Below are 144,179 nucleotides of genomic sequence, written 5' to 3'. Positions count from 1 at the left end.
CCCCACATTAGGTTTGCAGTATGTTCCCCCACATTAGGTGCAATATAGTCCCCCACATTAGGCTGGCAGTATAGTTCCCCCACATTAGGTGCAGTATAGTTCACCCACATTAGGTTGTAGTTCCCCCACATTAGGTGCAATATAGTCCCCCACATTAGGCTGGCAGTATAGTTCCCCCACATTAGGTGCAATATAGTCCCCCACATTAGACTTGCAGTATGTTCCCCCACATTAGGTGCAATATAGTCCCCCACATTAGGTGCAATATAGTCCCCCACATTAGGTGCAATATAGTCCCCCACATTAGGCTGGCAATATAGTTCCCCCACATTAGGTGCAATATAGTCCCCCACATTAGGCTGGCAGTATAGTTCCCCCACATTAGGTGCAATATAGTCCCCCACATTAGGTTTTCAGTATGTTCCCCCACATTAGGTGCAATATAGTCCCCCACATTAGGTTTGCAGTATGTTCCCCCACATTAGGTGCAATATAGTCCCCCACATTAGGTGCAATATAGTCCCCCACATTACGTTGGCAGTATGTTCCCCCACATTAGGTGCAATATAGTCCCCCACATTAGGCTGGCAGTTTAGTTCCCCCACATTAGGTGCAATATAGTCCTCCACATTAGGCTGGCAGTATAGTTCCCCCACATTAGGTGCAATATAGTCCCCCACATTAGGCTTGTAGTATGTTCCCCCACATTAGGCGCAATATAGTCCCCCACATTTGGCTGGCAGTATGTTCCCCCACATTTGGCTGGCAGTATAGTTCCCCCACATTAGGTGCAGTATAGTTCCCCACATTAGGTGCAGTATAGTTCCCCCACATTAGGCTGGCAGTATAGTTCCCCCCACATTAGGTGCAGTATAGTTCCCCCACGTTAGGTGCAGTATAGTTCCCCCACATTAGGTGCAGTATAGTTCCCCACATTAGGTGCAGTATAGTTCCCCCACATTAGGTGCAGTATAGTTCCCCCACATTAGGCTGGCAGTATAGTTCCCCCACATTAGGTTTGCAGTATGTTCCCCACATTAGGCTGGCAGTATAGTCCCCCTAATTACGTTGGCAGTATGTTCCCCCACAGGCATACAGCCTCCAGCCATAAAGTATGGCTGGAGGCTGTATGCCTGTGTACTGCCCCATTTCAGTGTTCCGACCACCGCTCCGTCCATAGTAGGACCGGAGGATCGGTGGTCAGAACACCGAAGGGACACGCCGCGCTGGTAAACACTTACCTACTACCAGCGCGTGCGTCCTTGCTTCTTCTCTTCCGCTCCGCGCTCGGTTGCCATGGGCGCACGCATGCGACGTCAGTGACATCGCTGCGTGCGCCTGCTCCCGGCGGTCCCCGCGTTTTTAAAGTAAACGCGGGCCGCAGGGACTTCAGAGGCATCCTTGTGTTCCGAAAGCATCTTTCGGAACACAGGGATGTCCTAAGGCAAAAACACTCGGCGGGCCGGGTAAATGCGCTCCGCAGGCCGCCCATTTTGTTGGAGTCTAGTGCCAGAAACCAACAAAGAGAGACAGTTCAGCGCGGGATAAGGCACAGAGTGCGACAACGGGTTGGAAGCTGTGAGGAGCCGCAACAGTACGGGACTCTGAGACATCAGATTGCCGAATTGAAGTCCTACATAGAGTCGCTTCAGCTACCGATCAACGCACTCAAATTTCAATTAAAGGCTGTTGAGATTCAGGTCACCGCTCTCAAATTTCAAATCTACGCTCTCAAGTTCCAGATTAGAGAACAACTGCGTATTTCTTTGGGACCTAGGAATTCAAGATCAATTTAAAGGGCCAGCATACCAAATACAGAGATGTCAGAACCTGCAGCCTCACAGTCCCCATCTGAACAGCAAGGGGGCGATGCTCCAGTGGCCCCACCAACTGGGTCTCCACCCCAAGCCAGAAGGGTGTTGCCGCCTTCACCAACACTTTTGACCTCACAAAGACGTGCTCTGCCTGTAATTCCAGCAAGACCTCCAGCACAGGCGGAGCAGGACCCAGCAAGTCCACCTTCAGTCTCTCCCTATGTGTTGGGAGCCCCTGTTGCTGCACCTGTCTTCTTGGGGAATCCTGTGCTCCCCACCTACAATGGTGACCCTTTTACATTAAGAGACTTTAAAGAAAAATTCTACAGCCTCTTTGGATTTCATGCACTTCCCCCTCATCAACAGGTACAGCTGCTTCGGGACAGCTCCAGGGACCCGCCTTGGAAGAACTTCGCACCTGGCCAGCGGCTGATAAAGCTCCAGTGGGACAGATTTTTGAAGGACTTTCTCAAGTGTTTGAATCTCATTCTCCCTCGGAGGTACGCCTCCGATTCTATGAACGGTGCCAGAAGCCAGGTGAGACTCTCCAAGCATATTCAGTGGCTTTGCAGAGCGCATTAGAGGTGGTACAGAAGTTGGACGGCATCACACCCAATCAGGGCAATCGAGTACTGAGGGACCGTTTTATAGAAGGGGCACTGAACAAATGGGACAAGGCCCAACTTAGGATGCAAAATCCCAACATGGCTTTCCCAGCCTTTAAGAGACTCGCGGTTAAAGTACTGGAGTCCGGACCTCCGACAGAAGAAACTAGTGTCCCCGCTACCGAATCTCTGGGGCCCGTGCCCCAGCCCCCTGTCCCTTCTCAATCTGCCCCGCCAACAACCTCTTCTGGCCCTTGGACAGCTGACTTACAAGACATTAAACAGGACATTGAACAGTTAGTCAAGGCCTTTAAAGAAATGGCGGTACGGCCAAATCCTTCTAGATCTGCAACACCACCACTAGCTGACCCTTGCCCTGTTGGTCCACCTGGTACCCCTCCAGTGAGACCACCTGGAAGTCAGAGACCCGTCTGTAGCTATTGTAACAAGGATGGACACTGGAAGAGCCAATGCTGGGCTTTAAACGGGCGTCCCCTGGGGTCGAGGACCGCACCCCAGGAATAGAGGCTGAAGGTCTAGAATCAACCAGTGACAAGAAGGGACTGTCTATGTTTGTAGCTTCTTGTCCTTATGTACAGGTGATGATTGAAGGTATCCGGTTACAAGCTCTGATAGATACGGGGTCCCAGGTATCCACTATTCCGCAGGGGGTTTTCTATAAGTACTGGGGCCCAGAAAGGTTGTGTGACCCTCAGGAAGCGGAGTTTAGAGTAATTGCAGGGAACGGGAAACCAGTACCCAGGCATGGTTACTGGGAGCCCACGGTACAGGTGGGAAAACATGTGTTAGGAAGGCAGGGTGTGATTGTCACCAATGTTAGGGATGAGGGGGAAGCTGATTTTATTTTAGGCATGAATATTATGAGGCACTGTTTTGATGACATTGTCTGTGCACTGCATGCATCTCTCCCTCACCTGTCACCCCCAGGCCGGCGAGCTGCCCAACATAATCTCAAAATCCTCCAAGCCGAACAGAAGTTCGTGAATCATCAAGGGGAAATTTGTCCAGTAAGGATTCAAGATATACCAGCCGTTAGTCTACAGCCACAGACGGAGACAGTTATTTGGTGCCGTGCCTGACCCGGGGTGAAAAATCAAGATTACCAAGCGCTCTTTCAACCCCTTCTACTGGAAGATTGTCCCTTGGTGCGAGCCGCTAGAAGCCTGGTAACCGTATGTAATGGGAAGGTTCCAGTGAGACTTATTAACCTCTCTCAAGTTGCGGTCCAACTACCCAAGTATACCCCAGTGGCTACTCTACACCATTTAGACGTCAGATATGTGGTCTCGAAGTCACAAGTGGTTCAACGAAGACCTGACCAGAATCCTGCGGAACCTTGGTGGAGCCAACTACAGATAGGAGGCGAGGATACCCCCAAGGAAAAGGTGGAAGGAGTCATCCAGGTGGCTAAGAAATATCAAGAAGCGTTCAGCAAGTTCCCCACGGACTTTGGCAGGACCACCATGATCAAACATAGGATTCTCACTGGAGACAATCCACCCATTAAAGAGAGACATCGCCCTGTGGCTCCTGGGATGTATCAGACCATAAAGAAAATGCTCGTGGAGATGAAAGAGGCCGATGTCATCCAGGAAAGCCAGAGTCCTTGGGCTGCACCTTTGGTCCTGGTGAAGAAAAAAGATGGGACTATCCGCTTTTGCGTGGATTACCGGAAGTTGAACAACATAACTCATAAGGATACCTATCCTCTCCCTCGCATCGAAGAATCCTTGACTGCGTTGGGATCGGCCGCCTGCTTTTCCACACTGGATCTGACGAGTGGCTACTGGCAGGTACCAAGGGCAGAAGAGGATAGAGAGAAGACTGCATTTGTGACTCCTATGGGTCTCTTCGAGTTCAAAAGTATGCCCTTTGGACTATGCAATGCACCAGCTACTTTCCAATGCCTAATGGAGCGATGCTTGGGGCATCTTAACTTTCAGAGTGTTCTGTTGTATTTAGATGACGTCATCGTCTAATCTCGGACATATCAGGAACACCTAGATCACCTGAAAGAAGTTTTCTAAGTCCTTATCCAACATGGGCTCAAGGTTAAACCTTCCAAATGTCACTTGCTAAAGCCACAAGTACACTATCTGGGACATGTCGTCAGTGCTCAAGGAGTCCAGCCTGATCCAGACAAAGTGAGTGCTGTGAAAGAGTGGCCTACACCCAGGACGGTGCAAGACGTCTGAAGTTTCCTGGGGTTTGCTGGATACTACCGGCGCTTCATCCCCCAATTTGCTCAAATTGCTGGACCCTTGACCGAATTACTGAGAGGAACTGCCCGGGATAATTATAATGGGAGGCTTCCCATACAGTGGGCCAAAGAACAAGAAGATACCTTTCGAGCCCTGAAGTACCTCCTCACGGAACCCCCCATTTTGGCTTCTCCTGACTACAGCCTACCGTTCCGTTTATACACAGACGCTAGCTTTGAAGGTCTGGGGGCGGTCTTATCTCAAGTGCAAGATGGCAAAGAGAGGGTGATTGCCTATGCCAGCCGGCATCTTCGAGGTGCTGAGAAGAATGATGCCAACTATAGCTCCTTCAGGCTGGAGCTCCTGGCCCTGGTCTGGGCCATTACTGAGAAGTTTAAAGACTATCTGGCTGCTACTTCCTTCACGGTCTACACTGATAACAACTCCTTGGCCCATTTGAACATTGCTAAGTTGGGAGCTCTTGAACAGTGTTGGGCCTCTGGGTTGGCCAACTATGATTTCGACATTAAGTATCGCAGCGGGAAATCCAATGTTAATGCAGATGTACTCTCTCGCATGGCCCCGGGAGAAGCACCTCCTGCTGAAGATGTGTGGGAAGATGTGGAAATGCCTCCCATCTACCGAAGGTTCGTGAGCCAGAATGCTCTAACTGCCCAGGCAGGTGACGGACCTGAATCTCCCAAAGTCCCTGAAGATCTGTCCACCTGGGAGACACTTCAGGATGAAAGCCGGGTTATCAGGGACCTCCTAGACTATTGCCTCCACAAGAAAGTGCCCACTCGGGTGCGCAAGGCCCACGGGGACTTCGAATTGAAGCGGTTGTGGCGGCAGAGGAATCGCCTGTTCCTGCACAAGGGGCTGGTTTACCTAAATTCCCTGGACCCAGTATCCGGAGATCGCATACATCAGATTGTGGTTTCCAGAAGAGATGCAGCCATGGTCCTGAATGCCTATCATGATCAATCCGGACACTTCGGGGTCCATAAATTAGAGATCACCGTCAGAAGGAGATTTTACTGGATTGGGATGCGGGGAGACATCGAGAAATGGTGTGCCGAGTGCTCCGTGTGCAACGTGATAAAGAACCCCCGGAGGGACGCAAGAGCCCCTTTGCATCCCATCTGTACAGAAAGGCCGAATCAAATTGTTGCCTTGGATCATGTGAAGCTGGCCCCCACTTGATCTGGCTATTGTCATGCTCTAACTATGGTGGATCATTATTCCAAGTGGGTGGTCGTGGTCCCTGTCAAGGATCTTACCACCAAGACTGCTGCTCAGCTCTTCTATCGACATTGGATCCAACCTTTGGGGTGTACCGAGTCGGTCCTTACGGATTGGGGAACCGCCTTTGAAGCCCAGTTGTTCCAGGAACTTTGCCGGTTGCATGATTGCAAGAAGCTCCGGGCAACGGCCTACCATCCCCAAGGGAATGGGCTCTGAGAGAGGATCAATCAAGTGTTCATCAAGATGCTCAGAGCTGCCTCTATCTCAAAGCATGAAGAGTGGCCTCAGCTGTTGCCTGAACTACTGGAAATTTACAACAACACTGTCCACTGCTCTACGGGGTATACGCCCTTTTTCCTGATGATGGGCCGACATGGCCAATTGCCAAAGGATCGAACCTTCGGGCTACAGGCAACTTTCAACAATTCTCAGGCTTCCCAAGGTTGGGTGTCAGAGCATCGACGAAGAATTCAGGAAGCCAAGGACATTGTTGAGAAGAAAATGGGTGAAGTTCATGAACGCCAGCAGAAAGATTATAATTGACATGCTTCGGCTCAGCCCTTGCAGCTTGGAGGTAAAGTGTGGCTCAGAAAATTGGACTCCTTGTGGGAAACGGAGCCATACACCATTACTGCAGTTCCTTATCCTGAAACGGACGTGTACGAGATACAAAAAGACGGGTTCGAGCCACAGGTGGTCCACCGAAATAGGATAAAAGTGTGCCTGAAAGAAGATATGCTTGGCCCATCTCCTCCTGATCCTCCTGCTACTTCTACTCCACCTCCCCCAAACCCAATGAGAGAATATGTACCAGGAGAAGAAATTCATCCCACTATGGACGTTCCTTTGTTCCCATCTCAGCAGCCTACCATGTATTGTGGTATACCATTGCCAGCTTCATCCAGCCAGCCGCCCCTGGTTGCACCACCCAGTCAGTTGCCAGTAGCTGTTGCTACCTGTCAACCACCATTGGTTGCTACACCCAACCTCAGTCCTGCTCCAGTGACTGCTCCAGATATTGATGCCACTACTCCACCTGTCTTAATAGAACCCCTCAGTTCATCCGAAGATATTGCTTCTGTTTACAGCCCTCCAGCTGGTCCCTCAGGGACTGAAGTTCTTGAAGAATCCCCAAGTGAAGGAACTCCTGATGACTCGGAGGTGGTGTTGCGGCGGTCTCAAAGGACTACACGGGGCAAACTACCCGTAAGGTACCAGGACATTTAGTACCTGCACACATAGTACCTTTGATAACCCACTTCAATGCTCTGCCAATCACTTTTCAGTACCCTAGATTACTAACTTAAATATACTACATCAAGTTTCTCTAGTACATACATCAAAATAAATATCTCACTTAAGAAAACACTTAGGAATTGTAGCATATTGTTACCCAATTCCTACCACTGTTAGGTACGCTTCTTCTTCTTTTTCATTGCGTGTGTGAGATGCTCTGCCTGGCCAGTAGGTGCTCTTGCTAATACAGAATTAAACACGTAATTCTAAGAATTACCTAGTTAGGTTGTTTTGAAAGTGCTCTAGGGGTTAGTAGCATGTAGTCGTTAGACCCTAGCAGCCACCCTTACTGGGACCTAGCTTCCGGCTAGCCAGTATAACCTTATGTGTACTTACAGGTAACTTATTGTTGGCAAATAAATAAAATGTGTGAGATAATAATAAAATTGTTTAGTCAGCTTGACGCTAAAGGTATATAGAGCTGAACTAATGTCTAGATAGTCTCATGTATAGAGAGTTATATTAATGTTCAGTTTAGCCCCCAAAAATGTGTAGAGAGCTAATAAAAGTGTCTTAGGAGCTAGCAACTATATGTCAGATAGCTGCCTAATTGTCTAGTAAGCTTAGAATGTATAGTAAGCTTAATGAAAATGTCTAAGAAGCTAGAAACTAAAGGATAGATAGCTTCGTTAATGCCTAGATAGCATTCATGTCTAGATAGCACTAATGTCTAGATAGATTTCTATTGTCTAGTCCAGATACTAGTAAGAGTATCAGAGAATGTAAATGTGTTTAATGTTTACTTAGGATGTATAGCAAAGTTATAGATCATCCTGTCCTAGTCCCTCTGTCTTAGGGGACAGGCGTCGAGGTTGACTTGTCTTAAGTAAGGGGGTTTGTGGTGTCCCGGTACCGTATCCTATCCGGTACCTGCGTGTGTGGGTCCCCTTAGCCAGAGTCCCTAGGACGTCGGGGTCCCCATTGTCTAGTTCAACCCTGGTCACCTCTCATCCAGATAGTTATTGCACTAATAGCTTGCTTAGGAAGCATGTAAATATTATATCAATGCCTATAAATAGTTAATTACCTGTCTATAGCGTAGCAGGACCTGCGGGTCACGTGATTAGGTGAACTCTATGATATTTCTGCTTGAGGACCTTTGGAGGTTCTTGTGACGTAGTCAATCCCATCACACTGTGTAACAGTGAATGACAGATGTTCGGACCAATCAGGTTCGCCCCGCCCCCTGCCCATATGAGGGAGCGGCGGCCATTGTTCTCTCTCTTGTTCCCGAGCTGTCAAACGAGCAGCATCTGCGCAGCTGTCTATCGCAGTGAGTTAGGCCTGAGCCTTGTGGCAACGGCTGATATATCTAGGATCACGAGTGTAGCAATCCCTAAGCACTCTGCAGGATCACCGGACCTTATCTATCCCCTAAATCTGGACGGATCTGCAATAATTACCCTAAATTCAGAGACTTTAATTTCATTCAAGGTCCGCAACAATTGTCAGTCATTGAGATATATAGAGACTGTTTGCCTGAGACTGTTATTGTTCAATGGATGTACCGCAATCATCTAAGTAAAGTTCTTCAAGTTAAAGTTCAACTACTTTGTGGATCTTCAGTCATTTTATTACATGCTCCTATCCTTACTGGGAAGGGCGGCAATAGGCGGGAGAATTACCTCAGCATACTAGCCCTCAGCCTGGCGTCACAAACTAAAGGGTTAACATTAACCCCTCATTTACCAAAACAATATCCCCATTACCAACACCCTCCAAGGGCTACCACAATAGTACTAGGAAGAAAAGGCCAAAGTTACAGTATGTTTTTCCATTGTTTTTTATTAGAACATTCGTAATCCCTAGAGGGAACTAGAATGGTCCTTGTGATCATCTTAAAAGTCAGGTATAACTACAAAAATCAGAACAGCTGCCAAATATGAGCCTCTATGCCCTACTCAGTCTAATGATATCACAACACTATATTGTATGTTATTACTATGTATGTATATATATATATATATATATATATATATATATATATATATATATATACACACACACACACACACATTAAATGTATCATCATTTTGGACTTCCAGAAGTGTTTGAACGTTAATAAAAGGAGTTAACAGAAATCACCAAGCGTATTTTACCTGTGCAAACCGAACTAAAAAGATATACATAAAAAAGAGATTAAATATTTAATTGTGGGACTACCGCTTTAATGCATCAGAGCAGTTTTATTATTTACAACACAATAGCCAGTGTTTTTATACTTTTAGAGTTAGACATAAATCAGTACTACTTTTTACTTTAAAGAGTACCTGCCATTAAGTAATGTTCATCTGCCCCCTCCCTATTTATTCCCCCCACACTGATAAACCCCCCACCGCCTTAATTTTTAATTTTCTTGGGTTTTATCCAATTAATATGCCCTCTGTCTTCTGCTCACTGACATTAAGCTCTGGCTCTCCTGGAGGGGGCTCTCCCCGGCAGGGGCGACATAATCTGATGCCCTGCCAGGGAGAACTTATGCCCTCTTTCTTCTATGCTGTGCTAACACTAGGGAGCGCAGCATAGAAGAGAAAACCAACTGCAGCAGGCTGCTCCTCAATCTCCTCCTTTCTAAACGTGTAATACAGAGAGGAAGGTGATCAGAGCAGATGTGCCATGTTGCCACTCGCAGTGCTCGCTCTTGCCTGCTTGATTGACAGGCAGAGAGCAAGTGCTGTGCAGAGCTGAGGTCCCACCCACATTTCCTGATTTTGGTTTTCTGCCATGCCATCAGGAGGCCAAACCATCAGCGCAAGGAAACACGGAATGCTGGCAGGGCTGGGAGGGAGACCCCTAGTGGACAGAAGTATTTATTTTTTAAACAGTAAATACATTGGAAAGTTTATTTAATAAACTGCAGGAATGACATATTGAAAATAAAGTTTAATGACACTGATCATTTAATCTATCTATCTATCTATATATATATATATATATATATATATATATATATATAAAACTCAAGGGCCCTCATTTACTAAGAGTGTTGTGTAGGTTTCTTTGTGGGTTTTAATTCCCTACAATTTAATTTATTTTCCACGGTATTTATTAAGGTTTCCCTACATTTTCCACTTTCCCTACACTTTGCTTTTTTTACACATGTTCTGATCTGTCTGGTTTTCCTCAGCTCAAATCCACCACATTTTATGTGGAAACACCCCTTTTCGGAGACCACTCCCCCTTTCCCCAGTGGCCATGCCCCCTTTTTGGGGTTTCTTAGCAAAATGGAGAGTTAGTCTGGGGTTTTTCAAGTCTGGCGCAAATTGTGGTGCAAAATCTTGGGCAGACAGAATTTCTGGCGCAATGCGACAGAATCTGGCGCACAACCCGACAAAACATGTCGGGTTTGCAATAGTAAATGAGGGCCAATGTGTGTGTGTGTATGTATGTGTGTATGTTCCAGCATCATGTCCAAACGGCTAAAGATATTAACATGAAACTTGGCACACATGTTGCTTATATGTCTACAACAAACATAGGATAGGTGATTTAACCCTTACTCACCCCCATTTGCCAGGGGTGGGTTTTTTGTTTAAAGTCCCATTCAAGTCTATGGGAAATATATGTTACTGCATAACTTCCAAACGGCTGGAGATATTTCGATAATACTTGGTCACATGTAACTTATATGTCCACTTAAAATATAGGATAGCTAATTTAACCCTTAACTACCCCCATTTAAGAGGGTCAGGGGTTTTGTTTAAAGTCCCATGCAAATCAATGGGAAATGTATGTTCCCACATAACTTCCATACGGCTGGACATATTTCAATACCTGGTACACATATTATGGGTCGGCATAGGAGGTCGGGATGGTTGGTCGAGATAGGAGAACAGGATATGAGGACGGGATATGAGGACGGAATATGAGGACGGGATAGGAGGTCGGGATAGGAGGTCGGGATAGGAGGTCGGGATAGGAGGTCGAGATAGGAGGACGGGATAGGAGGTCGGGATAGGAGGTCGAGATAGGAGGTCGAGATAGGAGGTCGAGATAGGAGGTCGGGATAGGAGGTCGAGATAGGAGGTCGGGATAGGAGGTCGAGATAGGAGGTCGAGATAGGAAGTCGGCATAGGAGGACGAGATAGGAGGTTGAGATAGGAGGACGGGATAGGAGGACGGGATATGGGGAAGGGATAGGAGGAAGGGATAGGAGGACGGGATAGGAGGACGGGATAGGAGGACGGGATAGGAGGTCAGGATAGTAGGTCGGGATAGGAGGTCGGGATAGGAGGTCGAGATAGGAGGTTAAGATAGGAGGACGGGATATGAAGATGGGATATGAGGAAGGGATAGGAGGTCGGGATAGGAGGTCAAGATAGGAGGACGGGATAGGAGGACGGGATAGGAGGATGGGATAGGAGGACGGGATAGGAGGTTGGGATAGGAGGTCCGGATAGGAGGTCCGGATAGGAGGTCGGGATAGGAGGTCTGGATAGGAGGTTGGGATAGGAGGTCGAGATATGGCAACAATTTATGAGGACGGGATAGGAAGTCAAAAGCTTCCTCCTTTGTTTATTTTCCTCCCCAACAAGGATTAGAAGGAAAAACCCGTGCAACGCCAGGTAGTTATCCATAAAAAATCATGCTCGCAAACTCCAACCATATACAGTTGCTGAAATAAGTATTGCACACATCACCATTGCTCTAACGAAATATATTTCCAAAGGTCGTATTGACATTAAATATTAAATTTTTCATGTTCTCGACTTTGTGGGATACCAGAACAAAGTTTTATGTAGATCCTAACTGTGGACTGTGGAACAGAGTTTTAGGGTTTCTTTACATTGGTTTTGACATTGGTATTGTCCCATTTAATCATGATCATCTATTCCTGAATATTCTTTCCTCTTGTGGTAGCTCAGGATGCCCAATGTTACCTTAGTACTGCACTCAGGAGACAGAATTCATAAGATATCAATATAGATAGGTCAGCATAGAAATCTGTAATGTTCTATATTTAAATATGTGCAAAATTCCATAGGATCACAGTTAAGGCAGAACAGTGACTTTACTAGATAGAATTTCTAAAAACAGAACTGAGCAAAAATATTACATTTCAAACAAGTGATACATTTTCAGTGAGGTTTGGAGGCTGTGTCAGAACGCCAAGCTCTGGTGTATCATCCTGACATAAGGGTTTGAAGGTTACATTGGTATTGCAGGAATATCTTTCACCTGATACTAGTACTGGGTCATGCTGATCCTTATTCTATTGTGAGGTCTTTGGTGCAGTTCGCATATATATCTGCCTATTCCATCTTGCAGTGGTATTGTTAGAATGGATACCAAAACATTAAATTAATTTATGTTTATTAAAACTTTTTTTTCTAGGAATACACATTTCTAGAAATGATGACATTAATGTGTGATCAGTGATAAATCCAGGATTAAGCAGAATAAGAATAAAAAGGCTGCTGTCCAATGTTTTATCAGATGCAATACACCAGCTGTAGATAACATACATGGGATGTTCTAATATTACTAGAATTTGATACAAGGTTGAACCCGTCATCCAATAGGAGCGGCGACAGCGATGCAGGGGATCCTGAAGAGGACGGTCCGGAACGTCGGGGACAGGTGAGTGACCATCACCGGACCACACGGGGTACCTCAAACGGCTATCTGGCGGAAGCTGAAGCAGTCTGTGCAGCCTGATAGCCGTTTATGCGACGGCCCGACATACAAAAGCATCATATGTTGATGCTGCCTTCAACATGCGATGGCCTCTGAGAGGCCATCGTATGTTGAAATTATCGTATGTCAGGGCCATCGCAGGTCGGGGGATCACTGTAGTAGCAGCAGTAGTATCAATATCTATCATACATCCACACATCATACAACCACACACATCTTTCATACACACATTCATTATACATATACACATTCATACAGCACACATACATCAATCTATCACACACATACCATACATAGATGCACACATAATACATACATCTATCATACACACATCATACAAACACACAAATCATAAATACATCCATTTAAAATACATACACCCTTATTTCATACATACATCCATCATACACACATTTATCATACATACATTCATTCATTCATTCATACAGACATCATACACACATCACACATACACACATCATATATACATCCATTTAAATACATACAGCATCCATATCAGACACACAAACACACATCTATCATACATTATACACACACACATCATACATACATCAATCTATCATACACACATACATCATACATACACACACCATTGATACACACATCATGCATACAAACATGCGTCATGCATACACACATCATACATCTATCATAAACACATCATACATACTGTAGGGAACAGCTCACACGGTGGGGTCGGCAATGACAGTATTCACACAGGCAGCATGTTTCAAATGTCCAAAGGATGTTTATTTAAATGAATTTTAGGCACAAAGCAACAAAAACCTAAGCCTGTCCGGCTCTAACTAAACATCAGGATACCTCTCTATCCTACTATGGGCCTAATGTCTGGCCCCGAGCAAACTCACACAAATGTCCATAGAGGAATGTTCAGACCTGCTAGGTTTCAGCTGCAGCTCTGGCTGTGTCTGTTTCTCCTCTGTCTCTCCAGCAATCAGCAGCCACCCAACCTCACCTGAGGACAACTTGAAATAGGGAAACCCCTAGTGGACTAGGGGTGTGGACTGGAGCACTCCCACATCCAAACTGTCCTCCAGCCCAGGAAATCCAGCCCATGAAGTTTAAACAAAAGAGGCCAAGCAGACTATGCTCTGCTAAAACAACATATCCTTCTGGATTTCCTTTATCGTGCCTGGCTGAGGAAACCAGGGAAATATACACCCCACCCAACACTTTCCCGTACACTTTACCCCAATACACACATCATACATACACACATGCATCACATATACACAATACACACATCATACACACATATCACAAATACAGACATCATACATACATACACATCACACATCATATATACATCCATTTAAAATACATACACCCCCATATCATACATACATCATACACACATTCATACATTTATACATGCATCAATTTACTATACACACATCATACATACATATAAACACATCATATGTACATACCTATATACACATACATAATACACACGTCATACATACACACATCACACATCATACATACATTTAAAAAAATACATACACCCCCATATCATACATTCATCATACACACATCTATCATACATACACACACATTCATACATCATACATACACACACCATATATAAATAAATCTATCATACATACAGCATACATACACACACATCACACATACATTCAAGCATCATACATACACACACATCACATCAAGGGTATCTGCAGCGTTAGCTGCACAGCATGATGTAGGCGGGGCCATGGTCCCCTCTTGCCCTCCCTTAGTGATGCCATTGCAGTAGCCTTAGTACATCTGGGCCATTGTCTATTCAGGTGTATCTTCATAAGCTCTGTTTTGTCTCAGTACACTATTGTATGAAGTGAGCTTTGCCCCCTGTTTTGCCCACCTGATTTAATATAGTTTTAGATGATGTTCTATTAGCATCTTGCTGTGTATTTGTATAATTCTATCAAATAAAAATACAATTCAACAATAAATCTGTTGCTTACTGAGACAATTTGTGCAGCGGAGGGGAGTGCTGGTGGAAAGCAAGACAAAGTTGTACATGTTCTGAGCAGGAGGTCAGCAAGCAGATACGTGTCTAATTCCTTTCCCAATACCGGTAAGTGCTATGCCCTCAGGCCAGAGAAGCGTATGGCCAAGAATGTGCAGCATTTCTCCTAATTTACTCACTGCTCGCACACGAAAATATCTATTTATCTGGCCATGAAAGTATGCTCTCTGGATAATAGCATCTACGATGAAGCCATACTACATGGAAGATTCTAAAAAAAAACTAAACAAATCCACATTGTTCCTTGAAAATAGAGAATTATTCTGCCAATCCATAGAATGCAATGGGAGAATCTGTAATTATTTTCCTAAATTCACCCAAACTGAATTATACACCTGGAAAATTCATAAGCCAATGCATCATATTGGCTTGTGATTGGAATAAATTTGGAGCAATTTAGAGGAGCATCTGTCATTATTTTATTGGATGCAATATATACTTTAGGCTGTGTTCACATAGCCTAAGGTATATATTGCATCCAATAAAACAATTGGAGCATTGTGGAGTTCTGTGCGGGAACTCTGTTACTACTGCTAATAACAGGGCTGGGATGGAGTTTGGGCCACCGGGCACCAACAGAACCCGACAGGTCCCATTCACTTTAAATGGGGTTTTGTTAGGTACCAGTTGTTTTGCCTGATTTTAGTGGAGAAAAGAATCCAATTTTATTTTCTGGAATCAGTAAATGGAGTCAGCAAACGGAGCTCCAAATGCTGATGTGAACATAGCCTTTGTTTATGGTTCACATGCTTATTAAGTTTAGTTTGCCAATATATATATATATATATATATATATATATATATAGAAGTAAGTCAGTGAGGTGGGCATCAGAGAGGAGTTTCATCACTGATGATCATTAAAGAATGTAAGGTCTCATGACAACAGACCAGTCAGATGTCATGATAGTTATATGAACTCTACCAATAAGGCTCAGATATGGTAAAGATAACTTTTATTAATGTCAGTTTAAAATATAGGACAAAATACAGACATAAAGTTGTGCACTTTAGTGAATACAGTAATCACCTCAGCATAAACATATATGACAGTCGGGCAAAAAGACATACTGTAACTGTTGTGTGGTATAACATTAAAGTCTAGGAGGGGATGAAGTAGGATACAGATGAATATTCTATCAACATATGACCCTGCCTGTTCTAACCATTACCCTCATTAACAATAAGTGGGGATAGGGGAAAGGATAAATATAGGGTCTAAACAAAAATATGGTAACGTTGAATAGACCACCAGTTTAACAAATTCTCATGCTCCAAAGATCCAACGCGTTTCTCCCATATTTTTCAAATGGGTTCATCAGGGATGGGGGAGAATTAGCAAAGTACTAAGATAACCCAAATAATACATATAAAATTAAACAATAATATATGCCAAAGGTGAAGGTTAGAGGTAGTCACCGTCACAGTCGTAGTCTAGTGATTTAGAGATTAAGAGTGGGGGTCAGTCACAAAGATATATAAAACATAAAGATGTTGGTCAGACTAGTTATAGCAGCCATGACTAAAGACCATATAAATATCATATATACTCCAGTGGAAGGTGTGACATCTTGTGCTCCAGCCGCATGTCTGTGCCGTGAGCGCATTGTCCCTTCTCCTCCTCTGGCCGGCGGGGCTGGGATTCGCACTGCAGGATGCGTCCGCATGCGCCCGTCACTCACCTCTGTCCCCTGCTGTTTCCTCACAGCTCCAGCGCGCGTGTCCCCGCCTCCTAGGGCGCGCGCTGGAGCTCTCAGATTTAAAGGGCCAGTGCGCCCGTAATTAAGTTTTGCACCTGCACCTTCATTATAGGTTTCTGCACCTCCCCTGACTCTCTGCCGGATCTTTGACAAATTGAAGTAGATGATCCACCATAAAGTTGTGCTGAAACAATAGAAATATGAAAATGAATAAAATCTATATAAGCCTGCAGCTGATGTGGACAAAACTACTTAGTGCCAAGGGCCAAGATGTCTTACCTCATTGGAGGTATTAATGTGGATAATACCCCCATGTTGACTGCAACCCTCGATGACTAGGGTATAACACCCCTGCAATAAGTTAGCTGTTAACCCCTTAAGAACTCAGCGTTTTTCAGTTTTTGCATTTCCTTTGAAATTACCTTCCTCCTTACCTTTGAAAAATCATAACCCTTTCAATTTTCCACCTAAAAATCCATATTATGGCTTATATTTTTAGCGCCACCAATTCTACTTTGCAATGACATTAGTCATTTTACCCCAAAATCGGCGGCGAAGCTGAAAATAAAATCATTGTACGACAAAATTGAACAAAAAACGTCATTTTGTAACTTTTGTGGGCTTCCGTTTCTACACAGTAAATTTTTTGGTAAAAATGCCTTCTTATCTTACCTTATCTTTATTCTGTAGGTCCATACGGTTAAAATGATACCCTGCTTATGTAGGTTTTATTTTGTCGTACTTCTGGAAAAAATGCAGGAAAATGTATACGTGTTACGCCTAGCGCTCCGGGTCCCCGCTCCTCCCCGGAGCGCTCACGGCGTCTTTCTCCCTGCAGCGCCCCGGTCAGTCCCGCTGACCGGGAGCGCTGCACTGTCTTGGCCGTTGGGGATGCGATTCGCACAGCGGGACGCGCCCGCTCGCGAATCGCATCCCAGGTCACTTACCCGTCCCGGTCCCCTGCTGTCATGTGCTGGCGCGCGCGGCTCCGCTCTCTAGGGCGCGCGCGCGCCAGCTCTCTGAGACTTAAAGGGCCAGTGCACCAATGATTGGTGCCTGGCCCAATTAGCTTAATTGGTTCCCACCTGTTCCCTGGCTATATCTAGTCTCCTCCCTTGCACTCCCTTGCCGGATCTTGTTGCCTTGTGCCAGTGAAAGCGTTTAGTGTGTCCAAAGCCTGTGTACCTGTACTTCTGCTACCCATCCTGACTACGAACCTTGCCGCCTGCCCCCGACCTTCTGCTACGTCTGACCTTGCCTCTGCCTAGTCCTTCTGTCCCACGCCTTCTCAGCAGTCAGCGAGGTAGAGCCGTTGCTAGTGGATACGACCTGGTTGCTACTGCCGCAGCAAGACCATCCCGCTTTGCGGCGGGCTCTGGTGAAAACCAGTAGCCTCTTAGAACCGGTCCACTAGCACGGTCCCCGCCAATCCCTCGCTGACACAGAGGATCCACTACCTGCCAGCCGGAATCGTGACAGTAGATCCGGCCATGGATCCCGCTGAGGTGCCGCTGCCAAGTCTCGCTGACCTTACCACGGTGGTCGCTCAGCAATCGCAGCAGATTGCCCAACAAGGACAGCAGCTGTCGCAGTTGACCGCCACGTTACAGCAACTTCTGCCTCTGCTACAGCAGCAACCATCTCCTCCGCCAGCTCCTGCACCTCCTCCGCAGCGAGTGGCCGCTCCTAGCCTCCGCTTGTCCCTGCCGGACAAATTTGATGGGGACTCCAGGCTTTGCCGTGGATTTTTGTCTCAGTGTTCCCTGCATATGGAGATGATGTCGGACTTGTTTCCTTCAGAACGGTCTAAGGTGGCGTTCGTAGTAAGCCTTCTCTCAGGAAAGGCCTTGTCTTGGGCCACACCGCTCTGGGACCGCAATGATCCTGCCACAGCCACAGTCCAGGCCTTCTTCACTGAACTCCGGAGTGTCTTCGAGGAGCCAGCCCGAGCTTCTTCTGCCGAGACTGCCCTGTTGAACCTGGTCCAGGGTAATTCTTCCGTTGGCGAGTATGCCGTACAATTCCGTACTCTTGCTTCAGAATTATCCTGGAATAACGAGGCTCTCTGCGCGACCTTTAAAAAAGGCCTATCCAGTCGCATCAAGGATGTGCTGGCCGCACGAGAGATTCCTGCCAATCTGCAAGAACTCATCCATCTAGCTACCCGCATTGACATGCGTTTTTCTGAGCGACACCAAGAGCTCCGCCAGGAAAAAGACTTAGATCTCTGGGCACCTCTCCCACAGTATCCGTTGCAATCTACGCCTGGGCCTCCCGCCGAGGAGGCCATGCAAGTGGATAAGTCTCGCCTGACCCAGGAAGAGAGGAATCGCCGTAGGGAAGAAAATCTCTGTCTTTACTGTGCCAGTACCGAGCATTTCTTGGTGGATTGCCCTATCCGTCCTCCACGCCTGGGAAACGCACGCACGCACCCAGCTCACGTGGGTTTGGCGTCTCTTGGTTCCAAGTCTGCTCCTCCACGTCTCACGGTACCCGTGCGGATTTCTTCTTCAGCCAGCTCCTCCCTCTCAGCCGTGGCCTGCTTGGACTCCGGTGCCTCAGGAAATTTTATTTTGGAGTCGTTTGTTAATAAATTCAGCATCCCGGTGACCCGTCTCGTCAAGCCGCTCTACATTTCCGCGGTCAACGGAGCCAGATTGGACTGCATCGTGCGTTACCGCACAGAGCCCCTCCTCATGTCTATTGGACCCCACCTTGAGAGGATTGAGTTCTTCATTCTCCCCAACTGTACCTCTGAGGTCCTCCTCGGTCTGCCTTGGCTCCGGCTTCATTCCCCCACCATTGATTGGACCACCGGGGAGATCAGGAACTGGGACTCTGCCTGCCACAGGAAGTGCCTCTCCCCCCCTCCCAGTCCCGTCAGGCAAGCCTCTGTGCCTCCCCATGGTCCCCGTCCTGGTGTCACACTGCTCCGTGCCAGGCCTCGCCCTCTGCCCTCCCTCCCCATTCCCACTCCTGCTGTACTGCCTGCCGTTGAGGAAACCCTCCATTCTTTCCAGGTGTCCTCATCCCAGGGGAGGCAGTTACCGGACAAAGAGAAGGGGAGACCTAAGGGGGGGGGGTACTGTTACGCCTAGCGCTCCGGGTCCCCGCTCCTCCCCGGAGCGCTCACGGCGTCTTTCTCCCTGCAGCGCCCCGGTCAGTCCCGCTGACCGGGAGCGCTGCACTGTCTTGGCCGTTGGGGATGCGATTCGCACAGCGGGACGCGCCCGCTCGCGAATCGCATCCCAGGTCACTTACCCGTCCCGGTCCCCTGCTGTCATGTGCTGGCGCGCGCGGCTCCGCTCTCTAGGGCGCGCGCGCGCCAGCTCTCTGAGACTTAAAGGGCCAGTGCACCAATGATTGGTGCCTGGCCCAATTAGCTTAATTGGTTCCCACCTGTTCCCTGGCTATATCTAGTCTCCTCCCTTGCACTCCCTTGCCGGATCTTGTTGCCTTGTGCCAGTGAAAGCGTTTAGTGTGTCCAAAGCCTGTGTACCTGTACTTCTGCTACCCATCCTGACTACGAACCTTGCCGCCTGCCCCCGACCTTCTGCTACGTCTGACCTTGCCTCTGCCTAGTCCTTCTGTCCCACGCCTTCTCAGCAGTCAGCGAGGTAGAGCCGTTGCTAGTGGATACGACCTGGTTGCTACTGCCGCAGCAAGACCATCCCGCTTTGCGGCGGGCTCTGGTGAAAACCAGTAGCCTCTTAGAACCGGTCCACTAGCACGGTCCCCGCCAATCCCTCGCTGACACAGAGGATCCACTACCTGCCAGCCGGAATCGTGACAATACGTTTAAAAATGTCCTCTTCTGACCCCTATAACTTTTTTTATTTTTCCGCATATGGGGATGTATGAGGGCTCATTTTTTGCACCGTGATCTAAAGTTTTTATCGGTACCATTTTTGTTTTGATTGGAGTTTTTGATCACTTTTTATACATTTTTTTATGGTATAAGAAGTGACCAAAAATACGCTATTTGGACTTTTGAAATTTTTTTACATGTACGCCATTGACCGTGCGGTTTAATTAACTATATATTTTTTATAATTTGGACATTTACACACGCGGCAATACCACATATGTTTGTATTTATTTTGATTTACATCGTTTTTTTTTTTTTTATAGGAAAAGGGGGTGATTCTGACTTTTATCAGGGAAGGGGTTAACACTTTTTTTTTTTTTTGCAACGTTATAGCCCCCATAGGGGACTATAACATTGCACACACTGATCTCTTTTATATATATATATATATATATATATATATATATGATATTTATATGATCTTTAGTCATAGCTGCTCTAACTAGTCTGACCAACGTCTTTATGTTTTATATATCTTTGTGACTGACCCCCACTTTTTATCTCTATATCACTAGACTACGACTGTGACGGTGACTACCTCTAACCCGACTGTCATATATGTTTATGCTGAGGTGATTACTGTATTCACTAAAGTGCACAACTTTATGTCTGTATTTTGTCCTATATTTTAAACTGATGTTAATAAAAGTTATCTTTTACTATATCTGAGCCTTATTGGTAGAGTTCGTATAACTATTATGTATTAGTATTTCTCCAAGGACAACATTATCTTTAGAGATGAGCGAACTTACAGTAAATTTGATTCGTCACGGACTTCTCGGCTCGGCAGTTGATGCCTTTTCCTGCATAAATTAGTTCAGCTTTCAGGTGCTCCGGTGGGCTGGAAAAGGTGGATACAGTCCTAGGAGACTCTTTCCTAGAAATGTATCCACCTTTTCCAGCCCACCGGAGCACCTGAAAGCTGAACTAATTTACGCAGGATAAGTCATCAACTGCCGAGACGAGAATCGAATTTACTGTAAGTACGCTCATCTCTAATTATCTTATTCACTAGAGGGTGACTGGTCATCAACTCTTTCCTCTGTAGAAGTGTCAGTCAGATGTATGCATGTATTCTTCTTTCATGTACATTGTAATGAAATTTATATTTGGTAAGAAGCCTTTTTAGTTTATGATGGGTTGACATTACTGTTGTGTTTCAATAGCAGGGACCAACTTTGGAGTGGGATTCTGATATCAATAACCAGGGGCCACAACTAATAGCCTACAGCGGCAATCTATTAACTGTTTGTGCCCTTCGATCTTCTCTTTGTTTCCCCAAGCTGCTTTGCCTAAGGCATATCACAGTGTTAGCAATGGAAAGATTGCATGTAATAGTCCCCTATGACACTACAAAACTTTGACTAAAATAATTTATAAAATAATGTAATGTAACTAACCTCTCATTTATGTTTAAATCACCCCCTTTCCCCATGTTTCAATAATAATTATGTAAACAAAATAAACATATGTGGTATTGCCATGTGCGGACATTTTTAAACTATTAAAATATAACGTTAAGAAGCTGGATGGTGTAAGTGGAAAAAAAAAAACATTCAGAATCGCAGATTTCTGGTAACTTTATATACCAGAAAAAATAATAAAAGCGATTAAATGTCCAATCGAAACAGAAATGGTATCGATATAAAACTAAATATCACAGCGCAAAAGATGAACCCTCATATAGCCCCGTATATGGAAACATAAAAGAGTTATGGGGGTCAGAAGAGGACAATTTAAAGCATATTCATTTTCTTACAAAAAGTTCAATATTTTTTTTAAAGCAATAAAATATAACAAAACCTATATGAATTGAGTATCATTGTAATTGTATGCACCTACAAAATAAAGATAACATTTTAACCATAAGTGCAATGAAAAGAAACCCCCCAAAAAGTAGCAAAATTTGTTTTTTTTTTCAGAGCTTCATTGTAGATTTTATGATAAAATGAGTGATGCCAATACAAAGTACAATTGATCATGCAAACAACAAGCACTCACATGGGTCTATAGATGCAAAAATTTATGAATTTTAAAAGGCGAGGGAGAAAATATGGAAATGCAAAAATAAAAAATTGCAGCGTCATCAAGGGGTTAAGTGTGTCCCTGTCAAAAAAAAAAAAGCTTTTCACATGTCAGAGTGATGTAAAAATTTGGTCAGTCAGGGTCTCAGCACTGATCATTAGAACAAGCGGGGACAAGTGTGCAACTTTGCGCTTCACTCTCTGGCTCGCTGCGACATTCGTCTAGTAACAATAGACAGAATTTATAAACTTATAATGGAGACCGTCTAGTGCAACTAGGAGATTGCAGAAACCAGGGAGTAAAGTGCGTAATCGCTTGCGTCTTCCTGTTTGATTTAAAGAGTACCTCTCATTATTGTGTTACATTTTATAATCCTCCCAGTTCACTGCCCCCATCATGATAAACCACCCTCTGCCTTTATTTTCATTATTTGTTAGTTTTCTACCTTGATATTGCTCTGTATTTCCTGCTCAGATTCACAGAATGGGAAGGGGCGTTACCCAGCAGACGTGACATCATCTGAAGCCATACAGGGGAGAACTTCCTCTCTCACTCTGCAATATACAGCCCATAGCAGTTCAGTGTGAGATGAGCTATGACTGGCTAAGGCTGCACACACACCACTTAGCACTCCAGACTGCGTTTCCTGATTTTGGACTTCTGCCAGGCCAGCAGGAGTCCAAAGTCTGGGGGGTAATGTGCTCTGGACAAGTAGGGAGACACCTATTGGCAGCTTTTTTAAAGACAAATAAAACATAGAAAACTTCTTTTTTTTTTTTTTTTTTTAAACAAAGTACATTAGAATGATTTTTTTATTTACCATAAGGAGTGCAATGGCAAAAATCAGTTTTAATGAGAGTCCCCATTTAATGATTGGTGGTGATCTGAACACCATGCCCCTGACTGATCAAAACTTTTGACATTTCTCTATGACATGTCAAAAGTTGTTTTAAATGACTCTTGAATAAACCCACTGCCAGGTACCGTATTTTTCGCCGTATAAGACGCACTTTTTCTTCCCCAAAACTGGGGTGAAAAAGTTGGTGCGTCTTATACGGCGAATACACCCCTATCGCGGCGGTTCCTGCGGCCATCAACGGTCGGGACCCGCGGCTAATACAGGACATCACCGATCGCGGTGATGCCCTGTATTAACCCTTCAGACTCGGCGATCAAAGCGTCTGAAGGGAAAGTGACACTAACCCGGCTGTTTTAATCGCGGCGGTCCCGAACAGCCCGACTGAATAGCCGGGTTAGTGCTTACAGGACACCGGGAGGGACCTTACCTGCCTCCTCGTTGTCTTCTCCGTTCAGCGATCTCCTGTATGGCCGGCGCTCTCCTTCCTCGTCATCACGTCGTCGCGTACGTGCGTCGGCGTGCGTAACGACGTGATGGCGGCGACGGAGAGCGAGAATACCGGCCGGCAGCAGAGACGTTCCGGAGCGACGGGGACACGGCGACAGCGATGGAGCGACATCCAGGGCAGCTGTGACGGGTCCGGAGCGGCGGGGACACGTGAGTATTACCTCCTATGCAGTGGTCTTCAATCTGCGGACCTCCAGATGTTGCAAAACTACAACTCCCAGCATGCCCGGACAGCCGTTGGCATGCTGGGAGTTGTAGTTTTGCAACATCTGGAGTTTCACAGGTTGAAGATCACTATTGGGTTCAAAATCTTTAATTTTTTAGATTTTGCACCTAAAAATTGGGTGCGTCTTATACACCGGTGCGTCCGATAGGACGAAAAATACGGTTTATGTTGGCATACTTTTGTGACAGTATACCACTGTTGGACTGGGTAGGCGCAGTGTGACCCCAGCTTTATACATATGCAGTCTGAATATATTAGTCTCCGTGCCGCACAGTGTGCTATCATTCTGAAGACATCATTTACTGATCTCCGCTGATTAAATACATGATCTGTAGATCAGAACAGGCTGAAATATCCTTAAGACAAAAAACAAAGAACACCACATAGTCTGCATTTCTTTTATCTCATGTTCTCATTCACCTTCAACTTTCCTTTTGATTTGGTCACTGACATGAAACGCAACAAACCCTCGTCTTTCATTGTCTTGAGGTGTTTAGCTATTGTGGGCCGAGTCTTCAGCGGACCTTATGGTTTCCAGGCTCCTTTAGTACGGGCAGCATCACATTATGGGTCATGTTCACACAGGAAAAGTACAAAGAAAACACTTCTAGTATCTACGAGGAAGACATCAGAAACAGAATTTGTGTAGATGTGGGTTCACACTAGTGGAATTCCACTTTGAAAATCCGATCAGATATTGCGATCCTGCCGAGTCCCACTGCGGTCAATGGGATTCTGCTGCACACATGACGGAAATTCGGTGGCGGAATTTTCCACCTCTGAAATTCCACCACCGAAAGAATGATCTTGGTCAAGTATGCGTGTTAGGCTTCTTTCACACTGCCATTGCGCTCCATCGACAACGGCCGCCAAACTTTTTTTTGTTGAGTTTGACGGCCGTCATTTTGACGGGGCGCAACCGGCAACAGAGGGTCCCGATGGACCTCATTATAGTCAATGTGGTCCGTCGGGCACCGCTGTTTTTCAGTGGGAGAAAAAGACGGCGCAAGCTGTATTTTTTCTCCCGCTATTTTCCCTGGCAGCCCCGACGGCCATCGTGTGACAACGGTAGTGTGAAAGGGGCCTAATACATTGTACTCTATGGGGGAGACAGTGTCCGCGTGGTCCTAGCACTGACTGATTCCGTTGGTGCCGGTCACCCTTAGAATCCCTAGAATCTTAGAATTCCCCATTGTGAACCCCGCCTTAGGGTATGTTCCCAAACCCTGATAGCATGGTAGATGAAATCTGCCCAGGAAAAACTATGCATGTGCTTCCCAGCCAGAACACCAGGAGGCGTTGTACATTGGAGCTGAGGATGGCGTGAAACGCGTTGTCCCATTGTCTCAAATTAATAAAATCATCCAGTGCATCTATTATGGTGAAGATTTGGAGCAGGACAACAAAGCATCCATCATCTAGATCAGTTTTCCTAAACGAAGGTGCCTCCAGCTGTTGCAAAACTACAACTCCCAACATGCCCGGACAGCCGTTGGCTGTCCGGGCATGCTGGGAGTTGTAGTTTTGCAACAGTTGGAGGCACCCTGGTTGTGAAACACTCTGCTAGACCCTATTTTTCCCATACTACATTGCAAAGGAAAAGGGGATATGTGAACATAGCCTTAGATTTTTGTTATGATTGCGTTATCTTGGCCTGTAATAAAAAAAAACTGAAAGTTGATGGATCACTGTAAATCCCTGATCAGGAATGGATGAGACCAGGCTAAATTCTATAACGCTCAGTGGACTTCCTATACAATGCGTCAGCTCACAATGCACACAATGGCGAGGATGCTGCGCGTCACCGGCCCCCAGTACAGGAGCCCCTCAGCAGGCGACCCCCAGCACCTCACTCCGCTCACTACTCCTGCGCCCCGCCCACTGGCCGCTCTGCCAATCACAGTCCTGATCTCACGGCAGCCCCTCTCCCCGCTGACCAATGAGCGCGCCGCTGACATCTCTGGCCCCTGTGCCTGGCAGCACCGGGCTGTGTACGCGCTGCGAGTGCTCGGAGAAGAGCGGCGGAGAACGGTGGAGAGAGAAGAAGATGTCGGGGGGAGGGGGGCACCGCAGCTGACACGGGCTGCCTGCCCGGGACCGGATACAGGTGAGCCCACCCTCCCATCACTTCTGGTCACTTAATATGGGATATGGCCGCCTCAGCTAATGGAATACCGCTGTCCCGTCCTGTGTGCGCAGCCTCCTATTCTAGAGCGGAGAAGTGGACAGTGAGGGCAGCAGGGCTATGTATTGCTGCCTAATTACTGAGAGTATAGGACGGGGGCACCATGGCACAGGGTGGAGGTTTCATGAATTGCTATTGTGTATAAGCCGGCTGCTGTGTGCCCAGTGCTAGACTGCTGTGTACCCACTGTAAGATTGTTGTGTGCCCAGTGTAAGACTGCTGTGTGCCCACTGTAAGACTGCTGTGTACCCACTGTAAGATTGTTGTGTGCCCAGTGTAAGACTGCTGTGTGCCCACTGTAAGACTGCTGTGTTCCCGCTGTAAGACTGCTGTGTGCCCGCTGTAAGACTGCTGTGTTCCCGCTGTAAGACTGCTCTGTTCCCGCTGTAAGACTGCTGTGTGCCCGCTGTAAGACTGCTGTGTGCCCACTGTAAGACTGCTGTGTGCCCACTGTAAGACTGCTGTGTGCCCGCTGTAAGACTGCTGTGTGCCCGCTGTAAGACTGCTGTGTGCCCGCTGTAAGACTGCTGTGTGCCCGCTGTAAGACTGCTGTGTGCCCGCTGTAAGACTGCTGTGTGCCCAGTGTAAGACTGCTGTGTGCCCACTGTAAGACTGCTGTGTTCCCGCTGTAAGACTGCTGTGTTCCCGCTGTAAGACTGCTGTGTGCCCGCTGTAAGACTGCTGTGTGCCCGCTGTAAGACTGCTGTGTGCCCGCTGTAAGACTGCTGTGTGCCCACTGTAAGACTGCTGTGTGCCCGCTGTAAGACTGCTGTGTGCCCGCTGTAAGACTGCTGTGTGCCCAGTGCTAGACTGCTGTGTACCCGCTGTAAGACTGTTGTGTGCCCAGTGCTAGACTGCTGTGTGCCCGCTGTAAGACTGCTGTGTGCCCAGTGCTAGACTGCTGTGTGCCCACTGTAAGACTGCTGTGTGCCCGCTGTAAGACTGCTATGTGCCTAGTGCTAGACTGCTGTGTGCCCGCTGTAAGACTGCTGTGTGCCTGCTGTAAGACTGCTGTGTGCCTGCTGTAAGACTATGTGTGCCCGCTGTAAGACTGCTGTGTGCCCGCTGTAAGACTGCTGTGTGCCCAGTGCTAGACTGCTGTGTGCCCAGTGCTAGACTGCTGTGTGCCCAGTGCTAGACTGCTGTGTGCCCACTGTAAGACTGCTGTGTGCCCGCTGTAAGACTGCTGTGTGCCCGCTGTAAGACTGCTGTGTACCCGCTGTAAGACTGCTGTGTGCCCAGTGCTAGACTGCTGTGTACCCGCTGTAAGACTTGTGTGCCCAGTGCTAGACTGCTGTGTGCCCGCTGTAAGACTGCTGTGTGCCCAGTGCTAGACTGCTGTGTGCCCACTGTAAGACTGCTGTGTGCCCGCTGTAAGACTGCTATGTGCCTAGTGCTAGACTGCTGTGTGCCCGCTGTAAGACTGCTGTGTGCCCGCTGTAAGACTGCTGTGTGCCCGCTGTAAGACTGTGTGCCCGCTGTAAGACTGCTGTGTGCCCAGTGCTAGACTGCTGTGTGCCCAGTGCTAGACTGCTGTGTGCCCAGTGCTAGACTGCTGTGTGCCCACTGTAAGACTGCTGTGTGCCCACTGTAAGACTGCTGTGTGCCCACTGTAAGACTGCTGTGTGCCCGCTGTAAGACTGCTGTGTGCCCTGCTGTAAGACTGCTGTGTGCCCTGCTGTAAGACTGCTGTGTGCCCTGCTGTAAGACTGCTGTGTGCCCTGCTGTAAGACTGCTGTGTGCCCTGCTGTAAGACTGCTGTGTGCCCTGCTGTAAGACTGCTGTGTGCCCTGCTGTAAGACTGCTGTGTGCCCAGTGCTAGACTGCTGTGTGCCCGCTGTAAGACTGCTGTGTGCCCGCTGTAAGACTGCTGTGTGCCCAGTGCTAGACTGCTGTGTACCCACTGTAAGACTGCTGTGTGCCCAGTGATAGACTGCTGTGTGCCCTGCTGTAAGACTGCTGTGTGCCCTGCTGTAAGACTGCTGTGTGCCCTGCTGTAAGACTGCTGTGTGCCCTGCTGTAAGACTGCTGTTTGCCCTGCTGTAAGACTGCTGTGTACCCACTGTAAGACTGCTGTGTGCCCAGTGCTAGATTGCTGTAAGACTGCTGTGTACCCAGAACTAGACTGCTGTGTATCCCCTGTAAGACTGCTGTGTACCCAGTGCAAGACTGCTGTGTGCTTAGTGCCAGGCAGATGTGTGCCCAGAGCCAGGCTGATGTGTTCCTACCACCAGGCTGATGTGTGCCCAGTGCTAAGCTGATGTTTTCCTAGTGCCAGGCTGATGTGTGCTCAGCACCAGGTTAATGTTTGAGTGCAATCTGTGTGCCCAGTGTCAGGCTAATGTGTGCCTAGCACCATGCTAATGTGAATATGTGCCCAGTGCCAGGTTAATGTGTGCCCAGTGCTAGGCTCATGTGTTACCAATGCCAGGCTTATGTGTGCCTACCACCAAGCTGATGTGTGCCTAGTGCCAGGCTATCTTCAGGGATTTTTTCTCCTGGCTGTTTAGTGACCAGCAGTGCCATTTTTACCCCTTTTTGTGCTTCTCTTGTTGCTCAGGCTGGCTGGTTATTACAGCATAGTAGCTGGCACACAGGCTGAGACTTGCCTAGTTCTATGTTTCTGGAACAAAGCCATTTTTTAATCTAGTACTTGCCCATAAGCTACTGATATCTTGTACAAGAGCAGCTTCTTACATTGTCCTAGGTACCGGTATTTAAATAGTATCAGATTCTTGGGTGAGGCAGCTGGCACACAGGCTGGGATTCGATTTCTGGCTCAGAAGCTGGTACATGTTATTTTATCAGAACCATGGATTACCTCCGGCCCTGCATGTAGGACTGACTGACAAATGGAAGAAACAGTGTCGCTCTTGTCCTTAGTTTGTGTGCGGTATTGCAGCTCAGTCTCTTTGAAATGAATGAAGATGAGTTTGAATACCACATACATCCTGAAGACAGGTGTCGTTCTGGTTTTGGAAGTAAGCAACACAGATTAGACTCTGTCGAGGACTATCACTACAGAACATATAGGAGAATACGCAATGATCAGACACTGTAGAGGACTATTACTGCAAAACACAATGTAGAATACAGCACTGATCAGACACTGTGAAGGAATATCACTACAGAACATACAGGAGACTACAGCGCTGATCAGACACTGTGGGGGAATATCACTACAGAACATACAGGAGACTACAGCACTGATCAGACACTGTGGGGGAATATCACTACAGAACATACAGGAGGGAGACTACAGCACTGATCAGACACTGTGGGGTAGGGATGTAAGAAAAAATCGATTCTCGCGATAATCGCGATTTTTCATTTGCCGATACAGAATCGATTCAAAATATTTTTGAATCGATTCTTTTAGGGATGTGGAATTTTTAATAAAACGCACTTATCTTACCTGCCAACGAGCCCGCGGAGCTCCGGTACAGGTGTTCGGTCCCCGGGCTGTATTCTTCTTACTTCCTGTTAGTCCGGCACGTCACATGGAGCTTCAGCCTATCACTGGCCGCAGTGATGTCCCGCCTCCGCTGGTGATAGGCTGAAGCTCCATGTGACGTGCCGGACTAACAGGAAGTAAGAAGAATACAGCCCGGGGACCGAACACCTGTACCGGACTGTACCGGAGCTCCGCGGGCTCGTTGGCAGGTAAGATAAAGTGCGTTTTATTTTATTTTGCAGCCCGGACGGGATAACATAAAAAAAAGTGAGCACCGGAGTACTAGATCGCCGCTGTCAAAGCTGACAGCGGCGTCTATTGGGATCTATGAATGCTCCCAGGTGGGCGATATATCGCGATGTATCGTCACCTAGACGGTATCGCGATATATCGCGATATATAGAATCGCCACACTGGTATCGCGATTCGAATCGAATCGCCAAATTCTTGGCGATTCACACCCCTACTGTGGGGGGAATATTACTACAGAACATACAGTAGACTACAGCACTGATCAGACACTGTGGGGGAATATCACTACAGAACATATAGGAGAATACGCAATGATCAGACACTGTAGAGGACTATTACTGCAAAACACAATGTAGAATACAGCACTGATCAGTCACTGTGAAGGAATATCGCTACAGAACATACAGGAGACTACAACACTGATCAGACACTGTGGGGGAATATCACTACAGAACATACAGGAGACTACAACACTGATCAGACACTGTGGGGGAATATCACTACAGAACATACAGGAGACTACAACACTGATCAGACACTGGGGGAATATCACTACAGAACATACAGTAGACATCAGCACTGATCAGACACTGTGAAGGAATATCACTACAGAACATACAGAAGAATACAGCACTGATCAGACACTGTGGTGGAATATCACTACAGAGCATGCAGTAGACATCAGCACTGATCAGACACTGTGAAGGAATATCACTACAGAACATACAGGAGACTACAACACTGATCAGACACTGTGGGGAATATCACTACAGAACATACAGGAGACTACATCACTGATCAGACCCTGTGGGGGAATATCACTACAGAGCATACAGTAGACATCAGCACTGATCAGACACTGTGAAGAAATATCACTACAGAACATACAGGAGACTACATCACTGATCAGACACTGTGGGGGAATATCACTACAGAGCATACAGTAGACATCAGCACTGATCAGACACTGAAGGAATATCACTACAGAACATACAGCAGACTACAACACTGATCAGACACTGTGGGGGAATATCACTACAGAACATACAGGAGACTACAACACTGATCAGACACTGTGGGGGAATATCACTACAGAACATACAGGAGGGAGACTACAGCACTGATCAGACACTGTGGGGGGAATATTACTACAGAACATACAGTAGACTACAGCACTGATCAGACACTGTGGGGGAATATCACTACAGAACATATAGGAGAATACGCAATGATCAGACACTGTAGAGGACTATTACTGCAAAACACAATGTAGAATACAGCACTGATCAGTCACTGTGAAGGAATATCGCTACAGAACATACAGGAGACTACAACACTGATCAGACACTGTGGGGGAATATCACTACAGAACATACAGGAGACTACAACACTGATCAGACACTGTGGGGGAATATCACTACAGAACATACAGAAGAATACAGCACTGATCAGACACTGTGGTGGAATATCACTACAGAACATACAGAAGAATACAGCACTGATCAGACACTGTGGTGGAATATCACTACAGAGCATACAGTAGACATCAGCACTGATCAGACACTGAAGGAATATCACTACAGAACATACAGGAGACTACAACACTGATCAGACACTGTGGGGGAATATCACTACAGAATATACAGGAGACTACATCACTGATCAGACACTGTGGGGGAATATCACTACAGAACATACAGGAGACTACAACACTGATCAGACACTGTGGGGAAATATCACTACAGAACATAGAGGAGACTACAGCACTGATCAGACACTGTGGGGAAATATCACTACAGAACATACAGAAGAATACAGCACTGATCAGACACTGTGGGGAAATATCACTACAGAACATAGAGGAGACATAGTTACATAGTTACATAGTTAGTACGGTCGAAAAAAGACATATGTCCATCAAGTTCAACCAGGGAATTAAGGGGTAGGGGTGTGGCGCGATATTGGGGAAGGGATGAGATTTTATATTTCTTCATAAGCATTAATCTTATTTTGTTCCAGGAATGTATCTAATCCTGTTTTAAAGCTGTTAATTGTTCCTGCTGTGACCAGTTCCTGAGGTAGACCGTTCCATAAATTCACAGTCCTCACGGTAAAGAAGGCGTGTCGCCCCTTGAGACTAAACTTTTTTTTCTCCAGACGGAGGGAGTGCCCCCTCGTCCTTTGGGGGGGTTTAACCTGGAACAGTTTTTCTCCATATTTTTTGTATGGGCCATTAATATACTTATATACGTTTATCATATCCCCCCTTAAACGTCTCTTCTCAAGACTAAACAATTGTAACTCCTTTAATCGCTCCTCATAGCTAAGATGTTCCATGCCCCATATTAGTTTAGTCGCGCGTCTCTGCACCCTTTCCAACTCCGCAGTGTCCCTTTTATGGACAGGTGACCAAAACTGAACAGCATATTCCAGGTGAGGCCGTACCAATGCTTTATAAAGGGGGAGTATTATGTCCCTGTCCCTTGAGTCCATGCCTCTTTTGATACATGACAATATCCTGCCGGCTTTGGAAGCAGCAGCCTGACATTGCATGCTATTCTGTAGTCTTTGATCTACAAGTACACCCAGATCCTTCTCTACCAGTGACTCTGCCAGTTTAATCCCCCCTAAGACATACGATGCATGCAGGTTATTAGTACCCAGATGCATAACTTTACATTTATCCACATTGAACCTCATTTGCCAAGTGGATGCCCAGACACTTAGTCTATCCAAGTCATCTTGTAACTTATGCACATCCTCTATAGACTGTACTGTGCTACAAAGCTTGGTGTCATCTGCAAAGATAGAAACAGAGCTGTTAATACCATCCTCTATATCATTGATAAATAAATTAAACAACAGCGGTCCCAGTACTGAACCTTGGGGTACACCACTAATAACCGGGGACCAATCAGAGTACGAATCATTGACCACCACTCTCTGGGTACGATCCATGAGCCAGTGTTCAATCCAGTTACAAACTAAAATTTCCAAACCCAAAGACCTTAACTTACCTGTCAGACGTCTATGAGGGACAGTATCAAATGCTTTAGCAAAATCCAGAAACACTATATCCACAGCCATTCCTCTGTCAAGGCTTCTACTCACCTCTTCATAAAAGCAAATTAGATTGGTTTGACAACTTCTATCCTTAGTAAACCCATGCTGGCTATCACTTATAATACAATTATCCCCTATGTATTCCTGTATGTAATCCCTTATAAGTCCTTCAAACAATTTACCCACAATGCACGTTAAACTTACCGGTCTATAGTTTCCTGGGGAAGACCTAGAGCCCTTTTTGAAGATTGGCACCACATTCGCCTTGCGCCAGTCCCTTGGCACAATACCAGACACCAGAGAATCTCTAAATATCATGAACAGGGGTACAGATATTACTGAACTTACCTCTCTAAGAACTCTTGGGTGTAGTCCATCCGGCCCTGGAGATTTGCTTACATTTACTTTACTTAACTTACCTTGTACCATCTCTACATTAAGCCAGTTCAGTACATTACATGATGTGTTACCAGCACTGACCTGGCCAATGTCAGCTCCTTCTTCCATAGTGTATACAGAACTAAAGAACCCATTCAGTAGCTCCGCCTTCTCTTGATCGCCTGTGACAACCTCCCCATTATCATTATTAAGGGGTCCTACATGCTCTGTCCTTGGTTTTTTTGCATTTATATATCTAAAAAAATATTTAGGATTAGTTTTGCTTTCTTTGGCCACCTGTCTCTCATTTTGAATTTTTGCTGTTTTTATTACATTTTTACAGATTTTATTAAGCTCCTTGTACTGTTTAAATGTTATCGCTGACCCATCAGATTTGTATTTTTTGAAGGCTATTTTTTTGCTGTTTATTGCTCTTTTAACATCATGTGTCAGCCATGTAGGATTTAGTTTCAATCGTTTATATTTGTTCCCCTTTGGTATATATTTAGCTGTATAGTTATTTAGAGTTAATTTAAAGATGTCCCATTTACCTTCTGTATCAGTATTTGAGAACACCTCCCCCCAGTCTATGTCCTGTAGTGCAGCCCTCAGCCCAGGGAAATTTGCCTTTTTAAAGTTATATGTTTTTGCCTTCCCCGCCTGTCTTTGTTTTCTACATTTTAAGTCAAAAGTAACTATATTGTGGTCGCTATTACCAAGGTTTTCCCGCACAGTTACATTACCAACCAGCTCTGCGTTGTTGGAAATGATCAGATCCAACAAGGCATCACTTCTTGTTGGGTCCTCCACAAACTGGCCCATAAAATTATCCTGCAATAAATTTAGGAATTGTCGCCCCTTTGTAGTTTTAGCCAACGCCGGACCCCAATCTATATCTGGATAGTTAAAATCTCCCATTATTACCACTGTACCTGCCCTGGCGGCCCTCTCTATTTGTTTATACAGCCGACCTTCTATCTCTTCAGTGATATTAGGGGGTCTGTAGATTACCCCAAATATTATTTTTTCAGTATTTCCCTCCTTTTGTAATTCTACCCACAATGATTCCACATCCTCAGAATCATCACACACTATGGCATCGTTCACACTGACTTTCATACCACTTCTTACATACAGACAGACTCCACCACCTTTTCTGTTCATTCTATCCTTGCGAAACAATGTAAACCCCTGCAGATTGACAGCCCAGTCATGCGAGGAGTCCAGCCATGTCTCAGTGACCCCAACTATATCAATATGTTCCTCCAGTATCAAGGCCTCAAGCTCCCCCATTTTATTTGCTAGGCTTCTGGCATTTGTGAACATACACTTTACATTTCCATCCTTTATGTTATTGGGGTTAATGGGATTCAAGGGTGTAAGTTTTATTTTCCTATGAAGCCTATTCCTATTAACTATTCTAACCCCTCCCTCCGCTCCACCCCCAGGTACATTTATAATTCCCACCTCTCTATCTACACTATCTTCCCCCTCTTTGCTGTAGGTTCCCTCCCCCCAAGTCCCTAGTTTAAACACTCCTCCACCCTTCTAGCCATCTTCTCCCCAAGCAAAGCTGCACCCTCCCCATTGAGGTGCAGCCCGTCCCTACGGTAGAGCCGGTAACCGACAGCGAAGTCAGCCCAGTTCTCCATGAACCCAAACCCTTCCTTCCTACACCAGCTTCTGAGCCACTTGTTTACCTCCCTGATCTCCCGCTGCCTCTCTGGTGCGGCTCGTGGTACTGGTAGTATTTCAGAAAAGACTACCTTGGAGGTCCTTGCCTTAAGCTTGCGGCCTAAGTCCCTGAAATCATTTTTAAGGACACTCCACCTACCTCTTACTTTGTCATTGGTGCCAATATGTACCATGACTGCTGGGTCCTCTCCAGCCCCGCCCAACAACCTGTCAACCCGATCCGCGATGTGCCGAACTCGTGCGCCAGGCAGACAGCACACTGTTCGGCGATCCCGGTCTTTGTGACAGATTGCCCTGTCTGTCCCCCTAATAATTGAGTCCCCCACCACTAGTACCTGTCTGGCCTGCCCTGTACTCCTCCCTCCCTCCTTACTGGAGCAGACACCCCCCTGGCGGTCAGAGGCGGTATCCTGCTGCAGTTCTGCTAGCTCTGTAATGGCATCCCCCTCATCTGCCAAGCGGGCAAACTTGTTGGGGTGTGCCAGTTCAGGACTAGCCTCCCTGACACTTTTTCCCCTACCCCTCTTTCTAACTGTAACCCAGCTAACTGCCTGACTGTCCTGCAACTCCGTCCCACTGTCCTCCCCCACCTCTATTCCCGAGAGTGCCTGCTCAGTGAGCAGGAGACTCCTCTCCATGTTGTTAATGCTTCTCATTGTTGCCAGTCGCCCCTCTAGATGCAGGATCTGGGCTTCCAAACGGACAACTAGCACACATCTCGCACAACAATATGCACCCTCAAACTGTTGTTCAAGGATTGCATACATTGAACAGGATGTACATTGGACTGCATTTTCCAACATGGAGGCCATCTAATTATGGGGATTTCACAAATGTATAGGAAAAAACAGACAGTCAAAATGACACTTAAAATTTTTTGTAGACCTTGTGGGTTCAAAAATGAAAACTCACAGCGATCTCAACCTCCTGCTTTCAAACTCCAGTTTTTGAAACTCCTCTTTCACGCCCCCTCTTACACAGCAACACTCAAAAAGAGCAAGCTGAGACTACATCACTGATCAGACACTGGGGGAATATCACTACAGAACATACAGGAGACTACAACACTGATCAGACACTGTGGGGAAATATCACTACAGAACATAGAGGAGACTACATCACTGATCAGACACTGTGGGGGAACTGAAACTTATCTCTAGACTTGTCCTTTAAGTCAGTGGGATCTGGGTTTTTGCTAGTGACATTGGGGGACATTTATCATTGGCTTTACACAACATTTTAATGTTCTAAATGTAACACTCCCCCCCCCCCCCCCTGCTAAGAGTATGAAAAAAAAAAAACACTCATCCTTCTCCTACCAATTCTTCCATATCTTATTCCATTGTTCTAATTAGAGATGAGCGAACTTACAGTAAATTCGATTCGTCACAAATTTCTCGGCTCGGCAGTTGATGACTTATCCTGCATTAATTAGTTCATCTTTCAGGTGCTCCGGTGGGGGCTGGAGACTCTTTCCTAGGACTGTATCCACCTTTTCCAGCCCACGGGAGCACCTGAAAGCTGAACTAATTTATGCAGGATAAGTCATCAACTGCCGAGCCGAGAAGTTCATGACGAATCGAATTTACTGTAAGTTCGGTCATCTCTAGTTCTAATCCTTTTTTCCCCTTTTGCCCATATTTGTTACTTTTTTTTCAAACTCTTCATCTCATTTTTGCATCCTCAATTTATGGTGCCTTTGGACCCACCCAATTACGTAGTATCACTAATTTTTCATAAATCAGCGCCCTACATAACAGTTCTTTTAAATTCTCTGTATCATTAACGTCCCCTAATAAAACCTTTGGGGTTCTCTGTTTCTATTGAGGTCTATGGGAAATTTCACTGCCTGACTACTAAATATAAATCTTATTTCCTAGACTTCTCAGTAGTTTGCTTACCCTGATGTGGGCACCACATGTTACTTGGCACGGCGTGTTCTCCCTTAGTAACATTGTTTAACCCAGTCCAAGATATGGCACCTAACATGGAACTATGTTGCCCTCAATATGCCTTTATGCTTTTGTATTAGGAGCCATAAGTACCCCAGTGTTGCGTATGGTGAAGCCTATGTTTACATCTTATACAGGTAACCTGTAGGCTTCCTATGTTATCGCTAACATCTTACAGCATCAATTCTGTAAAGAAGAAATGACTATTCTATCTGTCATGCCTGATCAGTTTGACATTTATATGGGGAGATTATACTAAGACATGTTATCATTCATCCCCTTCTTCAAAGTCTCCTTTGGCAAGATACTGGACATTGGCCATGATTTCTCTATGTGCTTTTTAGGCTGTGTGGTACCAAAGAATTCCTATTTACATATTGCTCTAGTTAGATATATGGTTTTAAGCTTCTTTTATCCGGTGATAATTGCTATACATAAAACCACATGTAAAACCACATGCCTGGTGGTCTTCATGTGAGAATACATATGTGGTTTTTAATGGGAAACATCTCTTGGAACGGTTTCTAACACTTTCTAAAAACCGGATATTTTTACTTCCTTTAACAAAATTTACTTCCAGATCCGTAAAATAGGCAACTCACATCCTGGACTTATGGGATCTGTAAGGTGCCCATATACACTGGCTAAAAGTTGTTTCCGGCTACTGATATCAGATCGCTGTTGTCTAAAAGAAGTCGGCCATATTTGAAATTTTTGGCTTACAATTTCTCTATAAGAACTTTACCAAAATATAATTACTGTAATGTCGGGATAGGCTAAAATGTATATGGCATCATTTTAAAAATGGCTTGTCACTAGACCATTATTTGCTCAATGATAAATCGGCCATTAACGTTCTATCTGTGTATGGCCATCCTTCGGATCTTCATGTTGTGCCTCTGTGTTGCTGATTCATTTTTACCCCAGACTGTACTCTAAACCCATGTTCACACAGGACAGTTCATGTTAGAAAAAATACTGCGTAAAATATGGATAATTTTATCAGCGTTATTGTTTTGTTTGGTTAAATATGTACCTTTTGCCTTTCTGAACTTTGGACTGTGACCTACTCACTCCCTGGAGATAGCTGGTAAAATCCACCTTTCCTGAAGTGCACGTACAAGAAATGCGGGGTTTACATCATGTGACATCTCCACTTAGACATCGGTCTCTTGTGAAAACCTGTCTCATAAAAGACCATAAAGATACAAAGGGTTATTAGTATGTCCCAAACAAAGAGCACTGCAAATCCTTCTTTGTGATGTTACGGACTGGCTACTATGCAAGCTGTAGGAAATCCTTTGGAAAACCAGGCCACAATGTTTCTCTGGGGATTAGAAACTTCCGCTTCTTTGGAAGAGATGGATTTATTAAGCATGATAATCTGTGGAGAAGGAGACTATGCATTATTGTGTTTTTATTTAAATACTTAATACAGTAATGCAAGCCAGACCACCCTGCCCCACATTAAAAGAGGGTGCATACAGTGTTCTTTTTTACTGGAACAGATGCAGAGAAGCTCTCCTCTAAAGGAAAAGAGCCACCTCTGTGATTCCACCTATTACAGGTAGTGTCCTCTAATAGGTGCTCAACTCCTTTAAAAGGCCTTGAATCATGACTAGGGATATCAGCCAAACTGTTTTCCCCAGAATATGGTGCTCCCATGTATTTCCCCCTGGGGATAGCACTAGACAAGTTGAAAGCCATGACATTTGAACTTTTATAGTAGTCAAGGGGTTTTACCATTTATAGACCTTTTTTTCCCTATCCACAGAGGTCAGATCCCCTATAATCTTGAGAAAGGGCATCCCGAGCAGGACTGAATGAAAAGGCAGTGTAAATACATGTCTGTTGCTTATTTATTTTGAACAGTTCTTTGCCATATTCCTGGTGATCTAGTGGACCAATCGGCAGCCCCGTGGGATGCCAAACAATTTTCATGGCAACCCAAGGCCACTGCTAGGCCTTTGCTAGTACAAGTATGCCGGTACTGCACAGGCCTACTGCAAGTGCACTAGGTATGCACTAAACATTGTGCATAGGACACCGCAACAAGCAACAGCAACTATCTCGTGACTGGTGGTGCTCAGTCCAGAAAAACAAAGATGCACATGAACGAAGAAAGACTTGCTAGACCACACTCACCATATAAGCGAGGTATTTATTCTTCAGTTGCGGAGAAACACATCAGGTAAGGGGGTGACACAGACAGCGGGGAACGTACGGGACGTAACGTTTCGTGCATATTAATGCACTTCCTCTAGCGGTCGGCTAGAGGAAGTGCATTGCTACGCACGAAACATTACATCCCGCATGTTCCCCGCTGTCTGTGTCACCCTCTGACCTGATGTGTTTCTCCACAGCTGAAGAAGAAAGACCTTGTTTATATGGTGAGTGCCGTCTAGCAAGTCTTTCTTCGTCCATTTGCTCTATTGATACAGTCTGCCTCAGGCAAAGATAAACCTATTTGGTATCGAATGTAGCATTGTTTGAACTGGAAAATCATAGTATTCCTGTTTCTGCTCAGTTAACTACGTTATGAAGAAGAAAAAATCCACAAAAAACTAACTCCAAAATGGAATTAAAAACTATAGATCATGGCAGAAAAAATGAGCCCTCTTATAGCCCTGTTGACAAAAAAAAGAAGGTTTTAAGAGGTCCGAACATAGTAATGAAAAGCAGTTTTTTGTTTATTAAATGTAGTAAAAACACAGTGTAAAATATACAAATGGGATATTACTGTAATGGTACTGACCTGAACAATAAACATTTCAGTTTTACCGCATATTTTTAATTTCACCCCACAAATGTTTTTTAGGTTTCGCATTATATATTTGATGTACTGTAAGTACAATTGGTTATGCAATAAACAAGCCCTCATATGGCTCCAGAAATGAAAAAATAAAAGTTCTGACTCTTAGAAGGCAAAGAGGAAAAAAAGAGAACACAAAATAAGTTTTCCTGGGCATTATAGTGTTAAAGGGGTATTCCAGGCAAAACCTTTTTTTTTATACATCAACTGGCTCCGGAAAATTAAACAGATTTGTAAATTACTTCTATTAAAAAATCTTAATCCTTCCAATAGTTATTAGCTTCTGAAGTTTTCTGTCTAACTGCTCAATGATAATGTCACGTCACGGGAGCTGTGCATGATGGGAGAATATCCCTTGCATGATGGGAGAACTCAACTTCAGAAGCTAATAACTATTGGAAGGATTAAGATTTTTTAATAGAAGTAATTTACAAATCTGTTTAACTTTCCGGAGCCAGTTGATATATAAAAAAAAGTTTTTGCCTGGAATACCCCTTTAAGGCACACTTCAGTCCTTTGTAATAAAGCACTTTACAAAATCAAATGAAAGAGGGAAATAAGTGTATGCCCTTTAGAGCATGAACTCCTTAGTAATAGTGTCTTGAGAATATTGCGTTGTTACGGCTGGGAAAGGCGGACACCGGGCTCTTGGTGTGAACAGTCACTGATGAGGAGGGCTCTGTTCACATGATTTATATACTATTTGCAAGTAAAACAAATGACAGCATGGATTGTTTTCCTAATCCTTCAGAGAGCTGATTTATCGCAGTTTTACTTATTGACCTGTGTGTATACATTGGATAGGAAGTTGTTATAGTGTTCTGAGCTGTCAGTACATGTGGTAAGAATATGTCACACTTTTTTGGTATGTAAAGGAGAACTTGTCCTGACCTCTTTCCATCAGTTTGTCTGAACACATAAAAATGAAGATTTATTGTGCCGTCCACTTTCAGGGGTGTGGAAATTTTATAAAAAACTACTTGTCCACGGGACTAAAATGGAGCAAAATGTACTTGTCCCTCATGACGATCCACTTGTCTGGCCAATTTTCACTTTTACGCTCAAATTTTTTCCTCCTCGCCCTATAATAGCCATAACTACCTACTATAATGACACCTTTTAATTTTTCAATAACATATTCTCTGAACCAAAAAAATATATAAATATATATTAAGGGAAGTGAAATTGAAATAGTAAAAGATAATTTTGCAGATTTGGTGGTTTTTCTTTTCTGCGCCATTTACCTTGTGGTTGAGGTAACATGTTAGTTTTATACTTTAGGCCGCCTGATTACAGCGATACCAGATTTGTATCGTTTACGTCATGTTTTACTAATTCTGGACTTTTTCTAATTTTTTTTAATTGCCATTTTTTAACCCCTGTATCTTTATTTTTTTTTTCCGCATACCAGGCTGTATGAGGGCTCATTTTTTGCGCCATAATCTGTTTTTTGTATCGGTACCATTTTGGTATTCATCTGACTTTTTAATCGCTTTTTTACTTTTTTTTTATGGGATATTATAACAATTTCAAATCTGTGGTTTGGTATTTTTTTTTTACATTTACCGTACGGGATACATAATGTTATATTTTAATAGGTTGTACAATTACGCACGAAGCGATAACGAATAGGTTTATTTTTATTATGTTTGCATGTTTTTATATAGGTAAAGGGGGTGGTTTGAACTTTTAACATGGAAGTGGTTAATGCAGCGGTCTTCAAACTGTGGCCCTCCAGATGTTGCAAAACTACAACTCCCAGCATGCCCGGACAGCCAACGGCTGTCCTGGCATGCTGGGAATTGTAGTTTTGTAACATCTGGAGGGGCACAGTTTGAAGACCACTGGGTTAATGTGTGTCTTTCAAACTTTTATTCAAACTTTTATTTATTATGATTTTTTTTTAACACTTTATTACACTTATATGAGGAATCATTCGATTCCTCAGACAGATGAATAGAGTTCTATTGAACTCTATTAATCTGTGAGCTCTGTGATCCATTGATAGAGCCTGGTCCAGCCTGGCTCTATCAATGACAGAGCTGGGACTGGAGGAAGCAGAGGTAAGTCCTCCGGCTACCTCCATAGTGGATGGCCCCCCTGCGATTGCGCTGCGGGGGGGCGATCCACCCCACTAGCCCACCAGGGAGCGTTCACATGTCCCTTTAGACGCCGCTGTCAGCTTTGACAGCGGCGATCTAAAGGGTTAATAGCTGCGACGATCGCCGCATGCTGGCTATTAGCGGCGGCCCCCGGCTACTGAGAACAGCCGGGGGCTGCAGAGTATGGAGCGGGCAGGAATCCCGAGTCCGCTCCATACATACTGCAGAGCGCCGCATACAGTCTACCCGTGCAGACGTGCGGGGAGTGAAGGCAGAGGACGCAGGTCTGCACGGGGAGAAATAAGCCACGCCCTCTCATCTCCCCCCGCACGTCTGCAGATCAGGGGAGAGAAGACAAATACTGTACACAGCTTCTCATCGCCCCTGCTCTGCTACACAGGCTGCAGAGTATGGAGCGGGCAGGAGTCGGGTGCCCGCTCCATACAGACTGCAGATCGCCGCGGCACTTGTCAGGTCCGGCCCTGCTTGCCCGAAGCCGGGCTAAGGGCCGGACAAATTCACCTGCCCGGCGCCCAAAACTGCTAGTCCGGGGCGTCGGGCGATAGCAATTCCACATCCCTGACTTTACATGTGTTACCTTGTGGTTCAGTGCGTTCAGCAGTTCTTAGATGGTTCAGAACACAGAGGGAACACTCCCATGCTTTTTCTAAGCATTTATGGTACTCTACCCATTACCATCCTACGCGTTGAATGTTAAAGGGGTACTGCTTCTTGGTCAAACTTGGCAGGTTTAGTGCAAAATTGGAGTATGTTTGTGACTTAATGGCCAGAACATTCAGCCATTCCCAAAATCCAGACCAAAACTCCAGTCTTATGTCAGTGAGAAAAGAAACCTTAGGCTATGTTCACATGGGTGAATGTCCGCACAAAAACAATTTTTTGCAGACATTGCCCTATCACTAGCCAGAAAACATGCCAGCTCTAGGACGACTCGGAAATGTGCCGTCTTATAGACGACAATGCATTTCTGTGGAGACTATACAGAAAGAATAGACAGGTCTATTCTTTCTGCGGACTCCGGAATCGAGATTTCAGCAGCAGAAACATCTGCCGCGGAAATTCTGCAGTGTGCACAGTGCAGCAAAATCCCATTGATATGCTGCAGCAGAATCTCGACTGCGGAATTCAGCACAGAAATTCCATTGTGTGAACATTCAACCTACCCTTAGTGATGCTTACCTCCCATCCACCATCTTACCAGCTGCTTGCTTACAAAGGGTCTTCACACACACAGGTGTGTAAAATCTGCAATTGCGCTTCTGCAACTAGGGATTTTACAAGACAAGTCTTAGTGGCCTTGTAAAATCTGCAAAACTGTGGATCCGCAACTTAAAATATGCTGCGGATCCATTATGTGTGAATGTACCGAATTGTGGCAATAAACTGCACTTTGAATGCACTATGAGGGACATTTATCAATGTTTGCTTATGTATTCTTTTTTTTAGTAATTTTTTGCTTATGTGCGACTTATTTATCAACTGGTTTCAGCCTGTTGATAATTTTCTTTCACGTAAGCAATTTTTCCTTTTTTACTTTGGTAGTAGCTTTTTCTGCTCCATGTTTGAGCTGAAGTAAATTTAGTCAATTTTTAACCCTGTTGCGACTTTTTTTTGCGCAGTTGCGACTGTCGCAGTTAAATACCTGACTACCCGTAGTCCATTTTAAAATTATTACTACGTAGTTAATTTTTGGAAAACTTGCTTTTCTTGCTTTCCAGTCAAAATGTCGCACGAAAAATCGCGTAGTTGCAGTTGCGACAATTTTGCGACAATTATACTAAAGAGAACCTGACTAAACCCGTTGATAAATGTCCATATATATGAATACGAGATATGTGATATTGTGTTATTTGGAACATGGCTATAAAAACATTTCTGCCCAAATCTTTACCCCTGCATATAAGATGTGTGGGGTACCACATGCTCGAGGCTGTTGTTTTGGTTGTAAAAAGAAATTGTGTCGTTAAACTGTAGACCAGCTTAGTCCTATTCCTTCAGTGATAACACAGTGTATGGAGGGACTTCCCTACGGTATAATGATGCAGTACATGGTAATGAAGCCATAGTAAGTTACCACACTGGCACGTGCTGTTCTGGCGAGATTACAATGTGGTTTTCATTGATGGTTTCAGCTCTTGTTGGATAGTTAACAACATGCCAGTCATTGCAGAAGTTTTGGCAACCTCATTGTAGAAGCATCTGCAGTTATGGGCTCCAGTGCTGTGATGTGACCCTTGTCTACAGGACATACAGTTATTCATGCAGCTCTGCCATGACGGCTGCTTTAGCCAGACATCAATTCTCCTCGGAGCAGCTTTAAAGTATTACACAGTCAATTAGGGAGCAAAATAAAATATCCAAAATGTAGCCCTGACAATAGACGCCAGCTGTAACAAGTCTTTGACATTTACAAAGGCTAAAATTGTATATTTCTTGCAGGGCTGTGTTTTATTTTTCTAGTCTTTGTCGTGTAGCTATTATATAGTACATCTCTTAAAATATACACTGATCAACCATAACATTACAACTGATGGGTTAAGTGAATAACATTGATAATCCCATGACAGCTGTCAAGTAGTCGGATATAAGTAAACAGTCATTGTGCTATTGTGATGGCTAAATGACTTGGTCAGACTACAGGGGTGTGGAAATAAAAAATAAAAAAAACTACTTGTCCAAGGGACTAAAATGGAGCACAATCTACTTGTCCCTCATGACAATCCACCTGTACATAAAATAATTTCAACCAAAATAGTATGTAAATAAGGTCTTTATTAATAGAAAGTTAATAGGCAGACCAGTATGTCACCCATTAGGTGGATAGGGCCCCTGATAAGTAAGTCCGCCCCATTAAGTAGGTAGTTCCCCCCCCCCCCTTCAGGTAGGTACGTCCCCTCATCAGGTAGGCAGGCAGGTAGGGCTCCCCTAGTAAGTAAATAATGCCCCAGATAGATATGTCCCCCCAGTTGGTAGGAAGGGTGGGCTCCCTCAGTAGGCAGACAGAGGCTCAGAAAGATATATCCCCCATTAGGTAGAGCTCCCCCATATGTAGACAGGTCCGCAGATTGATATGACCCCCATCAGGTAGGGCTCCCCAATAGGTAGTCAGACCCCCAGATAGATATGACTCCCATCAGGTAGGGCTCCCCAATAGGTAGTCAGACCCCTAGATTGATATGACCCCCATCAGGTAGGGCTCCCCAATAGGTAGTCAGACCCCTAGATTGATATGACCCCCATCAGGTAGGGCTCCCCAATAGGTAGTCAGACCCCTAGATTGATATAACCCCCATCAGGTAGGGCTCCCCAATAGGTTGTCAGACCCCTAGATTGATATGACCCCCATCAGGTAGGGCTCCCCAATAGGTAGTCAGACCCCTAGATTGATATAACCCCCATCAGGTAGGGCTCCCCAATAGGTAGTCAGACCCCTAGATTGATATGACCCCCATCAGGTAGGGCTCCCCAATAGGTAGTCAGACCCCCAGATAGATATGACTCCCATCAGGTAGGGCTCTTCAGTAGGTACACAGTCCCCCAGATAGATTTGAAACCCCATCAGGTAGGACTCCCCAGTAGGTAGACAGGCCCCAGATAGATAGGACTCCCATCACTGATTGGGGGTCCTATCTATCTGGGGTCCTCTCTACCTACTGGGGAGCCCTACCTGATGATTAGGTGGGGCTTCCCAGTAGGTAGAAAGGCCCCCCAGATAGATATGACCCCCGGCAGTTAGGGCTCCCATTTAAACAATTATACCACCTAAGGTTCAACCAGGGTGCCACCAGCTGTTGCAAAACTACAACTCCCAGCATGCCTGGACAGCCGAAGGCTGTCCGGGCATGCTGAGAGTTGTAGTTTTGCAACAACTGGAGGCAACATGGTTGGGAAGCACTGCCCTAAATAGATAGGTTAGCCCCTAGTGGTAGGCAGGTTCCCTCTTATATAGTAAGTAGCCAAGTTTGAGTAAGTAACTCACTGCTACTTACATCTCCCTGTTCCCTGCGGGGACTTCCTGGAGGAGGTGCACGCGGTGAGTGACGTCATGGAATGCGCAGAGCAGGACGTCAGCGTCCCATCGTCCTGTGGGGCACGTGCGATGATGTCACTCACCGTGTGCACCTCCGCCAGGAAGGCTCGCTATAGGCTGCAGCATACAGCTGCAGCGTATAGCAGTTTAGTGACTGGACAAAACAGTATTTCCCTGTCATATGTGAATTCTTCTGGCATTTAGCGCTGCTTGCCCGAAGCAGGGCTAAATGTCGAATTCACCTGCCTGGCGCCCGGAACTGCATGTCCCGGGCGTCGGGTGATACGATTCCCACATCCCGTGACTGTATCGAAAACAACAAGTCCTGTGGGGTGTAATGGTTACAGTGATCCAAGGAAGGACAAGCGGTCAGCCGTTGTCTAGGTCATGGACACCCAAATCTCAAGCATGCGCATGGAGTTAAAGCTGGCTATGATAGAAAGGCGTCAGAGCTCACTGTACGTTACAGATTGTTGTGTATGGGACTGTGTAGCTGCAGACCGACCAGAGTGCTCATGCTGACCTCTATCCACCACAGAAACCACCTAAAATGGGCACATGGACATCAGAAATGGACCATAGAAAAAAAGGAAGATTGTGGCCTTGTATAATGAATGATGGTTGTTTTTGTTTTCTTACATCACGTGGACAGCCATGAGTGTGAGCAACATTTACCTGATGTGGCACTAGGATGCACTATTGGAAGAAGGCAAGCCATTGGAGGTGATTTAGTGTCCTGGAATTTATGTGAATGTTACCTTTCTACGTACCATCTACCTTTTATGACATCAGCGTTCCCTAATGTCAGTGGCCTCTTTCTTCAGGATATTGCACCCTGCCATACCTCAAAAATAGTTTAGCAGTGGTTTGAGGACCATGGCAAAGAGCTCAGGGTGGTGACTTGGCCTCCGAATACCCCAAATCTCAACTTGATCGAAAATCCGTGGGATGTACTGGGTAAACAATCTGATACATGAGGGCCTCTCCTCACAACTTACAGAACTTACTTAAACCATGTGGTAGTGCAAGTTTCAGGACACACAGTGAAATTGTGACAATGATGTAGCGTTCCTAGTCTTTCAGACTATGGAAATCAGTTTTTTTTTGTCCCTAGACAATCTTTTTAAAGAATATGCTGCTTCAGTGTTCGCGGCCGCTAGGCATGACGTCACGCCCGGCCCCTTCGTGACGTCTCGCCCACCCCCTCGTGACAGCGGTCGCGCCCCCTTCCCATAGACTTTCGTTGAGGGGGCGAGAGAGACGTCACAAAGGGGCCGGGCGTGACGGAAGTGAGCGGACGCTGTGAGCGGACACTGTGAGCGGAGCTCCGAACTGCAGGGCAGCGCACAACCCCTTTAACCCAGAACTGCTCAGCAGCAAGGGTTAATACTTTCCTTGTTGGACTCCTGTATAGTATACATGGGTACACTATGCACCCCTGTATACTATACAGCTGGTGGAGGTAAGTAGTGATGCTCTGCACTAGGGCTGGGCAGTATGACCAAATATGGGTATCACAGTATTTTTTTAACTTACGGCGGTTCCCTGGTATATAACGGTATTTTCAAACCACCCCCCCTAAATCATGTGACCCGCCAGCGCTGTTCTGCCCCCCCCAAATCATGTGACCCGCCAGCGCTGTTCTGCTCCCCCCAATTAATTATCAGCCCAGCGGGGTACTACTCACAGATGTCAAGCACTGCCCTCCTCCTCTTTGTTGGGGTCCGCCGGCGATGGAACTCACTGTACGCCAGTGGTCTCCAACCTGCGGACCTCCCGTTGTTGTAAAACAAGTAAAACAGCGTTTGGTGTAATGAACGGATGCTGTGAGCGGAACAGCTCGAACTGCAGGGCAGCGCACAACCCCTTTAAGTCTTTATGCGCTATCCTGTATATACAGCTGTCTATAGATGACTGTATATACAGGATACAACAGGCAGACATCAACAATTGGAGGCTCCCTGTTTAGGAACACACTGCAGTATGGGTACACTCCCAGGGTAGAGCACCAAAAAAGTACTAACCTTTTTTTGTTCTTCTTTTTTTCTCATTTCAGATACGTGAATGCGGAGGACTGATTCAGATTCGGTGGATTGCGACGATGACAAGCATTTTTTTTTATTGCGAATAAAAGGGTTAACGATGGCTGTGGGGGAGTGTTTTTTTTTTTTTATAAACATTTTTTCCCATGTGTCGTGTTTTGTAGACAGAATCCATAACTAAGCCGGGGCTTAGCGTTAGCCTTGAAATCATTTAGCGCTAACCTCCAATTACTACCCCGGTACCCACCGCCACAGGGGTGCCGGTACGAGCCGGTACCAACAGGCCTGGTGCTTCAAAAATTGCGCTTCTGGGCCTAGGCGGTAACAGGCTGGCGTTATTTTGGCTGGGGAGGGCCAGAAAGAATGGTCCTCGCCCACCCTGGTAACGTCAGGCTGTTGCTGCTTGGTTGGTATCTGGCTCATACTGAAAATAGGGAGAATCACACACATTTTTATTTTATTTATAAAGCGCCATTTTTGACACTACGGGCCTGTTGGTACCAGCTCTTCCCTGCACCCCTGTTGCGGTGGGTACCGGGGTAATAATTGGGGGTTAGCGCTAGCTGATTTTGGGGCTAACGCAAAGCCCAAGCTTAGTAGTGGATTCTGTCTACAAGACGGCTTCCACTACTAAGCCTGAAAATTCAATTATAAAAAAACACGACACATTGAAAAAAAATGCCCTCGTTAACCATTTTATTGAAATTAAAAAAACGTTGGTAATCATCGCAGTCCACCGAATCTGACGTAGTCCTCCGCATTCACGTATCTGAAATGAAAAGAAAAGAGAAACAAGAAATATGGGTTAGTACAATTTTTTGCACTCTCCCCTGGGGAGAGCACACATAATGCAGTGTGTTCCTAATCAGGGAGCCTCCAATTGTTGCCAAACTACAACTCCCATCATGGGGGGGGGGGGGGGGGGAGGGAGGAGCTGTAGTTAAGCAACAGCTGGAGTCTCCATGTTTGGGAACACACTGCCAGAAAGGCTCTGTTCCCATTATGCAAAACGCATAATGAGAACAGAGCCATACTTACCATCCTGGCTTCAGGCTTGGACAGTGTAGCTCTGCCCCGAATGGCGTCATCACTAGGGGCAGAACAGATAGACCCCCTTTCTATCTGTCCCTCTGCCCTTGGTCTACCACTCCCATCATTGGACAGAGTTTGTCCCATCATGGGAGTAGTTGTAGTACCGCAGCGCTGAGGGATGGAACTTGCGCATCACCTGGCTGCTGGACTACGTCCATGATGGAAGCTATAGTCCAGGGGCTGAGGGACAGATTGCAGCAGATCATTCTGCTGAGACCCGCTGCGATCCACATTTATTGAGTTAAAGGGTGCCAGAAAGTTAAACAGATTTGTAAATTACTTCTGTTAAAAAATCTTAATCCTTTCAGTACTTTTTAGCAGCTGTTTGCTACAGAGGAAAATCTTTATTTTTTTTAAATGTATTTTTTGTGTTGTCCACAGTGCTCTCTGCTGACACCTGATGCCCGTATCAGGAACTGTCCAGAGCAGGAGAAAATCCCCATAGCAAACCTATGCTACTCTGGACAGTTCCTGACACGGACAGAGGTGTCAGCAGAGAGCACTGTGGACAACACAAAAAAGAAATTCAAAAAGTAAAGAATTTCCTCTTTAACAAGCCGGAAGCACATGCTGCTCCACTGCGCTCTCTGCCGGCTCCAGGCAGGGAATACTGTATACAGCTGTCATAATTCGTAATCCCTGCTGTCAGGAGATCAGGAGGTCAGAGCTCTGATTGGTGAACAGCCCCTGGACTATATCTCCCATCATGGACGGAGTCTGTCCATGATGGGAGTAGTGGTCCTAAAAGTCCCACAGCCAGGGGATGTGCAAGTTCCATCCCTCAGCGCGGTGGTACTACAACTACTCCCATCATAGGACAATCTGTCCATGATGGGAGTTATAGTCCAGGGGCTGAGGGGCAGATCGCAGCAGGTCTTTCTGTTGAGACACGCTGCGATCCGCATTTAACTGTACAAGCCGGCGGCACATGCGTCTCCCCGCTGGCTCCTGTATACTGTATCACATAATTTATAATCCCTGCCGCCTGGAGACAGGAGCTCTGCTTGGTGAATAACTATTCACCAATCAGAGTTCCGGTCTCCAGGCGGTGGGGATTATGAATAGTGAAAGCTATATACGGGAGCGCAGTGGAGCCGCATGTGCCGCCGGCTAAATGCGGATCTCAGCGGGTCTCTGGAGAATTACTCACTGCGATCTGCCCCTCAGCCCCTGGACTATAACTCCTATCATGGGCAGAGTCTGTCCATGATTGCAGTAGTAGTCTTAACTGTCCCAAAAGAGTCCCGCAGCCGGGGATGTGCAAGTGCCGTCCCTCAGCGCTGCGGTACTACAATTACTCCCATCATGAGACAGACTCTGTCCCATGATGGGAGTAGTTGTAGTTTAGCAGTATTGTGGGACGGCTCATGCATCCACCGGCTGTCTCGGTAGAACACTTTCCTATGTGTCCTTTTTGATGGTGTATTTTTGCGTTAAAAAAAACAAACATGTGCTCAAAAAATGCGTCAAAAAAATAAAAGTACTTGCTTTTTGCTCTATCAAAAAAGATGCACAAAAAATATGCAAAATAACTCACTGCTAACCCAGAACTACCACTAATGATAAATTCCCCCCATTTTCACTCCATCTTTTGGGTTAGTGATCAGTGGATACCCTGCACTCCTAGTCTTTCAGGCCTCTCAGAAGCTATTCTCCCGGTCCTTAGAAAATGTGATGTGCAGCCAGTTTTCCTTTCCATGGGGACAGCTGTGTTTGATCAGATCTGTTTTGGGTTGGGAAAAATGTCTAAACAAAATGATGTTATTGCTGAGAGGACAGTCCATAGCGTATATTCTATGTCCCTGCCACGCAGTCAGCTTGGTTTATTGTCTGCTCCACTTCCAGGAGGATTTCTGGGGATGAGTATTTGCCAGTGTTAATGGCAATTACATATATGGAAAAACTGTGTAAGTTGGCTAGGTCTGAGAAGTACCAGTTTTCTGGTTCAGACAAGATTCTAGGAATGCTGACAGCTAATGCTCAGGCTTCAATGCAGAACATCCTCTCGTACAGGGGGTTTACCCGGCAGAGGTATTCTCACTTACTGAGAATCCAACTACATGAAGGTTACTTTTAGATATGACCTTTATTAGGCTACGAAGAGTCACTTTGTTTTTTTGGCCTGAAAACAGTGTTTTTAAAAAAAAAATGTAATTTTTTTCCTAAAAAATATGTGCATTGGTATAGCAGTTTTTTGCTTTGCATTGGATTCCTTGCATTCTTCTCAATTCAAGTCATGTGCTTCTTTTATCATGTAACTCAAGAAATTCCCTTAACATCAGTTTTTCAAACCAACTACAAAGTTATAGAAAGGGATTGGGATTTATAGGGGTATTCCAGGAATCAAAAAAACAGGCTTTTTTTTCTTTCAAAGACCTCTCCCTGTTTGTCTCCAGTTGGGGTGTGGAACTGCATTTCATTTCCATTGAAGTGAATGGAGCCAAGTTGTAACATCACACCCAAAGTGGAGACAAGGAGGGCGCTGTCTTTGAAAGTAAAAGGCCTGTTTTTTATTCCTGGAATACCTCTTTAATGCCAAGCCAGAGATCTCTCCAGAGAGAAAGAGGACCCATCTGCGGACAGCTGTTTCGGGGTGTTGCTCCTCATCAGTACAGAGCAGGGTGTTCTAGCTTTGCTGATACGGTGCCTGTGAAATTTTGAAACCCCAAAATGTACTACCCAAAGTGTAGTTCAGTAGTGCCATAAGTGAGTGTAACCAGCTACTCCTACTTGTTTTTTAATAGAAATGAATATAGCTTCAAGCCTGAAAAGATAGACAAGGAATATTATGGCACATATAACACTTATGTCCAAGCCCGGTACAACCTATGACAGAATGCTTATCTGTGCTATTCACTGTCCACTTCAGACATCTGGGGAAACTTAGCATGATGCCAGGTTTCCAGCATTATTGCAGTGAATAAAATGAAGAAATGAATGGCATATGTAGCCACCCCTCCCCTCCATATCCATGGAATGTGTCATCTGTGTGCTCTCTTATGGTGACTAACCATGTCCACAGCAGCGGGCCCCTTATTGGGTCCCATGACTCATTGAAAATCAAACACTCTTAGGTCAGTACAATCCTGGAAATGTAAGTATGTTAGATTTGTAATTGAAGTGTGTACTATAACCTATATCAGTTGTGTTCCAGCAATGTGTAATTCTCTGAATAAAGCCCATTGCCTGCATGTCACAGATACTGTTGCTTGGTAGCAAGTATTCCAGAGTGTATACTAATGATTTCCGCTCAATGAAATTTCCTTTGTAGTTATGTATTGAAATTGTATGTAATCCAGTCAGAAATGGGTGCTGTAGTGGTCCCATGTATATATGGTAAATATATCACCATGGCTCAGATTTACCAAACTGTGTGAGAGAAAAAATAGAGTGATTTTCCCACAGCAACCAATCACAGCTCAGGTTTCACTTTACCACAGCTCCTTAGCTGAGCTGTGATTGGTTGTTGTGGAAAAATCTCTCTATTTTTTCTCTCACACAGTTTGATAAATCTGGGCCCATGTCACCAGTATATTCAGCTGGTGGTGCTGTTCGCTGTCACAGAGCAGTGTAATGTTCAGCAGTTGATATTTAACCCATTCTACATAGTGAAATCTATATATTGCATACATTAACTGTCTAGCCCTTTAACATGAGCTTGCAAAAAGGGGGTGTCTTTCCTGGAGTCTTCTCGAATGATTGCACCTGCATTTACATGCATGTAAATCCATTGGCAGCTGTGGTGTCCGCATATCCCATATTATTATTACAGAATAGAACACTAAATGTTGTCACTGCTTTGGCCCCTCTCCAGATTGAATGGATTTCATAAAATAAGTTTAACTGTAACTCCCCACTGCACAGGAAGCCTTTATAAACCTCCCTTATTAACTAAATCTAAGCCAAGGTTTACTCTCATGCTGGGCACATCTTAAATTAAGGAAATCCGCCTCAAATTAAAGCTCGTAGACTTTTGTGGGATTCCAAACTCCCATTCACACTTTGGAATTTCCCCTAGCGGAATTCCGCTAGCGGAAATTCCAAAATGTTAGGCTAGGTTCACACTGCAGAATCTCCGGGCATAACATTTCCGGCTGGAGATACCGAGTGCGGCTAGCACCGTGCGGACACTGCGGTCTCCAATAGACTGCAATGTGTTCCGCAAGTATTTCCGCTTGTAGAATGAGCAACGCCATTCTTCATGCGGAAATTTTCAAGCGGATTTTCCGTTCACAAATTCCACTTCACAAATATCGAAGTGTGAATTTGTGAACGGAAACCCATTCACTATACAGTACATTTTAGAAAGAGGAATTTCTGCCTGCAATTTCACAGCGGATTTGCAGGCGGAAATTCCGTAGTGTGGACCTAGCCTAACTCTTCTTGTGAGGATGCACTTCATGGTTCAGGAGTCTAGTGGGTCAATTTGTAGAAGTGTAACCTCTGTTCACATATAACAAAGCATGGCTTAAAAGCTAGTGTTGTTAGTAGGGTAGTAAAGAAAAAGCCATTTACTACCAGCCAGTTAGCTTAAAGTGGACCTGTAAAGTAAGGCTATGACTGTATAGGGCTTTTGACTCTGAATCTGTACATACTTCTTATTAGTTAATTGATCACTACAGAGCCAAGATTTAAATGGACAATGTCAGATACAAAAACTTTTGATATGCTTAAGGGATCGACCAATATTGATTTTTTAGAGCCGATACAGATAACCTGTGAACTTTCAGGCCGATAGCCGATAACTTATACCGATATTCCGTGCATTTTAATTTTTGGGCATTTTAAAGCAGGGCCATGTACACCTAGGACAAGCAGGGCTCTGTGCACTGAGGACAAGCGGGGCTCTGTGCACTGAGGACAAGCAGGGGCTCTGTGCACTGAGGACAAGGAGGGGCTCTGTGCACTGAGGACAAGGAGGGGCTCTGTGCACTGAGGACAAGGAGGGGCTCTGTGCACTGAGGACAAGGAGGGGCTCTGTGCACTGAGGACAAGGAGGGGCTCTGTGCACTGAGGACAAGGAGGGGCTCTGTGCACTGAGGACAAGCAGGGGCTCTGTGCACTGAGGACAAGCAGGGGCTCTGTGCACTGAGGACAAGCAGGGGCTCTGTGCACTGAGGACAAGCAGGGGCTCTGTGCACTGAGGACAAGCAGGGGCTCTGTGCACTGAGGACAAGCAGGGGCTCTGTGCACTGAGGACAAGCAGGGGCTCTGTGCACTGAGGACAAGCAGGGGCTCTGTGCACTGAGGACAAGCAGGGGCTCTGTGCACTGAGGACAAGCAGGGGCTCTGTGCACTGAGGACAAGCAGGGGCTCTGTGCACTGAGGACAAGCGGGACTCTGTGCACTGAGGACAAGCGGGGCTCTGTACGAGAGAGAGAGCAGGGCGGCGGGCGCACAGATCGATGGCACAGTGAACTCCGACATGGCGCTGCTGTGCTTAGACGTGAGGTCACGCCACCCACATGGTGACGTGACCTCACCTATAAGTGCAGTAGCGCCACGCCGGAGTTCGAAGCGCCTCTCCCAGGCAGCCACTGTGGTTCTCTTACAGGGCTGCTGTGGCTGTGTGGGAGATGCAAAAAGCAGACAGCAGCACCATTCTCTGGACCCAGGCCCGGATGTCGGGGACAAAACGCATTATCGTCAAGGTTAGATGCCGATACAGTACCGATAATTAACAAAATCGTGAATATCGGCCGATAATATCGGCCAGTCCGATAATCGGTCGATCCCTATTGTAAAGCATGCAAAACTAATATGTTTTGCAATTGCTTTCATTAGAATTTTTTTTAGGATTTCATACTGAAAAAGCCAGTCAAACATCTGCCCCCCCCCCCCCCCCCCCCGCCTGCTTGGACACATACTAGTCATGCTGTGTCCATGCATCATCACCTATGTCATGGACACACTTCCTTGATTGACAGCTGTGAGCGCAGGGCTCACAGCATGAGGAAACATCCTCCCACTGTCAGCTTGTGTCCCGCTACTGTCAGTGAGGACAAGCTGGTAGTTGTAGTTTTGCTAATGCTAGGGGAGATGTGAGCAGACAGCATACTGAGGGAGGGGGCGGAGACCTGCACAGTGAGGCCACACCCCCTCCCTTTGAGAGGAATTCAGACTAGTGAACTAAATTAAAAGTGTAATAAAAAAATAAAGGTGCTAGACACAAAAATTAGATGTACATGGTCAGAATTAGGTACTGAGTGATATATATATATATATATGAGTTTTGTTGGATCTGACGGGTACGCTTTAAGCGTTTAAAAAGATATGCAAATTAGGCGTTGGAGCTAATAGAGCCTAGCAAAGTTGGGCCTCTTCACCAGTTAGTCACTCCCCTCTGTGCACTGGTCACTTCCTCTACCACTAGGCTGTACTGTAATCTCTGCTTTTCCCCAGTAGGAGAATGCCCAGCGGCCCCCAAAGCCTCTTTTGCATATCTTCAACATCTGTGGTAGTAAAATTATAGAAAATCTCTTGAAAAAGAGTAAAGAATGAAGTTGGATGATCTGCGCCGATTAAAAAAAAATTCTATTAGTGTACAGTATTTATTTTATGATTCAAAAACAGAACTTTTTTTTATTGAATTTTTTTTGTTTTTACATCGAGGTTAGAGCAATGTCAGAAAATACTATTGGGGATTTGTAAATCCCCAATAAGCGAAGGTTAACCTTCCTGGGATAAACTTGTGTCTATCCGAAGATAAAATACAAAGGCAATAATACAAGAACAGACAATTTTCGGCCAGGTCTACATCTCCTGTTAATCCAATGAAAGTTTTAGAAAGGTTACCTTTTAGGCTAGGTTTTTCTCTGGTGGTGTTTATTTATTTATTTTGATAACTGCCACTACAGTGCATCCAATAGTAAGGAGACCTATAAGTCTTTCCTTTTATATTTCTTATTCCTTTTGAATACGCTTCTGTCTTTGGTTCAACACCAGAGAAAAACCTGTTTGGAAACCTAACCTTACTTTATATAAAAAAAAATGTCAGCTGTATTGACTACTTGTAGACATACGCCTGTGAACAGACTCCACTTAAGATTTGTTACTATTGAGCACGACTGGTTTCCTGTGTACTTTTCCCATCTGAGACGCCTAATGAGTTAGTTTGGCTGTTTAGCGATCAGATGTTAGCACATATGTTACTGAATGAATAGAGGAGGAGGAGACAGACACTACGCTTCGATTTTTCAGGCAAACAGATCAATATGCGGTTTTGTGGCCTAATCTAGTTTATGAATAAGATGTAAAAATACTTCTCCTCACATTTTATTTACAAGCTGTTAATGTATTTTCCAGCTGAATATCTACGGAAACATAGTCTGCATATGTCTGGAGTTAAACCCGAATAATAACGACAATTTCAGGAGTGTGAGAAAATATGTGATATGTGTATGACGTTCTTCAGTCTGTGCAGTCTCTCTATTTTATCATTGTATGAAGTGAGGGGTATACACATGGTTCCATAATTCTAGATGTTGGAACCGTAATATAATATTCATATAAGCCAACATTTGTACAAAGAAAACATATGTCTGATTTATAAGGTTTCACTTTTGTGGCCTGTGATTTAGTGAGTAGTTGGACCCCAATTAATCCTGAGAAAAATCATAGTCGCTGTTCTTGTCAGTATGGTGCCTACCCACATGAGGTCACACTCTATAGGAACCAATGTAGTCATAGAAATTATCTAAATGTATCCTCAGAGATGTGTTCTGCTGGTGGCACCAGAGAGAGCAGTGGTTAAAATCACACTTTAAAGGGGTACTCCGCTGCTCAGCGTTTGAAACAAACTGTTCTGAACGCTGGAGCCGGTGCAGAGAGCTTGTGATGTCATAGCCCCGCCCCCTCATGCCGTCACGCCTCGCCCCTCAATGCAAGTCTATGGGAGGGGGTGTGACGACTGTCACGCCCCCTCCCATAGACTTGCATTGAGGGGCGGGACAGCATGAGGGGCGCGGGGCTATGATGTCATGAGCTCTCTGCGCCGGCTCCAGCATTCGGAACAGTTTGTTCCAAACACTGAGCAGTGGAGTACCCCTTTAACACTGTTAGGGAGCTCCTGAATATGTAATAACAGTTCCACAAAGACATTTCCTCCCGCTGATTCTTTTAAACCTGTTCTTTTTTTCGACTGGTTGACCAGAAAGTAGTTGGAATGGACTTTTGATGCTGTCACCACAATGCATAAATCCTAAGGGTGTCATTACACAACACCATTTATGTCTGTGTTTTGCCAAAAGTGGAAATGAATAGCAGCAAAAGGACAGGTGCACATTAGACTTGAAGCACCACATTTACGTCATTTAAAGGGAATTTGTCACCCAGGAATTGGCTAGTAAACTGCTGAGATGTGCACATAGTATTATTTGAAATTAGAGCATATGTATGTAGCATCTCCGCTGGCCCTTTAATGGAAAACGCACCCTCTATTACCAACCCAATGAGTCAAAGGTGGGTTGGTAGAAGATATTTTTTCCCACCATAGCACCAATGGAGCCACCATTGCTCTCTAGAAAATTATTGGGCGACAGATTGCCTTCACATGAATTTACTAGCATTTCCCTCTAGACCAAGCATGTCAACCTCAAAGGCTAACATGGGCCAAAAAAACAAGGTTTAAGTTTATGTGGGCCGCATCCAAAAAAAGGACGTAGTAATGCTGGCCCTTGAATTCTGGGAGCGTGACGTGAGCGAATGTCAATACGAGGCCCCCACATTAGGTGCCCAGTACAGTTCCCCCACATTAGGTGCCCAGTACAGTTCCCCCACATTAGGTGCCCAGTACAGTTCCCCCACATTAGGTGCAGTATGTTCCCCCACAGACATACAGCCTCCAGCCATATACACTGTATGGCTGGAGGCTGTATGCCTGTGTACTGCCCCACTTCAGTGCTCTGACCTCCGCTCCGGCCAAAGCTGTAGGTCCCGAGACCGGAGGAGCGGTGGTCTGACCACCGAAGCTGACGGGCCTCTGGTCACTTACCATGCTGGCCAGCTCGCGTCTTCCACCTCCATGTTCTGCTTCTCCGCGCCTCCGTTGCTATGGGCGCACGCACGGGACATCAGTGACGTCCCGGCATACGCTATCTCCCTGCGGCCCCTGCATTTTTAAACTTAATGCGGGGCTGCTGAGAGTTGACGGGGGCATCCCTGTGTCCCAAAAACATCTTTTGGGACACAGGGATGTCCTGGCCGCAAATATATTCATTGTGGGCCGCATGTTTGACACCCATGCTCTAGACCTTTTAAGCAAATCCCACCCCCATAATGGGAACAGCCATTTATGTATTTATATTATTATTTAGATGCATTTATTTATTGTTTAAAAGGCTGCATGCATAATTGGTGGTGACATTGAAATTGAAGATGAGATTTCCCCCACCTTGTAAAATAAGCAGTGGCCATTAGTTTAATGAAAAGGAGTTATGATGTCAATGCCATTTTTTATAGACAGCTGTTTGAAGTGTTTTTGACCTCTCATTCTATAATGAGCTTATACACACACACACACACACGTATATATAAATATATTAGGGATCGACCGATATCGGTTTTTTAGGGCCGATACCGATAATCGGTGCAGGTTAGGGCCGATAGCCAATAACTTATACCGATATTTCGGTATAAGTTATCGGCTATTTAACCCCCTGCGACACCGCTGCAGATCATTGATTTAAAGCGGGCGCTTTAAATCAATGATCTGCAGTGGCTTTTGCGGGTCCATAGGCCGCCGCCGCCACCACCCGCTTCTCTCCCCTACCTGCCAGGGTGCTCCGGGCCATCCATCCATCGTTCCTGTAGAGTCCGGGGGCGTTCCGGGTGGAGGGTGGTCCGGTCCGGGCTGTCCTTCTTCTCCGGCGGGCCTCTTCTCCACTCCGGGCAGGCTCCGGCCTAGTACGCTGCATAGACGTCGCTGCGCAGTGACGCCCGTGCGCAGCGACGCACCTGACGTCACGGCGTAGCGGCGTCTATGCAGCATACTAGGCCGGAGCCTGCCCGGAGTGGAGAAGAGGCCCGCCGGAGAAGGACAGCCCGGACCGGACCACCCTCCACCCGGAAAGCCCCCGGACACTACATGAAGGAAGGATGGCCTGGACCACCCCCATTACGGGTAAGTTTAATTTTTTTATTCACTCGGAGGGTGGGGGAGGGGCCCGACCGGTATAGTGGTATGGGAAAAAATCCATACCGGTATACCGCCCAGCACTACGGTGGGGGGTGCGACGCGGTGCGGTGGGTCGGAGGTGCGGTGCGGCGGGTCGAGGGGGTGGCGGTCGCGGTGCGGTGGGGGCGGTGCGGGGCATTATCGGCTTATCGGCAAGATAATTGCCGATACCGATAATGCCCAAAATCGTGATTATCGGCCGATAATATCGGCCATACCGATAATCGGTCGATCCCTAATGTGTGTGTATATATATATATATATATATATATATATATATATATATACACATATACACACAGGATATACTTCATGCAAATGAGCTTTATGTATCTTTTATGCAGGATATACATTAAATGTGGTTACTGGGTGCCACATGTAGGTCTTAAAATTGTCTCCTCGGTGTTCTTTTTATTTTAATTTTATTTTTTTATAGAGATGAGCGACGTTACAGTGATTCGAAGTTACAGAGACTCTCTCCTAGGACTGTATCCACCTTTTCCAGCACACCGGAGCACCTGAAAGCTGAACTCATTTATGCAGGATAAGTCATCAACTGCCGAGCCAGGAAGTTAGTGACGAATCGAATCACTGTAACTTCGCTCATCTCTATTCTTTTTATATCCTGCTGCCAGCGCCAGATATCTGTATAAACAGCAATGCCCAAGTCTAGACATGTACCCTCAAATTAGTAAAGGCTAAGTAAAGAAATTCTCTCTGTAATTTTTATTATAATAACAGCGTTCTTGGGCCTTTTATCTTCTGTGTTGCTATTTCCATTCTATAGTTTATAGTTGCTCACTTTGTACACCTGTTAAAATGCACAAATTACTGGGTTCTCAATTATTACTTCTAATTTTGTATCGTCCCCAAGAAAAACTGCGAAGCGTTAAAGTAAAGCTTTCCTTCATAAGTCTGTTATATACGTAAATAAAGATGCAGGTAGAGATGATGGGTTCATGATGTCCTGTTTCCAGACTAATGGTAAGTACATACCGTATTTTTCGCCCTATAAGAAGCACCGGCATATAAGACGCACCCAATTTTAAAGGTGCAAAATCTAGGAAGAAAAATTCTGCACCCAACAGTGATCTTCAACCTGCGGACCTCCAGATCTGGCAAAACTACAACTCCCAGCATGCCCGGACAGCTGTTGGCTGTCCGGGCATGCTGGGAGTTGTAGTTTTGCAACATCTGGAGGTCCGCAGGTTGAAGACCACTGGTATAGGAAGTAATACTCACGTGTCCCCGCCGCTCCGGACCCGTCACCGCTGCTCTGGATGTCGCTCCATCGCTGTCCCCGACGCTCCGGATGTCTTCCCCGGGATCCACGCTCTCCGTCGCCATCATCACGTCGCCATCATCACGTCGCTACGCACGCCGCTCCTATTGGATGACGGGACGGCGTGTGCGGTGACGTGATGACGTCGAAGGAGAGCGCCGGCCATGCAGGGGATCCCCACACGGAGCAGACACCGAGGAGGTAGGTAAGGTCCCTCCCGGTGTCCTGTAAGCTGTTTGGGACTCCGCGATTTCACCGCGGCGGTCCCGAACAGCCCGAGCCGGGTTATTGTCACTTTCGCTTCAGACGCCGCGGTCAGCTTTGATCCCCGCATCTGAATGGTTAATTCTGTATTAGCCGCGGGTCCCGATAGGTGTGTATTCGCCGTATAAGACGCACCAACTTTTCCCCCCCAGTTTTGGGGAAGAAAAAGTGTGTCTTATATGACGAAAAATACGGTAGGAAGCTTTATTGAACAACATTTTTAAAGAATAGATTGTTCTCTTTCTCAGGTTCAGTCTCCTAAAAGGAGTACAAATCCATATTTATACATATAAGTTAAGACAGAAGGTATGGTCATGGGGTGTACTCGATTACATTTAGATCCACTCTTTGTCAAAAGTCCTCATGGTAATTGTCCCAACAAATCTTCTCTAAGGCCTCCTAGGTTTCCATATCCAACATAAGCTATTGAGGTTAATGGGCGCAGTAACCTAAGGAGCATTTGTACTGAATATGGACACCTAGAAAGTAGCACTGGAGTTTTGAGAAGAATTATTTGCAACTGGGAGGATACAGTGCTTTATGTAGGATACTGATGATACAGTAAAAATGCAGCGTGTCATTGTGTAGCAATACAATTAAGACACTTTGCAAGATTCTTTTTAATAAAGCTTAGTCTTTTGGAACATTCATGGGTTAACAGGTAGTGGAGGTGGGGGGAAAAAGGTATATTAGAAAAAAATATGAGGCTTAGTGAGCCCTAGAGTCTAAGATGGTGTTTGCTTATTTTCTACCGTATTCCGTTTTTAATGGGTCCCTGAATGTCGGTGAGAAATACCTTAGGAATCATGCTGTTACTGACGTCTGACCAATATTCTATCTGTGTACAGGAAGCACAGGTGTTCAGCATGCAAACATCCTCTAAAATCTCTTAAAAAACTAATCTGGTGCTGCTATAAATCTCCTGTGATAGTCTTGTGTGCTACATTCCCCTCAGTAGAGTGCAACGATGATGCTGCTAGTGCGTGTACTGAATGCCACCTTCAGCTACCCATAATCTGTACAATGGAACAGGTAACTGGAGTCAAATAATGACCAATATGAACTGAAAAGTAATCTGTCCAATGGTGTTAGTATAGTAACCACAGCGATTCCCTCAATTCCAGTCTCTATCTACAAATCAATAGTGGCTTCCTTAATTGTCAGTGAATGAGGCTACTCTTAAGCATTATTGGTCCCATTCATTGTGTGCTGACCTTCTCCACTGACTGAAAGAATCTATAAATAATGCCAATGTGCGTCACTACATGATAATAGAATTGTGCTCCGGAGCAATGGTTACTGCCTTTGCTTGTGACATTAATACATAAACTCTTTAGTTGGTGAGGCAATATACTGAGGAGCTGACTCACTGTTCACTCTGCCTGTCAGATCCGGTTATGTCCTCTATTCTCCTATGATTATGGGATGCATGGTCTGTACAACATTAAAGAAACCTCTCTTGTAAAATACTCTGGAAATAATTGTAGTAACAAAACTAACGGTAAGATATATCTTTTTTTTTTATTTTTTTACTTTTATGTCAGTCTATATTATATATTTCTATTTGCATATAAGCTAAAGTTTTTTTTTTTTTTTTTTTTTTAATTAAATAGCCTTCAACGATGAGTGGGGAATAATGTTCTGTGCGTGACTGGGTGGATTATATACTCTTACCTTTGTTTTCACTTTTGGTCTCTCTTCTTGTACTCCTGTTTATATTAGTCTTGTGTGTGACATCAGGACTCTCCTCCTTATTGAAATCAACAGTGTGGTGTTATATTAAAGTATGATGTTCAACTAAGGTCTAAAGTTTTAAAGGGTTAATAAAAAAAATGTTTTGTGTAAAAAGGTAGTCTTCTATTTGTGTAATAATTGTTTATCTCTGTAATTTCCTATTTTCCATATCATGCTTAATACTCAATAGACACTCATTCAACCTAATAGCTTTCATAAGCTATCGGCCAGGCATCAGCATTTAGGACCCCCACCTACAGTATGTTGTGAAGTCACAGTTTCCAGCTGCCTATGCTGGGTCACTTTTAGCTAGAACCCAGTGGGACTTGTGAAAAAGTCTAAATGTGAGACCCTCACTGATGCTTTTATAATGTATATATTGCTAATAATAGTGAATTTAGGTGAGTGTCCTTGAGTCTCCAAGCTTGCACCAGGATGTAAATATTAATAACAATACCAGTGTAGCTTTTTTACTTCTTTGATTACTGCATAACTATATAGTCAGGACTGGATTTTATTTTAGTAGTTACTTCAGTTTGTATAGAGGAACCTTGTCTCAGATGGTAGTTTTTATTTCATTGTATTCTTTAAAGACAAACTGACAGCCGGTCCACCCACATTAAACCCAATATACTTTTTTTTTTAGTGCGGGTGAACTGTATTACTACTAAGGTATCACTTACCTGAATCCACAGTCCCTTTTGGAGATACCCGTTGTATTAGCCTTCATTACTAATAGCCGGCTTTGCGCAATCGAGGTGAGACCCAGCATGCTGGGTAGGACTGATCCCGCCTCAAAAAGTGCGAAGCTGGCTATCTCTGAAACCATACTGCAGATCTGGGTAAATAATACCTTGTTGTAATCCGTTTACTCGCACTATAACCCTGTGTATTTGGGTTTAGTGTGGCTGAACCAGCTGTCAGTTTCCCTATAATGGAAGGTTGGCTGCATCATACAGACTGTGTCGCCTAGCTTGTCATTCTCTGTCGGTATTGTCTGTAATAATTTATGTTTACTTTCTTTCTCTCTCTTCTGCAGATAAAACAGATGGCGTTCACCTTTTTGGAGTAGAATTTATGTGGCATGCTGTTGTAAATAAAACCGCAACCGTTCCATCTGTCTCATTCTGGGAGGATTAGTCATCAAAATGATTGGAAAACTAAAGCAAAACTTGCTGCTGGCCTGCCTTGTAATAAGCTCAGTGACTGTGTTCTACTTAGGTCAGCACGCAATGGAGTGTCACCATCGAATAGAAGAACGCAGCCAGCCTGTCAAAATGGAAAGCCCCAAAGCAACACTAAGGACTGAGCAAAGAGCAAATTCTAGTTTTGCTTATAACAAGGACATGCCATTAATATTTATTGGAGGAGTACCTCGCAGTGGGACTACACTAATGCGTGCCATGCTTGATGCCCATCCGGAGATTCGATGTGGAGAAGAGACAAGAGTTATTCCACGAATCTTAGCTGTCAAACAGATGTGGGCACGATCCAGTAAAGAGAAAATACGCTTAGATGAGGCTGGTGTTACGGATGAAGTCTTGGATGCAGCCATGCAGGCTTTTTTACTGGAAATAATAGTTAAGCATGGAGAACCTGCCCCATACCTGTGTAACAAAGATCCATTTGCTTTAAAATCACTGTCTTATCTAGCCAAAATATTTCCCAATGCCAAATTTGTCTTGATGGTGAGAGATGGACGTGCTTCAGTTCACTCAATGATATCTAGAAAAGTTACTATTGCTGGCTTTGATTTGAATAGCTATAGAGACTGCTTAACCAAATGGAACCGGGCTATAGAGACTATGTATAATCAGTGCATTGAAGTTGGCTATGACCGGTGTATGATGGTGCATTATGAACAGTTGGTTTTACATCCAGAACGTTGGATGAAAACATTACTTAAATTCCTCACCATACCTTGGAATGATGCTGTGTTACACCATGAAGAGATGATCGGCAAAGCTGGAGGTGTTTCCCTGTCCAAGTAAGTAATAGATTTTGTTGAACCCAGCCATGGTTACTGTCCATTTGTCCTTTGTATACCTCATTCACGCATATTTGGCTTGGGCATTTAGAACTTCTCCACCATTGCACTATAGATCTTGGCAGAAATGTTTAGTTTTATTGCTCCGATGCACACATCTTAATATGAATCAAAATTTTTCTGTAATTTGGACTCCTGGTTTGGCTAAAATACTGACCAAAACACCAGTGTTTTTTTTTTACTAGTGTCATTTTGTGCATGTCTTTTCTTTTTGTATTCTCAAGTCCTTTAGAGAAGCCTATGGGGTGTTTTTAGGTGCTCTGCGTGAAGCCAGCCTCACATTCATTATGTGCCATTTCTTAATTGCGATGAGCTGTTGTAAGCAATTGGCACCTATTTAGCATCTTTCCTTCCTGTCTGCTATGTGATTTAACTGGAAAACTCCTCAACAGAAGCAGTTTTAGTTGTTACTAAAAGAAAAAAATTTTGTTGTTGTTGTTGTTGTGTCATTTTATTTTTGTCCATTGAGGTTAGTGGTGCAAAACTGGCATAATTAGGATATAGTGATAAACTATGTCTGGGTTAGGATCTCATAATAGAAAGCACCTACCAGAATAAAAGGTGGGACAACCAGTTGAGGCCCCGTGTGAATTAATACATATGGGAAAGTTTCAGAGAAGAGAATAGGATACAGAATCTAGACTGAAGGATTAAACAGTGTAATTCCTGTCTACATTGTATATTCTTAAACTATAGGAAATTGCACCACATTATGACAAAAACATACTTTAGGCTTCCGTGCCTCTTTTGAGAAATTCAACCTCTAAGATTGGTTTCCTACTGAAAGTACAGAACACGTTAAGTAATATTTGTTTTTTCTGAATAACCTCGTTCTATACTTGTCTTAGAAAACAATATGAAGGAAGAGAAATCTAAACTTCATGCTACAGATCTATTTGTTTAAAAATCCAAGAAAAGAGACCTGCAACAAGGGCTCTGGATGTGAAATAAGATCTGTATAGTAAGACGCCAGAAGATTAACACAGATGAGTAGTGGGAAAGAGGACGGCATTCATCTCACATATGGGCATTCAGACCACTTATTCAAAATGCAGGCCATGAAGTCTTACATCTCAATTCTGTATAGAACTGTAACCTTTACAACATGGCTCCCTTCCCCCTCCTTTGTGAAAGGTAAAGCATCAGAGGCTTTTCACTAGACTAGAAATTTGCTCTTCAACTACGATTCCAGTATAAAGCCGCAATTAAACTGAAGGTACTCATTGTTTCTATGCTGTTTATAAGATAATCTACAATATTTAGGGAATAGTGTAGACAAAGTACACAAAGAAAATATGAATGTGAATGCAGCATATAGAGCCCCCTAAGATATTTTATGTCAAGATATGTAATATAGAGACTTGGGTTTATTTCATGAAATAGGTGAGGGTTTCGTAATAGAATTAAAAAGGGCTGTTTAGTACCTTAACTTAAATGGCAGGAGCTAGAATACCAGGTACTGCTGTCTGTATAGACCAACCACTGTACCAGCGTAATCTGTGATAGATTAAAGAGTCTGTGTCACTCAAAAAAAGCTTTTGACATGTTAGTGTTGTGATCGGTTAGGGTCTATATCATGCACCATACCTTTTTTGTTTATTCTGTCAATGCTGTGTCTTTATGCAGATCAGCTGTACCTTTTATTGCTACACTTATGGGGTACATACATTTTCATCACTTTTTTTTTTTATTCCCTGTTTTAGAAAGGGATGTGACCAAAATAAACGGTCTTTTCAACAGACATGATAAATAATATTAGTTTATTTTTTTTTTCTCTCCAAAACATTGTTTTACTTTTGTTAGCAGTTTTTTGTCCTAGTTGTGAACTTCTCTGACTGCTCAAACAATACACTACAGTACTTTAATGTAACTCACAGCTTGTTCTATACATGGCTTTGTTGAAGTATATTACAGAGCATTTCCCCTCTAAAAGTGGCTTTACATCTTGTAGCAGAGGTCTCCTTATGTTCTGGACTAGAGATGAGCGCATTTTCAAAAAAAAAGTTTGTTTCGGTTCGAATTTATTTGTGGCAAATCGCTATTAAAAACAGCTATTTCTGGCCTACAGAGAGCCTCAATAGTAGTGTAGAACACTTTGCCTTGCTGTAACACGCATAGGGAGTGTGCTGGGTTAGTGAAATAATACTGTTATTCAGTATGATATGCAGATTAGAGATTTTGCTATTAGAGCAGCACAATGACAGAGCCTGGAGGTGGCATCAGTATGAGGAGACCATATAGTGCCTGAATGATACAACGTGGAGGTGGCGGCAGCATGAGGAGACCATATAGTGGCTGAATGTTCCAGCCTGGAGGTGGAAACAGCCTAAAAGAGACCCTAGGGCTTCACAATTGAAAAGATTAAAGATATGTTTTAACATTTTAATTGAAGATTTCAAATAGATAAACATAACAAGTTTTATTTAATGTGCCAGCAACATGAGGAGATTACATAGCGGTACAGTGACACAGCCTGCAGGTGGCGGCAGCAAGAGGTGACCATATAGTGGCTGAATGACACAGCCTGGAGGTGGCTGAAGCATGAGGAGACCATATAGTGGCTGAATGACACAGCCTGGAAGTGGCAGAAGCATAAGGAGACCATATAGTGGTTGAATGGCACAGCCTGGAGTTGGCGGCAGCAAGAGGAGAACATATGGTGGCAGTATGAGACAGCCTGGAGCATACATCAGCATGATGAGAACATATGTTGGCAGTATGAGACAGCCTGGAGCTGGCATCAGCATGAGGAGAACTTATGGTGGCAGTATGAGACAACCTAAAACTGGCATCAGCATGATGAGAACATATGGTGGCAGAATGAGACAGCCTGGAGCTAGCATGAGCAGAACTTATGGTGCCAGTATGAGACAGCATCTAGCTGGCATCAGTTGAGGACAACATATGATGGCAGTATGAGACAGCCTGGAGCTGGCATCAGCATGAGGAGAACATATGGTGGCAGAATGAGACAGCCTGGAGGTTGGATCAGCAGCATCAGGAGCCCTGAAAGGGACCCGGTGACAGAGTGGGGCAGGGGGTGGCAATACCAGTACCCGGTGAAAAAGATCTTGGCATCAGATATGTGGCAACAGGCGGGTGGCAGGATCAGAATAGTAGCTGAGGCAGGTAGGCAGAAAAAAACGGTCTCTTTTGTAAAAGTAATGAAAACCTATAGCTTATGCCTCTAGGACCTCACCAATGGTGCATAATGGTGTGGGCAAAGATAGATATAACAGCGTTTATTCAAAAATAGTTTTTAATTCAGATTATAAAATATAAAATGTAATATATAAATAAGTAAAACAGTAACAAAATATCACATTATACTGGCATTTATCTAGTGAAAATCTCACTGGGCCCTAGTGAGATATCCAAAATGTCAAAAAAATATGAATAGATTAATATTCAAATGAGTCCATATATCTGCAGATAAAAAATAAAATAAAAATCATTCTGTGAAAGGTATTTGGATTTGTGGCAAAATGATTATAACATAAAGTCAATAAAAAAATTAATAAAAAAGTTGATGAATGGATGATACAGAGTATCTCTCACCATTTCTTCTGGCTTGATATGTTGTAATAGATGAGTCGCAGCCTTGTGTTCCTCGTGTGCCCCAATGAGTAGAGGGGGGGCACAGGTTGATATGTCTCCCTTAGCAGCCCCGTTGGCAGGGGGGCGCAAGTAGATGTTGCGTACTGTGAGCTCCGATAGCGGGGGAGCATGCAGCAGTTTCAGCGATGGGGACCTCGTTCGCTGACCGGCTTAGCACAGACGGCACTAGTCTGGCACTCCGGCAGGAGTGTCAGTCGGCTCGGATGCGACAACTGGTCTGGTGACGGTGGTACGCCAGGAGCAATGGAAGGTCCGGGATTGGCATCCCACGTGGAAGCAGGAGATGAGGCTATGCGATGCAGTAGATGGTAAGGTTACAGCCAGGCAGGGCGGAGTAGGATAGATTTAACTCCTGTTGCCAAGATATTTGCAGATGGACACTGATGATAACTGTGTGAATAGTGCCAGATTTCTAAACGCGTTTCGGGGTACTGGGAAACAAAGATCTCCGACCCCTTCCTCAGTAGAAATGTGTATTATGGTTCAATTTGATAATAACGCTGTTTTTGTAGTGAATTCACACCTGATAGTGGTTAATGACCTTCAGAAACAATACACGGTCATGGAATTGTAATGGATTGACTCTTAGGGCTAGTAAAAGATGGAATGGAGCAGCTCTTTGACAGTTACTCATGAGAAACCAGATAATGAAATAGGACGTTACTCACACGCTATTAGCTCTGATAGTAAAATCGGTCATGTTGTTTATAGTTAGACAATGTGAAATAACTAATAAGTGAATTAACTATAACTAATACACATAACAATCAAAAAAGTGTTATATTAAATTGACCCATGTACAGAGAAATAAAATGAAAATGAAATAAATAAAAATAAAAATAAAAAAATGAGATGAAAAATCTGTGCTATAAAATTAAGATATTGAAAATAATATATAGAAAATAAGTATGGAAAAAAAAATTATAGATATAGAAAAAAATATTATGATATGATATATAAAATAAGAATAGACATAAAAATAAAAATAAATATAAATAATAAATAATAATAATAATGAATATAAAAATGAAAATAAAAATAAAATATAATAAAAATAAAAAATGAAAATAAATAAAAATAAAAAAAATGAAAATAAAAAAAATGAAAAAATAGAATAAAATAAATAAAACTAAAAATAAATAAAAAATAATAATTATAGAAATAAAAATAAATATAGATAAAAAATAAATAAAAAATAAAATATAAAATAAGAATAAAAATAAAATAAAAAAGAGAAGCAAATAACATGAAAGAAGAAAAAGAGATTAATATTGAACACGGAATATCTGAAACCTGGAAGATTATTGAGAGGTTCCCATCAAACCACGGACCGCCGACAAAGTTAAAACATGGCGGCGGGTGGTGGTCGGAGGGGAACCACATCATAGAAAACCAAATAATTCAAAGCTGGAGTTCAAACCTTTGGGTTCCATTGATCCAAATTCATAGATCATTTTGCTCTCGGCCCTAGACATTTGGACCATATAGCTACCACCCCTCCAATCTGGTTTAATTGTTCGGAGTCCTACAAATCTTAATTTTGATGGATCTCTGTTATGGGTAATTGAAAAATGAGTTGATAATGGATGTTTTAAATCCCCTTTTTTAATATTGTTAATGTGTTCTGCTATTCTTAGTTTCAGTGTTCTTTTTGTTCTCCCCACATACTGTTTTTTACAGTCACATTCCAAAATATATATGACTCCTTTTGTATTGCAAGTAATGCACTCATCTATTTTCCATATGAAATTGTTAGTTCGGGATTTTACTTCTACAGTTTTTTTTTAAATCTACAGTGGTATTGCAATTATTGCATATTCCACAACGAAAAAAACCTTTAGTGGATAGCCAAGTTTTATTATCTTTGTTATTCGTGGGTGGTTTGATGGAGGGGGCAACGGTTATCCCCAGATTCGGCGCCTTAGTGTATATGATAGGGGGGTGGTGTGGTAGTGATTCTCCTATGATTTTATCTTGTCTTATTATTTCCCAATGTATGTTAATCACTTTTTCAACTTTTTTATGTAAACTATTAAATGGCAGAATAATCCTGAATTCAGGTATTTCTTTTTGTTTACTTTTATCCAAAGTAAAAAAAGAAGTTCTATCTAGTACTCTTACTTTGTCCAAAGATTGTTTTAAAATCTCATCTGGATAACCCTTGTCTATAAATTGTTTAGTAAGGGTCTCAGCTTCTACCAAAAAAGTGTCATTGTTAGTGCAATTGCTTTTTAAACGATGATATTGGCCAGTTGGCACATTCAATAGCCAGCGTGGTAAATGACAACTATTATAGGTGATAAAGCTATTCTTAGCTGTGGGTTTGGTGAATGTGTTACAGACTTATCTGTCTTTGGACACCTTAATCTGTAAATCCAAAAAATCTATGTGACTAGTGCTGATGGTAGAAGTAAAATTAAGATAGTGCTCATTGACATTTAACTGGTGAATAAAGTGTTCTAATTCTGGTAAAGACCCACCCCAAATCAAAAAAATATCATCTATATAACGTCGCCAGAGCACCAGATTCGCGCCAAGTATGGGGGTGATGGTATCTACCTCCCAAGATGCCATAAATAAATTGGCATAACTTGGCGCGAATCTGGTGCCCATGGCAGTGCCAGTTTGCTGTAAATGAAAATCACCTTCAAAGAAAAAATAATTGTGAGTGAGGATAAAATGGATAGCCTGTGTTATAAAGTCTACCTGATCTGTTTTGATGTCACCTTCCTCCAGGGATTTTTTAATTGCTTTAAGACCCAAATCGTGACGTATTATGGTATAAAGAGAAGACACATCAAGTGTGGCCATGATGTAGTGATCCTTCCATTGTAGGGACTCCACCATGGCCACCACCTGAGTGGTGTCCCTTAAATAAGATCTTGTTTTCTGTACAAATGGTTGTAGAAATTTATCAACGTATTGGGATAGGTTAGATGTTAAAGAACCTATTCCTGATACAATGGGTCTTCCTGGGGGTGTTTTGACATCTTTATGAGTTTTAGGTAGACAATAGAACACAGGCAATCTGCCCGGAGTACTTAAAATAAATTTACGTCCAGCTGATAAGGGGGGGGGGGGGGGGGTGGTTTTGTTAAATACTGTAGATTACAATAAGGAATGTTGGAGTCAACTCCATGATCATGACACATACCAAAAATTGTCCAAAGATCCCACTGAAAATTTCACCAAACAATTGCATGATTTTTGTCACAGTGCACAGGAGAAGGGTATTATCACCACGAATGAACACAAATTTATTTTAAGCACTCCGCCTGTGTTCTATTGTCTACCTAAAACTCATAAAGATGTCAAAACACCCCCAGGAAGACCCATTGTATTAGGAATAGGTTCTTTAACATCTAACCTATCCCAATACGTTGATAAATTTCTACAACCATTTGTACAGAAAAGAAGATCTTATTTAAGGGACACCACTCAGGTGGTGGCCATGGTGGAGTCCCTACAATGGGAGGATCACTACATCATGGCCACACTTGATGTGTCTTCTCTTTATACCATAATATGTCACGATTTGGGTCTTAAAGCAATTAAAAAATCCCTGGAGGAAGGTGACATCAAAACAGATCAGGTAGACTTTATAACACAGGCTATCCATTTTATCCTCACTCACAATTATTTTTTCTTTGAAGGTGATTTTCATTTACAGAACCAGATTCACGCCAAGTTATGCCAATTTATTTATGGCATCTTGGGAGGTAGATACCATCACCCCCATACTTGGCGCGAATCTGGTGCTCTGGCGACGTTATATAGATGATATTTTTTTGATTTGGGGTGGGTCTTTATCAGAATTAGAACACTTTATTCACCAGTTAAATGTCAATGAGCACTATCTTAATTTTACTTCTACCATGAGCACTAGTCACATTGATTTTTTGGATTTACAGATTAAGGTGTCCAAAGACAGATTAGTCTGTAACACATTCACCAAACCCACAACTAAGAATAGCTTTATCACCTATAATAGTTGTCATTTACCACGCTGGCTATTGAATGTGCCAACTGGCCAATATCGTCGTTTAAAACGCAATTGCACTAACAATGACACTTTTTTGGTAGAAGCTGAGACCCTTACTAAACAATTTATAGACAAGGGTTATCCAGATGAGATTTTAAAACAATCTTTGGACAAAGTAAGAGTACTAGATAGAACTTCTTTTTTTACTTTGGATAAAAGTAAACAAAAAGAAATACCTGAATTCAGGATTATTCTGCCATTTAATAGTTTACATAAAAAAGTTGAAAAAGTGATTAACATACATTGGGAAATAATAAGACAAGATAAAATCATAGGAGAATCACTACCACACCACCCCCCTATCATATACACTAAGGCGCCGAATCTGGGGATAACCGTTGCCCCCTCCATCAAACCACCCACGAATAACAAAGATAATAAAACTTGGCTATCCACTAAAGTTTTTTTTCGTTGTGGAATATGCAATAATTGCAATACCACTGTAGATTTAAAAAAAACTGTAGAAGTAAAATCCCGAACTAACAATTTTATATGGAAAATAGATGAGTGCATTACTTGCAATACAAAAGGAGTCATATATATTTTGGAATGTGACTGTAAAAAACAGTATGTGGGGAGAACAAAAAGAACACTGAAACTAAGAATAGCAGAACACATTAACAATATTAAAAAAGGGGATTTAAAACATCCATTATCAACTCATTTTTCAATTACCCATAACAGAGATCCATCAAAATTAAGATTTGTAGGACTCCGAACAATTAAACCAGATTGGAGGGGTGGTAGCTATATGGTCCAAATGTCTAGGGCCGAGAGCAAAATGATCTATGAATTTGGATCAATGGAACCCAAAGGTTTGAACTCCAGCTTTGAATTATTTGGTTTTCTATGATGTGGTTCCCCTCCGACCACCACCCGCCGCCATGTTTTAACTTTGTCGGCGGTCCGTGGTTTGATGGGAACCTCTCAATAATCATCTTCCAGGTTTCAGATATTCCGTGTTCAATATTAATCTCTTTTTCTTCTTTCATGTTATTTGCTTCTCTTTTTTATTTTATTTTTATTTTATTTTTATTCTTATCTTATATTTTATTTTTTATTTATTTTTTATCCATATTTATTTTTATTTTTATTTCTATCATTATTTTTTATTTATTTTATTCTATTTTTTCATTTCTTTTTTATTTTCATTTTATTTTTATTTATTTTCATTTTTTATTTTTATTCTATTTTATTTTTATTTTCATTTTCATTTTTATTTTTATATTCATTATTATTATTTATTATTTATTTTTATTTTTATGTCTATTCTTATTTTATATATCATATTTTTTTCTATATCTACAATTTTTTTTTCCATACTTATTTTCTATATATTATTTTCAATATCTTAATTTTATAGCACAGATTTTTCATCTAATTTTTTTATTTTTATTTATTTCATTTTCATTTTATTTCTCTGTACATGGGTCGATTTAATCTAACACTTTTTTGATTGTTATGTGTATTAGTTATAGTTAATTCACTTATTAGTTATTTCACATCGTCTAACTATAAGCAACATGACCGATTTTACTATCAGAGCTAATAGGGTGTGAATAACGTCCTATTTCATTATCTGGTTTCTCATGAGTAATTGTCAAAGAGCTGCTCCATTCCATCTTTTACTAGCCCTAAGAGTCAATCCATTACAATTCCATGACCGTGTATTGTTTTTGAACGTCATTAACCACTATCAGGTGTGAATTCACTACAAAAAAAGCGTTATTATCAAATTGTATCATATACACATTTCTACTGAGGAAGGGGTCGGAGGTCTTTGTTTCCCAGTACCCCGAAACGCGTTTAGAAATCTGGCACTATTCACACAGTTATCATCAGTGTCCATCTGCAAATATCTTGGCAACAGAGGAGTTAAATCTATCCTACTCCGCCCTGCCTGGCTGTAACCTTACCATCTACTGCATCGCATAGCCTCATCTCCTGCTTCCACGTGGGACGCCAATCCCAGACCTTCCATTGCTCCCGGCGTACCACCATCACCAGACCCGTAGTCGCACCCGAGCAAACTGACACTCCTGCCGAAGTGCCAGACTAGTGCCGTCTGTGCTAAGCCGGTCAGCGAACGAGGTCCCCAGCGCTGAAACTGCTGCATGCTCCCCCGCTATCGGAGCTCACGGTACGCAACATCTATTTGCGCCCCCCTGCCAACGGGGCTGTTAAGGGAGACATATCAACCTGTGCCCCCCTCTACTCATTGGGGCACACGAGGAACACAAGGCTGCGGCTCATCTATTACAACATATCAAGCCAGAAGCAGTGGTGAGAGATACTCTGTATCATCCATTCATCAACTTTTTTATGAATTTTTTTATTGACTTTATGTTATAATCATTTTGCCACAAATCCAAATACCTTTCACGGAATTATTTTTATTTTATTTTTTATCTGCAGATTTATGGACTCATTTGAATATTAATCTATTCATATATTTTTTACATTTTGGATATCTCACTAGGGCCCAGTGAGATTTTCACTAGATAAATGCCAGTATAATGTGATATTTTGTTACTGTTTTACTTATTTATATATTACATTTTATATTTTATAATCTGAATTAAAAACAATTTATGAATAAACGCTGTTATATCTATCTTTGCCCACACCATTATGCACCATTGGTGAGGTCCTAGAGGCATAAGCTATAGGTTTTCATTATTTTACATTATTGTTGCCGGTGGGGTCCGACTTTAGCTTTAACTGCCTCGGTCCTTCTGTTGTGAGCTGCACCTTATTTTTAAGTCTTTTGTAAAAGTGTTAGTGTGAACAAGTAAGTATTGAGGATATACATTACCTAAAACTTAACTTTTAATAAAATTCTTAGGATAAAATATATGTACCCAACATTTTTTGGAAATCAAACAAAAGGAAAGGTGTGAAAAAAAACACCATGTGCCGCCTACACCACCAAGGATTGATGTGAAGCAAAGACCTCCAAAAGGTGGAAGGAAACACATATGGTCCATTGTAACCGGTGGGGGTAAAAACATCCCCTGTAAGGCCCTACTCTCGCCCTATTAATTTCCTTCTTGGCAAGTGTTACCTGGGAAATGGCAGTGTTTGTAGGTGGAAATAGGGAGAGGTTCCTGTGTGGGGCTACCCTTTTTAAGGCGAGTAACACTTACCAAGAAGGGAATTAATAGTGCGAGAGCAGGGCCTTTACATGGGAAGTTTTTACCCCCTCCGGTTACAATGGACAATACGTTGTTCCCTTCCACCTTTTAGAGGTCTTTGTATCACATCAATACTTGGTGGTGTTGGTGGCACATAGTGTTTTTTGCACTCCTTTCCTTTTCATAGATATAAAAAAAATATTTAATCCTAAGAAAAGTTAAGTTTTAGCTAATGCTTATCCTCAATACTTTCTTGTGGTCTGATGCGGAGGAATTTCTGTAACTGGGGAGCAGCACCTTAAATATGTTTTGCATTATCCTTATTTGGGAAGTGTTGGTGTGGCACCATGGTCAATCTACTCTGATGCATCAAGGATTGGTGGGTGGAAATCCTGGCTGATCCATGCCTGATTCATCTTCACAAAGGTCAGTGTCTCCACATTTTTCATGGCCAGATGAGTTCTCCTTGGGGTTACTATGGCCCCCGCCGCACTAAACACCCACTCTGACGGCACACTGCTGGCCGGGCAGGACAGATTTTCTAGGGCAAACTCTGCTAGTTGCAGCCACAAATAAAATTTGGCTGCCCAGAAGTCCAGCGGATCTTCAAGGTGTGTTGGCAGGGTCATGTCAAGGTATGCCACCACCTGCTGGTTCAGGTCCTGCTCCAGGTCTACCTACTGCTGATGAGTTGCTTCACTATGCGGGTGAAGAGAGCTACTCATCAGCGAGAGTCTGTAGACTCAGACTGCTGCTGATGGAGCTGGTACTGCTCCTGCCACCCCACCCCTCCCCAGCAGCCATGGCAGTGGAAGGTGAGCGCAGAGGGCCCCCGTGAGTCAGACCTGCGAGGGGATGGACAATGGTGCAGATAGGCATCCGCCAACTGACTACATAATATGTCTCTCTAGTAGGTTAGTTTGTCCTCCCTCGCAGTGGGTGTAAAAAAGGCCCCCATTTTGTGCCGGTAGTGAGGGTCCAATAAGGTGTCATCCCGCTGCCGAATGGTGACAACTCAGCAGTCACTACGCAAGCAAGTGAGCATACATTGTGCGATTTGTGCAAGTGATTCGAAGGGACTGCCTGCCTCCATCTCTACTGCATACTGCCACTGTGTTTTTGGGTACTCTGTCTCCTCTTCCTCATCACCCTCTAGCTCCTCTGGCTGCTCCTGCTTCTCCTCTCCTGTCAGATGACTATAAAAACCGCCCATTTCAGGAAACTTAAACTGTGCTCCACTTTTCCCCTCCCCCTCCTTTTCCAGTCACGTATGAGCTGCCACTGGTTGACATTGAAGTTACACAGGGGAGTCCTCCTATCCGCTTGGATGATCAAGAAATCGGTGATGGCATTTCTCTGTTCTTACAGTCGGTCCAACATATAGAGGGTGGAATTCCAACGTGTGGAAACATCGTAAATCAGACTATGTTGGGGGATACCGTTCTGACACTGCAGCTCAAGGAGGGTGTGCTTTGCAGTGTACAAGTTGCTGAAGTGCATGCAAAGTTTCCTTCCCATTGTTAGGATGTATTGCAGATGGAGAGAACACTTCAGGAACCGTTTGACAATTAGATTGAACACATGTGCCATGCAGGGCGCATGGCTCAGGCTTTCTTGTTGCAGCACAGACTAGATGTTCTTCTCGTTGTCAGTCACCATGGTTCCCATTTCCAGTTTTCGTGGAGTAAGCCGTGATTCGATATCTTGATGAATGACTTTTAGCAGTTCCTTCCCTGTGTGACTCAGTTCGTCAAGGAAAACCATGTTACATAGTATAACATAGTTCATAAGGTTGAAAAAAGACCAGAGTCCATCAAGTTCAACCTATAACCCTAATGAGTCCCTACTGAGTTGATCCAGAGGAAGGCAAAAAACCCTCATAATTCCTTCCCGACTCCAAATATGGCAGTCAGAATAAATCCCTGGATAAACGTTCTGTCCCTATAAATCTAGTATCCATAACCAGCGATGTTATTATTCTTCAAAAATGCATCCAGACTCCTTTTGAACTCTTTTACTGAGTTCACCGTGACCACCTCCTCAGGCAGAGAATTCCACAGTCTCACTGCTCTTACAGTAAAGAACCGCTGTCTGTGCTGGTGTAGAAACCTTCTTTCCTCTAAACGTAGAGGATGTCCCCTTTGTTATAGATATAGTCCTGGGTATAAAAAGATCATGGGAGAGATCTCTGTACTGTCCCCTGATGTATTTATACATAGTTATTAGGTCTCCCCTAAGCCTTCCTTTTTTCTAAACTAAATAACCCCAATTCTGCTAATCTTTCTGGGTACTGTAGTCCTACCATTACCTGTATTACTCTGGTTGCCCGTCTTTGAACCCTCTCCAGCTCCACTATATCTATCTTGTACACTGGTGCCCGGTACTGTACACAGTATTCCATGTGTGGCCTGAGTAGTGATTTGTACAGCGGTAGAATTATTTCCTTGTCGTGGGCATCTATGATGCACCCTATGATTTTATTTGCCTTGGCAGCAGCTGCCCGACACTGGTCACTACAGCTAAATTTACTATTAACTAAGACTCCTAAATCCTTTTCCATGTCAGTTGTCCCAAGTGTGCTCCCATTTAATACATAATCCTAGCCCGGATTTTTCTTCCCCATGTGCATTACCTTACATTTATCAGTGTTGAACCTCATCTGCCACTTCCCAGCCCAAACCTCCAACCTATCCAGATCCATTTGTAACAGTGCACTGTCCTCTATAGTGTTTACCGCTTTACAGAGTTTAGTATCATCTGCAAAGATTGCGACTTTACTATTCAACCCCTCTACAAGGTCATTAATTAATATATTAAATAGAACAGGACCCAAGATGGACCCCTGTGGTACCCCACCAGTAACAGTCACCCAATCAGAATAAGTACCATTAATAACCACCCTCTGTTTCCTATCACTGAGCCAGTTACTTACCCACTTCCACAAATTCTCCGCCAGCCCTATCCTTCTCATTTTATGCACCAACCTTTTATGTGGCACCGTATCAAATGCTTTAGAAAAATCCAGATATACGACATCCAGCGATTGCCCCTGGTCCAGTCTGGAGCTCACCTCCTCATAAAAGCTTAGTTTGACAGGACCGATCCCTCATAAAGCCATGCTGATATGGGGTCATAAATGTATTTTTATTAAGATACTCCAGAATTGCATCCCTTAGAAAACCCTCAAAGAATTTATATACAACGGAGGTTAAACTAACAGGTCTATAATTCCCGGGGTCACCTTTTGATCTCTTTTTTTAAATATTGGTACCACATTTGCCATGCGCCAGTCCTTGGGGACCATCTCTGTTACTATAGAGTCCCTGAATGTTAAAAATAGGGCTGTCTATCACATTACTTAATTCCTTTAGAACACGGGGTGAATGTCATCTGGACCTGGTGATTTCTCTATTTTTTTTTTTTGTTTTGTAGGTGGCACTATACTTCTTCCTGGGTTAGACAGGTGACCTGTACTGGGGAGTTTTCCTTATCTTGTTGTATTTCACCTGGCATTTCATTTTCCTCAGTGAATACAGTGGTGAAGAATTTGCCTCAGTAATTGATCTTCTGCCTCTTCCATTATGTTTGGTGGCTTATAGCAAACCCCTATCAGGATTTTTTAATTTTTATCTCCATATATTTTTACGCATAATGACTTTACATTATTGTTTCCCTCCCATATATCCTCCCGTCGTGCGGGCTTCAGTCTCGATTTCACATACAGACAAACTCCTCCCCCTTTCTGTTTTGTCCGATCCTTCCTGAATAGACTATAACCCTGTATGTTGACCGCCATGTCACAGCTATCATCCAACCAAGTCTCTGTTATACTCACTATGTAATAATTCTCTTCAGACATCAACCACTCCAGTTCGTCAGTTTTATTGGTCAGACTTCTGGCATTAGTCATCATGCAATTCAATGGTGTATATTTTTTCTTCCTATGAAGCCTATCCCTATTAACTATTCTAACTAGGGATCGACCGATTATCGGTTTGGTCAATATTATCGGCCGATATTCACGATTTTTGACATTATCGGTATCTGCAATTACCTCTCCAAGTTGTCAATGCTTCTCAATGTTGCCAGTCGCTCTTCTAGATCCAGGATCTGGACTTCCAAACGAACAACTAGCACACATCTCGCACAACAATATGCACCCTCAAACTGTTGTTCAAGGATTGCATACATTGAACAGGATGTACACTGAACTGCATTTTCCAACATGGAGGCCATCTAGTTATGGGGATTTAACAGATTTACAGCAAAAACAGACCGTAAATATTACAATTAAATTCTCAGTAGACCTTCAAAGTCTCGACAGTGTAAGCAAAGTAACATTCACAGCGATCTTAAACTCCTGCTTTGAAACTCTCAGATTTACAACTCTTACAATTCCTCTCTTTCAAAGCAACTCTCAGTCAGAGCAAGCTCAGAATGAGTCCAAAACTACAATTTATACACCTGTGTCCAATCTACCCCTCCCCCTAGAGGCAGAGTGGAGAAAAAAAAGGTGAAAAAGCTGTTTAAAATAGCAGTGATCCCTCTATGTGCAAAGAACAGCATGACACCACCGTGCCCTGCACACATGGTATGCTGGAGGGGCACTGAGACTTGACCGTGCAGTGGAGGCTGAGGAGGCAGAGTCGCACACTGTCACAGGACCAATGGCCTGAGAGCGTGGAGGAGGAAGCTGTGTGACCTGTACAAGTTGCTGTTGTCGCTGTGCAGGAACCACATTCACCCAGTGGCCTGTAAAGGACATGTATTGTCCCTGACGGTAGTTACAGCTCCACACGTCGGCGCTGCCGTGCACTTTGGTTCACACCAACAGGCTCAAGGACTGTCCCACCTTCTGTTCCACAAAATTGTGCAGGGCTGGTATTGCCTTTTTCGCAAAGAAATGAAGGCTTGGGACTCTCCACCTCGGTTCGGCACAAGCCACCAGCAACTTGGACAGGAGCACATTCAGCTTTTGCGCCGTTGGATGAGTGGGCGCATACTGTTGTCTCTTGGACATTGCTTCGCCGATGGATTGCTGGCAGAATGACTGACTGGAAATAGGGGGAGAAGGAGCATCTGAAGCGACAGAAGATGGGTATGACAGCTCCCTTCGGCTGAGGTGGTGGAGCCTTGGCTTGGCTGGCTGGAGCGGCGTGCCACTGGGTGATGCAGCAGGCTGGACCACCACATCGAAACCACGGTTCTCCCAGGGCGCTTTATGGTGACGCTGCATATGTTTATGTAGGGCCATGGTGCCAACATTGGGACCCTGCCCACGCTTCACCTTCTGCCGACACATCTTGCATGCTGCCAGGTTAACCTCTCCCGGATGCTTGATGAAAAACTGCCACACCGCCGAGTAGCTGATTTTCCCACCAACGTCCGCACTAATTGACTGCTACTGCCCCTACTCCAGGTACCCCTGTTCCACTTCCTCCCGGGAAGGTAGGCTGCTGCGAAACAGGTGGTCTACCCCGGCACGTTTTGGCTCCAGACTTTCCACTTCTGCCACCATGCTGACTGCCAACCATGCTACCACCTTGCTGGCTCAGCTGCTGCCTCACGGGCAACCTGCAAACCTCCTCTCCTGATGATGATGATGAAGCCCCTTCTGCACCCGGCTCCCAAGTGCGATCGGCTTCATCATCATCGAGTTGTCTGCACCTCACTGATGTCCTCCTCAGGTTCAACAGTGTCTGCTTCAGGAGCCTGAACACTCGCAACACCACCTCCCACGTCACTCTCCTCATCACTACTTGCCCGCCTAGTGGAGGAAGCGGCGGATGTCTCCTCCACTTCTTGGCTGGGCAGTAGCTGCTGACTTTCCTCTAATAGTGGAGCTGAACCCACAGCATACGATACTTCTGTGGGGGAGGGAACAGCATAGGACTGAGGCAATGGGAGGACAGGGACTGCTCCAGGGCCATGCCAACTGAGGGTTGTTTCTGATGAACCCACCAACTGTTGACTGGGGGTGTCAGATGTCACTTTTGATGAAGTGGATGACCATGTTAACCAATCGATGATGGCAAATGGGTTGCTGGTCGCGACACGACCGCTAGGTGATACCGGAAGCTCAGGCCTCTCGCTGGGACTCCTGCTGCCACTCGCCCCTAGTCTACTGCGACCTATGCCTGCGCCTGATGAATTTAGGCCTCTGCCACTCCTTTGTGCACGTCCTGGCACTTCTCTGCCTGACATACTTAGTGTGTATATGAGGGGAGGACAATACACTCCACTACGCATAAAACAGTATCTGTCTACAACACCAGCTGATGTGTACTTTTGGCTGGCCTTTCACAGTAACTAGGCCCTTAAGACTTTAACAGGAACAAAATGGTACACCACCTATGTACACACAGGTTACACTTAATAGAGGACAATATGCTCCACTACGCAACCTGTCTTAGGCACTAATAGCAGGTGATTATAGCTTTTAGTGCTCTGCTCTCCCTAACTGGCTTGCTACTATTATCTTTTCAGTTGTTGTACACACCAGTGCTGCAGCACACAGTCACTGTGTACTACACCCAAAATTGCACTTTCTCTCTCAATCTCTCTCCCTTCCCTATCAGTGCTTCTTGGCTGGATTTGGGCTTGAGGTGAATCGCTGCTGTAAAAATGCTTTTCTGTGCAACACACACTGCTCTCTATCCCTCTCTCTGCAATAGAACGCTGAAGTGACTGGCCGCAAGATAGCTGCCGATTTATATAGGTCTGTGACATCACAGGGGTGGCTGGCTGCTGATAGGCTGCATGCTGCATGTGATTCAGGGTCATTCCACCTACCCTTGTTCCCACATTCCCAGCGTTCCTTGCCCCATGTCCTGAAATGTGGAGCCGCCATCTTAGATGCCCTGGAGTATGAACACTAAATGGAGTTTAATGAAGCGATTTGTGCGATCGGATCGCAGCGATATTCGAATTCGTTGCAAAGCAAACTTTTTCTGAAATTCGTAAAGAATTCTGATTCAGCAGATTTTATTTGCTCATCCCTTTTCTGGACCTTTGAAGTGGTAGGTGATGGCCCATGGTTGCCACCATTGTTACCTAGATAGACCCCATAGCAGTGGAGTGGAGGTGGCTGTGTATCATATTGGCCCTAGACTGTGTGTTAAAGGGGTACTCCGGTGCATAGACATCTTATCCCCTATCCAAAGGATAGGGGATAAGATGCCTGATCGCGGGGGTCCCACCACTGGGGACCCCCGTGATCTTGTACACAGCACCCCAGTTAAAATCAGTCCCCGGAGCATGTTCGCTCCGGATCTGATTACCGGCAACCACGGGGCAGGCGGTGTGTGACATCACGCCAACCCCCCCCCCCCCCCGTGTGACGTCACGCTCCGCCCCTCAATGCAAGCCTATGGGAGGGGGCGTGTCACGCCCCCTCCCATACGCTTGCATTGGATAGGGGATAAGATGTCCAAGCGCCGGAGTACCCCTTTAAATACAGCCCTGCAGACTATATTACTATTTTATAAGTAGCAGGTCATAGATATAGTAGTCCTAAAACTTTGTTAATACGGGTTGTATTGAAATGTAAAATATTATCCACGTAAATAATAAAACCTAGACAGCAATAGGGGATGTAAACCTTTACCCTGTGGGCTTCTTCTACCTTTCCCTGGACTACTTGTGCCACTTCTTGGGCTTGGAAACAATTGAAATTGATGGTCATTTTAACCATGTAGTTTTTTAAAGTTTTTTTTTTTTTCCAGCTAGGCGGTGAGTGCTCCAAGCCTTGTTGCATAATGCATATTTTAGTTATTATGTTAGTGTTTACTGCAAGCACTGAGCTGAAGTGAATATTGAATTTAGTGGCTGAGTGAAATGAGCCCCACATTGTGTGGATGGTATGCTGGAGGCCCTAAGGAGGATGTGAGTCAGGTAGGGTCATGGGGGATGGGTGTATAGAGTGAGGGTAGTAATGGAAAATAAGGGCATCCATACATGAGCACTTTATTATTCCACAAAAGCAGATGTTGTTTCTAACAGATCATGCATAGACTGCACGCTGTGACTTGGCATGTTATCAGCCTTTGCCACCTAGTTGGCAGAGTCCTAACCCATGAAAGTAACTGGTAATGAGTCACTTGGCAAGGTCTTGTCGGTGACATTTTACACGTCTGTGTGAATCTACAAATTGGAATCACTTAACATTCCTGGGAGTTAATGCTACAACTGCAGCAGGACTGTCTCCAGGACTTTTCCGTGTAGTTTCACTGTAATGTATTTTCCACATCCCTAGGTTTATGGTTTAGAAGAGATGAAAGTTTTTTTTTATGTCAATTTTTTTCCGTAATATCAATATGAATACAAAAAAAAGAAAAGATACAAAGAAAGGTGAGAAATGGTGCAAAGTGTAACATAAATGGAAAAAAATGACACACAGATCAGTCAAGTGTTGCATATTAAAGGTATGCTTTCAGACAATCTGTGTGTGATTACACCTGTACTGTTCTATACAAGGTACCTTGTCGGTTACCGGATCCATCTGGTACTGCTATGGTATCATAAGAATGCCTAGTTTTAACTGTAACTCTCTTGTTATGTGAAACTTTAGGGGCATTTCATGGTGAATCTGCAGCAGAATCCACAAGTGTTAAATGTGGGGTTGACTAAAGATCTACAGCGGATTTAACTTTGAAAGTGGTCTGCAGTGAAAGTCCACTACAGAAATGTCCACACGGACAAAGTCTGCAGTAAGATGTCCAAGTACTGCAGTCCAGTGTGACTATCACCTGTGCAATGGATGGAATGCTAGAGTTAAAGAATCAGTAGGACAAATGAGCATACAGCAGGAGATCTAAATAATTATGTGCCTTTTGATGTTCACTTAAAGATGAATGTAGGAACCTGGTGTCCTATTTCTGCTGGCTACATGATCCCTGGTCCTCTATACTGTGTATTCTCTTTTGTATTTGCAGGATTGCCATCTTTGGTCTTTATGGGTGTAGACAGCTTATACAACTGATAAATATATATTTTTTGTTTCTGTCAGAATTGTCTACCATGATAACATGAATATCATGGATCATAGAAGATCATAGGAGTCCTGGCTGGCATTGTGTGTTATGCATAGATGCCTTAACTTTAATATGGCAAGCATTATTAATTCATTCCTCACACATACCCATTACCATATGGCTTAATGGCTTAAAGAGGTGCTATTAGTTAACAATTGGGCACTGTCCTATTTCTGAGGGCTGCATACTGGCTTTTGGTTTCCTTTTATCTGTTGCGCGTTTGTTTACTCATCCACATTGCGTGTCTCTGGCCTTCAGAGATCTCATTAACCTTACAGCCATCACTTTTTACTTGGAAGCGGTTGTTATATCATCTGAAAGTAATTCCGCTATCTGAAGTGCATTAGAGCTGTCACTTCACGTTAAGTATTTGCTGGTAATTCCTATTTCTTTCTTACCACAGTTCTCATTGTCTGTCTTTTATTCTTCAATGTCTATTCTCAATGTAAGTGAAGAAAATTCATATAATTAAAATTCTAGTAACATTGAGGTCTCTTTGAATTACCTGGATATGATTAAAGAAAATATAGAAGACCACATTAGTTGAAGAAAAGGAATTTATTGTATATTAAAAAGTTGTGAATCCTGCTTCATGGGAATTCAGAATACTTAAAAATCTGACCATTATACAAAATGGTTAATGGTTCATTGGAGATTTCAAGATAGCACCAACTCCTACATGGGTTGTGTAATGTGGCATTAGGTGTGGACCTATTGTACTACTACATCGGTACCTGCTAGGATTTTCCCCCTTTAACCTGATCCAGGATGCAGAAGCTGGACTTCTGCTGCCAGGTCACTTTCCAAAGGTGGTCCTGGTGTGGGTAGCTGCTGGTAACATGGACCATAAGACACTGCTGCCAAGCACCCAGGGATCAGGCAAGGCAAGTTGGAGTACAGGTGTTATTTGTAAGCGGGTGGCAAGATAGCATAATCAGGAACAGGCAGAAGAGTTGTGGCACTAAATTGGGTCGCTGATCCAGGTCAAACACAGGAGATCATGCAGGAATGGAGTCAGGAGATATAGGCACTGGTCATATGCACATGTTGGGTTAAAGAATGACATAGTTGGACTTTACAGGTTGTCCACTTTTGACAATGCTTTTTTGTTTGAAGGGTGTCCTTATACGCCATCACAGAGTATAAAACTGCTTCTCAGTTGGATGCAATGTTGTTCTGCGACGTAACTGCTGTATGAAAATGTCAGCTATACAGTACACTACACAAATTGGTGTTTTTTGTAGCAGTGCATTGATATAGCTACTATAGCTACAGTAACTTTTAAACATAGCCATGCTTCATTCCCACTGAAAATTACCAAATAAATGCTTCACAGGCTTGGCACAATTGTGGCAAACATTGGACTACACAGCTTGCTCCAAATGTTTCATACAATGTCTACATAAATGATACATTTGATATTATTTTGTCCTGTCTGAATTTAGTAAACAACCTTTTAAGGGGACACCCCCTTGCGGGGACAAACCCTTACTAGAACCCTCCCTATAAAATTTTAACTTTATTAAACTTTATTAAAATATATGACCCCAAACTTGTTAAAATTTGCAGTGGTGTGGGGATAATATAGTACTAAGGTGTAAGTTGGCTCACACACTAAGAGGGGTGTTAGGCAGGACTGCAGTGTCTTATTCAATTGCGTACTGTGGACCACTGGTGATTCCAGTGTCCTCTGTAACACCGCTGTCCCTCACACCTCTGTTTGTATTGATCCCCTATAACCACACCAACTAAAACTTTAGACCGTAGGCCTCCCCGACGTTTTGCTGACGAATCAGCTTTGTCAAGGGCTGCGAGGCTAACTGTATGGTATACACATCGGGGGGAATTTATCATTGTATATAGAGCTTTTTTTTATTTTTTTTTTTTTTGCGCAAAATCTGATTTTATGAATTCTTCATAGCCATGTCTACGGTTAAGTTTACCATAGAGCACTTTCTACTGTAGAATCCAATTTATTAACTGCATGGTTTTTTATTTTTTACGCAAAAAAAAAAATGCAAATATACACCACCTCAGAGGACACGTACCAAAGTGTTCTAAAGCATTTGAGAATTATATTAACTATTTTGGGACAGTTACGACTACTACTCCCATCATGGACAGACTCTGCCCATGATGGGAGTTGTAGTCCAAGGGCTCAGGTGCAGATCACACCAGGTCATTCTCCAGAGACCCGCTGCGATCAGCATTTATTAACTGTAAAAGCCGGCGGCACATGCGACTAAACTGCACTGCCCGCATGCTCCTGTATACTGTATCACATTTCATAATCCTCGCCCGATGGGAGTTCTGATTGGTGAAAAGCTATTCACCAGGGCTCCAGTTATGAATTATGAGTGGTGTATACAGGAGCCGGCGGCCAGCGCAGTGGAGCGGTATATATACATGGCGGTCTTATCCGGACTGAGAAGAAAAGAAAAGGGGACGCCGCTGATCAGAAAAGACGTAATTGTGAGTCCCAAAATGTTACTGTAATCAATTATATTATATACAGATCCTGTACACAGCTGATATCTTCCGCCATATGGTCCTGTGTATTATCACTTGTATAGTATACAGATCTTGAATAGTATACTGGTCTGTGTATAGTGGTTTTATTCAGTACAGTATGGCGGTATTATCCAGTTATTGTGTGGTGGCAAATATTTACTTAGTGTATACTGGTATTATTGGTCATGGAAAATTATTTTACCTACCTTAAAGTGTTTCTTATATATACAGTTTAGTTTATTTTGTGTGCTGGGCTAGTGAAGGGATTTGGGTAGAATAGGGGCAGAAGTGTGACCAACAGCAGAGCATTACAAGGGGCCCTTATTTATTTTGGTCCGGGGGCCCTGAGTGTTGTCAGTCCGCCCCTGCCTGTATCATCATCATGCAGCATTTTTGGTGAATGTTTTATTATTAACTAAAAACTGTCTACTTGTGGTATAAAGTGCCAATGTATGTGACGTGTCATCTTGTATATTTTATGCATTGTAACACACTTTATACTTGAATATACAGTTAGGTGTTCATAATTCCTTTTAATTCAGATGAGAATGGAAATGATTTAGCAAGATCTACCGTATTTTTCGCCATATAAGATGCTCTTTCTTCCCCAAAACTGGGGGGGGGGGGGGGGAAGTTGGTGCGTCTTATAAGGCGAATACACACCTATCGCGGCGGTCCCTCCGGCCATCAACGGCCGGGACCCACGGCTAATACATGACATCACCGATCGCGGTGATGCCTTGTATTAACCCTTCAGACACGGCGATCAAAGCTGACCGCCGCGTATGAAGCGAATATAACACTAACCCGGCTGTTCTGGACCGCCGCGGTGAAATCGCGGCATCCCGAACAGCTTACAGGACACCGGAAGGGACCTTACCTGCCTCCTTGGTGTCTGCTCTGTGCCGGGATCCCCTGCATGGCCGGCACTCTCCTTCGTCGTCATCACGTCGTCGCGCACGCCGTCCCGTCATCCAATAGGAGTGGCGTGCGTAGTGACATCATGGCGGTGACGGAGAGCGAGGATACGGGCAGCAGAGACATTCCCGAGCGACGGGGGCACCCCGGGGACACGGCGACAGCGATGGAGGGCGACATCCAGGGCAGCGGTGATGGGTCCGGAGTGGCGGGGCACGTGAGTACTACCTCCTATACCAGTGGTCTTCAACCTGCGGACCTCCAGATGTTGCAAAACTACAACTCCCCGCATGCCTGGACAGCCATTTGCTGTCCGGGCATGCTGGGAGTTGTAGTTTTGCAACATCTGAAGGTCCACAGGTTGAAGATCACTGTCCTATACTTTACATTGTATTTGGTTCAGAATCTTTATTTTCTAGATTTTTATCCTATACAATTAGGTGCGTCTTATATGCCGGAGCGTCTTATATGACCAAAAATACGGTACTTCCTCCTGTTAGAACCATGTAAAGCCAATGTTCTGCAGCAGACATGAGTGTTTTACTACCTCCCTGGAGTGTATGGTTATGCTGATGAAGAAGGCAATAAAGCCTATAAGCTGTGACTTGTATGAACCTTGTATGAAGGTTGTGTGTATCATATTCAATGTGATTTCAGTTTAGTATAACGCTCGGCTTCATAAGTTGCAGTGGCTTTCTTGGTAGCTGTCTACTCGCTTGTTACTTTCTAAGCGGTTGACATTTTAAATAGGTCTTTTATGTTTCAGCTCATTATTAAACCTTTGTATTTCTAGTTCATCTCAGATCCTCACGTCAAAATGATGTTTCATGTAAAATTAAGAATGTCACAGGCAACAACAGAAAAGTATGTTATCTAGTGCGATTAGTCCTACTTATTGTATAGTACTATTGCAGAACTATGCCTTATTATTGCTATTTATGTATACCTATGCAAAGGGCAGTTGCCTCATAGAAATGACAGCAGCAGTCGCCTCACTGATATAGAAAAATATAACCTGGCCACCAAGGGAGATCAGCTCAAATTGTACGCTATGTCTGTACTGCTAACCACATAGATTGCTATTGGCAACACATATATCTGTATTGTGAATGAAGGGGCACGCCCCCTGCCGCCTGCCATAGACTTGCATTAAGGGGGCGGACCGTGATGTCACGAGGGGCGGAGCCATGACGTCACGCTGCTCCGTCCCCTGTATCGCCCGTCATTACGCACAGAGCAAACTCGCTCTGTGCAGTGCCACAGCGGCGATCCCGGGGGTCCCCAGCAGCAGGACCCCGGCGATCTGACATCTTATCCCCTATCCTTTGGATAGGGGATAAGATGTCTAGGGGCGGAGTACCCCTTTAACATTAAAACGGGTGCTGCTTGCAGTGAAAAATTTTTTACTACATGCACTACAAGATGTAATAGACTAAGGCTAGGTTCAGACTACGGAATTTCCGTCTGAAATTCTGCTTGCTAAAATATATAGTGTAGTGAATGGTTTTCCGTTCACAAATTCACACTTCGGAATTTGTAAAACTGAATTTGTGAACAGAAAATCTGCTTGGAAATTTCCATCTGAAGAAAGGGGTTGATCTTTCTTCAGGCGGAAATCCGCGCGGAACACATTGTAGTCTATTGAAGACTGCAATGTCCGCGCGGTCCTAGCGCCGACTGATTCAGTCAGCGCTGGCCACACACGGAATCTCCGGGCGGAAATTTTCTGCCCGGAGATTCCGTAGTCTGAACCTAGCCTAACACTGAAGAAAGTGCACACGACTATAATAAATACAATTCTAATATTTTATTGCACATATAATTGTCCAAAACAACACATCTTTAATGCATAATACTAATAACATAGGAGCCATTTAAAATCATAAAAATATGCTCACTAGGAGCGTAGCAAAACCTTGGAGAGGGGCCATGAACTCCCTCCCTCAGGAAATGACCCCATCCTCAATAACACACTGTACACCTGCTACCAGTATTAGTATAACAATACAATAATTAATATGTCCCTATGCCCATATCATAGAAATATCCACTCCATAAATGAATAATACTAAGAATACATTACATAGATACAATAAATAAGATACTTAGGCAGGAGACAAAGATGGAAATCCGAACTGGTGAAAATAATTGAGGTATGCCATGGACTGGTCACGCTGGAACCCCACGCGTTCCATCGCCAAGTGACTTCCTCAGGTCCCCACACCACACATACAGTCATGGCCGTAAATGTTGGCACCCCTGAAATTTTTCTAGAAAATGAAGTATTTCTCACAGAAAAGGATTGCAGTAACACATGTTTTGCTATACACATGTTTATTCCCTTTGTGTGTATTGGAACTAAACCAAAAAGGGAGGGGGAAAAAGCAAATTGGACATAATGTCACAACAAACTCCAAAAATGGTCTGGACAAAATTATTGGCACCCATAACTTAATATTTGGTTGCACACCCTTTGGAAAAAATAACTTAAATCAGTCACTTCCTAAAACCATCAATAAGCTTCTTACACCTCTCAGCCAGAATGTTGGACTCTTCCTTTGCAAACTGCTCTAGGTCTCTCTTATTGGAAGGGCACCTTTTCCCAACAGCAATTTTAAGATCTCTCCACAGGTGTTCAATGGGATTTAGATCTGGACTCATTGCTGGCCACTTCAGAACTCTCCAGCGTTTTGTTGCCATCCATTTCTGGGTGCTTTTTGACATATGTTTGGGGTCATTGTCCTGCTGGAAGACCCAAGATCTCGGATGCAAACCCAGCTTTCTGACACTGGGCTGTTCAGTGCGACCCAAAATCTGTTGGTAATGCTTTAGATTTCATGATGCCTTGCACACGTTCAAGGCACCCAGTTCCAGAGGCAGCAAAACCCCAAAACATCATTGAACCTCCACCATATTTCACTGTAGGTGCTGTGTTCTTTTCTTTTGTAGGCCTCATTCTGTTTTCGGTAAACAGTAGAATGTTGTGCTTAACCAAAAAGCTCTATCTTGGTCTCATCTGTCCACAAGACGTTTTCCCAGAAGGATTTTGGCTTACTCAAGTTCATTTTGGTAAAAGGTAGTATCACTTTTTTATGTCTCTGTGTCAGCAGTGTGGTCCTCTTGGGTCTCCTGCCATAGGATTTTAATTTCATTTAAATGTCGACAGATAGTTCGCGCTGACACTGATGCTCCCTGAGCCTGCAGGACAGCTTGAATATCTTTGGAACTTGTTTGGGGCTGCTTATCCACCATCCGGACTATCGTGCGTTGACACCTTTCACCAATTTTTCTCTTCCTTCCACGCCCAGAGAGATTAGCTACAGTGCCATGGGTTGCGCACTGTGGACAAAGGCAAATCTAGATCTCTGGAGATGGACTTGTAAACTTGAGATTGTTGATATTTTTCCACAATTTTGGTTCTCAAGTCCTCAGACAGTTCTCTCCTCCTCTTTCTGTTGTCCATGCTTAGTGTGGCACACGCAGACACACAATGCAAAGACTAAGTGAACTTCTCTCCTTTTTTTCTGCTTTCATGTGTGATTTTTTTATATTGCCCAGTTACTTGCCCCAGGTGAGTTTAAAGGAGCATCACATGCTTGAAACAATCTTATTTTTCCACAATTTTGAAAGGGTGCCAATAATTTTGTCCAGCCCATTTTTGGAGTTTGGTGTGACATTATGTCCAATTTGCTTTTTTCCCTCCCTTTTTTGGTTTAGTTCCAATACACACAAAGGGAATAAACATGTGTATAGCAAAACATGTGTTACTGCAATCCTTTTCTGTGAGAAATACTTAATTTTCTAGGAAAATTTCAGGGATGCCAACATTTACGGTCATGACTGTAAATATACATCTTAATTATTGTAGTGATCTTCCCCTCACACATTGTACCATGGCTATTGCGGCGTGCCCACGCATGCTATGTTACTTCAGGTATCATCATGTCAAATGCCGCAAGATGCGCAAGCCAAATCCCGCTCATGTAATCTCCAGTATTCTCCTCCCATTGGGCAGCCCGTGTTTATACCCAACACTACATTATGGTTATAGGACTATGTTTGGTTCAAATCAATAGAAATCAATAGAGCAGTGCAGGTACAAGAGGGTATAAATTGGCATACTATTCTGCTATTTCCAACTGTAAACATAATGGGGGGAATTTTTCATTGATTTTACCCGGATTTTGTGAGGTTGATTCGTCGCATAGTTTGTCTCAGATGCTGTTAAGAGACTTTTCCTTGCGATTTTTGCTTGAGAAGCTTTATCTAAATTGTGTAGCTATGCCATAGTCTGGTTAACTTTGTAGTGGTCATGAATTTATCATGTGTAGCCCAGACCTGTCTCGGCATTTTTAAAAAGTTGCACATTTTGAGGCAGTGGGTTAAAAAAAAGTTGCAGAATAGGTTGTAGAGGATGAACAATACAAAGTGATATACTAAAGTGTAATCTCAAACAAATGCGTATCATAATAGCACGATACTTATTACATGACATGTGACCATTTAATAACTTTGGCGCATGTACACATTTCCACCACACAATTTATAGCTGTGAAAAAAATTATTCACCTACAGCAAAGTGTGTACAAAGTTGTTGCTGTTTTTGTTTCTGTTTATTTACCTTAAGAGACATATTCATCAACTCTACACTATAGCTTTGACAGTTATATTGCATATTGTGTTTATAAATAAACCATTTCATAATAGTAGCTTTGAAACCTGCTTTTACTTGTTTTTTAAGAACATTTTATATTAAATCGAAGTATAGTGACTAGATGGTATTTAATGGCTTTGTATTTATTTTATCTTACATGGGAACTATGTGGCAGGACAAAGGTTCTTCTGCTGTGTAGCTGTATATTTCTTGTTGCTTTACCTCTTGCACTGAACTAATATTGACATGGACATGTTCCCATTTGTGTCTTAGACAGCAGTTCTTGTCATATTGATTAATGGTCATTATTAGAGCAGTGAGCATGGCCTATGGTCCCAATCTAAAAACTATAGACTTCCGAAACAATTTTAAGTCTTTGTTCACATAGGGTAGGTTCACACGTACAGGATCTGCTGCATATTTTGTGCAGCCGATTTTGCTACCCAATATGCAATAGATCCTGTACTTGTGAATGTACCTATAGAGTATATGCCTGCTGTTAATTGACTCACAGGGCTCGCCTGCCAGCATCGGCCTTGTGAAGACAATCCATGCATATTGTGGCGTATGCGCGGTGAGGCTGACAGTGCTCACAGATGACACATGGACAGTCTACATAGGGCTGCTTTGGCAGACTTCTTTCATTCTTGTGGGGGAACATGGCAGGTCCTCTTTAAAGAGGGTGTCTCATCTCAGACAGACCCCTTAATCTCAGTCACCTCATATCGGATGCTCACACAGGCAAAATACCTGATCATACCTGTATAGTCATCTATGCTATTTAGCGAAAAGTTGGATTGGCACAGTGCCAGTAAAGCAGAGAAGCTGCTTAAAGGGAATGTATTATTAAAAGCATTATATTTTTGGTGTCCGCTCTGAAAACCCTGCTAACATTGACTTCAATGGAAGATGGAAAATGGCTCAGAAAAGAAGTAACATGTCACTTTTCCGGACAGATGTATGTTGAAGCTCCAATGGAAGTAAATAAGAAATTCAGGTCTTAGCCTTCCTGCGCTGTCCATGGTTCACAGTGCACAATACCTTAAGATTTCAACCAACAGTACATTTTTATTACATGGTGTCCATTCAGATCATGTGCATATGCCTTGTAGAAAAATGACCCTAACTAATATAGCTAATTCTTGTTTATTCTTTTCAGGGTTGAGCGATCCACTGATCAAGTCATCAAGCCAGTGAATGTGGATGCCTTGTCAAAATGGGTTGGCAAAATACCACCAGATGTTTTAAGAGATATGCCAGTCATTTCACCAATGTTAGCGAAACTAGGCTATGATCCTTATGCCAACCCTCCCAATTATGGAAAGCCAGATCAGAAGGTTATTGATAATACAAGAAGGGTAAGTGGTAAATATAATATTTGAGGAGAGCTTATAACTAGAAATATGCTGAACTTGTTGTTTTGTCCTATACATGGCTGGGCTTTTTAGTTTTGGGAACGTGTATAAGGAGTGGTGTATTATAAAATCTGGGTAGTTTTCTAGCCCTGAAAATGGAGTGTTAACTACACAAAGTGGTTTCAAGAGGAATGATGGTCTGTGACTCTTAGAGTAAGAGTTGGCCCAGTGATGCCATACTGGTGCCACCACCTTCCCCACAATTGTGCTCTATCTTCATTTCTTATCACCTTCATACCTATTTCTTGCTTTATTAGTAGTGCTAAGCAACTAGAGGCTGCAGCTTCGTACTACCACCCCCTTCCTCCACCCATTCTTTGACCCCTACAACCCTAGGAGATCAGTGACTGGGTTATTAAAATAGGATGAGCTAATACAGTGGCATAATGTCTAATAACCCTTTTACCCTTAAATGGGTGCTCCGGGAAACTTAACCAATAGCCCATCCTTTCCCTCTCATCAACCTAGTTAATTTTCTAGATATGATTTATTAGCTATAAAGAGCAGTTTCCCCCTCTTTGGTTGTCACTGACATGCATGAAGTGAGGGGATGACATCATCCAGCCATCCAATTTGTCTCTGTCAATATCTCTCTCTGAATGCAGCCCCCACCCTCCAATTAGGCAATGGGAGAAAAGGATGGCAAAGAATATGAAGTATCCAGAGAAGACAACAGAGGCCATAGAAGCCACGCATATCAGGCAGGATGGTTTAGAGGAAACATATCAAGGAAGTGTGGTGGCTTTGGAGATATACACACCATATTTTCTGGCGTATAGGATGACTTTTTAACCTGGTAAAATTTTCTCAGAAGTCCATACCCCGGGAGTCCCGGCAGAGATGAAGTTTCCCCGTCACATTAGGGACATCCCTGTGTCCCGAAAGATCTTTTCGGGGAACAAGGATGTCCCGGTTACCTTTCTGCGGCCCCGTGTTCACTTTAAAATGCAGGTGCCGCAGGGAGGTAGCAGGGATGTCACTGATGTCCCATGTGTGCTCACATAGCAACATCAGAGCAGAGCATAGCGGAGCAGAGAGGATGCGCGCGCATGGTGAGTTACCAGCGGCAAGTCATCTTCGGTGCTCCGACCACTGCTCCTCCGGTCCCGGGACCTACTGCTATGGCCTTTTAGGGACTTTTAATTTCTTAGGGGACATTTTTTTAAGTTATAATTTAAAGTCTTATTTCCATAAAACTTAAATTCAGATTATTGTCCTGTCCATGCCTAATTAATTCTCAGCATATGTTAGGGCATATCTAAAGTATTATTACAGGACAGTCTTTGGGGATGTCATGGCCACTGGAGGAGGACAAGACTCACTATTGTCGTGGCTACAGCGACCATGTCCCATTTGTTTACAATGATGTATGTATACATTCTTAAGCATTAACTGGCCATACCTGCTAAAGTTTTTCTTATAAATATAAAAGTTGTATAGACCGGGCTGAGTTGCAGAATGCATGTCTCCTCTCTCCCGCACCCCTCCCTGCCCTGCATGATTGTCGTACAGGGTTTGGCTTCCACCACTGAGCCTTGTATATCAATTATGCCGTGGAAGGAGAAGATGGGAATACTGTAGGTCTGCCCACGTTTAACAACTCTTAATTTTACAACTTTGCAATCAGCCACCATCAGCTATCTGCCTATGTCTGCAGCTTTGAACATGATGCACAGCTAGCAGATTCCCTTTTAAGGGTAGTATTACTACTACAGTATGCAGTGACATTCTAGATAATGGCTTGTTTCCAACAGGGCTGTGGAGTCGGTAGATAAATGTTCCGACTCCGGAGTTTTCTATACTTCCGACTCCGACTCCTCTGTTAATATGCGAATGTATTTTATACATTCCTTGAAGGAAAGAAAGGCAACATACATGGCATTACCACAGGACTACTGGCTGGGAAGTCAATAGTCTACTGTATTGAACAGTTTGTGTGCTGATCTGCTGCTGAAGATAGGGCAGTGGGAGGATCCAGGAAGGGGCATTTATTATAAAACATAATTTCCCTAGTAGAATCACATAGTCATGTTTAAAGTTTAAAGGGGTACTCCGCCCCTAGACATCTTATCCCCTATCCGAAGGATCAGGCGACCCCCGTGATTGCCGCTGCGGCACCGTGCTTTCATTACTACACAGAGCGAGTTGGCTCTGTGCGTAATGACGGGCGATACAGGGGACGGAGCAGCGTGACGTCATGGCTCCGCCCCTCGTTACATCACGGCCCGCCCCCTTAATGCAAGTCTATGGCAGGGGGCGTGACGAAGAGGTGGTGAAAATAAAAGGTATTACATATCCAGTATTCATCTAATAAAATCTTTCTTTATTGAAGTAACATAGACTTAAAATCATGCTTACAGGAAGGACAGCAACAGAGGGACTTGGATAAAATAAGTCATCATCAGGTGAAAATAAAAGGGTTTGTGTCAATGCATAGTAAGGCAACTCATTGGTCCATTTACTATCAACCCCTGATACATAGTTTATAATGTAATGGATAAACCCCAGATATCCTAGTTTACTGCAATGTAAAGCAGCAAGGATTTAAAACCTCAAATCATAAAAGTTACCCAAGCATCAAAATGTGCAAAATAGCCTTAATCCATACTCTCTGGTTGCCCTGCCTCACGTGTGCCAACTTTCCTCAAACTTGTATGGTATAGAAATAAGACTTAAAGATGTGATGTGTAGGTGTCCCTCTACGATGCCTCTTTAGTGAGAGTGTAAGTTATAGCATGCGTCTTTGGTATGAATGGGATGCGTGGGTGAGCACTGATACCTATGAGTAATTTCATTATAAATGTAAGGAAAACCCTTGTCCTTTTTCATCTCTTCCCTACATTCTATATACACACAGGCTCCCACTGTTACCATAGCCAAATTACATACCAATTAGCGAACATGCTTCACAATGTACAAACCTATTGAGCTCCCCTACATTCTCAATAGACACAATATTAAGTTATTTCTGCTGTAGAATGTCCAGTGACATCACAGTCATTGACGGCACTGAAGGGTTGTGTTGTCCTATTTCCCTGGTTTCCTGAGTGGGTCATTCCTGAAGCTTCCTGTGCTTCGTTGGTATTGTAGACGTTTGTCTCCCATAGCTCTCAGGTTTGTATCAAACTAATTAAAGTGAACCTTGTGACTTGTGTGTTTGATGTGCTGGGAATCTGCTCCCTAGAGAGTGGATGTAGGATCTGGCTTTTGTATCTAGATCTCAGAGTTTTAATGAAGGCCTCTGTTTCTTAATATTTTTCATTCTGCCTTGTGGATAAATGGTGGCATGTAAAACCTGAGAGAGAAAACAAGTGGTTTTGGTAATAAGCTAGGTATACAGTATAACATTCAAAATACACTTAGGCAAAGAGAAGCATGGACTGGCACTATTGCAGCACCATCATAGACCAGCAGTGTAAGTGTACCAGTACAACAAGTAGTAAATACAAATACAAAAAGGAAAAATAGTCTGAAGAAAACTAACCAGTAACCAGGCTTAGAGAAAGCGAACAGAAATCAAAATGGACGTGTGTCTCTCTGCCATTCAGTCAGCTTGTTGGTGACTACCTCTCTCTGCATCTACATCAGGGCAAGATTTTTAATATGAAGCAATAAAGACTCTTATCTTTTCTTTTTGTAACAGTATGAAATTCAGTGGAGGAGATTTATCAAAACCTGTCCAGAGGAAAAGTTGCCTTTTCAAAAATGAAAGAAGCAATCTGATTGGTTGCTATGAGCAACTCAGCAACTTCCTCTGGACCGGCTTTGATAAATCTCCCCCATTGTATTTGGAAAAATCTAATATTTGGAAGCAGCCTTAACCCCTTAAGGACTCAGCCCATTTTGGCCTTAAGGACTCAGACAATTTAATTTTTACGTTTTCATTTTTTCCTCCTCGCCTTCTAAAAATCATAACTCTTTTATATTTCCATCCACAGACTAGTATGAGGGCTTGTTTTTTGCGCGACCAGTTGTCCTTTGTAATGACATCACTCATTATATCATAAAATGTATGGCGCAACCAAAAAACACTATTTTTGTGGGGAAATTAAAACGAAAAACGCAATTTTGCTAATTTTGGAAGGTTTTGTTTTCACGCCGTACAATTTATGGTAAAAATGACGTGTGTTCTTTATTCTGAGGGTCAATACGATTAAAATGATACCCATTATTATATACTTTTATATTATTGTTGTGCTTAAAAAAAATCACAAACTTTTTAACCAAATTAGTACGTTTATAATCCCTTTATTTTGATGACCTCTAACTTTTTTATTTTTCCGTATAAGTGGCGGTATGGGGGCTCATTTTTTGCGCCATGATCTGTACTTTTTTTTGATACCACATTTGCATATAAAAAACTTTTAATACATTTTTTATAATTTTTTTTTTAATAAAATGTATTAAAAAAGTAGGAATTTTGGACTTTTTAAATTTTTTTTCGTTCACGCCGTTCACCGTACGGGATCATTAACATTTTATTTTAATAGTTCGGACATTTACGCACGCGGCGATACCAAATATGTCTATAAAAAATGTTTTTTACGCTTTTTGGGGGTAAAATAGGAAAAAACGGACGTTTTACTTTTTTATTGGGGGAGGGGATTTTTCACTTTTTTTTTTACTTTTACTTTTACATTTTTTTACATTTTTTTTTACACTTGAATAGTCCCCATAGGGGACTATTCATAGCAATACCATGATTGCTAATACTGATCTGTTCTATGTATAGGACATAGAACAGATCAGTATTATCGGTCATCTACTGCTCTGGTCTGCTCGATCACAGACCAGAGCAGGAGACGCCGGGAGCCGCACGGAGGAAGGAGAGGGGACCTCCGTGCGGCGTTATGAATGATCGGATCCCCGCAGCAGCGCTGCGGGCGATCCGATCGTTCATTTTAATCGCGAACTGCCGCAGATGCCGGGATCTGTATTGATCCCGGCACCTGAGGGGTTAATGGCGGACGCCCGCGAGATCGCGGGCGTCGGCCATTGCCGGCGGGTCCCTGGCTGCGATCAGCAGCCGGGATCAGCCGCGCATGACACGGGCATCGCTCCGATGCCCGCGGTTATGCTTAGGACGTAAATGTACGTCCTGGTGCGTTAAGTACCGCCTCACCAGGACGTACATTTACGTCCTGCGTCCTTAAGGGGTTAAAGAAGAAGTATCATGGACCAAGTCACAATTTTTTTTATATCATGTGAAAGTGCATCAGCTCACCATTCTGACAATCTGCTCCTCATGTATCTCACCCTCTCCCTTCTCCTGCAATCCCCTCTGAAAGATCGGTACTTCCTGGTCCATGGAGGTCCCTGACTTCCTGTCTCCCATAATGCCTTTCAGTTCATCACAGAAGTAGCCCAGCCTAGACCAGTGCTTCCTAACCAGGGTGCCTCCAACTGTTGTGAAACTACAACTCCCAGCATGCCTGGGAGTTTTAATTTTGCAACAGCTGAAGGCACCCTGGTTGGGATACACTGACCTAGACACTGATCACTTTCCTAACAGCAGGCTCAGTGTTTCCCCTCCCCCTGCTTCTATTCTCAGGACATCATTCTTTCAGACTGACCTGCTGTCAGATTGTGATCAGTGCAGGGGAGAGCAGGGATCTCCCCCTCCCCCTCTGCTTCTTCTCGGGACATTGGAACATCGTTCTTGTTCTTATAAACAGTGAGCTGGCTGTCAGATGCTTCCCTGCCGAGGAGATGAAGACACGTGCTCAGCTCACTGGGGCTTCTATGATTGGCTGAAGCTGCACATGGGAGGTGCCCTTGCCGTGCACAGAGCTGGCTAAGCTGCAGAACTATGGGAAATTGTGACATCACGGCCCCCAGCATAATGCAGCTCAATGGGGGGTCGCAAGTCATCAGAACAGGGAGCTGCTGAACTTCCTCTCTGAACAAAGAAGCTTGAAAAACAGGTTTTACATACAAGATGGGTTAAGTCAGTGATTTACAAAGTGATATAACTTTTGCTTCTGCATTTAAAACACAATACTTTTTCTACATGGGACTTCTCCTTTAAGGCTTGTTCACATGGGTGAATTTGATTGCGAACTCGCACCATGGTTCCTGCCACGGGCTCTTCGTGGCAGATTTTCGGCAGCGGAATATCCGCCGCAGGCCCCATTTGCTTTGATTTTGTGCAGCCATAGATCTGCCGCAGAGAGCTCGTCCCGAATCAAACTCTAAGTGGGAAACACGCTGCATGTTCACAATCAAATCCACCTGTGTGAACAAGCCCTAATAGTATATTTAACAGTTTGGCTTGATTCTGCGGACACAACATTCTTTCAAACCTTCCCACAAAATGTACTTCCATGCTGGAGAAATGCATGCTATTTAATACTGAAAAATGCCTATTAGACAAAGGCCCTGATTTACTAAGAGTGTTAAGTAGTTTTCTTTGTGCGTTTTAATTCCCTACAATTTTTTTCCCACGGTATTTACTAAGGTTTCCCTACATTTTGCACTTTTCCCTACATTTTGCTTTTTTATTTTTATTTTTTTTTACACATCCGCTGATCTGTCTGGTTTTCCTCAGCACAAATTCACCAAATTTTCTGTGGAAACCTTAGTAAATATGTAGAGTTTTTGTGAAAATGTCAGGGACACGCCCCTTTTTCGGGTTTTCTTATTAAAACTTTTTTTTTCAATTCTGGTGCAGACAGAATTTCTGGCGCACAACCCAACAAGGCATGTCGGATTTACAATAGTAAATCAGGGCCAAAGTCTGTGTGGAAGTATTGGGCAGCTCATAAACCAGTAAATAAGAATGTATGTAATAACAGTGGCTATAAAGTATTTGTTTAGCCCCATTATTACTCTTATTACTGTTATTTTGTTAGGCTTATGTATTGTTAAGCTAATGCATTAAATGGAACTTCTCATCAGAATTTAGTGTATATAACCAATGAAAGTGCATTATAGCTATTATTTTTAGCTTTCCTACCATGTCTTGTAGGGTATATTTAATTATCCAAAATGACAAAATTATAGTTTTATTCTTGCCCTGGGTAGTCATCGGGAGAAGCGGGCTACTTAGAAGCCTTCATCACTTCTGCAGAGTGCGATTACAGGCTTAGTGCTGTGACTAGGTATGTCCTGCGCCCAATGGCTACTTGGGGCTAGTTTGCTTACGGCAATTATAAATAAAACTGTTGTTTTACGCATTTTGATAACTAAAACTATCCTCTAAGACATGTAGTGAAGTTTACAATGCACTCCCAGTGGTTATATACATTAAATTCTGATGACCGGTTCCCTTTAAATTATATCTTTTGGGATATACTAATGTATAAAGATATACGAGATAATCTACAGCTACAGGTCAGAGAGTTCAGAAGTTGCCCCTGAAAGTCCTAATAATTCATATTAGAATATAGAGCCATGGCTGATGGATATCTCACATAACACAGTGAGGCATATTTTGTTCCTTCTGTAGATGTTAATCTTCAATATGACCATTATTATGGGAATGAGAGATAAGAAGAATAGTGCACCTACCCTCGGCAGAGCACTGGTTGTAGACCTAGTTGCAGTAATAGACTGAACAGTGTTAAAAGACAAAGCTGAGGCTAGTATAACAAAAAGCCCATTGTTGCTGTAATTCGCTCTGATGCTCGTGTTTCCCTTTCAATAGAGAATTTTCATTTTGAAAAGGTCATACTGCCCCACCAGCCTTTCACGAAAACCATATTACTAATGTTCTCTCACTGTTAAAAATGTATGAAGAACAGAAGTGGAGTCTTCATAGGAAACTGGAACAAATACTCTGTCTCCTCACATAGACTGTAGTGTTGGTTTACCCTAATAGACAGTTTTTCTTACATTATCTAACCATTTCGGAAGAACAATACATGGTTGGCCTCATTCATTGTATGTGTGGAGGGTGCTTGGCCGCAGGAAAAACTATCCAAAATGCAGTCTTTTAAAGAGATTATCAAAGTCTCCTCTCCACATGGTAGATGATATTTACACTGGAGTTCTCACCGATGGGACATCCTCTGATCACTAGAACTTTGATCCAAAGCTTTCTGTTCCCGAGGCGTTTGAATAGAGTGTGGGTCCTGCATGCCCACTGCTGCTCCATTTAGAACCTATGGGACTTATGAAAAAAACTGAGTGCAGTAAACTCCAGGAGGCTAAGGAACGCCATTCTAGTCATTTATGGGGTCGCAAGCAGTCAAACATATTTTGTGAATAAGTGATAAATGATTTTATGGGGTAGCTTTGAAAGTTGTAACCAAACAGACCAGACCAGAGCCTGTTAATGTGGCTCACGTGGAACCTGTGGATAAAAGGTGGGATGGGTGGGGAGTCTGTTTTATTATTTAGTAATGTATATGTAAAATATTTTTCTCAAAGAGACTGGATTATTGGGAGAATAGTGAACTTAAATAAGTTTTCTACAAAACTATGATTATTTAAATAAAGTTTAAAATTATAAACAAATATTGCATTTAAACTCAGCAAAAATAATCGAGTGATTATCAATTATCCATTATCCTAAGACAATAAATAAAGCTTGCTTCTGTTTGCCTGGGAAGGACCAGAGTTTATGCAGTAGCATGGCAGGATAGCTAAGGGAAAGGAAAGACCCTATTATATTAGGTGATTATTGGCCAAACAGCCTTCTGTGTAATTTGGCGAGCGATCATCTGATGAATGAGTAAACAATCGTTCGTCGACTGATTGGACAGTTCTGACCTGCTGTGAAATCATTAGCCACACCTCTCCCCATGTTATAGTGGACATTCATCTAATTGCAGGAAAAGACCACAAAAATGATCCAGCAATTGTTTGTGTGGCCCGACCCGAGTGATTTATAGGGCATCATCTGGCCATCTAAAGGGGCCCTTATTCTCAGCTTGTTAGGATTACAAAAGTAGTTTTGAAAGTAGGAATGGACTCCTTCTGTCCAGGGACCATCCCATCATTACAGATTAAGAGTAGCATCAATATGGGGGCACATGGAAGCAAATGTTGATAAGGTTACTTACTTTATAAAAGGCTATTAACAGCATCTCAGGATGTTTGCTATGAAAATGATTCATGGAAATCCACTTTAAGATTAGCAACCAGTGCCAGGCAGCTGTATCCAAGTCTAATAAAATAATAGACTGCATCAAAAGAGGGATTGATGCTCATTGCATTACAAACCGTTCACCAGACCACACACACACTGCTGAATACAAATGTTGGCACCTGTATGGAAGAACAAGACTGAACTAGTAGGTGTAGGGAACACGCTGCAGCCATAAGACAGTTTGTCAGACTTTGGGTTATTCAATTTGGAAACAAGATAGCTTATGAATGGTCTGATCACAATGTACAGAAATATGAATAGATAGTTTAGAAGAATCTTCTATGTTTACAAGAAAGTAAGTTTCACCATTATTACAGATAGAGACTCATTATTGTAAGAGCAGTAAGACTATGGAACTCTCTGCCACTCAGTGCTGAATGGTTGATGGTAGAAGAAGTTAAGGAGGACCCTGAATGCCTTTCTTGTATGTACTCAATTACCGCAGAGGAGACATTGCTCATATGATTTATTCATATTTGGATTAGGCAGGAATTTATCCTAACTGATTTTCCCTTTTTCTGTATCAACATTGTAGGGCCATAGGCTATCCTTAGACGGGTATCCCAGGATTGTAAGTTTTTGCATATCTATAGGATTAGCAACTAGCTCATTGGTGGGGTCTGGCCACTAGGACTAACATTGATTATGAGAACAAAGGTTTCTTGTCCCCTGAGGGAATAGAAATGCAGCGGTCACGCTGCCACTGATGGACGAGTTGTCACCTATCCTAGGGATAAGCAATAACTGGGATAACTCCTTTACTGTACCTTGTAACTTTATCTTTAACAGTGCATGTAACATTCTTGTTTTAAAAGTCTAACTTATAAGCTAATAGTTCTATTACAATATAGGGGCAGATTTATTGAAACGGACATTGTAAAGTTAGAAGTCTTTAAGGCTGTCTATTACGTCTCCTTTTTTTTTACTTAATTTGTTCCAGAATTTTGCAGCATAAATTTATTGTGTTGCATCTCAAGTCACAAAAATCCCATAAACCACATACCTTTACAGTGGGGTCATGCCCTACTATCAGACAAGGTGGAAAAGGTGTGTAATACTCATAAAATAAAGGTAAATAAGGTACATGGCATCAACACCCAAATTTTGGTACAAATTGCTGCTGAATTTTTGCATATTTGCAATAGAAAATCTCCATAGTCTTTCCTGGTAGGGTTTATTAAACATGTGGAACAATTTTCACGTGGATTGTTGTTTCCAGAAAAAGCAACCAACAGGAAGAGAACTGTTATCTATAAAGACATTTCTGGACACATGCTCAGCAACATTCTTGTCTAGACATTCGAGAACTGCTTGCCCTCCTGCTGCCCTGTGGCTTATTATTATGGGTCACTGTGAGTTCCTCTCTGTACTTTATCCAAAGCAGAATGGGAATAACACTCGGTCCCTTTCCATCACTCATCAGAACATTAATTGTTAGGACATGCGTAGTAACATTGCATTACTGTAATTCTTTACTGTGACCTCACCAGCTAATATGGAAGGAGCAGGTTATAGAGATGACATATTACAGATACACGTCTACTATTTTATAACCCTCTAGACTGATTTTTTTCTATACAAATTTAGGGTACATTCACACATACAGGATGTGCTGCAGATTTGATGCTGTGTTCAACCATTTAGTTACATTAATATCTGTGTCAGACCCTGTATGTGTGAATGTACCCTTAGGCTATGTTTTCAGGCATATTTAATTTGTTAAAATTGCAACCGCAAAATTGCATCTGCATTTTTCATCATTGATGTGCTCTATGCAAGTCTATGGGAAAGTGTTTGTCTGTGCATGCCACTTATTTACGTGGCTGCAAAAATGTGTCCGCATATTTTACATATTGTGTGCACAACCACTTTCCCATAGACTGACATACAGCACATTAATGGTAAAAATGTGTCCGCATATTTTACATATTGTGTGCACAACCACTTTCCCATAGACTGGCATACAGCACATTAATGGTAAAAATGTGTTTGCATATTTTACATATTGTGTGCACAACCACTTTCCCATAGACTGGCATACAGCACATTAATGGTAAAAATGTGTCCGCATATTTTACATATTGTGTGCACAACCACTTTCCCATAGACTGGCATACAGCACATTAATGGTAATAATGTGTCCGCATATTTTACATATTGTGTGCACAACCACTTTCCCATAGACTGACATACAGCACATTAATGATAAAAATGTGTCCGCATATTTTACATATTGTGTGCACAACCACTTTCCCATAGACTGACATACAGCACATTAATGATAAAAATGTGTCCGCATATTTTACATATTGTGTGCACAACCACTTTCCCATAGACTGGCATACAGCACATTAATGGTAAAAATGTGTCCGCATATTTTACATATTGTGTGCACAACCACTTTCCCATAGACTGGCATACAGCACATTAATGGTAATAATGTGTCCGCATATTTTACATATTATGTGCATAACCACTTTCCCATAGACTGGCATACAGCACATTAATGGTAAAAATGTGTTTGCATATTTTACATATTGTGTGCACAACCACTTTCCCATAGACTGGCATACAGCACATTAATGGTAATAATGTGTCCGCATATTTTACATATTGTGTGCACAACCACTTTCCCATAGACTGGCATACAGCACATTAATGGTAATAATGTGTCCGCATATTTTACATATTGTGTGCACAACCACTTTCCCATAGACTGGCATACAGCACATTAATGGTAATAATGTGTCCGCATATTTTACATATTGTGTGCACAACCACTTTCCCATAGACTGGCATACAGCACATTAATGGTAAAAATGTGTCCGCATATTTTACATATTGTGTGCACAACCACTTTCCCATAGACTGGCATACAGCACATTAATGGTAATAATGTGGACGCATATTTTACATATTGTGTGCACAACCACTTTCCCATAGACTGGCATACAGCACATTAATGGTAAAAATGTGGACGCATATTTTTCATATTGTGTGCACAACCACTTTCCCATAGACTTGCATACAGCACATTAATGGTAATAATGTGTCCGCATATTTTACATATTGTGTGCACAACCACTTTCCCATAGACTGGCATACAGCACATTAATGGTAATAATGTGTCCGCATATTTTACATATTGTGTGCACAACCACTTTCCCATAGACTTGCATACAGCACATTAATGGTAATAATGTGGACGCATTTGTACAGATTAAATACACCTAAAAAACAAAAACCTTGCCTAAGCCTTTCTTTTGGATAGTAGATATAACTGAAGCCAAGTTCTACTGCAATACTGCAGGTAATGCATACACTGTCTCAATTCAAGATGTTTTGTGAAACTTTAATTTGTCCTTACCCCCTGAAAGGATGTATGATGCTTTGACTGAATTAGTTCCCTGGGTGAAATATAAAAATAAATAATGCACCAAGGTAAAAATGTTGCATTGCTTCAAAACTCTGTAGTTATGTCTCACAGGTATGGGAATAGTTACAGGTGTGGTCTGATTAGACACTGGGTCTTCCATAAAGTACTTCACCTATTTTCCTATAACAGGGTTTGAGGTGGTATGCCTCTTGGCAAGAGATTGTTTACTGCTAGACATGCCTCTTTGATGCACTGGAATATACAGGGTAGGCCATTTATATGGATACACCTCAATAAAATAGGAATGGTTGGTGATATTAACTTCCTGTTTGTGGCACATTAGTATATGTGAGGGGGGAAACTTTTCAAGATGGGTGGTGACCATGGCGGCCATTTTTAAGTCGGCCATTTTGAATCCAACTTTTGTTTTTTCAATAGGAAGAGGGTCATGTGACACATCAAACTTATTGGGAATTTCACAAGAAAAACAATGATGTGCCCCCCTTAGACTTTTTTTTTATCTTTGGGTTGATCTGAAGGCAATTGTCTATGCTGTGAAGATACGAGATGTGCAGCACCTGAAACTACGGATACTGGAAGCCTGTGCTAGCATTTCTCCTGCAGTGTTGCAATCAGTGTGTGAAGAGTGGGAGAAGAGTTTTGCATTGACAATCCAACACAATGGGCAGCACATTGAACACATTTTATAAGTGGTCAGAAACTTGTAAATAACTCATGAAAGAATAAAGTTACATTAAAACCAAACACATCATTGTTTTTCTTGTGAAATTCCCAATAAGTTTGATGTGTCACATGACCCTCTTCCTATTGAAAAAACTAAAGTTGGATTAAAAATGTCCGACTTCAAAATGGCCGCCATGGTCACCACCCATCTTGAAAAGTTTCCCCCCTCACATATACTAATGTGCCACAAACAGGAAGTTAATATCACCAACCATTCCCATTTTATTAAGGTGTATCCATATAAATGGCCCACCCTGTATTCTGCCCAGTTGACAGACTTTAAGAGTAGGTGCATCATTGGCCATCTTCTAAGCAGTCATTACATAAGGGCACTCACCCACACACACTGCAAACAGGCTTTGGGCAAATGGAAATTTGGCTTTACAGGTTCTGCTATTTACAGCCAGTCACAGTCAGAAACCTGGACTGTTACTGTACCGTCTTTGAGCTGATGCCAGGAGGATGTGATATTGTGTGGGAAGTATCCTGGGAGAGCACGGATGCTGGATCCACTGAGCTACATTTACTGAGCAACACTCACGTGATGATTGTAAATCTTATGCCTATAAAACTGGGTCTTTTATCACTTGGCTACACGTGTCTCCAACACTTCACTGGACATGAGACTCTCGGATAGTAGGGATATTTTTCACTGTGCATTGACTCAGTATTCTTCTTATGCAATCTAATCCCTATATTCTCTAAGACTGGCATTTCACATGCCGACAAGCAATTCCCTGCCAGTGCAGGAGTTTACTGGATTTATCAAGAAGTGCAATCTCGGGCACCTTCGCCAGCTCTGATTGTAGTAAATTTAGTGTACGGGACGATCATATTCCCTTCACACAAAGCGAATTTACCTCACTAGCAAGCCAGCACAAACTCAAAAAATTGCCTCATTTTTGGGAAAAAATATTCCTTCCTTAAGTGTATTCATGTCCATTTACATGTGAACTGAATAAAGATTGACAGTTTATGGGATGTACACTTTTGTTTTCTAATAATTCACATTAACATCATGTGGATAGCCATAGATGTTTAGCTTAGGAAGCTGACTGCTGACAGTCTTCTATATTTCAGATACGATCTGTTTGGAGCCAGGTAGATGCAACCAGCTGCAGGGGGAAGGGTTGTTCACAATGAGCGGCAGTTTAACACTTAATGACGAATGACTGCTCAGTGCCTGAGATCCAGGCATGAACAGTCAAGCGGCAGAATCATTGATCAATGTTATCCTATTGAATAACATTGATCAATGTAAATGATCAGTGTGTGCAGTGCTATGGGGGCTATAACATTGCAAAAAAAAAAGTGATTTTTTTTTTTAATAAAGATCATTTAACCCCGTCCCTAATAAAAGTAGGAATCACCCCCCTTTTCCCATTAAAAAAAGTGTAAATAAAAATAAACATATGTGGTATCGCCGCATGTGGAAATGTCCAAATTATAAAAATATATCGTTAATTAAATCGCTCGGTGAATGGCATATGCGCAACAAAATTCCAAAATAGCGTATTTTTGGTCACTTTTTATATCATGAAAAAATTAATAAAAAGCTATCAAAAAGTCTGATCAATACAAAAATGGTACCGATAAAAACTTCAGATCAGGGTGCAAAAAATGAGCCCTTATACTGCCCGGTACGTGGAAAAATAAAAAAGTTATAGGGGTCAGAAGATGACAATTTTAAACTTATACATTTTCCTGCATGTAGTTATGATTTTTTCCAGAAGTACGACAAAATCAAACCTATATAAGTAGGGTATCATTTTAACCGTATGGACCTACAGAATAAAGAGAACATGTCATTTGTAGCGAAAAATCTACTGCGTAGAAACGGAAGCCCCCAAAATTTACAAAATTGTGTTTTATTCTTCAATTTTGTCTCACAATGATTTTTTTTTTCTATGTTTCGTCATAGATTTTTGGGTAAAAGGACTGATGTCATTACAAAGTAGAATAGGTGGCGCAAAAAATAAGCCATCATATTAGGGCTGGATGGTATACCGGTTCATACCGAATCCCGACATTTTTGTGCTGCACGAATTTTAACCCATACCGCAATACCGGTTGGGCCCCTCCCCCTCGGGAATGAATGAATTAGCTCAGCGCTGTGCTGTCCCCACATCGGGGAACTAATCATATGTTGTCCGCGAGCGCTGTTCTGCCCCCCAATTAATTATCAGCCCAGCGCTGTCCCCATCCCCATCCTCCTGCTTGTTGCGGCCGCCGGCGCAGACACTCTCTCTATACCAGTGGTCTTCAACCTGCGAACCTCCAGATGTTGCAAAACTACAACTCTCAGCATGCATGCTGGGAGTTGTAGTTTTGCAACATCTGGAGGTCGGCAGGTTGAAGACCACTGCTCTATACTGTGTGGTATCCCTATGCCCGGGCTGCAAAAAATTTAACAAAATAAACTTTACCTCCTGTTGGTCAGGTACCGGCCTCATCAGCTTCCTAGGGAATGGAAGGTCGGACAGCCGTCAGCCTATCACCAGCCGCAGCGATGTTCCGCCTCGGCCGCTGATAGGCTGAGCCCACTGTCATGTAAGAAGCCACCCAGAGCTCCTTACATGACAGTGGGCTCAGCCTATCAGCGGCCGAGGCAGAACATTGCTGCGGCCGGTGATAGGCTGACTGCTGTCCGACGTTCCCGTCCGCAGCGTAAGGCCGACGTCGAACCGCCGAAATTTACAAAAATACCGTGATATACACATTTGGTCATACCGCCCAGCCCTATATCATATGGATTTTTAGGTGCAAAATTGGAAGAGTTAGGATTTTTTTTAAAGGTAAGAAGGAAAAAATGAAAGTGCAAAAACAGAAAATTGACAACTGGTCCTTAAGGGGTTAAATGTATTTGGAGGTTAGTACTGTAAAGATTACTGAAGCAATCCTTTAATTGGATCTCCTTGCTTCCCTACTAACTAATCTGTCAACAGGTTGTGAATGAGTCCACTGACATAGGTAGTTTGATGTGGTATGTGTCAGTATTGCCTGCAATACATTTTTGGGGTTTTACCCTCAAAGAATATTGTTCATAGGTAAAGCCATCCCCAAATTCAATTTTTTTTTTTTTGTATTTATAGTAATGATAAAAAAATGCTTGGATGACCAGATATTCCAGGAATATCTCTATAACATTGTTATAGGACGACCTGCTGTTTCTTTTCAGTGGCTGTGCTGTGCCCGCCTAAGCGCCTTGGAGACAACATTTGCTAAGGGCCTTATAACGAGGAACATTTATTGGCCAACTAGGCTGATACTGCCCTGTGTAATGGGATCAGCCATTGTTAGAAGAAATGCACCTTGGCTGATCACATCTTTTAAGCAGGTTAAAAAAAATCCTTGTTCGTTGGCTACAAACCTATTTGTGTAACATGGGATGTGCAGCTGACAATGATGGATGTAAAGAGTTGCATGTAAGTTTGCTGGATGGGTCATGCAGCTCTGCCTGCACAATAATTGAGCCAAGTAATATGCTAATTAAACTAGCGCCAATCTACTTGATGACTGCTGGCATTGGGCACAGGTCTGCCCACTCTTAGTCATGTCTCACTCTCTTCTCCACTGTATGTGACAAGATATGGCGAGCCAGACTCTGAAGCTGAAGCGCCTTCTCTGTTTAGCAGATAGAAATTGTGATTGTGAAGCATCTCCTCTGATATTTACAGTAAAGCTATTGAAAAGAAACAGCAGGTGGTGCTGTACCAACATTATTTCTGGAATCTGTCAATATTCCTTTTTGTGTAATCAGGGCTTATATTATCTGGGCTAGGAGGTGACACAATTTTTAATACCAGAAGTAACTATTAGGTATCCTTAGGATAAGCTGTCAGTGTTTGATCTGTGTCCGAAGACTGTAAACAATGAATGAGCGATGGTGATAAAGTGAAAGCTCCGAGTAGTTGCAAGGGCCAGATTTCCTATTGGCTTCCAAAAAACATAATTTTTTACTATTGTTATTACTGTTTCCATACATCTGTAGAATATGCCAAGATCATAGCCCCTGTTATTATATCCAGTGTATGTAATGGGGAGAGATGGCTAGATAGCCCCCTCCCACCCCTGTAGGCCTCCATCGGAAAACTGTAACATCTGTTATAACATCATTCGTCTATGCAGCGAGGCCGTCTGGATGAGAAATGGGCCCAGACTTCAGTGTATGAGATCAGCCCTAGGGAAGCTTTTTGTAGAATAGCATATATTACAGAAGAAGTGCTCTACACCTTTTCTTCTAGTACAGCCATATGAAAAAGTGTACAACCAATGTTAAAAGAGGTAATCCGCTGCTCAGCGTTTGGAACAAAGTGTTCCAAACGCTGGAGCCGGGAGCTTGTGGCATCATAGCCCCACCCCCTCATGATGTCATACCCCCTCAATGCAAGTCTATAGGAGGGGGCGTGACAGCCGTCATGCCCCCTCCCATAGACCTGCATTGAGGGGGTGGGGCGCAACGTCATGAGGGGGTGGGTCTATGACACCAGTAGCTCCCGGTGTGAGGTGTTTTTTTGCGCCCCGTAGATCTATGCTTCCGCTCCTCCCCCAGCTCTCCGAACATTTCTGAAGCTAGAACTGGGGGAGGGCAGAGCAAGGGGAGAGAGAAGGTCCACGCCCCCTCCCTCATCTCCCCTCCCTGAGCTCGGCTGGACGCAGATCTCTACGGCACGCCCCCTCCCTGAGGACATAGATCTCCACGGCAGGTCCCTCCCTCATTTCCCCGAGCTGAGGACATAGAGCAGTGCTCCCAATGAGCTCTATGTGTAAAGGGGACATACTGCACGGGCTAAAGGGGACATACTGCACAGGCTAAAGGGGGACATACTGCAGGGGCTAAAGGAGGACATACTGCACGGGCTAAAGGGGGACATACTGCACGGGCTAAAGGGGGACATACTGTATCGGCTAAATGTCCCCCTTTAGCCCGTGCAGTATGTCCCCCTTTACACATAGAGCTCATTGGGAGCACTGCTCTACGTCCTCAGCTTGGGGAGATGAGGGAGGGACCTGCCGTGGAGATTTACGTCCTCAGCTCGGGGAGATGAGGGAGGGACCTGCCGTGGAGATTTACGTCCTCAGCTCGGGGAGATGAGGGAGGGACCTGCCGTGGAGATTTACGTCCTCAGCTCGGGGAGATGAGGGAGGGACCTGCCGTGGAGATTTACGTCCCTAGCTCGGGGAGATGAGGGAGGGACCTGCCGTGGCGATCTATGTCCTCAGGGAGGGGGCTTGGCCGTAGAGATCTGCGTCCAGCCGAGCTCAGGGAGGGGAGATGAGGGAGGGGCGTGTACTTCTCTCTCCCCTTGCTCTGCCCTCCCCCAGTTCTAGCTTCGGAAATGTTCGGAGAGCTGGGGTAGGAGCGGACGCATGGATGTACGGGGGCGCAAAAAACCACCTCACACCGGCTCTAGTGTTCGGAACAGTGTGTTCCAAACGCTGAGTAGCGGAGTACCCCTTTAAATTATTCACACGTCTCAAGACAAACCTGTCTTAACAATAAGCAAACAAAACCTATTGTTTTTCACTATTTCCATGCGTGATGGGTTCTTTTGTCTGGCCAGGGGTCAGAAAACGGCATCTGCACACATTTATACATTTGTCAGTTTTTTTCAGTTAAATTGTTTAATATATCTGGAGGGGAAGTCCATATGCTCTCTTTGTCTGAAGTTTATTCCAACTTTAGTAGTGTGTTGACTGAATGAAGAGGGCAAGTAAAAGTCAGGTGCTGCTAATCAAGAGATTTTCCGTGCGGACATTCCGACGTGTGAACATGGCCTAAGAAGGTCACTTCTAATTGAGATTTTTTCCAGGTTTTCAGACTATTGGGTGATGGATAATGGCTAATTGACTATTTTAGATTGTTACTTTTCAGATTATGATTCTAAAATGTTTTACAGCAGCTTAAAACTTGTATCAATAGGTACAGTTTATTTCATTGATTTGTGTTTGAAGCTGCTGAATTTACTCATATATTTTATCTTTTAGGTCTATAAAGGTGAATTTCAACTTCCGGACTTTCTGAAAGAGATGCCCCAGGTACAATTTACTTTTACACAATTTTACGCCCAAATTAGCTGTTTTCAGTTTTGTATTAAAGTATTGTGCTAAAAGTGTACCTACCGATCATGAACAAAAGATATGTATACATCAGCTGACCTGGAAATGCCAGCTCTATTAGGAGAATCTGGAATCTAAATAAGTTATAAATAGTTTATGTAGAACAGAGCTAGATTTTGAATTTGGTTTTGATTCTTCAGGCCAAATTGTCAGATTATCCTGCTTAATACTACAAGCCTTTTCTATATATACATATTTTACTTAATTAACGTGTTTCTCATTTGTTAAGCAGACTTACATACATAAAAAAATATAATAAAGATATAAAGCAACGACACTCACCTTGTTTATTGCAAACTAGTCATCGGAATACACAAACAGACGATGATCATGAGTGCTGCAGCTTTATATATGTATTATGTTCTTCATGATTGTTCTGGATACCGATGGTGCACCACCTCTGATTTATAGCCAGCTGCATTTAAAGGGGTACTCCGGTTAAATTATTATAATTTTTTTTAATCAGCTGATGCCAGAAAGTTAAACAGATTTGTAAATTACTTCTATTAAAAATTCTTTTAAAGGACAACTGCAGCGCAATATTTACTTATCCCCTATCTACAAGATAGGATATAAGTGTTTGATCGCGGGGGGTCCGACTGCTGGGACCCCCCACAATCTCCTTTACGGGGCCGCGGCTGTGCCGTGGCTCTCCCGTGCAGGGTACGTGCGTGCTGCAGCATGACGTTGCGGCCGGCATGCCTACTCCATATATCTCTATGAGAGAGGCGGGGAGGCAGTGTTCGTGGCTCCCCCATAGAACTGTATGGGGACAGGAAGGAGACGGGGCGTCACCGTCGCCCTCTAGGTCGACGCTACGCGCCTTAGCGCTCACTATGAGCGCTAATGGCAGCGCCCCATTAGGGAGATCTCGGGGGGTCCCAGCGGTCGGACCCCCCGTGATCAAACACTTATCCACTATCTTGTAGATAGGGGATAAGTGTATATTGCGCTGCAGTTGTCCTTTAATCCTTCCAGTACTTAGTGGCTGTATACTACAGAGGAAATTCTTTTCTTTTTGGATTTCTTTTCTGTCACCAGCACAGTGCTCTCTGCTGACTCTGCTGTCCATTTTAGGAACTGTCCAGAGCAGCATATGTTTGCAATGGCTATTTTCTCCTGCTCTGGATAGTTCCTAAAATGTTCAATGGGTATTTTGGAGAGTATTTTTTTTATGAATATTTCTCTCCAGGCAGGTGGAAAACTTCCACTGCCATTTTCAAGCCAAGTTCTGATGCACAACACTTCCCATGGTTGGCATGAATTATTGCCTGAACAATCTCGTCAAGAGTAGGAACAAAAGCACCTTTCTACATTAACTCTCAGTGTACCTATGTCAGCAGGTGGCAACACTTCATAATAACACTGGTATTAGTGCTATGGGCCAGTTCTGCAACGTATCACAGTCATTGGTTAAGCATCACGAACATAAAGAAACAAAGCACAGAGCATTGACCAGTCTGTAGCATCAGGAATCTTTATTCAGATCCTCCAGGTATCCATGTGCAGGGGGAGAGCGGACGGTAGGTGAGACTTCGGGGAACGACCGTGTCACGCGTTAGCGCTTCCTCAGGCCTGAGGAAGCGCTAACGTGTGACACAGTCGCTCAGCCAGTCATTGGCTTAGGTTGGAGCACACAGCACTGACCAGAACTGCTTTCTTTGAGGGGTAGATGGGAGTAGAAGACACCCATTCATGTCCTAATTGGAGAGTGGAGCCTTGTATTACGATATGAATAGGCAGCACTGTGACAGGAAGCAGATAAAATGTAGACTTAGTGCTATGTAAAAAAATTCTAGTCTTGTCTTTGAGTCTCGAGTCTCTGATCTATAATATCCTAAGATGTAATATGTCAAGCTTATCTTATTCTATGATAATTCAGGACGGCCCATTACGTTGTTCTAAACTTGCCAAGTGCATGATGCCAAATGGCGTCACTGCTGTTATTTCTTCGTGATAAGCTTTATATTTATACAAAAATGCTATTGCCAAACTTAACTAATGTCCAGGAAGCTGTCATCTGAGTGACTGTTTGTTTGTAAGGTCCTCACATTGGACAGCTTTTTGGATGATCTTGGATTCTTTCTCCGCACATTGTTCCCGATTCTTTCTCGGGAACAATGTGGTCACCATTATTTTCAATTAACTAAATAGTTTTGTTAACCAGGAAAGAAATTTACCATTTTATTAACTATAAAACTAGAAGTGAAGGCATCCACTATAATAGGTTAAAAGCTTACTCAGTGCTTGCTATAAACCATACGCTGACCCTTCAAATGCTTGTGTAAAGTTCCAGCAGTGAATAATTTTCAATTCTGGCAGAAGTAGTTTCTAAAAATTCCTGAAGACAAACTAAACAAATCCAAACCCCCCCTTGTACTGGGAGTTGTAGCCTGTGAAACGTAGTATGTTTCACTCCTATTGTATGCAGTCGGAGCAGCCATTAGAAATATAAGGTGCACGCCATGGAGGTTCACATTAAGTTCAGTGTTTATTTCATCCTCATATAACAAAGTGCGATATTTCTGAGGCCTGTGGAAAGGAGGCGAGAGGCCTCAGAAACGTCACACTTTGTTATGAGGATGAAATAAACACTGTACTTAATGTGAACCTCCATGTGTGCTGCGATCCTTTCCTATAGTTTATAAATCGGCTATTTCTTTCTTTCAAATCTTTAAAGGGGATGCCTGATCGTGGGAGTCCTGCTGCTGGGGATCTTGCACGCGGCACCCCGTTTGTAATCAGTCCCCGGAGCGTGTTCGCTCCAGGTCTGACTACCGACGACCACAAGGCCAGCGGCGTGTGACGTCATGCCTCCGCCCCCGTGTGACGTCACGCTCCGCCCCTCAATGCAAGCCTACGGGAGGGGGCGTGAGAGCTATCACACCCGTAGGCTTGCATTGAGGGGCGGAGCGTGACGTCACATGGGGGCGGAGGCGTGACGTCACACGCCGCCGGCCTTCTGGTCGTCGGTAATCAGACCCGGAGCGAACACGCTCCGGGGACTGATTACAAACGGGGTGCCGGGTGCAAGATCCCGGGGGTCCACAGCCGCGGGACTCCCACGATCAGGCATCTTTGTCTAAGCACCGGAGAACCCCTTTAAAACTGTTATGCCTTTAGTAGACACGGTTTTAGATATGGCAGATCCATGTTGTAACCTCAAGACACATTTAGTTAAAATGGTTATCCAGGAATAGAAAAACAGAGCTGCTTTCTTTCAAAAACCGCTCCCAGTCTGTCTCCTGGTTGGGTGTGGTTCTGCAGCTCAGTTACATTAAAGTGAATGGAGCCAAGTTGTAAAACCACACCCAACCTGGAGACAGAAGGGGAGCAGTTTTTGAAAGAAATTAGCTGTGTTTTTCTATTCCTGGTTAACCCCTTTAAGTTATTAACTGAATCGTGGACAAATTCCTAAAAATCAGGGCATGACACAAAACACGTCTGCAATGTGCTTGTGTGGTGTGTCATAGAAAAAATCAGTTTGAGCCGTGTTCCATCTCAGGCAATGGGTAGCAAAATCTGTTAAAGCAGGTCTGTAGCAGAAAATATGCAAATGTAAATGTACCCTAAATATATATTCCCATGCGCAGCACTTCCAGGTGCTGGGGTCGACAAGAGACATTGCCGCTTAGCCAATCACTGACCGCAGCCTTGTCCTGACTCAGCCAGTATTTGGTTAAGCAACAATGTTTCATGCTGACCCCAGCACCAGGAAGTTCTGTGCAATAGGACCAAGCACTGTGGTAATGGAGCTTGTGCTGGAGCGAGGAAGGCAATTTATTTTTATAAGGCATATTTATAAAAAAAAATAAAAAATAGTGGTTTCATACAAAGGCATTTTTTTTTCAGTGAAAGGTTTTTTTTTGTTTTTGTTTTTTTTTTTTATAGATTTTCTAAAACTGTCTAAGACACAAACAATCTTATTTGCCAATAGGCAACTAACCATAGTGCAGCTTTTCAAAATCTGTAGCTGCAGATTTCGCTGTGGTTCATTAGAGTTTCCATGGAAAAACAATACATTCCATTGCAGAATTCTGCAACAAATCCATAGCATATTAATATCATAATGGCCATTATGAAGATTTAGAGGCGTGCACACAGAAATTCAGGGCGGCAGTGCAGCAGCCTCCTGTTGTCTTTGGAGGGCTTCTGCTGCGCTATGCACACTACTGAATTTCCACGCCACAGAAATTTAAAGGGATACTCCAAAGGATAGGGGATAAGATGTCTCACCGCGGGGGTCCCGCCGCTGGGGACCCCCGCAATCTTGTATTCGCCACCCACCTGTTTGAGCTGCACGCTGCGGTGCCAGCTCACAAACAGCCGGATGGCGGCCACGATGCCAGAGTATCGTGATGTCACGACTCCGTCCCGTGTGATGTCACCCCCCGGCCCCGCTATGCAAGTCTATGGGAGGGGGCGTGACGGCCGTCACGCCTCCTCCCATACACTTGCATAGCGGGGGTGACCTCACACGGGGCGGAGTCGTCCTCAACATATGATGATATCCTTATAGATATAGCTTTTTTTCTAGTTATATGAAATTTTGTCATTTGTCATCCAAGTGTATTCTTACTGGTTCTAATAACATGCATGTTTATGCCTCTTCATACATAAAGAAAATTAATATGGTCTAAAAGACAAACTCTTTGTTCATAGCAACCAATTATAATGCAGCTTGATCCCATTTACTGCTATTGAAAAGAAATTCAAGCTGTGTAGTCATTGGCTGCTATAGGCAATGTTGTTTTTTTTTTTTTTCGGTTTTCTTTTATTCCAGATTTTTTTTCTAATGTTCTTGTGTGTGTTAAAAGGAAAAGGGATCCCGTTTTTCTTTTTAGCAGCAGGAAGTGCAGATTTTAAAGGTTAGAAAGAGGCTGAATGTAGGTTTAAAAGGTTCTGTAATAAAAATGAAACAATTACTTATCTTTCACGTATAAAGGTTGCAGTATTCATATGAAGTCCATTGTGTGTTTTTGTGTATAGTACAGTTTTCTATTTCTGCCTGAAGATGATAAAAATTATATTGTATTTATTAGAGAAACTCTCTTGATATTAGTGCAGGGTGCATATAAATATCAGCGGCTCCTTATAACTATAGAGGAGATTGCGGTGCAGTTTAGTTGTGTTCTGGTGTCTTTGCTTATACCTTTCTATTCTAGTTGTAAGAAAACTGGTTCTTTAGGGCATTTGTCTCTTATTCTAATTGGAGCTTTTCAGCTAAGAAAATAGAAAGAACCAATATGGTGTTTTTGTATTCTAGCCAAAGAAGACACGGGAAGGAAATTCCTGAGGCAAGATGATATCTTCTTGGACTATTGCAGTTAACTTGCTTTGGTTCTGTAATACTCCTCTTGTCTTAATTCATATTGTGGCTGGAACTTCTGCATGTCTTTATTCCGTCTATCCTTCTATTTTAAGGGGCTAAGATTGGGTGGGGAAATGCATATGCTTCCTGTCCTCCACTTACAGAATTCTTTTTGCTTTTTGTAACAACTACTGTTATCTTACTTTTGCGTCATTGTATAGCTGTGTCATTTGACATTTGGAAACTACTGAAATGAAGGCCATGAAAATAGTGAAATACTAAATTTGATGGCAATGAGGACACATTGGGGAGAGATTTGTCAAAAACTGTGCAAAGAAAAAATTGCCCAGTTGACCATAGCAACCAATCTGATTGCTTTTTTAATTTTTCAGATGTCTCTTTAAAAATGAAAGAAGTGATCTGATTGGTATCTATGGGCAACTTTTCTCTGCACATGTTTTGATAAATCTCCCATATTGGTTATCTCTGAAATCTATAAACTTAGTTCAATAGCAGCGTGTGAATATTTCCTAAAAAAACATTTAATGCTTGATTCTAGATGTAGAATGTAGGCCAATATGTCTGGTCATCTGTCTATTAGCACCAGTGTGAAATAAAGACTGTCTGGAGGCAGAGAGGGTAAAATAACCCTGCGTCCAGATGTGAGTTTGTTTTATGCCTCTTGGTAAAACTAGGTTGGTGTACTATTGTGATGTCCGTGACTACCCACAGTCCTGAGGTGCTGTAGACAAGGTGCTGAAGAACATTGTATTGAATTATCGATTAAACCATAATATAGTTAATCATGGCTGCTCTATGCAAATAGTCCAATAAAAGTCTTCCAGGAAGGAGCCTTTTATTCTGAAAAGTTATACAGTTCTTGGCTAGGCTGGACATATTCATACATAACTCTTGGCATGCTGTCATTTTATTGGACAGTGTAGTCATCTGTTCAATATTGGAGGACAATGCAAAGTAACAGAATTAGAAAAGTACAGGGTATGATACATATGTTTCCTATCATCTGACACAGGTGCCTGCTTTAGAATGAATCTATGTTAGAGGCTGTTCACATCACACCTTTGGCTGTATGTAACAGTAACACATTTAGATGTATAAAGGCATTCCGACATATACCTTCACATGCATAGCCACAGGCTTCAGTGGACCAAACTTGTTTTCTTTTCTTTTGGAGCACATAAGGCTAGTCTACTGCCTTTACATATACTTGCATGAAACAGACAAACATAGTCACAAGTAGACTATATGTGGTTGACCTCTGTGGCTGCTCTGTGGGCAAATTGTATTAAGCAGTGAAATACATTTTTCATGGTATCCTAATGTATTGCTACAGCATATATCCCCTTAATTACCTCCTGATGTCTAAACAACGGCAGTCACTAAAGGGCTTTAAGGCAGACTACTGTCTTTAAACAGTGGTAGCCTGATCTCTATCTATGGGTCCCCAGTGTCGAGATCACAGGAGACTAGCTATCAGGATTATGGCCCGGGCCCTGCGCTGACTGCCAGGAGCGAAGAATCCTCAGTTCTGTAAAGCGAACCCATTATAACCTGGGGTCAAAACATAGCCCCCAGCATGTAACAGAAGATTGCCTATTGTAGACTTTTCTCCATGGCAGCTGGGGTCTTTTTCTGAGGGTTCCTAGGCCTGCCTCTATACTATAAATATGTATAATATTGCCTGTCAGTATAATGCTGACAGGCATAATAAACTGCTCTACAGAAGTAGTGCAAGTATAAGAAATCAGAAGATTGCTGGTAAAAGTCCCCTAGTGGTACTAGTTAGAAATATTGTATTATGCATCATGGTATCTTGTATTATTTTCATGGTATCCCAATGTGCCCGCAGCAATGTGACTGTTCTCTTATACTGGCTGGAACTTAGAATTTGTTTGCATATCACACTAACATAAAGAGAGTATCTTTAAAATGTCATAAGAGAGTATCCTTAGCTTTGTACAACTTATTATGGAACTCAATTTTGCAATTCTATATACTATGCTTTAGCCGGTGTATGCATGCATTGTATAATGCACAACAAATGAGATAAACTGTATGGACTGATAGGACTCCTCTGTGCTCTGTCCTGTCTTATAGTACTCCTCTGAGATCTCTCCTGTCCTATCAGACAGGAGAGAGCACAGATGAGCTCTATCAGACAGGAGAGAGCACAGAGGAGTGCTATCAGATAGGAGAGAGTACAGAGGAATGCTATCAGACAGGAGAGAGCACATAGGAGTGCTATCAGACAGGAGAGAGCACATAGGAGTGCTATCAAACAGGAGAGAGCACATAGGAGTGCTATCAGACAGGAGAGAGCACATAGGAGTGCTATCAGACAGGAGAGAGCACATAGGAGTGCTATCAGACAGGAGAGAGCACATAGGAGTGCTATCAGACAGGAGAGAGCACAGAGGAGTGCTATCAGACAGGAGAGAGCACAGAGGAGTGCTATCAGACAGGAGAGAGCACAGAGGAGTCCTATCAGACAGGAGAGAGCAAAGAGCAGTCCTTTTAGACAGGAGAGAGCACAGAGGAGTTCTATCAGACAGGAGAGAGCACAGAGGAGTTCTATCAGACAGGAGAGAGCACAGAGGAGTACTATCAGACAGGGTAGAGCACAGAGGAGTGCTATAAGACTGGAGAGAGCACAGAGGAGTGCTATCAGACAGGAGAGAGCACAGAGGAGTGCTATCAGACAGGAGAGAGCACAGAGGAGTCCTATCAGACAGGAGAGAGCAAAGAGCAGTCCTTTTAGACAGGAGAGAGCACAGAGGAGTCCTATCAGACAGGAGAGAGCACAGAGGAGTGCTATCAGACAGGAGAGAGCACAGAGGAGTGCTATCAGACAGGAGAGAGCACAGAAGAGTACGATCAGACAGGAGAGAGCACAGAGGAGTGTTATCAGACAGGAAAGAGCACAGAGAAATTCTAGCCCACCCTCACTTACTGGGCTTTGTCCATGCCTGTGCTTCAGCTTGGTCAAAGCTATGATTTTATAATCAATACTTTCTATAAAATGGAAATAACATTTTCTCATAAAATACATTAACCTTTCTAATATTTTGAAATGTTTTGAAAGGTTAATGTTCCATGACTGGTGACTGAGACAGACTATGTGTGGGCCAGTCAAGTTCTTCCACCCTTAACTCATCCAACCATGCCATTATGGACCTTTCTTTATGAACTAGGGCACAGTCATGCTGGAACAGAAAAAGGCGCTTCCAAACAGGATTAGAAAAACATAGCTGATTTCTTCCATAAAGAGAAATTCTTGACCTCTGTGCGTATGTATTGCAGCTTACAGTAGGTTTCGTAAAGGACGAAAGCAGCTATGCTTTTCTAATCCTGGATAACTTCATCAAGGTCTACCTTTAATGGAAGTAAGGGTTCTAGGCCAGCCCCTGAAAAGCAACCCAATAGCAATATATATCCTCCACCAAACTTTACAGTTGGTTAAAGGCATTCAAGCAAGTGTTGTTCTTCTAATATTCCCCAAACCCAGATTGCCAGAAAGAGAAGTGTGAGCATCACTCCACAGTTCATGGTTCTACTGTGTGGCATTGGGATTTACACCACTCTGTTCAATGTCTGGTATTGTGTTTGGTAGATCTAAGAGGAAAGAAATTTTACCAACTGGCTTCAAACAATGGCATCCTATTATAGTATCACACTACTGGAATTCAGTGAGCTCTTTAGAATGACCCATTCTTTCACATATGTTGGAAAAGACAGACTGCATCGGATGGTGCTGGATTTTATACACCTGTGGTACTGGGACTGAATGAAACACCTGAAGTCAAATATTAAGAGATGTGTCCCAATACCTCCACATGTAGTGTATGAGTACTATCTCTGTTCACTTTCCTATGTAAGCATCAAACCATTTTTACCCTTGGTTTTGGAGTATCCAGGAAGAAAAACTTTTTTTTTAATGCAAAGTACTTATTGATACTAGTTTATTTAAAAAATACAGAAACAACTTATTCCTTCCAACAGTCTTGTGCACCAGCAGCAGTAATATGGTTACTATTGGCTTGTTGTTGCTATTGTGCTTCTAATGCTTATCTCTGCATGCTTTTCTACCATTAACAAATCTAAAGTGTTTGCAAGTAACATAAATCAATTTTATTTTCTTATTTATGTAAACATAATTCCCTTGTGTTTTACAGACTGAAGCAGTAAAGTAGCTGAACTGTACTTGATCAAGGTAAGAGCTCTCTGTGCTGTGTTTTGCTATACATGTGTTTATTCCCTGTGTGTGTATTGGAACGAAACCAAAAAAGGAGGGGAAAAAGCAAATTGCACATAACGTCACACCAAACTCCAAAATTGGGCTGGACAAAATGAGTGGCACCTTTAACTTAATATTTGGTTGCACACCCTTTGGAAAAAGATAACTGAAATCACTCGCTTCCTATAACCATCAATAAGCTTCTTACACCTCTCAGCCGGAATGTTGGACCACTCTTCCTTTGCAAACTGCTCCAGGTCTCTCTTATTGGAAGGGTGCCTTTTCCCATCAGCAATTTTAAGATCTCTCCACAGGTGTTCAATGGGATTTAGATCTGGACTCATTGCTGGCCACTGTAGAACTCTCCAGCGCTTTGTTGCCATCCATTTCTGGGTGCTTTTTGATGTATGTTTGGGATCATTGTCCTGCTGGAAGTCCCAAGATCTTGGACGCAAACCCAGCTTTCTGACATAGGGCTGTACAGTGCGACCCAAAATCCGTTGGTAATCCTCCGATTTCTTGATGCCTTGCACACATTCAAGGCACCCAGTGCCAGAAGCAGCAAAACAACCCCAAAACATCATTGAACCTCCACCATATTTCACTGTAGGTACTGTGTTCTTTTCTTTGTAGGCCTCATTCCCTTTTCGGTAAACAGTAGAATGATGTGCTTTACAAAAAAAGCTCTATCTTTGTCTCATCTGTCCACAAGATGTTTTCCCAGAAGTATTTTGGCTTACTCCAGTTCATTTTGGCAAAATGTAGTCTTGCTTTTTTATGTCTCTGTGTCAGCAGTGGGGTCCTCCTCGGTCTCCTGCCATAGCGTTTCATTTCACTTAAATTTCGATCGATATTTCCTACTGACACTGAGGCTCCCTGAGCTTGCAGGACAGCTTGAATATCTTTGGAACTTGTTTGGGGCTGCTTATCCACCATCCGGACTGTCCTGCGTTGACACCTTTCACCAATTTTTCTCTTCCGTCTACGGCCGGGGAAATTAGCTACAGTGCCATGGGTTGAAAACTTCTTGATAATGTTGCGCACTGTGGACAAAGGCAAATCTAGATCTCTGAAGATGGACTTGTAACCTCGAGATTGTTGATATTTTTCCACAATTTTGGTTCTCAAGTCCTCAGACAGTTCTCTTCTCCTCTTTCTGTTGTCCATGCTTAGTGTGGCACACACAGACGCACAATGCAAAGACTAAGTGAACTTCTCTCCTTTTTTTCTGCTTTCAGGTGTGATTTTTATATTGCCCACACCTGTTACTTGCCCCAGGTGAGTTTAAAGGAGCATCACATGCTTGAAACAATCTTATGTTTCCACAATTTTGAAAGGGTGCCAATAATTTTGTCCAGCCCATTTTTGGAGTTTGGTATCACATTATGTCCGATTTTCTTTTTTTCCTCCCTTTTTTGGTTTAGTTCCAATACATACAAAGGGAATAAACGTGTATAGCAAAACATGTGTTACTGCAATCCTTTTCGGTGAGAAATACTTCATTTTCTTGAAAAATTTCAGGGGTGCCAACATTTACGGCCATGACTGTATGTCTTCTCTCTTCATTTTACAAGATTCCCAGCCTTAAAAAAGTACCAGGTGACTTCTAAGGTAGGAGGCAGTATGCTGCAGCAAAAAAGCTTCCCTCACTGCTCCGTCTAAAATTGTGGTTAAAGGATCACTCCCTTTCTTCTTTTTCCTAGCACTAGTATGGTGCATTGGGGTACATGGCCACCCTGCTACCCTTCTTACTGGGCAGTTCTGTTTCCACATTTTAACACAGATTCAGTTGTTGTCCTCAAAATGATTTGCAGATTCTCACTGCTTGCCGTGTGCCCCAGAAGTCTCATATACTCATGAATATATATATATTCACATGCACACACACACGGAACCATTTTAGAGGTTTTAAAACAGATCAATGTGAAGTTTTTGCTCAGAAGAAGAAACGTATACTTTTATAACTTACCCAGACTTTGTTTTCATTGTACTGTACATCATAGAACATTTTATTGCCTTTCCTGCTTCCTCCTCCGTCCAATAAAGTCAGCATGGAACTTTAGACATAAGTATTCTTCAGAGAGCACATACAGGACCATTATTCGGTATATGTTGTTTCGTCTTTACAGTTATAATATAGAAGTGAAAATATACTCAAAATGTTAGTTGTGATGGTTTGTTTTGTATTGTGGCTGCTAATGTCAATTATTTATTTCTTTGACCTTCACTTAGGACTAAAGAATGGACCCAAGATGATAATTTCCTCACCACAAACAGACTACGATGTGTGTTGGCTGTGCCCTGACCAGCCTTCGTGTGTACAGCTTTATAACTGTCTCCACAAGGGCACACATTCATCTGTTTTGATCAATGGCACTTTCTTACTTGTAGTACTGTATTTACCAGCTGTATTATGTTTTTAAGGAAGACAAATAAAAAAAACAAAAATCCTTCTAAATAACATCCTGATTAATCCTATCACTGTGTGGCCTCTCAACATTGCAATGCTGTGACTTTAATTTTTTCTGTAACATAGTGTCGGATCCATTTTAGCAAAGTATATATTAGATGTATATACTCTGATGCTTGGACACACGCAGTTGTTTCTCACCAGCAGTGTAATTATGTGTATTGTATACATGTTCAATTCCAAGAATCAACAAAATGTTCTATATGTTGTACACTTGTTGGGGTTTATACTGAAATGCCTCGGGATGCATTTCAATTCAAGCATGACAAATGTAACTGTATTGTTCTGCCAACCTGGAAATCCAGTGAATACTCTCATTATACAGTGGTATCAAAATGACTCTAAGAAACCATACATGCTATTTGTTTATCCCAGTTAGATAAACAGCAAAAATCCCCATTTACAAAAACATTCTGCAAGCAGTCATTCAGTAAAAATAATGAAAATACATTTTTTTGCATGCAGGGTGAACTATGTATATTGTTACATATCAACATTTCATCGTTGGAAATAAGTGCGGATTCAGCATTTTGTGTGCTCATAACATACATTTTTGTGTTGGAAATGATCCAACTGGGTTTATACTGCACGTTGGAGGCATATATCAGTAGTGTTTCCTCATCTACACCTCCGATGTATGCCACTGTTTGGTCATACAGTAGCATTTATCATCTATTGGCCACAATGCAATAGAATTATTAGTCTATGGCCCACTGTATAGGAAAGAGCAGTCTGCTGTGCTTTCCTATACAGTAAAAAATTGCTTCATAAATGGTAAGGTTAGATAACTTTTGTGGATTGGGCCATGATTTTGTGTGAGAAGCCCTCCTAACAATATCATTCCATGAAAATGGGAAATTGTAAGTGTTTTTTTTTTTTTATTATGCTATAAAGCGATCCAGAAAACCAGAAGACCCCAATGATATGGTTGTAATGATTGTCATGGGGAATTTATTAAGATTAACATGTCCTATGTTAGTCTTTATGAAAACTCTGTAAGGTATGAAGTAACAAATATATAAATTTGGCATGTCTGGGGCTGTACATTCGCCAGACATTTAAGTCTATGCCAGCTATAATATATATATATATATATATATGGACCCCGTACAAACTTATTTATAGAGCATATTCCAAAACATTCCTGCCACTGCTGTGCAGTGTTCTCAAGCAGCGACAAGATCATCCTAAGGGTACATTCACACGTACGGAATCTGCTGCATATTTTTGATGCACCAAAAATATGCAGCAGATCCTCTATGTGTGAATACACCCTAAGGGTACGTTTACACGTAGAGGATCTGCTGCATATTTTGTGCAGATGATTTTGCTACCCATTAACCTCAATGGATAGCAAAATAAGCTGCAAAAAATATGCAGCAGATCTTGTACGTATGGACATACCCTAAAAGAGTATTTCATGTAATTGTTTTTACAGTATGAACCAGAACTCAAGACCATAATGTATTCTGTGCGAAGATACCTGGAGTGGTTGCTCCAGACTCAAAAACCTCCTAGGCTCAGCCACAAGAGCCTACTGTGTATACACAAAGAATGCAGATTTTGTTTTTGTTTTTCAGATATTTAAAGAAAACTTCCAAAGAAGTTGGGTGGGGAATAGGGTTTGAGAAGAAAATGTAAATTTACAATTTTATTGACCTTTTTGTATTTTATTTTTCAAAATAAAAGCTTTAAATGTGAATGTTTGTTGTTCATTAATTTTTTTCCCTTATGTGGTACAGTTTTGCACAACTGCTTTTAAAAACAAAACTGTTATTTGTTACTAAGTACCTAATCCTGATCATTTACATGTAATTTTTATGTCTCTATCACCCATATTTCACAAAAAAATTGCATATTACAGCTGTCTATTTCATCTCACTAAGGGAGTGGGCGTGTCTCTCTTGCCTGCACTGTGATGACTCCTTCCCACCCTCATTCTGCTGACTCACTGCTATGGGAAGCAAGCCTGGCAGCCCTGCTCTGTAACCATTTTTTGTCTGGTTTTATGCTTTACAAACACACACACACACACAATGATTATTGCAGATTGCATGTACTTTACCACCAAAGACAATATGGTTAGTGTATAACTTACTTCTTCCATGTCATTCATATTTGTCATCCTGTAATGCTGGATGGGGCTTTTGTTTCGATAACTTTTTTATTTTTTATTTTTTTCTTCAAGCAGTGTTGCCTTCAGCTGTGTTACTACAGCTTATGCAAAACTACAACTCACAGCATGCCAAGACATCCTATGACTGTCCAGGAATGCTTGGAGTTGTAGTTTTGCAACAGCTGGAGGCACATGTTTGGTAAAACTCTGTGACACTTGGACACGCTCATGCTGCTGTGGGACTCCTCAGTGTCCCAGGGGACCCCTAGTAGTGGTATTTTCAAAGGCAGTTTTCTTTATTAAAAATTGTAATTTTTTTTTAAAGAAGTATATTAGAAAAACAATTGTTTTGCCATGATGTACAACATATAAAAAGTTTTTATATCTGACAGTGCCCATTTAAAGGGGTACTCCAGGAAGGTAAATTTATACACAATATTGGATAAGTGTCTGATCGTAGGGGATCTGACTGTTGGGAACCCCTTGCAATCTTCAAAACGGGGCCCAGCAACTTATCAACTGGGGTCCCTTCTCAGCCAGTGATTGACTGACTGAGCAGGTCGTCACTCTTGCTCGTCTCAGAGTGGGGGCCGGAGAACTGTGAGGAGAGGCAAGTTGCTTGGCCCTTTTCTGGAGATCACGGGGTCCCAGCTATCGGGCCACCCGCAGTCAGACACTTATCCCCTATCCTTTGTCAAGAAGGCTTCCATTCGTTTGCTTAAAGAGTACTTGCCACCAAGTAAAGAGGTTTTAGTATGTGTGTTCCCCTCTTCATTATGAGTTCCCCGCACTTTTCCTTTTTAAAATTGCGCCCATTATTTCTTTAGTAATGTCCATCTAAAGCCTGCTCACTGCCTGTGAGCTTTTTGGGCTGCTGGGGGGTGTTACCCGGCAGGCGTGACATCACCTGGAGCCTGCCGAGTAACACTTCCGCCCTTCCCTTGTTCTATGCTGCGCTCAGGCTCCGGAGTGCGCATATAACAGGCAGCCAACCACGGCAGGCAGGCTGTCATTCCCCTCGTCTCTGTTATGCACAAGGCATACAGAGCAGAGGGAGATGGGAGCCGACCTTCCTGCCGTGCACAGAGCTGTTGGCTGTCGGCTTACCGCCATTGCTGGCGATGTCCACAATGTAGTAGCAATGTAGCAGGCACAGCAGCCGTCTTGGACCCTTGCCGTGCACCGGGTGTGTGTGGCAGTCTTCAGTGCAGCATGCACAGCGCTTGCAACAGGCAGGCAGCTGCTCTGTGCTCTTCAGGGTCCCAGCTGCACTGAGAGGTCGGACTCATGAGCCAGGACATGTAGGGAGACCCCTAGTAGTCGGTTTTTAAAAGTAAGAAAGAACATATAAAGATACATTTTTGTTAATCACATGTTATTAGAGAGTTGTATCTAAAACATTAACAAAATATAAAAAGTTTTTGTGGTGACAAGTACTGTGGTGCGGATTTCAAATCTGCATTGAAAAAGGAGTGCCATATAAAATACATCTGGTATCCCCTTTGATACACTCTTCACTTGCCTATTCTAAAGCAACTGTTGGCTGGACCAGGCAGAGTTCAAAATACAATGTAGTTATCAAATTAGTATATTATATATATCATATAATTGATATATGGGGCTAGAATGAAAGCAAAGCTTGGACTAAGGTACATAAGTAACATGCTGGAATAATAAAGTTGCAGATGGTATTGTCTAGGAAGTGTGATCTCCAGCACCTGCATGCTTTGTTGTCCAAGGCTTTTCCTGTGTAGTTGTTTGCAGAGCTCCATGCATTATTAACAGCACTCCAGGGGTAATGGAAGCAGCAGGCTTCTGCTCTGAATGATTCTGATTAGGATTTATTTATGTACATTTTGTACCCGCAATGCAATCAGCGTGGTAATAAAAAGCAAGGCGAGCAGCTGTTGCTATACCAACAGCCTTGGTTTTGTGCACAGCCTATGCTGAAAGAGCCTTCAAGATATTGCAGTACAATGTTCACCCAGAAGGAATCTATATACAGTTGTCTTCTTCACCTCGACACAAGAAAGACTGAGAATTTGGGGATAGTGTGCCTCAATGATCAATTAGTGCTTATGTATATGAGATCTTCCTGCAGTTTAACCAAAGGAAGTTAATATGGGTGAGTGATGAAATAATATTAAAGCTACTGAAGAGAAGTTAAGCTAGTAAAACTAAGTGTTCACAAACAGAGAAGACAGCATTAATGGGGATGGTAAGTGATCGGACCATGGCTAGTATTAAATGCAATTTTACAATGGCACCATAGCTACTTGTTGCACTGCCTTCCTTCATTCTTTCTTCTGGGATCTAGTGTCAATACTTATAGGTGGCCACTTCAGGCAATTGGAAATGTGATCACAGATTTTGGGGTAAAAAGGTTAGGCTACCTATCTAGCCTTCTGTGCCCCATCTCTACTTCATGTGAATATGATAACAAATCTGACAGAATATCAAAAAATCAATTCATTTAAATGACCCTTGTTCTCTCCCAGCTGAACTGCTTCAGCCTTAACGACAATTGACGTTAATGTACGTCATGTTGCCGCGGTACTTAACGCACCATGACGTACATTTATGCTCCGCCATGATGGCGAGCAACGGACCGGTGCTCTCGTCATGCGCGGCAGGTCCTGGCTGCTATCAGCAGCCAGGGACCCGCCGGTAATGGCGGACATCCGCAATCGCGTAGATGTCCACCATTAACCCCTCAGATGTGGTGATCAATACAGATCTGCAGCAGTGCAGTACTTTAAATGAATGATCGGATTGCCCGCAGCGCTGCCGTAGGTATTCGATCATCCATAATGGCGGACGGAGGTCCCCTCACCTTCCTCCATCCGTCTCCAGAGGTCTTCTGCTGTGGTCTGAGATTGAGCAGACCAGAACAGAAGATGACCGATAACACTGATCAGTGCTATGCTCTATGCATAGCACTTAACAGTATTAGCAATCCAATGATTGCTATAAATAGTCCCCTATGGGGACTATAAAAGTGTAAAAAAGAAAAAATTACAAAATAAAAAAATAAAATAAATGTGAAAAAGCCCCTCCCCCAATAAAAATGTAAATCATAAATTTTTCATTTTACTGCCAAAAAAGCGTAAAAAAATTAACATATTTGCTATCGCCGCGTGCATTAAAAGTCTGAACTATCAAAATATATTCATTATCCATGTTATTCAAGACCATGAGCTGTATAACATTTTACTTTTCATTCTAAGCAATTAGACACTCACTGTTAGATGCTTCATTTTCATTTTTTGTTTATTCAATCTCTTTTCCATAAAATTCAGAGCTGTAAAATTCAAAGCTGTGTGCAAGCTGGAATCCCAGGCTCTAGTACGCATGAGTAAGGGGGCGTTCCCCCAAAACGTCACGTCAGACCTTGATGGCTCCCGACTAGTGCAAAAAGATCTCTGCTAGTAGGGCTATATGCCGAATATAACATCTGCAAGCTTTGAATTTTACCGCTCTGAATTTTATGGAAAAGAGATTGAATAAAGAAAAAACAAACTTGAAGCATCTAACAGTGAGTGTCTAATTTCTTAGAATGAAAAGTAAAATGTTATATAGCTCATGGTCTTGAATAACATGGATTTACATGGTGGGATTGGTGAATTCCCACACCTGAGCATTGTCCAGAAGTCTACACAGGACTGGTTTCTTTTTCTAATATCAATTATCCCGTATGGTGAACAGCGTAAACGTAAAAAACTAAATCAAAAATTAAAAATAAAAAAGTAAAACCTAAGCAAACTTGGTACCGATAAAAACTACAGATCATGGGGCAAAAAAATGAGCCCTCATACCGCCCGTATACGGAAAATTTTTATAGTTGGTCAAAATAGGGCAATTTCAAACATACTAATTTTGTTCAAATAGTTTGAGATTTTTTTTAAACGGTACAATTATAGAAAAGCATATAACATGGTTATCATTTTAATCGTATTGACCCACAGAATAAAGAAAACCTGTCATTTTTACCGGAAAGTGTACAGCGGGAAAACAAAACCTTCCAAAATTTGCTAAATTGCGTTTTTCTTTTCAATTTTCCCACATAAATAATATTTTGTTTGGTTGCGCCGTACATTTTATGGTAAAATAAGTGATGTCATTATAAAGTAAAATTGGTGATGCACAAAAACAAGCCCTCATATGGGTCTGTGGATGGAAATATCAGAGAGTTATGATTTTTTGAAGGCGAGGAGGATGAAAATGCAAAAATAAAATTGGCCTGGTCCTTAAGGCCAAAATGGGCCTGGTCCTTAAAGGGGTACTCCGGTGAAAACCTTTTTTCTTTTAAATCAACTGGTGGCAGAAAGTTAAACATATTTGTAAATTACTTCTATAAAAAAATCTTAATCCTTCCAGTACTTATTAGCTGCTGAATGCTACAGAGGAAATTCCTTTCTTTTTGGAACACTGATGACATCACGAACACAGTGCTCTCTGCTGACATCTCTGTCCAGTTTAGCAACCATGCATAGCAGATGTATGCTAAGGGCAGCATGGTGGCTCAGTGGTCAGCACTGCTGCCTTACAGTGCTGGGGACTTGGGTTCAAATCCCACCAAGGACAACAATAAATAAAGCGTTATTATAATAACATCAGCAGAGAGAACTGTGCCCGTGATGTCATTAGAGAGCATTCCAAAAAGAAAAGAATTTCCTCTGTAGTATTCAGCAGCTAATAAGTACAGGAAGGATTAAGATTTTTTAATAGAAGTAATTTATAAATATGTTTAACTTTCTGCCACCAGTTGATTTAAAAGAAAAAAGGTTTTCACCGGAGTACCCCTTTAAGGGGACAAAGGGGTATTGTCATCTGGCTGCTTACCTCTGTATGCTGCCTAAGCTATGCAGCTGTCAGACATGAAGAATGTGCTGAGATAATCCAAGCTGGGAGCCTGATGGGCAGTACAGGGATTGAAGTACTTCAAAAGCAGAGCTGGTGGACAGGAACCATGACTACCAGCTGTCAACAGAAGACATAAGAAGATATATCTACCTAGCCAGGTAAGTATGTTAAATCAAGTCACTCTATGCAGATTATCATATTGTAACCTGGTCTTGTTAATATGTAATGACCTTTGTTTATTATTCTATGTACTTTATATTTTCTTTACTGTCAAATATAGGTTTTAAAAGAAAAATTCTTGAATAAACTGTTAAAAAAAATATAAATAAATAAAAAAAAAATAAGAAAGAAAAGGAATCTGGTTGTAGCCAATGGATAGGTTCCTCCTTCTGTAATGTCCAGGTAGTATAGCCAGTGTTCCTTTAACCTCTTAAGGACCGAGGTCATTTTGGCTTTAAGGACCAGAGCATTTTTTGCACATCTGACAACTGTCACTTTAAGCATTAATATCTCTGGGATTCTTTTACTTATGAATTTGATTCCGAGATAGTTTTTTCATGACATATTCTACTTTATCATTTAGGAACTGTCCAGAGTAAAAGGAAATCCCCATAGCAAGCATATGCTGTTCTGGACAGTTCCTAAAATGGACAGAGATGTCAGCAGAGAGCACTGTGCTCATGATGTCAGCAGACATCTCTGTGTTTCAAAAAGAAAAAAATTTCCGTTGTAGTATTCAGCAGCTAATAAGTGCAGGAAGGATTAAGATTTTTTAATAGAAGAAATTTACAAATCTGTTTAACTTTCTGGCACCAGTTTATAAAAAAAAAATAAATAAAAAAGTTTTTCACCGGAGTACCCCTTTAAGAACACATCACTACTGACACCCGCTGTGATCCTCCTGTGTAATGTATAGACGCGGCCGGCCACTCTCCTATGGTCACCTGCCCTGCCGTATATATACACCTAGTCATATTTTCGAGAGAGCTGTGATTGGCTGGAACCATCTGGCCAATCACAGCCCTGCGGGAAATATGAATAGGTGTATATATACGGCAGTGCAGGGGACCATAGAAGAGCGGCCGCAGCATCTATACATTATACTGGAGGATCGCAACAGGCGATCTATTTATTAGTACAGGTACTACTACTTCCATCATGGAACAGTGTGTTCCATGCTGGGAGTAGTAGTACTACCTAAAAATTAAAAAAAAAAAATGTGAAAAAAACACACACTACATTTTTATTATTGTCAGCTACATTTTTAGTGTTTTACCCGCCCACATAAATTGATCCCTGTTTAAAAATAAAAAAATTAGTAATAAAAAGATAAATTTCAATAGATACAATTATTTCTATCACTACTGTATCTTTTTTTATATTATTTTTTAATGGTACCCTATGAAATTTTAATAAAAAAAGGTATCTCCATCACTTTTTTGGATCGCTAAAGTCCAAAAAAAAGAATAAAAAATGCCAGAAAAAACGCCAAAGTTAAAACCCACATGCCGTTTTTCTTGGTGTTTTTGCTCTTCCATAGACTTCTATGGGAGAAAAACGCCACGATTTCAGGGCAAAAAAACGCCAAACTAGGTTTCGTCGGGCGTTTTGAAAATCCAACCGCTGAGCCTAAAATTGCTGCAAAACGCCAAAAGGATTAAAAAAACGCCAAACTGAAAAACGCCAGGTGGATCTGGAATTTTGCAGTTTACTATTGGTTTGCAGCTAACATCTGGACGTTGCGGGAAAATTGGCTTTTTTTTATGGCGTTTTTGCAAAAAAATACTCAGTGGAACTCCAGCCTTAATGTCCTTTTCTGCAGACATATGCACTTTTTGTAAGCTAGGTTGGAATACATATGTGACTTTTAAATGGAGATGTGACTTTTTTTTCTTCATAAATAGCGACTATCGCATTTGATACATGACCACTAGAGATGAGCGAATGTACAGTAAATTCGATTCGTCACGAACTTCTCGGCTCGGCAGTTGGACTTTTCCTGCGTAAATTCGTTCAGCCTTCAGGTGCTCCGGTGGGCTGGAAAAGGTGGATACATTCCTAGGAAAGAGTCTCCTAGGAATGCATCCACCTTTTCCAGCCCACCGGAGCACCTGAAAGCTGAACTAATTTATGCAGGATAAGCCATCAACTGCCGAGCCGAGAAGTTTGTGACGAATAGAATTTACTGCAAATTCGCTCATCTCTTATGACCACTGCAAAGTAAAAAAAAAATACTCTGTGAGCAGATTTCAGAAATGTGCTTTGGAATAAGCAAAAATCTAAAAGTTGCAGCATGTAAAGAAAAATTGCATGTGCGCAAGGACGTGCGACTGTTTTGCGCAAAAAAAATCTACAGCGCTTGATAAATCTCCTTCATAATGGTTCTTATTTGTCACAAACAGCTGAATGTTTCTAAATTTGCTAATGAACCTAATTTGAAACGGATTGAATAGTTTGGACTTCAACATTTAGTATCCACAATGCACCTTTGTAACATGTAGTGGCCTTGGGAAAAAATGTAAACTTCTCTGCACTCCTAAATCCTCTTAAATTGTCACAGCACGAAGTCTTTATTCAAAGCTCAGTCATCCATGCTATTTTTCTTGCCTCCTAATTGTAATAGTAATGATTGTAAAGCAGAGACTAATTTCTATGGTGGTTCCTGATTGATATTTCCCCCTTATATAGTGCTTTTATATATATGCCTTATTGCACATAGCCTGTTGTTTTTAGGTTATAGTCTGTAAATCCAATGTAAACCACTTAGAGTGCTAAAAGGTAATCACAACCATCGTTCAACATTTACTAAAAGATCTTTCCAGCTTCATGCAAGTAAACAGTAAAGCAATGTAACTTTGGGCACCCATTTATCTACAGAAATAAACCCAATATTTGCATGTACTTATATCCCTATTATCAGGTAACACTGACACGCCCCCTCCATTCAACGATCCACTGTAGAGGTAGCCGGAGGACTTACCTATCCTCCTATGCTGTCCGTGGCTCTTCAATTGAAAGAACCTGGCTGCACCTGGCTCTATCAAATGAGCGCCCATTACACATATCAATGCAATTCAATAAAACTGCATTGATCTGTATGAGGAATCTAAGGGAGCTAAAAAAAAGTAAAAAAAAATATTTAAAATATAAAATTTTTCTCATACAGTAAATGGCATAAGTGTAAATAAAACAAAAACAAAGTCCAGAATTGCGTATTTTTGTTAACTTCATATACCATAAAAAAAACAAATAAAAAGCTATCTAATCAAAACAAAAATGTTACCGATTAAGAAACTACAGACCACAGAACAAAAAAGAGCCCTCCTATAGCCCCGTATGCAGAAAAATAAAGTTATAGGAGTCAGAAAATGACAATTTTACGCCTACTAATTGTGGTGCATGTAGTTAGGATTTTTTTTTTGAGCAGTAAAATATAATAAAACCTATATAAATTAGGTATCCTTGTAATCGTCTGGACCTACAGAATAAAGATAAAGGTGTCATTTTTACTGAAAAGTGTACTGTATAGAATCAGAAGACCCCAAAATCACAAAAAGGGCGTTTTTTGTTTTAATATCTCCCCACAAATAATTTTTTTTGTTTTGCCGTACATTGTTATAAAAAAAAGTGATGTCATTACAAAGTACAATTGGTGACGCAAAAAAAGCCCTTATAATGGGTCTGTAGGTGCAAAATTGAAAGCGTTATGATTTTTAGAAAGGTGGGAGTAAAAAAAAATGCTAAATCAAAACTTAACCCCTTAAGGACTCAGCCCATTTTGGCCTTAAGGACCTCCTCGCCTTCTAAAAATCATAACTCTTTTATATTTTCATCCACAGACTAATATGAGGACTTGTTTTTTGCGCGACCAGTTGTCCTTTGTAATTACATCACTCATTATAACATAAAATGTATGGCGCAACCAAAAAACACAATTTTTGTGGGGAAATTAAAATGAAAAACGCAATTTTGCTAATTTTGGAAGGTTTCACGCCGTACAATTTATGGTAAAAATGACGTGTGTTCTTTATTCTGAGGGTCAATACGATTAAAATGATACCCATTATTACATACTTTTCTATTATTGTTGCGCTTAAAAAAAATCACAAACTTTTAAACCAAATTAGTATGTTTATAATCCCTTTATTTTGATTTATAATCCCTTTATGTTTATAATCCCTTTATTATAATCCCTTTCTAACTTTTTTATTTTTCCGTATAAGCGGCGGTATGGGGGCTCATTTTTTGCGCCATGATCTGTACTTTTTTTGATACCACATTTGCATATAAAAAACTTTTAATTAATTTTTTATAATTTTTTTCTTAATAAAATGTATTAAAAAAGAAGGAATTTTGGAATTTTTTTTTCGTTCACGCCGTTCACCGTACGGGATCATTAACATTTTATTTTAATAGTTCGGACATTTACGCACACGGCGATACCAAATATGTCTCTAAAAAATTTTTTTTACGCTTTTTGGGGGTAAAATAGGAAAAAACGCACGTTTTACTTTTTTATTGGGGGAGGGGATTTTTCACTTTTTTTTTACTTTTACTTTTAAATTTTTTAACATTTTTTTTTTACACTTGAATAGTCCCCATAGGGGACTATTCATAGCAATACCATGATTGCTAATACTGATCTGTTCTATGTATAGGACATAGAACAGATCAGTGTTTTCGGTGATCTTCTGCTCTGGTCTGCTCGATCACAGACCAGAGCAGGAGACGCCGGGAGCCGGACTGAGGAAGGAGAGGGGACCTCCGTGCGGCGTTCTGAATGATCGGATCCCCGCAGCAGTGCTGCGGGCGATCCGATCATTCATTCAAATCGCGCACTGCCGCAGATGCCGGGATCTGTATTGATCCCGGCACCTGAGGGGTTAATGGCGGACGCCCGCGAGATCGCGGGCATCGGCCATTGCCGGCGGGTCCCTGGCTGCGATCAGCAACCGGGATCAGCCGCGCATGACACGGGCATCACTCCGATGCCCGTGGTTATGCACAGGACGTAAATGTACGTCCTGGTGCGTTAAGTACCACCTCACCAGGACGTACATTTACGTCCTAAGTCCTTAAGGGGTTAAGGTCCTTAATAGACATGTGCAGAACCCAAAATTTTGTTTCGTTTCGTTCGTTTTCAAAAATTTTCGGTTCTGTGAATATTCGGAATGCTGTTAATTCGTTATATTCGGTTTTCGGATGCATAGGCTAAAACATTTTTCGTTTTCGGATGCATTCGTTAATAACATCTAATGCATTCGTTAATTCCGATCTTTCGTTATATCTGTAAAATTTGTTAAATTTAGCATTCGGTACTAAACAAAATGCACATTAGTTTCACTTGCTGATCCTCCTTTGTAATAAATAGCAGGTGTTACCTTAGGATTCTTGTTGTTTTCACCTTTTTTTGCAGTTTTCTCTGTGTAGGAAGGCAAGTTTTCCTCAGGTAAACCCAATGAAAAAAATCCTATTCATTCCTTACATTCGGTTTACTGATAATGAATGCATTCGTTATCCGTTAACATGCATTATTTGTTATACGTTATTTAACGAATGCATTCGTTAACTGTATATTCGTATACGTATTCTTTTTCGGAAATATTTTTTTTTTTCGTGCATTTGGATTGTAACGAACACCCAAAAATGGGAAAATTCGTTAAGTTTAGTATTCGTTCCAAAACGAATTGCACATGTCTAGTCCTTAAGGTGTTAAAGCTCTGAGGAAATGTTTTCACAAATTCTTACTACCATTCAGCATCAACACTTTTCATTCATGATGTGGCAGAATTTAATGACAGGTCTGTTAGAGTTAGAGTGTTGACACTCTATATTAGTGTTTCCAAACCGGGGTGCCTCCAGCTGTTGCAAAACTACAACTCCCAGCAGCATGCTGGAAGTTGTATTTTTGCAACAGAAGCAGTACTATTATCCCCTTACAAGCAAGATGGCTTATAAGGGGATGGCATGGGGGGAAAAGAAGAATGCTGTTAAACTGCGGACTAGATTGTAGGGGAATGTAAATCATTTTTTTCTATTACGCTTTTACTATATGCCCATATATTTTCACACATAATTTCACTGATTTAATTTCTTTCTTTTATTGCTCAAACTTCTGGTAATAGGTAGTTCATCCCTAATAGTATTTTGTAGACCTTAAGCGTGATTGTAGCGCCATCTAGTGCTTGTATTAAGGCAATAGGAGTCATCTGTAACTGAATGAACTGAGGAACAAATGTATAAAGTAAACTGTCTATAAATTGCCATCTTGGTAAATAATGCCAGCTATACTACTACAAGGACCACAATGGCATCCTACACCAGATGGAGGTGTTGATGTGTAACATATAAGTTAATACAAAAATTTGAAAAGTACAAAAATACATTCACTACTGTGGTAGATGTAAATAATAACATTGACTAACCCTCAAAACTGATGTAAAATTGAGACATTCGCCAGTATATCCATAGATGAAGGACATACCAGAGCCCGCACACCAATGCCAAGGTTTCTCAAGTGGCAAGGGACCTAACATTAAACCTACCTGTGCATGATAAGCACAACCAGGGGCCAGTGGGCAATTACAACAGCATTAGGTCCGACTTACAGGCTGCTCCCAGGTTACCTCCAGTGTGACTAAGCACTATACAATAGTAGGTTTAGTGTTAGGTCCCGTGCCACTTGAGAAACCTTGGCGTTGGTGTGCGGACTCCGATGTGTCCTTCATATAAGGATATACTGGCTAATGTCTCAATTTTACATCAGTTTTGAGGGTTAGTCAATGTTATTATTTACATCAACCACAGTAGTGCACGTATTCTTGTACTTTTCGTATTTCAGCTATACTACTACTAAAGTTTAAAAGGAAGCAAAGCACCAGGTTATAAGTGCCCGTTATAAAAAAAAAATAAAACATGCACACATTGATCTCTGTATTACATTTACATGAATCCGCAATAACAACACATCTAAACATAAAATTTGAATGTGGTTTTCCCCCATGGATATCACTCCAACACAATGATTGATATCCACAGCTACTTAGCCACAAAATGGCAGACTACACTGACAGAGACAGAGTGGGGTTGTCAAGTGCAGAGGGGCATCGTACATGAATGTCACCAACACACTGCTGGATAACTGCAATTTTTTCAGCACAGGGAATAAGCTTGCACCATGCTACCTCATTTACATAATAAGCAAAATTATAATAATGGAAGAAAGAAGCCATGGATCAGCAAACGGTAAGCTTCACCTGCACCACAAGCCTATACCAGTATGTTGGCGTGAGTGATGCTGAAGACAGATTCCCTTTAAAATGAGGGCAACAACTGTGCAATAGGAACTTCATGGCAATGGTTTTCATGGCCCAATAGCTGCATACAAGCCTTACATTAGCAAACACAATGCCAAGTCTTAGGGTGCTTTCACACCACGATTTCAGCCTACGGTTGCTGACCCCGGCTGGGGAGGGGGAAAACCGGACTTTAATGAGCCGAAAGGAGTCAAACGGTGACTCCGGTCGGCTCATTTTCGACCCGTATCCTGTTTTCTGACCGGACCTATAACCGTAGTATGCTACGGTTTTAGGTCCGGTCAGAAAACCGGATACGGGTCAATAATGAGATGATCGGAGTCACCGTTTGACTCCGGTCGGCTCATTAACCCCTTAAGGACTCAGCCCATTTTGGCCTTAAGGACTCGGACAATTTAATTTTTACGTTTTCATTTTTTCCTCCTCGCCTTCTAAAAATCATAACTCTTTTATTTTTTCATCCACAGACTAGTATGAGGGCTTGTTTTTTGCGCGACCAGTTGTCCTTTGTAATGAAATCACTCATTATAACATAAAATGTATGGCGCAACCAAAAAACCCTATTTTTGTGGGGAAATTAAAACGAAAAACGCAATTTTGCTAATTTTGGAAGGTTTCGTTTTCAGGCCATACAATTTATGGTAAAAATGACGTGTGTTCTTTATTCTGAGGGTCAATACGATTAAAATGATACCCATTATTACATACTTTTATATTATTATTGCGCTTAAAAAAATCACAAACTTTTTAACCAAATTAGTACGTTTATAAGCCCTTTATTTTGATGACCTCTAACTTTTTATTTTTCCGTATAAGCGGCGGTATGGGGTCTCATTTTTTGCGCCATGATCTGTACTTTTTTTGATACCACATTTGCATATAAAAAACTTTTAATGAATTTTTAATAATTTTTTTTTAAATAAAAAGTATTAAAAAAGTAGGAATTTTGGACTTTTTTTTTTCTTTCACGCCGTTCACCGTACGGGATCATTAACATTTTATTTTAATAGTTCGGACATTTACGCACGCGGCGATACCAAATATGTCTATAAAAAATTTTTTTACGCTTTTTGGGGGTAAAATAGGAAAAACGGACGTTTTACTTTTTTATTGGGGGAGGGGATTTTTCACTTTTTTTTTAATGTTACTTTTAAATTTTTTTAAATTTTTTTTTTTACACTTGAATAGTCCCCATAGGGGACTATTAATAGCAATACCATGATTGCTAATACTGATTTGTTCTATGTATAGGACATAGAACAGATCAGTGTTATCGGTGATCTTCTGTTCTGGTCTGCTCGATCACAGACCAGAGCAGGAGACGCCGGGAGGCGGACGGAGGAAGGAGAGGGGACCTCTGTGCGGCGTTATGAATGATCGGATCCCCGCAGCAGCGCTGCGGGCGATCCGATCATTCATTCAAATCGCGCACTGCCGCAGATGCCGGGATCTGTATTGATCCCAGCACCTGAGGGGTTAATGGCGGACGCCCGCGAGATCGCGGGCGTCGGCCATTGCCGGCGGGTCCCTGGCTGCGATCAGCAGCCGGGATCAGCCGCGCATGACACGGGCATCGCTCCGATGCCCGCGGTTATGCACAGGACGTAAATGTACGTCCTGGTGCGTTAAGTACCACCTCACCAGGACGTACATTTGCGTCCTGCGTCCTTAAGGGGTTAAAGTAAATGGATTTCGGCACAGGTCCGGCTGGGGTACGGGAACGCCCGGTTTTCCCCTCCCCTAGCTGGATCCCTCAACCATAGGCTGAAATCGTGGTGTGAAAGCACCCTTAGCTGGAGTTTTGTAAACCGCATCGGCAAAGGTTAAAGAATCTTACCTGCCTGACTGCATTGTCCGAAATGTAAACTTTGGATGGAAGAGTGATAACGCTATGGGGGTTGTCTTTCAGGGGTTGGCCTAGGCCCCTTAGAATCAGTGAAGGAAAATCTTAATGCTTTAGCATGCCAAGACATTCTATGCTTCCAACTTTTGAGGGAACAGTTTAGGTTCAGCCCTTTTCTGTTCCAGCTTGACTGTGCCAGTGCACAAAGCAATGTCCACAAAGGCAAGATTTTTGTGTTAACCCCTTGGGGACGGAGCCCATTATGATCCTAAGGACGGGAGCATTTTTTGCAAATCTGTCGATACTTGCATCATTTCTTGGTGAAAAATTCTAAAATTTGATGAAAAATTAGAAAATGTAGCATTTTTCAAACTTTGAAGCTCTCTGCTTGTAAGGAAAATAGAGATTCCAAATTAATTAGTAGTGCAATTTCTCCCAATTACGGAAATACCCCATATGTGGCCCTAAACTGTTTCCTTGAAATACGACAGGGCTCCAAAATGAGAGAGCGCCATGCGCATTTGAGGACTAAATTAGGGGTGGACATAGGGGTATGCTACGCCAGTGATTCCCAAACAGGGTGCCATGGTGTCGCTTAACTCCTAGCATGCCTGGACAGTCAGTAGCTGTCCAGAAATGCTGGGAGTTGTTGTTTTGCAACAGCTGGAGGCTCTCTTTTGGAAAAACTGCCGTACAATATGTTATTCATTTTTATTGGGGGGGGACAGTGTAAGGGGGTGTATATGTAGTGTTTTACCCTTTATTTTGTGGTAGTGTAGTGTTTTTAGGGTACATTCGCACTGGCGTGTTACGGTGAGTTTCCCGCTAGGAATTTGAGCTGCAGCGAAAAATTTGCCGCAGACCAAACTTGAAGCAGGAAACTTACTGTAAACCTGCCTGTGTGAATGTACCCTGTACGTTCACATGGGGGGGCAAACCTCCAGCTGTTTCAAAACCTCATCTCCCAGCATGTACTGACAGACCGTGCATGCTGGGAGTTGTACTTTTGCAACAGCTGGAGGCACACTGGTTGAAAAACAGTCAGTTAGGTTCTGTTACCTAACTCAGTATTTTCCAACCAGTGTGCCTTCAGCTGTTGCAAAACTACAACTCCCAGCATGTACTGACATACCGTGCATGCTGGGAGTTGTACTTTTGCAACAGCTGAAGGCACACTGGTTGGAAAACCTTCAGTTAGGTTCTGTTACCTAACTCAGAATTTTCCAACCAGTGCGCCTCCAGCTGTTGCAAAACTACAACTCCCAGCATGTACTAATCGTCGAAGGGCATGCTGGGAGATGTAGTTATGCAACAGCTGGAGGTTACGCAACTACAACTCCCAGCATGCTGAGACAGCTGTTTGCTGTTTGGGCATGGTGCGATTTGCAGTTTTGCAACATCTGGAGGGCTACAGATTATAGACCACTGCACAGTGATCTCCAAACTGTGACCCTCCAGATGTTGCAAAACTACAAATCCCAGCATGCCCGGACAACAAAGAGCTGTTTGAGCATGCTAGAAGTTGTAGTTTTGCAAGATCTGGAGGGATACAGTTTAGAGACCACTATATAGTGGTCTCAAACTGCAGCCCTCCAGCTGTTGCAAAACTACATATTCCAGCATGCACAAACAGCTGTCTGGGCATGCTGGGAGTTGTAGTTTTTGAACATCTGGAGGGCTACAGTCTCAGACTGTAGCCCTCCAGATGTTGCTAGGCAACTTACCGGCTTCCGTAGGATCCAGGGAGCCGTCCTCTTCTGCCGCACGACGTCGCGGCCCGCCGATCACCGTCGCCCGCAGCCTCCGGAGGGGTAAGTGGACCTTCGGCGTTTGGTCCCCTTCGTTTCCCCATTCTGCCCTGTCTATTGTGTCACCATAGACCCGTAATGACCCGGAATCGGCTGATCGCCGACATGAGGGGGGGGGGTCTAATAACCCCCTGGGCATTTGCATGGGGTGCCTGCTGATAGATATCAGCAGTCACCCCGGTCCGGTCCCCGCCCGGCGCGTGGCGGGGACCGAAATTCCCACGGGCGTATGGATACGCCCTTCGTCCTTAAGTACCAGGACGCAAGGGCGTATGCATACGCCCTTCGTCCCCAACAGGTTAGAGGGGTACTCCAGTGGAAATGTATTTTTTTAAATCAACTGGTGCCAGAAAGTTAAATAGATTTGTAAATTAGGCAAAGCAAAGATGTGATATTCGGCACTGCTACTACTGGCTAAGCCGGACTGTGAGATGGACGTTCAACTAGGAAAAACCTGTAGAGATGTGGTGGGGCTCTGATGTAATGGCAAAGTTAAAATCTTCAATACAGTGGAGAGTTAGAAAATAATCGGCACTCACCGGTCTTCTCTTCTGCTTCGCTCGTTACACGAGCTTTATCCGGCCGGATGAAGCTCGTGTAACGAGCGAAACAGAATCTGTAGCCTACTACTTACCCCCCCCGCCCCCCCCCCCCCCCCCACCTGCACAGATCCCTCTCCCTGACTGCATTTCATGTTGTGAGTATGAACTAATAAAGAAGCCGTTTTAAGAGAAGACCGGTGAGTGACGATTATTTTCTAACTCTCCACTGTATTGAAGATTTGTAAATTACTTCTAATTAAAAATCTTAATCCTTCCAGTACTTATCAGCTGCTGTATGCACCACAGGAAGTTTTTTTTTCTTTTTGAATTTCTTTTCTGTCTGACC

General features: G+C 42.9%; 1 protein-coding gene across 2 annotated transcripts; it reads left to right on the top strand.

Annotated features, from left to right (window-relative positions):
* Positions 1-25,999: 25,999 nt before the first annotated feature.
* On the top strand, positions 26,000-126,451 carry TPST1 (tyrosylprotein sulfotransferase 1). 2 transcript variants are annotated; one of them, XM_056556527.1, is made up of 7 exons: positions 26,000-26,182; positions 63,647-64,594; positions 93,723-93,921; positions 113,178-113,228; positions 118,576-118,606; positions 122,814-122,851; positions 125,108-126,451. In XM_056556527.1, the coding sequence occupies exons 2-5, from the start codon at positions 63,756-63,758 to the stop codon at positions 118,603-118,605; spliced, it is 1,119 nt and encodes a 372-aa protein (XP_056412502.1). In that variant the 5' UTR covers positions 26,000-26,182; positions 63,647-63,755; the 3' UTR covers position 118,606; positions 122,814-122,851; positions 125,108-126,451. The 2 variants fall into 2 exon arrangements, with proteins under 2 accessions (XP_056412502.1, XP_056412503.1); XM_056556528.1 differs by lacking the exon at positions 118,576-118,606 and having other exon boundaries at positions 26,004-26,182.
* Positions 126,452-144,179: the final 17,728 nt, after the last annotated feature.

This window comes from Hyla sarda, chromosome 2 (genome assembly GCF_029499605.1).
Source record: "Hyla sarda isolate aHylSar1 chromosome 2, aHylSar1.hap1, whole genome shotgun sequence".
In the NCBI taxonomy this organism is placed as follows: Eukaryota; Metazoa; Chordata; class Amphibia; order Anura; family Hylidae; genus Hyla; species Hyla sarda.
The sequence above is the reverse complement of the archived record's forward strand: the minus strand, read 5'-3'. Positions and strand labels throughout refer to the sequence as shown.

Bases quoted from the DNA above. Each gene is read 5' to 3' on its own strand.
- TPST1 (XM_056556527.1), top strand. From the start codon at position 63,756: ATGATTGGAAAACTAAAGCAAAACTTGCTGCTGGCCTGCCTTGTAATA. The intron at 93,922-113,177 runs GTAAGTGGTAAA...TTTATCTTTTAG, and splicing joins TTATTGATAATACAAGAAGG to GTCTATAAAGGTGAATTTCA. The intron at 113,229-118,575 runs GTACAATTTACT...TTTGTATTCTAG, and splicing joins TTCTGAAAGAGATGCCCCAG to CCAAAGAAGACACGGGAAGG.